Source organism: Aythya fuligula, chromosome 27 (genome assembly GCF_009819795.1).
Source record: "Aythya fuligula isolate bAytFul2 chromosome 27, bAytFul2.pri, whole genome shotgun sequence".
Classification (NCBI taxonomy): domain Eukaryota; kingdom Metazoa; phylum Chordata; class Aves; order Anseriformes; family Anatidae; genus Aythya; species Aythya fuligula.
The window spans coordinates 4,967,122-5,104,796 of record NC_045585.1 but is presented as its reverse complement, the minus strand read 5'-3'; the positions used below and the strand labels follow the sequence as shown (position 1 = coordinate 5,104,796).

General features: G+C 55.2%; 8 protein-coding genes and 1 pseudogene across 10 annotated transcripts; 1 reads left to right on the top strand and 8 right to left on the bottom strand.

Annotated features, from left to right (window-relative positions):
- Positions 1-4,045: 4,045 nt before the first annotated feature.
- TCIM (transcriptional and immune response regulator) lies at positions 4,046-5,157 on the bottom strand. The gene has a single exon (XM_032204110.1). The coding sequence runs from the start codon at positions 5,116-5,118 to the stop codon at positions 4,798-4,800; it is 321 nt and encodes a 106-aa protein (XP_032060001.1). The 5' UTR covers positions 5,119-5,157; the 3' UTR covers positions 4,046-4,797.
- Positions 5,158-23,432: 18,275 nt separating this feature from the next.
- On the bottom strand, positions 23,433-30,090 carry IDO2 (indoleamine 2,3-dioxygenase 2). The gene is made up of 10 exons (XM_032204238.1): positions 29,992-30,090; positions 29,172-29,267; positions 28,473-28,592; positions 28,210-28,328; positions 27,888-27,902; positions 27,233-27,332; positions 26,985-27,102; positions 26,762-26,813; positions 25,236-25,384; positions 23,433-23,785 (listed from the first exon to the last, which is right to left on the bottom strand). Exons 1-10 carry the CDS (start codon positions 30,088-30,090, stop codon positions 23,433-23,435), a joined length of 1,221 nt encoding a protein of 406 aa, XP_032060129.1.
- Positions 30,091-32,097: 2,007 nt separating this feature from the next.
- LOC116499343 (disintegrin and metalloproteinase domain-containing protein 2-like) lies at positions 32,098-38,539 on the bottom strand. The gene is given in 18 exon segments (XM_032204027.1): positions 32,098-32,173; positions 32,341-32,485; positions 32,771-32,879; positions 33,017-33,097; positions 33,344-33,527; positions 33,839-33,944; positions 34,353-34,551; positions 35,009-35,098; positions 35,303-35,483; positions 35,590-35,726; positions 35,978-36,059; positions 36,181-36,347; positions 36,461-36,532; positions 36,778-36,843; positions 37,360-37,531; positions 37,655-37,731; positions 38,180-38,258; positions 38,337-38,539. Coding segments are annotated over 18 exon segments (2,226 nt in total).
- A 726-nt stretch (positions 38,540-39,265) lies between these two features.
- LOC116499342 lies at positions 39,266-47,352 on the bottom strand (annotated as a pseudogene).
- Positions 47,353-47,429: 77 nt separating this feature from the next.
- Positions 47,430-54,253, bottom strand: LOC116499341 (disintegrin and metalloproteinase domain-containing protein 32-like). The gene is given in 19 exon segments (XM_032204026.1): positions 47,430-47,572; positions 47,657-47,774; positions 48,177-48,257; positions 48,559-48,742; positions 49,061-49,169; positions 49,566-49,764; positions 50,194-50,283; positions 50,561-50,747; positions 50,854-50,990; positions 51,101-51,182; positions 51,308-51,474; positions 52,048-52,119; positions 52,375-52,440; positions 52,840-53,002; positions 53,105-53,181; positions 53,311-53,389; positions 53,708-53,772; positions 53,774-53,862; positions 54,208-54,253. Coding segments are annotated over 19 exon segments (2,154 nt in total).
- Positions 54,254-54,352: 99 nt separating this feature from the next.
- ADAM9 (ADAM metallopeptidase domain 9) lies at positions 54,353-80,397 on the bottom strand. The gene is made up of 22 exons (XM_032204041.1): positions 80,281-80,397; positions 72,814-72,911; positions 71,601-71,665; positions 70,449-70,527; positions 68,828-68,904; positions 67,887-68,076; positions 67,203-67,268; positions 66,675-66,746; positions 65,880-66,049; positions 64,593-64,674; positions 63,963-64,096; positions 63,633-63,804; positions 63,420-63,512; positions 62,972-63,167; positions 62,374-62,479; positions 61,427-61,610; positions 60,664-60,744; positions 59,757-59,862; positions 58,716-58,854; positions 58,129-58,219; positions 57,380-57,507; positions 54,353-56,571 (listed from the first exon to the last, which is right to left on the bottom strand). The coding sequence occupies exons 1-22, from the start codon at positions 80,387-80,389 to the stop codon at positions 56,457-56,459; spliced, it is 2,553 nt and encodes an 850-aa protein (XP_032059932.1). The 5' UTR covers positions 80,390-80,397; the 3' UTR covers positions 54,353-56,456.
- A 2,478-nt stretch (positions 80,398-82,875) lies between these two features.
- On the top strand, positions 82,876-84,405 carry TM2D2 (TM2 domain containing 2). Its single transcript, XM_032204042.1, has 4 exons — positions 82,876-83,081; positions 83,420-83,507; positions 83,612-83,727; positions 83,868-84,405. The coding sequence occupies exons 1-4, from the start codon at positions 82,876-82,878 to the stop codon at positions 84,079-84,081; spliced, it is 624 nt and encodes a 207-aa protein (XP_032059933.1). The 3' UTR covers positions 84,082-84,405.
- A 5,755-nt stretch (positions 84,406-90,160) lies between these two features.
- Positions 90,161-107,954, bottom strand: PLEKHA2 (pleckstrin homology domain containing A2). Its single transcript, XM_032204147.1, has 12 exons — positions 107,882-107,954; positions 103,329-103,492; positions 101,830-101,886; positions 100,542-100,590; positions 99,699-99,796; positions 98,187-98,330; positions 95,469-95,615; positions 95,260-95,328; positions 95,050-95,120; positions 93,888-93,951; positions 93,225-93,302; positions 90,161-92,840 (listed from the first exon to the last, which is right to left on the bottom strand). The coding sequence occupies exons 2-12, from the start codon at positions 103,467-103,469 to the stop codon at positions 92,508-92,510; spliced, it is 1,251 nt and encodes a 416-aa protein (XP_032060038.1). The 5' UTR covers positions 103,470-103,492; positions 107,882-107,954; the 3' UTR covers positions 90,161-92,507.
- An 8,637-nt stretch (positions 107,955-116,591) lies between these two features.
- TACC1 (transforming acidic coiled-coil containing protein 1) lies at positions 116,592-137,161 on the bottom strand. 3 transcript variants are annotated; one of them, XM_032204043.1, is made up of 14 exons: positions 136,915-137,161; positions 136,220-136,335; positions 129,383-130,448; positions 127,873-127,908; positions 125,717-125,777; positions 125,080-125,278; positions 123,239-123,294; positions 121,743-121,877; positions 121,550-121,626; positions 121,115-121,158; positions 120,854-121,014; positions 120,270-120,376; positions 119,847-119,967; positions 116,592-119,655 (listed from the first exon to the last, which is right to left on the bottom strand). In XM_032204043.1, exons 1-14 carry the CDS (start codon positions 137,070-137,072, stop codon positions 119,587-119,589), a joined length of 2,406 nt encoding a protein of 801 aa, XP_032059934.1. In that variant the 5' UTR covers positions 137,073-137,161; the 3' UTR covers positions 116,592-119,586. The 3 variants fall into 3 exon arrangements, with proteins under 3 accessions (XP_032059934.1, XP_032059935.1, XP_032059937.1); XM_032204044.1 differs by lacking the exon at positions 127,873-127,908 and having other exon boundaries at positions 136,915-137,160; XM_032204046.1 differs by lacking the exons at positions 127,873-127,908; positions 129,383-130,448; positions 136,220-136,335 and having other exon boundaries at positions 136,915-137,132.
- Between the last annotated feature and the right edge of the window lie 514 nt (positions 137,162-137,675).

The window sequence follows — 137,675 nt, the reverse complement described above, 5'->3', positions numbered from 1 at the left end:
ATGACTGTGTCAGGAAAATTCCCCTATATTAAGACTCTGGTCCTAGTTTAACTTTTACATTTTAGCAAAGATATATGGCAACCATGTAATTTCCTGTTGGCTACAGTTATTTGGAGGCTTTTCTTATAAACAGCCTTGTACATCACTCCAAAAGGGCCCTGTTGCATCACTTTGCTGCTTGTGAGGCGTTTGTGCTTTGAAATCCCCAGCCAGCCCTTTTCTGTGAAAGGCATACTAACCTACCCATAAACTTCACCACATTACGGCTCTTCACTCACACTTAGAATGCTTTATAGCAGAGGTTTTTCTTGTGCAGCCATAGATGAAATGTGCTTCGTCTGTGCCTTTTTTCTGAGCACGTGTCCACCCCGGTGCTGTCAGCCCTGGCACTGAGCTGGCTTTGCTGGGTTGGGCTGCAGAGGAGGCAAGGGCGTTGGCATCGCCCGTCCGGAGATGCTTTGTGCTTGCTTTGTGCTTAGCTTCTCTCCCATGGGTGCCGATTCCCCTGGGTGCACCCAGGCTGCTGAATCACCTGCTTGCAAAGGAGAGTGTGTACTTGTGAGTGACACAGACATGAAGTTTAGCTGAACAGTCAATTTTTAACTTGCCCTGTTGCTCAATGGTCCGGAAGGGAAACTTGCCCGGGAGGTGTTGCTGTTGTCTGGAGCACCCTGTCCCTCCGCACAGACCATGTGAGGTCTGGCCCAGCTCGATTTGGACTCTGCTCATGCAGTGTGTTTGGTTTCACCGGGTACCAGCAATTTCACAGAACCCGGTGTTTGGACACTGGGCAACGTCTCCTCTTCCTTCTGAACACAGTGAACAGGTTGAGGTGGATTTTGACTCGTTCCAACCCTGTCTCCCCATCACCAGGACAGTTGCAAGAGCAGTCCTGGAGGGCACTGGGGAGGTGGGGACTGGTGTCTAATGGGGTCACGGATTAGGCACTGCCTGCTGCAGCTGAGCTCCCCTTCGCTCTGGGCTGGTTTCCAGCACCCTACAAGCTGCTCGCTGCCTGTCCCCAGCCTGACCACCCAGAGATGTTGCTAGAAGGCTTCTGCTCGTTTTCCTCCCTGCTTTTTGTGGCTTCTCCCCTAGTGCTGATGTCTGGAGCTGGACTGGGTGGCTCGAGCTGAGGGTGGGTGCCCAGCTGCCCCTTGCCCCTGCTCCTGCCTGTGGTGCAGCACTAGAAAAGCCCGATAAAATTAGATATTCGGACGCATGTTCCTCAGGATGCTGGGGCAGAGGGACACCCAGTACAGCCAGTTTGACTCAGAGAGAAGAATTAATGGAAACGCCCGGCTCCTGGAGGGAGGAAATACCTTGAACAGGCCTTTTCCTCTTTTTGTTACGTGGGGCAGGCTGACAATGGGCTCTGTGTCTGGCAGGAGCATTTCTGAGCTGTCTCAATAATGCAGCGCACACGCTCGGACAGACACAGAGTCTGCGGCACCGAGCGCTCAGGAAGGGCCCGGCACAATGAGGCCGACCCACCCTCATGCACCTACCCTGCGGGGATCGTGCCGGGCTCGCAGAGCAAAGCAAGCCTCTGCTTGGGCACAGGCTTCCACCACCATCAGCACGGCCTCGAGAGCACCCGGGCTGCTGAGAGCACAGGGCTGGGGCGCTTTGTGCAGCCCTGGCCAAGAGCGGTGGGGAAAGCAGCAGTGAACGTGGGTGGCCAGCATGCAGCACTGGGCTGTTTGTACTCACTGACAAATGTTTCATAACAATGAATTGCAATTTATACCCAGCTCACTGCACGATGCACTGCTGTTCACAAAGTACAAGCCTGCCAAAGCAGAATGCAGGCTGAGGCCAAGGAAAACTGCCTTTTTCAACTGTAAAATCAAATAAACATGTAGCTATTTGGTAAGTGACCTTCGCTTATCAGAAAAGCTTTATAAGGTGAACTTTATTTATTACTTGTGTTGATAATTTAAATGTAAGGAGGCAAGAGGAACTATAAACCCCATAAGTCACAGGGCCTTATCAATCGCATTATGCAAATGTTTGGAGCAGGAATGTCTGGGCAATAGTAGCATGTGCCAGCAGCAAATGCTTTAATTTACATTGTTTTGTCTGCTGCAGTCATGACTTCCTTCAGATTCTCCTTCACAAGAAAAGAGAATTTCAGCTGATGATGCATCACGGTGCCCCTGGCACAGTGCTGCTGGGCCAGGTGTGGGTGTCAGGCATGGGGGAGGCTGGTGCAGGAGCCCCTTGGGTGCCAGGCGCAGGGGCTGCCTCTGCCCAGGGGATGTGAGCGGGGCTGTCACCAGCTCTGCAAACTTCTCTGGACAGGTTCTAGATGTGTGGTTGAGTTGTTCAGCATGTGGTGATAAATGTGGGGGCCATGGGTCCTGGTGGTGGACAGTAACATCAGGAAGTCCAGACAAAGCTTCAGCGCACCCCGCTGCCCCGCAGAGGTTGCTTTGCATTTCCCGCAGTGCCAGCACCCTGCTGTGTGAGGGGTTTGTCCTGCTGCTGGTCCCCTCTACCCAAATGCCTGGGATGTTGAAGCAGTTCAGTCCTGCCCTCTGCACTCGCAGCTCTTTCAGTGTGGGGGTGCATGGTTTGGGTACTGGGGCTGAGTGATGGGTGAGACCCTGATAGCCCTGCCGCTGCGCCTGGCCCAGCAGCTGCGTTACGGAAAGTTTGTGTCCAGGATTGGGACAGGAGGCAAGCATGGGCTGAGCAGAGAAATAGAAAGCAGTGGCATGGTAGAAAGATGATTTGGTACCCACTGCGGGTTTTTTAGTCTCCTCTTGCAGCAGGGTTGTTTGTCCCCTCCATCGCAGTGCACGCCATAACCCAAAGGCAGCCGGACGCTGGTGGCTGTGTCACCCCACAGGGTTGCTGTTTGGAGTGCTCACTGGACGAGGAATGGCTTTGATGGGAAAACCTCCTGGGGTGGGAGGAAAGAAAGTGCATCACAAAGCCTGGGGGTGGCTGGAGTGAGGTCAGCGGGCCCGGTTTGGCCTTTTTTGGAAACAGCCGATGTGAAATGCCCGTCAGAAAGGTCTGGATCCACCACGAAGCAGGACGGGTCCCAGCGCTCTCCGCTCTTCCTGGGGACAGGCATGGTTGCATGTTTCCTCCACTGCTCCACGGTTCTTGGTGGACACGGTTGCTTGGGACAGTGCTGCTGGGGCCCTGCTGCAGCCCTCCCAGCCCCAGACCTCCAGCGCACACCCCAGGCTGCAGCTGTTCCTGTGCGGGGCCAGGGCCATGGGGGGCTGGGGGTGCTTCACTTCCAGACGTGGAGCTCCTGGGGACCTGCTGGATCTGCTGCATCACACTGTGAATGATTACAGTTATCCACTCGCTTAAGTAATTTAAAGGATTATTTCTAGTCTCCCTGATTTATAGGTAATTCAGAGTTTTAAGTGTAGGCAAAAAACAAAACTGAAGCTGGCCTATCAGTCTTCCAAACTCTTAACTTTGTTGTTTTGAACAGAGTCATGGGAACATTTTTTTCCAAAGTAGGAGGTTATTACAGGACACTTATTAATAACTAGTCTTGGCTATTTTTAAGTATTTTCAACATACTCTATCATGATAGTACAGCAGAAAGGCTAAGTTTAATTCTGCTGCCCCGGTGCTCATAACTCACTTCTGTTTGTTTTGGCTCATTGGGACCCAAGTCCTAACACTGCTTTGCAGGAATAGCGAGAGCCTGAGGACTGTACCACTTGCTGTTGTTTGGAGCTGCTCATTTTCTAAGAAAAATGAGCATAAGGCATTCTCCTCATAGAGGACAAACTAACAGCTGAGTTTGATTTACAATTAAATTTCATCAGGTTTTTCTGGGAATGCCAGAGTCAGCATAGCACAGCTGTGGGTAAAACTCTGGTACTGCTGAACTGGATGGCAGAACTTCAGGGAAAACAAGCGTTGCAGGCTAAGAACAGAGCCTGCACATTGGCATTCTTGGTAATTAAGAAGTATAAGCAGTCTGCTCTTAAAACGGGATCTGTGTGAAATGACCAAAAGAGGATAAACCCACTCCTCCAGGAGAATTGAGCATTTCAGACAAGAGAAATTATATTTACGGTATAATTTATTAAATTTCAGATTGCCATATGCAATAAATTATAGTCAATATAATGATAGCATTGTTATAAAATATTACCATGAAATACTTGTCTAATATCTAATGTAATTTATACAAATAAGAACGGTAATTATGATATTTAGAAATTCAGTGTTAATGGGAAGTGAGCAAAATATTAAGGAACTTCACAGTAAATTCAGGGAAATATGTCATTATTATTGCTTTTGTGCAACAATTTATAATGCACGCATACTGCATGAGAAAGACAAGGTACAGTCGCGTAGTGTCTCTAGAGCAAATGCATTCCCTGAAGGCTGAACTTATTGCACCCATACGGTGCACCTCAAAGCATTTTAACAAATGCAGAATGATAAATGATCAGTAGCTGATCAACCTCTAGACTCTCCATTCTAGCAGACAACAGCGAGGCTTAGAAAGGTTTCAAACTTTAGGTAACAAGTTCAGGAAGGCAAAGCAAACACACGAAGTCAGTAAATGCTCAGTCCGTGAGCAGCACCCGCCGTGCGGTGCTGCGGGCTGGCTGGGGCGCGCTGGCCCCCTCTGGGCACCAGCCCCAGGCTGCGGCGCTGCCGCGGGCAGTCCCGGTCCCATCGGCCGTCTCCCAGCACCGTGCATCCTGCCGGGAGCTCGCAGGGCAGCACAGCGTGCCGCCTGCGGCAGGAGGTGGTGAGCAGTCTCATCCCGAAACGTTCTCCTCCATTGCCGTTCCCTTCGCCAGCTCAGTGGACTTTGATGGAGTATTTCCGAAATTTCAGGAACTGGAGGAGCTTGTCTTTTCGCCTCTGCTTTAGAGCCATTAGTGCTCTCGTTTTCTCCTCCACGTCCTGGTCAGTGGCAAGGATGATCTTGGCTCTCTCCTCTGCCTTCTTGTCTCCGGAGTGTTTGAAGAGTTTCTGGAGCGACTCTTCATCGATGCTCTCAAAGATATTGGCCACGGCTTTCTTGCGCAGGGCTGTGTCGAAGCGGTAGCCGTGGACCGAGGGGCTCACTCTCAGGGAAGTGGACATGGCTGAGGTTGTGTTGCTTCTCCTTGCTTTCATCTACGTCGGATGCTCGGGGGTTTGCCTTCTGGGGCTGATCAGAGGGATCTGTGTGGTAGCTGTGCTGAAGGCTGCTATTTAAAGGCAGGCTGAGAAAAAGCCGGAGAGCTCAAGTTACAGTGATGAGGTCACGCTGATGTCAACACTGAATAGTCATAGGCAAGTTAACATTTAAGTTGCCAACTTTCCTCTATTGTGCAGCCGAGTGTAAAAAAATTGCTGTGATTCTGCTGTGAGTTTTTCTTTGACCTGGTGCAGAAGGGGATTCGCACAACTTCCAGCACTGCTGTGTGTCTTTGAGCTTGTACAGTTCAAGCTGCACTCGTGGCCTTTCATTGTGCTCAGAAAAGCTCTGCACTTAGAAAACCTTGCCTGCTGCAACAGGCTCTTGCACCTAATAAAAAGTTAATATTGGGAACTATTGCAATACTAACAAGTGGTTAGCTGTGAGACTGTGCCTGCAGATGTCTACTTGTCTGTATCCCAGCCAGACAGAAGGACAAGGCAGCAAAACCTGCTCAGGTCTACGTATAGGATGCTTTCTGCTGCTTTCTAGATGGAACAGGTCACATTTAGTGCTCACAAAGCTGTATTTTCAAAGCAGTAAGCCATTCAGCAAAGGCAGCTAATCCATAAATTCTTCTGCAGTGACTTTCCTGGGATGTTACAACCTGGAGCTGCCCAGTTTGCATGTAGCGGGGCAGCAGGTGGCATCTCTCTGCCCCACGGCGCACATTGTGCTGCAGCACCAGCAGCAAGAGGATTGTTGTTGTGCTCCTGCCTCCAGCTAATCACTGAAAATTAAAGAATTCAATTCCTCTGCTCCAAAGGAGTTTGTGTTCTCCACCTCTGCATTCCCAAGTCCCAGAGATGCCAAGCCCCCTCTCAATAGGATGAGACTGGGCATGGTGGGCTGCAAAGGGCCAGCTCCGATGGCTGGAGTGTACTGCCTGGGTTAGAAATCTAACCTTGTGGAGAGCTGCACCCCACTAAATCTGGCCAGGAATGACAGTGGGTTCAAAGGTTGCTCAAGGCCAAGGATCCAGAGATAAGTGTATTTTTGTCAATGGCTTAAAAGTGGCCGGATGCTGCAGAGGCACTGTTTAGAAAACCAGTTGTTTGTATACCAGCTGTGCTGATGATTCTCCATTACTCATTCCCACTCAAGGAGGCCACAAACAAGCTTTGTCCCCATGACTGTCCACTACTTAGGGGGGTTCCCTTGTTTATGGGAGAGCCGTGGAGGTGATAGGTGATTGCAGCAAGGAGCAGAGCCGCAGTGACGTCGCCTGGTTGCTTGTCACTCCATCCTCCCTCCTCTAACACTTCTGTTCCTTCGGACAGAAGGCAGGGATGTGTCCCTGCACAGCCCTGCAGGAACCCTCCCCTGGCTCTACTGAGGAAAAGCCCACAAAGTCCATGTGCTAGGCATTTGTACAGGCATAGAATAATAACACTAATAAAGTAATTGTGAACTGTATTGCTTACTAGACAATACATCAGGCCAGGCTGCTGCTCAGGCAGCAAAACAATCGGTAGTCACCAGCTCCGTGCACTTAGATAACAACTGAACCTCTGCACTTCCTGCTGGCGGGGCTCACCATGCTTTTTATCTGTAGGAGAGGGAGTGGATTGCATTTAACTGCTTGACCACTTTCCTATCTGTGACTTAGGGAATCGTAAATAGAGCCGGGCACACCCTGGCGTAGCCCTGCACGCTCCATTCAGCTGCATCCTGCTGGGGGACGGGGTTTTCCTGCGTCGGCTCCGCCAGGCGCTGCTCGGTGCCATTGTTACCTGCGTGAGCTCTCGCTGCACGTGCCTGGGATTTTTTTCCAGCAGTTCTGCATCACCGCCATTGTATGGCTTGCTTTTTACAATTTTCTTAGGTTTCTTTTGTATCTGCTAGCTATTACATGATTCCGTGTATAAACTGAAACCTTTACAAAACCTCTTAATTCTCCTCCTGCCAGAAAAACTTAAAAGCCTCTTACTTTACTGTAACTTCGCTGAATTTGAGAGCATTACACATCAGCTGATGCTTGCTCAACATTTGCAGGGTAAATCTGCCCTTAAAATAGGATCTTTTTGATGTGGCTGGCTTCTGGGCCTCTGCCTATGGAAGAGCTCCATCTTTTATCGATGGCTTGCTAAAAAGAAATAGGGGGGAGCAGTAGAAAGAAGGAAGGTGCATGTTGATTTCCTCTCCTGCTCAGACGCAAAGTGCTGCCTGAAGTACTGTGTGAAGGGAAAACCTGCCTGTAAAAGTGTCCATCTGAATTGCTAAACATTATTTGCTTCACTGAACAGAGACGCACACTTGCAACGTACTTAGGGCCAAAAAACAGCACCAGGAGATCAGCGGTGATCTTGTAGATGTAGGAAACAAACCTTCCCTCTGCAAAGCACAATTTCCCGTAGTTGAAAAGAGGAGCTGAGGCATGTTAACATATGCCTACTTTTTACTGTTTTTACCGCACATGGAATCGTTCTGCAGGTATTTGCAGAAATATGGCTGATAGCATAAATTAGCAATATTTGTGGCAGATACAAGCTCAGAAAAGTATCTGCCATGGAAACCGAGAATAAAACTGATGCTTTAAGAGTAAGACATCAAAAAGCTGCCAAGATGAAGAATGTGGTGTTTTTTGTGAGCTCATCTTGCATTGAGCAGTAACAAATGCCTTTGCCCCTTCAAGCTTCTCTTCCCACTTTGCATAAATTTAGTTGTGTTCAACTCTGACTGAGAGATGAAGCATACCTCGTCTGTTTTTTCCACTATTTTTTATATCATTCTTTTAATACTGCCTTCCCAGCACTGCCTAGGAGGAATTATTCATGTGTTGGGCTGGAGAGAAACTTCAGACAAGATGCGATTTCTATCACAGCTCTCCTGCTATTATTGTATAATTGCTTCGTGAATGTAAACGCTCTGTTTCACACGTTAATGGGAGGATTAATCCCAACCCGCTATTCTGTCTCTGCAGAACAGCTTAGCCACATCCCTGCTTTTTGGGAGATGACGTATGTGGAGGGTTCCTGCCATGGGGCTCTTCTGTGGGAGGAGGAGCAACCTTGTCTGAGCTTGGGGGTCCTCCCGCGGCAGTTTTGAAGCTGAGGCACCTATTTTCTGTAGGTTAAACCAACCTTCTGGCTCTAGCAATCAGAGCAAGCAATCACTGGGGGAAAAGACTTGGAGTGGGTGACTTGGTGGCCACATCTCCCGGCCAGGATGGGAAACATCTGCCTGGGGGGCATCCACAGCAAGGGGCTGCTGCAGGAGTCCTGTGGGTGACCCCATGCTGGGCAGCCCCGACCTCTGCTCCCTGCTCTGCCAACCAACAGCCCCGTGCTGGGCCCTGGGTCCCTCAGGCCCTGGTGTGGCCGGGGAGGTGGCAGCTGGGAGCCACGGGTGCCTTCACCCCTGCAAGCTCTTGCAGAGAGCTTGGTCTGCATTGGTGTAGCAGTCCAAAATCAGTCCAAACAAGGCAATCTGGGATGCATTTTGTGAAGGCATGTTTTGCATAGCTTTCCTTTCGCTCGCCTGCCTAAGCCCGCACTGCTTGTACTATCGCCTCGGTATTGAAAGATGCGGCAGCCCCAACGAGCACTGGAGCTGCAGAGGCTTCACCAAGCAAAATATTGATGTTGTTCCCTAGAAGAGATTTTTCAAAGTAGGCTTCCAAGATCCCTGTTTGGCTGCCTGTTCTTTAGGATGCTGTTGTCCAGACTCCTGCAAGAGAGGCAGGAACTTCTGAAGATGGGCCGGGTGCTTTTCATTGCGCTGGGGCTCGGGGGAAAGCAGCAAATAGCAGAGAGGGCAGGATAACACCTCTGGCAGAAATTGTGCTCTGTGCTGCCAGCGGGAACACAAACAGCTGTTAATTCTGGCAATCAGGGTGAAATAAGGAACCAGACCTGTGTGACAGCTCAAACACGGAAGCAGGAGCGTGCAATCAGTGCTCAACTGCACCAATTGTTATCAGATTCTTTAGCCATAAAACTTTAGCTGTAAGAGATTGTGGGGAAAAAAAAAGGTGGGGGGGGGGGTGTCAGCTAATCTATCCTTGAAAATGGAGTTTTTAGTTTTTCAGACCATCTGCCTTTTAAAATACCAGTGAACTGTTAAACAGTATTGCTTTCCTCATAAAGAAATGAGGATTAACTGCTCTAATCTTTGTTTGGCAAAGTCATATCTTAAATATTCAGAAACTGAGCATGTAGAAGGGCTTTTAGAAGGCTTTGGGACAGGAGAGGGATGTGAAATTATTGCCTTGAAAACACGTGTGTCTTTAGCTCATGGCCAGAGCATGCTTGGCTCACAAGGAGCTCCCTTCTCCTGGCACTTTTCTGCCCACGCCAAATTGCTTTTCCCAGAACCCTGGGAGCTGGGCAGAGGAAACATGAAATATTTCCCGGTGGTGAGAAGGGGACTTACGGCTCTCCATCAGCTCACGGTTGGTAGCAACCAAGACCTGGGCTGTGTCTGACCAGGGGCTGGCACAGCCGAATGGGGGCAGTGGCCGTGCCACATGCGGTGCTGGGGGGCAGCTGCCCCAGGGCTGTGCCCAGCCCCTGTGTGCCCACATCCCCTTTCTGCTGGTGCGAAGCAAGCGCCACGGCTTGCTGAACAGAGGGGCAATGCTGCACGTGCCTCTTGGCCACACTTGCCCTGCCTGAACGGGGACTAGTTAGAGCTGAATGGTTCACAACAAACGTCCCATTCGTGGGAACTGCGTTTCTGGTGTGTTGAGCCAGGGAAGGGCAGCCTTGCAGCTTAACAAAAGGGTATTGAGTTTCTCTTTGAAAACACAAGAGTTGCCTTTCAGTTCATTCAATGGAAAAATCTGAGAATTTGAAAATGTCCAAGAACTTCAGGCCATTTTCCCCATCATTTCCCAAACATGTTTCCCATCCTTTCCCTCACTGTATTTGTTTGACCTCTGAGTCACTTTCAGCCCTGTTCATGCAGGTTGGAGAATCCTTGCCCTTCTTAGGAGTGGTAAATACAGCTCTTGACATGTTTGCTCTTGGCTGGGAAATGCATTTGGAGATGGAGTTCTCCACAGCACAGAAACAGCTGTGGGATGGCTGGAGGTCAGAGAGGAACCAGTTCATCGTGTTCCTCCTGGAATCCAGATTCCTGGGAATCTGTCAGACATCCAGGTCGCATGAATGCCAGTGCCTGGCCCAGCTTCCCAACCTCCTCTACCTACTGCCGCATGCAAGTTTGACTAATGCGGCCTTTTGCTCTACACCACAGGCTCCGCTTGTTGATTTTGTTGGTGGTGCTTTGGTTTGGTTTGGTTTTGTTTTCCTGTAGTTGTTGTTTCTTTAATAGAGCTTCTGGGAACATTTGTCCCCAGATCTCAGAGCAGTACTCTGTGCTCCTAGTTCATAAGAACTGAGAGATGCACTTAGCCCTGCGTGTTTCCAGTGCCCTGACCTGTGGTGTCAGATTCAGATGTGCAGTACAACACGATGCTCTTAAACAGCAGACATGCTACAGCTCAATTGCTGGAAAGTAAAGAAATGTCTCAGCTTGGTTCTAGATATTTGTGCTCACACAACTGCCTAAAATATATGCCACTCTGGCAGAGCTGCTTGTCCAGCGTGCAGGGCCAGGCCCTCACCAGAGCACAGGGGCTTGTCCCAGTGACAGCAGAGCTGGTCCTATGGCTGCCGTGAAGGGCAGCTCTTTAGCTCTCCAGCCATTTTAAGAACAGCTGAAAAATTAAAGAAAACAGGACATTTGCATGAAGAAAGAAGTGCTGGGGCTGTGGAGTGAGAGCCTAGCCCTGCTCTCGCTGAGGCTGCTGCAGTGGCTGCAGCACACGTACCCCTGAGGGCTAGTCCGCTGCTGGTCCTGGCACCCAGGGGTGCTGGCCAGGCTTGCTGGAGCCAGGAGGGTGCTGCCTGGAGGGGGGAGCAGCTCTGCCAGCTGCCTCCGAGCACCGCTGCCCAGCCACGGGAGCCCATCGCCGCACAGAGAGACCATATAAGAGTAAAGTTTGTGGTATTACTGATAATGAATGTCTCCTCATTTCTCATAAATTCTCTGCTAAATGTACGATCACTGAGTTAATAATGCAGTGCAGGACATAATGAATAGCCAGTTACAGTAAGTAAATCATGGCTGCTAAGGAACAGAAACAGAAACTTCTGGCAGATCTAAAAGCCTGCATGCTTTTAAAGAAGTTGTGCGTTCAACAAAGTGACTTCTGGAGAAAAAGGCTTGCTCCTTTGGGGATTTGGAGGTGGTGGGGATGGGAAGGCTGAGTAAGGAGGCCGTGAGTGGGTTCTTCCTTGCTTGAGGTTTCCCAAAACCATCTTTCAAGGTGAAACTCCAGCCCGGGTACCCCCGCAGCCAGGCTGCTCCCTGCGATGGTGCTGGGCACGGGCAGTGCCTACCCCTGGCTTGGCAGAGCGGCTCACAAAGTCCTGCTGCTGTTTTATGGGAGTCAGGGAAAGTATTTTAACGTGCTGACTTCAACATCTTCCTCCTGGGTCAACGAGGCTGAGCACAGTAATAAAAGTTTAGACTTTCAATCACGAACAAACTTTTCTTCTTTCTCTGCAGAGTTTCCTGTTTGATCTTCCTGAAGGTCCTGACTACCCCTCACTGGAGAAGGGCGACGGCAGCGCCGTCTCCAGCTGCCAGACAGCTCATTGTCTGCTGCCCAGGGACGGGCTCGCGGGAAATCCTGCCGGGGGGCTCGGGCGCGGGGCTGCCTGGGTCACTGCCGCAGCCCAGCCCAGGTCTGACAGTACCAGACACACGTCCCGGGTCTCAAGTGCCCCCTTTGTCAGGGCTGTAACTGCTGCCGAGCCGCTTCCGCAGTGCGAGGTGGCAGGCAGGACGCGTGCCTTTGTGCTGCGCCGGCTTCTGGGCACCGCGGTGCCGCCCCGCCGTGCCTGGAGCCACGCAGGCAGCAACCCAGGGCTGCACGCAGGGATTCGGTATCTTTGGTACCTGGTAAGGGCTGAGATGGCCCAGACGAGCTCCCAGCTGTAGCCTGCTTGCCCCAAAGGTTTGGGACTGGTTGGAGGCCGGGCACCATGGAGGAAACCGAGGTGATGTCCGTGCAGTTGTGTGGCACAGTGCGCAGCTGAGGGCATGGGGCACACACAGAGGCACTGCCAGGAGCTGACTGCAGTCATGGCACGATGGAGACGATTAATTAAAATAGCAAGGCCCCCTCCCTCCAAAATGTGGTTTTGATCTGCGTGTGCAGTTTATTTAACAGGTTTGAGTGAAGTGCCATGCAGCAGTAAGGTGATGCCCCAGCTCGGGAGTGTGGGCAGTGACCAACTGCAGCTGGTTTGGGGGCAGCTCTCAGTTCAACCTGCAAAATTCAACACTGGTTTGTGACCACCTGGAAACAGCCCAAACACAATTCCTGTGGTGAGGAATGGGGCACCTCGCTGCCTGCCACTGTGTGCCCAGGAGCACAGGAGGGCAGTTTGTGAGCAGCAAACCAGCAAATTCGGGTTTTGGCTCCTTAATCTTGCAGCAATGCAGAAGCGTGGCAGAGGGAGGTCCCATTGGGGCTGTGGTTCGGGGAACAGCAGCGGGTGTTTGGTTGCAGCATACTGCAGAGGCTTGGGGAACACTCGGCTGAGTAATGCTGAGTGAAGAAAACTCATCAGAGCTGAGGAAAACACCCAGCCCGAGCACTATGGGGATTTATCAGGAAATCAACGGGTATGTAAAGTGTGTGGGAGATTAGCTTGAAATTATGGTGTTATCAGCTTTGTATTTCATTCCTCCAGTAATAAAAGAGTTCCTTAGAGAAAACAGATGGTGTTTGCCTCCCCGTCACCCTCTCTTGTGGCCTGACAGCTTTCACTCCATAGCTGCTAGAAAAGCAGTATCTGCATCCCTCCTCCCATCACTGCTGTTATCTCAGGGCGCGTTGCAGCCCAAGTCCCCCAGCCCCTGCCTTCCCTGGGGCTACCGGCAGCTAGAGAAGGGGTGTCCACATGGCGTGGGCTGACGGGGGGGTGCATGCCTGCTTTGGGGGCAGTTTCTGGCCCTGCCGCAGGACCCTGGGCCTGGCCGTGCCCTGGGCTGGAACCCCCGCAGGGGCCGGGACCGGGCAGTTCCCAGGAGCGCGGCCACACGGTTTACTGAACTCGTGCCAGCCGTTGTTTTCCCCAGCACACTGCAGTCCATAACACGTCAGCTCCCACTCAGAAAAGCAATAGCAGGGCTATAAAGCGTATCTCCGGCACGGGGGTGAGGCAGGCAGTTTTGGGCGCCAGGCCGGCCGGCGGCACCAGCCTGCGGCTGAAGTCCGAGGGGCAGAGCGTGGGCAGGGAGGGTGCCCTGTGCCCCGGGAGGACGCCCATGCCTGCAGCGGGGCTGGGCTCAGCTGGCTGCAGCCTGCTCCGTCCTGCCTGCCCCAGTGGGAAGGTGCCCAGGCTTCCCGGGCAGCAGCACGGGGCGCGCCTGCGCTCAGGCACGGTGAGCTCCTGCCACGATGCTTTCGAGAAGTTTCCCAACGGTCGCTTTGCCTAATTATTGTAATCTAAGTGACTGATGTCTTGTTTACAAGGAAGCCTTGTCTTTGTTCTAGAGATCTGCCCTTGAATCCTTGTCAAGTGTCAGTTCTGGTTTATGGATATTTTTGTCTGTCTACATTGGTTTATTTATGCACACAATTCAAGCACAAAAGAATAGTTTTAGAGTTGGGAGTTTATTTCAGCCGTGTCAGAGGGGAGAAAAGGGGACAAGGATGATGCTGTGTGGGTATATATAGGCACGGTAAAAAGAGCTTTGCAGCCCCCTGACAGAAGCGTGACTGAGCAGCAACTGCTCACCGTGCGCATGAGCTGAGACGCCTCCCACTCAGGTTGCGATCTGCTGGGGGTTCAGCATCAGCGTGTTTTGCAATTTGTGCCCTGAAGTCATCAGCATCTGCCTGGGAGAAGCAAATCGGGTTAGCATATGTCTTTATACCTACCTTCAGAAGAGAAATCTGCCTGTTGCCAGAGTCTGGCTGAGGCTGTTTTAGCCAAAAGGGAGTGGGCACCGTTGTCAGTGCCCCTCCAGCCTGGGAAGAGAGAGCCCTCCAAGCTGTGTCTTAGGGCTTGTAAGCCTGGCTGCTAAACTACAGCTCTTCGTGTAGGTCATGCTTCATATTTAACAGGTCAAACTGTAGTACATACACTGCAGGGACCTTACTGCAGGTCATGTTGCTGAAGAGCCTGGTCTGAATCACCCAGACCAGCACGGTGAGCACTTTATTGCAGCTCATGCACTGCCTGGGGCTGCTCACACAGGAGCCAGCCTCTGCCGGGGCGATGCTCTGACTCTTCTGCTATCACAGGTGCTGTGCTTCATGGCGTGACATGGGGCAGAGCAAGAGAGAGCACTGAATGGTGTGGTCAGTATGTAAAGGCTTTTCAAGGTGAATGCAAAAGCCTTCATGCAGCTTGCAACCCTAACCCTTTCCCTCTTTTGTCTCTTACATAAGAAACCCTGAAAGAAAAACAGGTCAAAACAAGTGTTTTTGATCTTGCTGGCTTCCTTCATGGCCTGGCACTGCAGCAGGCTGCAGCGTGTAACTGATGTGCCAAATTGCCATTGTGGCACTGCATGCGTTTTTCCATAACGCATGTGCCCCCCATTGCCCCAGCTCCTCGGCGGGCTCCTGGCAGTGCCTGGGAGTGGAGAGAGGGGCATGGGGGTCCAGGGATTGTGGGGGCGGCTGGGATGTGTCAGGGAGCTCTGTGCATGCCGCTCTGACGCGAAACACAAATGAAAGTTTAAAAAAGTCCTCAATCAGTAAACAGCAGCGAGCGTGATGTGCCGTTAACGAGGCCGGTGAGCCCATCCACAAAAATCCCTCCATGCAGAAAGCTGAGTCAGTTCCGGCCACAATGAGGTTCGTGGAAGGAGCATTGACTGAAGCTGTTTAGGGAAAGCTGATGGAGAAAGTAAACAAAATCTGGTAGCTGTTTAACCCCAGAAATCCCTGCTCCTCCACAAGCCTGACATCTGCCCCAGCGGGGGCAGCAGGAAGCTGTGGGGCAGACGGGAGGGCAGCTGCCCTTGCGGACAGGGTGGCACCCAGCAGCCTTGGGGCAAGGCAGGATGGGGGCACCGAGCTGCCCGAAGGGAGGCTGCTCCTGCCGAGGGGCCGTGCCCTCATCCTCCCATGCCCTTGTCCTCCCGTGCCCTCGTCCTCCTGTGCCCTCATCCTCCCTTGCACGCCTCCCCGGGCACCAACCCCCAGAGGCGCAGGGTCCCGTCCCCCCCCCAGCAGAACAGCTCCTGCTGCTGCCAGCCCCGTCCGGGCACTGCGAGGCAGGCAGCAGAAGCAGCCGTCCGCTACTCCCGGGCACTGTGTTTTGCCAGCATGCAGGTAAACACCAGGCCTCTCGTTCAGCAAATTAATTGGGAATGAAAAGAATTAATAGCCTGGCTAACCACTCCTGGCCTTACAGGAATCGTGTCCTGGCTCGCCTCGTCTGCTCACAGCGAATCCTGCTGCCAGCGAGTTCCCCCCGCACCTCGTTAGTAAAATAGTTTCCTCTGTGGCTTTCTCCCCGCAGGGCCATGGGGCTCCTCTCTGTTGAGGAAACTTCTTTGATCAGTAGAAATGACACCATGAAAATATTTTCCGTTTCTGTCAGGATAAAAATGGCTCAAGTGAAGCATGATTGCTGAAAAAAAACAGAGCAACCCCGGTGCCTTTTCGGAAAGCTTCCTACTGTTGCATACAGTAAACACAGAATATATTTAGAAGCGGAGCCCAGCATGACACCGCCTCTTACTGCAATAATAGCAGAGTCTTTTCTTCTTTTCCTTTTTTTTTTATTTTTATTTTATTGAAGAAATCTGTTTGACAGAGCTCATGGGAAACGTGGTACAGTTTGCCTCGTAAGCTCACCGCGGCTGTTGGAGACGCAGTCGTCTTTGTTTGCTCGTGTTTACCCTGGTCTAGCAACGGCGAGCTGCAGTGACTAATTCCACAAGCAGGCGATGGGGCGTACGTGGCGCTTCCTCTGAGCGGCACCGGCGCAACGCCACCAGCACAGCCAGTGATTAAACCCTGGCTCCTGGCATGAAAGGGCCGCGCCGAGTGTTTGGAGAAACCCTTCCCAGCCTCCGCCCGCTTTCCCCTTGCTGGACCGAGTGTGCACACTGGGGCTGGGCTCCCAGCGCCTGCTGCCTGCGCTGCTCAGCTGCGGAGATGCTGCACCATGCCCAGCAATGCCTCATGGCATTGGGGCAGAGCTTTCTAGGTGAGGAAACATTTGTAGAAAAAGGGCTCTGCCCAAGCAGCGTCATCTCCGCTAATCCTAAAATGAAAAACCCAGTGGAACTGGAGCAACAGGAGAGCTGAAGGAAAGGGACGTCAATTTATTGCAAGTCTTCATGTCAGACAGGTACTGCAGCTAGCACCAGATGTCCCAAGCACAGCCTTTTGGTATTATACATGCAAATGACGGCCATGATTTATTTATCGGAAAAATCCGTATTTCATAATAATGTACTTTCTCCATAGTATTTATTATTTAAATTACCCGAGCTCCTTATAAACCAGGAACCTGCTGTGCTCAGCTCTGAGTAAATACAGAAGACAGCCCCAGTCTCTGAGCCTGCAGTCACAGCGTGCACACTACTGCTGCCCCAACACGGGCCGAGGACGGCTGCCTGCCCTGCTCAGCACCGCGCTCCTGGTGGGGCCGGGCGCATGCCGAGGGCTCAGCACCTCCACCCCAGTCTCCAGCCTGGGAACTGCGGTCACAGCGAGTGTGGGACCATGCATGGCCCTGCCCCTGTACGCCCCAGGATGTTTCTCGGCCTCTGTCCTGATGAATTTTTCATATTCCCTCAGTCTTTGGGGGAGGGGAGGTACAAAGCACACCCCTCTCTTCCATCTGTGTGTTATTTCCTACAACAAGGCTGCAAACACAATCCCAAAACATTCCCATTGCTAGCAGAGGGCTCTGGCAGGGCTGCAGCAGCAGCGTGCAGTTACTGTGATATTTGTAAGGAGGTCAAAGACCTTTGCCAAGACACTGCTTTAGCTCTGGCTAGTTTCCAAGCTGTTTGCCCCATGCCAAGCTATTTTTATTCTCGTGCTGATGTTTTGGTTGATGGTTCCTACTATTTCCAAACAGCTTTAATGGTGCAATGTTTTATAAACGCTGCCCATACCTTGGAGACTTCAGGGTTTGAAATAAAGCTCTTTCCCAAAGGTCCCTCTGGGGAGCCCTCCATCTGGTGACTCGCTTTAGGACTGGTGCTGGGAAACAGCACCAAATCCCTGGGAATACACGAACAGCATTTGTCTGACACTGAGCTCAGAAACAAGGTGCCAAGAGCCGCAGACGCAGGAGCACAGCCCTATGGCAGCCTTGGGCACACAAGTCCCTCGTCACCTTGTCCCTGTGCTGCTGCAGCGCTGAGCCCGCACCTGAGCAGACCGCACGCTGCAGCAGCAAGCCAAAAATGGGAAAATCAGGATTCAGCAAACAGGCTGCAGCTACCACGAGGCAATGGAGAGCAGTAAATGTAGCTGGGGCAGGGATGCTTGTCTGCCTGTTAGGGCTGGGTAGGTAAAACACTCCAAAAAGCCAGAGATTTAGTTGTGGTTGCCCAGGGAGCACAGGGAGCCCTTCCTGCCCTGATGGAGTGTTCCTCCTGGGTGGGTGAGGCTGCTGCCAGCTGCAGGAGGCAGGTCCAGGAACACATTGGCAGGGACCCCTGGGCAAGGAGCATACAAAATGGAGTGTGGCAGAGCAGGCAGAAGGGGAGAGACAAACGGCAGGAAAAAATCTGCCAGAGAGAGCTGTGGCTGCCTCGGGGCGCTGCTCCCAGGGCATCCCCAGCACAGCAGTGCCGGTAGCCCCTGTTCATCACGGTGATGGCTCTTCAATCTGTTCCTCACTCCCCTCCCATATTAGGCATAATTTAGCAGCTCCTCTCTCCTCCTCCTTCTGTGCTGTAATTAGCACTTTTTGGCTTGAGTCATGTCCTTTAATCATATCTGGACTGCAGTCACTCCTGCCGAGGTGAGTAATTCCCCAGGCAGAGATAAAGCCCTCTGCACTTCTTGAGCTTTTGCCAGGTCAAGCATTCAGAGGGATGCAGTGGCAAGAGCATGTACCAGATACAGCATCGGGTCTCGGGCAAGTGGCAGTGCCAAGAAGGTTAAGGCAATTATTTCCTGTGCCCTCCTGTTCCTCCCAAGTGGGAATTGCAAAGCAAACTTGGTTGTTATTACTAAATTGCTGTGAGACCAGTGGCTGAGCTGTGCAGGAGAGGAGAGTGCAACTCAGAGACAAGTACTTTGCACAAATTTGTCCCCACTGGTACATGTCCATCATGGCAAGTCGCTCGGGGACAGCGATGGAACAGAATGGGATGGTGCGGAGAGGGATGTCAGGCACACCTTGGGCAGGAGCAGGCTGCAGTTTCAGGGGGCCTTTAGGATAATGATGGTAGCTGAGGGATCCCGAGATGGTGCTGCAGACCTCCCAGGCACTTAAGGAAAGTTGGTCATGAAACGTTTTATAGCTTATGAGGAGCTCGTAAGGCAGCCAGAACCTGGATAATGGGGGATTTTAATTACTTGGATATTGATGGACATCATAACTGTGCAGCAAACCACAGAGGGAAGCCTGTGGCTAGAAGGGAGAGCAAGATTGATCTATGTGCAGCATGTTAAATAACCTAAACCGTTTGGAGCTTCTTCTGGCCCTGGCTCCAGGAGCACAGCCAAGTATGATAAATAAGGTTGGGGTTGAGAAGTGTCGAGAATCCAAATGTTTATATTCTTGTTCGATTTCAAATATTCACCGGAGTGGTAGCAGGAGTCGTGGCAAAGCACTTGCTCAGCGTGCCAGGCGGCTGCGAGTGCTGCGGGAGCGGTACCGGCCTCCCAGCCGCCACGGGGAGCGGCTGCAAGCGGGGAGAGGCAGCTCGGGAGCTTGTACACGGAGTTTCTGAGAGCTGGGAAGCACCTGGAGCACCCCTGGCCCCCAAGTCACCCCCCCAGGGCCCACCAGAGATTCCAGCTGCCAGGGGAGGGCAGGAGCTGAGCCCAGGGTTTGGGGCAGCCCAGTTCCTGCTCCAGCGGCAGCAGAGGTTGCTGTTCGTTTTGGCTTTTGCCTGGGAAAACAGCAGGGCTGGGGGATGCAGCCAGGACTGTTTCCCATGCGTTACCTGAGGTGGGGAGGGTAACAAGGTGCCTTTCCGCCTTTCACCCTGTTCATGCACTACACAAGGGACTTTCGAAGAGCAGAGCATCCTCCTCTAGGGTTTCCAGGCAGGGTACAAGAACGATCCCTCCCCGGGCTGCCTTTGCCTGGGTTGTAAAGAAAAAGGGCTGCAGCACCTGGAAAAAGTCATTGTGCCTCTGCGTCAGCAGCTGGGCGAGACACTAGACTGGAAAATGGGTGGCAGAGCACCTGAGTGTGCTGCGCTCGTGTCTGCAGAAGGCGGACTCACAGAGCGGGACGGGGAGTGCCGTGCTGTGCCGTGCTGTGCCGTGCTGTGCCATGCTGTGCTGTGCTGTGCCGTGCCTGCTGGGCGGGCCCCATGCTGCAGAGTCTCGCAATGGAAATGTGTGCATCAGTCCAGCTGGGGCAGCACCTCTGTTTGTATTGATAAGGCAGTTTTCTGTGTGGGCAGTGCTAAGCTGGGCCTGCAGCCACTGCTCTGCTTGCAGCTGAAGGCTGTGGCATTCCTGTTGGTTTTTGCATCAGCTCTCTGGCAGGGATCTTTCCCAGCTGATCCGGCAGGTGCTGCCTGACTCAGGGGGGCGGAACAAAGCCCGGGCACAGCCCCAGCCTGGCAGCGCTGCTGGGCAGCTAAACGAGGAGAAATCCACCTGGGAGCTGGGCCTGGGGCAGCAACAGCTCCGAGAGGGCCCCGAGCTCCCTGCAGGGAGCAGCGATCACAGGAACTTGCAGGAATTCCCAGCCTGGCCCTTGGGCACATCCAGCCGGGACTGCTCTTTTGCTGTACGACTTTAATAAAGAGCTGAATAAATGGGCCTAATTCTGCCCGGTGCTTCGGGTGCCCTGCAGGCTCTGGGCAGCGACCAGCACCATGCACCTCTCTTCAGAATTTCCTTTGCTCTTGCACAACAGTTGCCAAGCGCCGTGTTATTTTCAAATGTGTTGTGGCATCTTTAGGCACGGGGCCCACTAAATAATTTAAATGCAATGTGCCTCCAGTCGTAATGCACCTGAGACCTTAGATGTCTGCGTCTTGTGATCAATATTAGACAGCAGTGGTTTGGAAACAGAGAGAAATCAAAGCCCTCGCAGAGAAGCTGTCCCAGCCTGCCGGGAGCAGAGACAGGAAGGGGCCGTGCATCACTGTCTGGGCGCTGAGCGCGCAGGGCCCGCCCGCACCGACTTTAAAGGAGATGAAGCTGATTAATGCCTGTGCTGTCACTGCATGCTTCTCTCTCACAGCGTTTCGTAAACTCTAGTCAGATCTGATGAGCCCTCGCTGTGTCGTTTGTCGGCCTGGGAAAGCTGTGGGCTCAGAAGCAGTTTCTGAGGAAGCACACAGCAATTCAGGCGCCTTCCTCATCCCCGCAGCAGTGCTGGCAGAGCCCAGGATCCCCGCAGGAGGGTCCCGGAGCCCTCCCACCTCTCCTCTGGCTGCCCTGCTCCATTTCCCTGCAGAGGTGGCACAGATCTGCACCCTCCCTCCCCTGGTTGAGCTTTGCCGGGGCTCTGCCCGTGCAGGGGCAGGGAGTGAGGGCTCCAGGAGGGTTTGCAACAAGGACAGCGCCTTCTGGGGACCCTTTGCCCTGGCTTGGCGCTGGCATCGCTGCCGACCAGCCTTTGCTTAGGTGCTCTGCAGCACGGGGACAGCCCCTGCGTCTCCCCCCCAGTGGCCATCTGCATGAGCTCCCTGGGAGCCCTCATTATATTTTTCATTTAGCCAGAGTGACTTTTTTTTCCCTCCAGTTTGCTGTTTGCCTGAAATGGTCTGAAATGTAATAGACCAAGACAATCATCAGTATGAAATATTTCCTACATAAAATATGCAGTAGCTATTCAGAAATGAAGATCGAGTGGAATGAGGGCTGCCAGACAAAGATTTAAAGGTGCTGACATGTTCCTATAGGCTGTTTACTGAAGATATCTTCGCCTAAGCCCCAGTTTTAAGACTGCCTTTCAAAAGAGGGCACAAAATAGAATTTAGCAAGGAGCTTTAATAATTCAAGGCGCTGTGTGCTGAGCTTTTTGTTACCCTTATGGGAATGAAACCTCATTTCAAAGGACCTTGACTTTCTTCTGATAGTGCAGGAGAAGTGGCACTGCCAGAGCTATTTTTGCATTGAGACACTGATTGGGTGTGAAACCTGTCTCTGGTGGCCGTGCCAGCACACCCGGGCAGACAAAACACGGCTGCATATGGCCTGATTTCCCTCAGGATGCCAACGCCGAGGGATTTGGGGGTGCTCTCTGTAAAATCAGGCCACTTGGGCATCTGGTGTTATGAAAAGCTGCGCAGCCGCCGCAGAAGTGTGGAGCTGAGGGCTTGTTGGCTGCTCTTGCTTCACGTGCTGTGGTGCTTCTGTCTCAGGCTGACCCCTGCCTTGGGCTGGGTGCTGCATGTATCCCCTGCTCCAGAGCCCAGGGGAGGACCTTGGCTTCATCTGGGGAGGTTTTCCTTTGCTGGGCCCTTTTGGAAACCATATGTCCCCTGCCACAGCACAATATTGATCACTGAGAAGTAAGTGAACTCTGTGTCTGCCCAGAAGTTGCTGCGTTACCCTGGTGGCATCCTGAACACTCAAGCTGGTAATGGAGAATAAAAGCACACTCTCATCACTCGGCGCCTCACTGTCAAGCGACCACCCGCTCCTTGGGGCCCCTCGCTGCCCCTGTCTGCTCATGTCTCTCCTCCGCATCCCCCCTTCATCTGGCCCTGAGTGACTCCAGCAGACTCCAGTAACTGTGGCCCAGCCCCAGCCCCAGCATCCATTTCAGATCTCTGCCTGTTACTCAGACTGGAAGCAGGCATTTCAGTAAGCAGACCTGTTAAATAATAGGGAGATGTGGGGCAATCAAGAGCCCTATTTTTTAGACCAGGCAGCTTGTTTTTGTCAGCCCAATGCCAGGTTCAGGCTGAAAGAATCACAGAATACCCCAAGCTGGAAAGGACCCACGAGGATCGCCGCATCCCACTCCGTAAAGGTGTGATGGGAGCTGGTGACCTGAGGCTGCCTTCATGGTTTGGGACCTGCACGTGCCCGGCAGCCCTGGGCTCTGAAGGAACGTGCCCTGCCGTGGTGTTGCAGTGCTGTACTTCATTTCTCCGGGGGGCGAGAGGAGCCGAGGCTAACAGACGCGGGTGCCAAAGGCAGCGGAAAGCTCCTGTCCTGCAAACCGATTGCGCCCCACGGCCCCCCCAGCACTCACTGCAGCACTCGTGAAATACAAACCCAAATTGTGCTTCCTCTGCCTCCCCGCACCAGCTGCGCTCCCGTGCCGCCAGGCGCGCTCCCCGCCCGGCGCAGCGCAGGATGCTGCTGCCACCTCGCGATGGGAGCGGGCTCAAGGCTGGGGGCCCGGCGCTTCCACCCGCGTCCTGTGCCCTTGCAGGGGAAGGGCGAGCCGTGCAGCGCAGACAGCTTTTAGGAATCCCAGCTTTATTAGCCTGTGCAATTCCCATGCTCTCCAAGTTGCTCCTGCAGCCTCCGCCGAGGGGCTCCGAGGTGCCACGCTCCTGCTGGCGCCGTGGGGCCGCGCTGGGTGCTCCGTGGGGGGCTATGGACAGTGGCACAGCGTTTGCCCTGGCAACCTCCAGCAGAGAATCATGAAATCATGGAAAAATAATCACAGCAGATATGCAGACTGGGCCTGGAAGGGACCTGCTCTTAATTAACTTAGCCCAGAACTAGAACCTCCAGCAGCAGAGGTGCTTTGGGTGTGTATCTGCTAGCGCCAGCCTCCAGCAGCTGAGGAGAGCAGGCCCATGGCAGCACCGCAGCCCTGGCTGCATTCGGGGATGAGACCCCAGTAGGGGCAGTGCCTGGCCTGCCAGCTGTGGGGTCTGAGCCATGGTGGGGTCCTGGTGGGGGTGGCTGCCGTGCACGACCCCCACAGGTGGTGTGGGGCAGGCAGGGATGCTGCAGAGCAAGGGACTTGGAATTAGGGAGGAGGGAGGCAGCTTGCTCTGAGCCTGGGACCTGCGCGAGTGGGAAGGGGCTGCAGGGAAGGAGGGAGGGTGGGAGGGGGTGTCAGTGACGGTCACCGTTTGGCTCATGCACTGCAGACACCAGCCTGAGTCCTGCGGCCTCCTGGGCCTGCCCTCAGCCGCCGGGGCGTCAGGCGCTTATCAGCCCGTCCCTGGTGGTGTCCCTGACGCTCTTCAGGAAGCTGAAGATGTGCGACCCCCCGGTCCCTTTGGCCTCCAGCGCGGCCGGGGGCCTCCCAGCCCAGCCGCCCACCGCCGCCCGCCCTGCCTTGGCTTTGGCCACGGCGATGTACTTGGTGACGATGGCGATGTGGCAGGACCTGAAGTCTGCCAGCGCGGTGACACAGTGGTTGAAAGCCGCCCGCAGCCGCGCGTCCCCGGAGCAGAGCACGTGCTGCTTCAGGGAGGGGGCCCGGCCGATCTCCTCGATGAAGGCTCGGTGGGGAGGAGGCATGTAGTCCCTCATCCTGTGCAGGAACGCGGCTGCAAAACACCAGCAGAGGAAGAAAGAAGTTGAGGGGAGATGGGAGGAAGCTCTCGGAGAGCGGCCGGGCTGCAGCCAGGGTGCCGGTGCAGTCGGTGGGCACGAGTCGCACATTGCAAAGCCTGGGTGTCCTTAACCCGGCGGGTGCAGCCACGTAGGTGGCAGGAAACCTGCTCAAGATACTGCAGCGTGATTCTGTGCCTGAAATGCAAGATGACAAATATTCCCATCTCTGATCCTGTCTCATATCTTGGTGAAATATATCCCTGCTAAGCTAGGGGCATGTGGGAAAACTATATAGATGCCAGGCATTTCTTTAGACTGAAATATTGGATTTTCCTCTTCTTGCTTACTCCATGAAGGTCTGTCTGTGTACCTGGAAAAACTAATAAAGTTAATAAACCAACAGAGGACCTCAGGAGCAGGTGTAATGTAAATCAAAGAGAAGAGGAGCTGCAGATAGCTGGGTCCCTTCCATAACGCAATGTAAATGCTCTCAAAACTCTTCTCAGCTGGCATTTACTGGGGCTGCCCCTGCCCTTTCCTACCTGTGCTGATCCTCACCTGGATGCCCTTGGGAAGGCTGTGCAGGGGCGGCTGCATCCCAGCCAGCCAGGAGCTTACCCAGGGCTTTTGCCTCCCAGACCCCTGGGCTGGAGCCCAGCACAGGAGCAAGCAGGGGCCTGAGCCCCTCAAGTGCTGTGTTGGGTCCCCCGTCAGTGCCTGGGGAAGCCCTCTGCTTGCAGGTGCTGTGGCGTACTGCCTGCAAGCACCAAAATCCCAAAACAAACCTCCTGGTGGCTGCTCCCTTCTGCCCAACCCCACCTCTGTCCTGGCACTGAGCTATGCCATTTAGTGCCAGATAAGATCCTCCTCACAGTCTCCTGTCCTCTCATCTGTCTTGGTGCAATAAATGAATTGAGAAAGAAAACCCATATTAGGTCAGTGCTTCATTAGAGTTGCTTTTAACCCTAAAAGGCAGGTTTTAGCCCTTGCTCTCAGCCTTTATTTATTGTTTGCTATTAGCATGGTTTCACTAATTTCTGATAAATATATTCTGTTGTGGGCCAGACTATTGCAAAGCTATGTGAATGGATGAGCTCAGTTACTGGCAGGATGCTGGCATGCTCTTCTCCCTCATCTCTGTACCCATATATAACCTCAGTAAAAAGTTGACATGCAAAAAACAAAGTCTGTCCCTCCGGGAATTTATAGCAGCGTGGAGGTGCTTGCCAGAGCCTCATTTATGGACTTCCTCTGTAATGTACTGGGGAGAGCCTCTTCCCAGCCAGATGCTGTGACAGGGCTTTGGGGAGGGCGAGCTGGAGACACGGCCCTATCAGCTGGTAAATCTGCTGTAGGCAAAGCCACAGGAAATGTGCTGGCTTGGTTCTGTGCCCCCCAAATTATTATAGATTTTTTTTTAAAAGGAAGAAGTGTTTGACTTACTGCTTTCCTGGCTGTGGCGAATCCCCAAGAGCTCATCAAAAGCATGCAGGATGGTGCTCTGTGCCGCGCTCCCTCCCGAGAAGGCCATGGGCTCCTCGGAGACCCCTTCGTACACCAGCCCGTCCGGCATCGCGGGGTTGTCCTTCCAGCTGAGCCAGGCACAAGGTGCTCAGGAAGGGGGTGGCCACGCAGCGAAGCCCCCACGCTTTGTCAGCAGGTCAGACTGCAGAGAAGTGACCCTGGGCTGACAAGCTGGGGTAAAACCTTCCTGACCCCGTCCTTGGATCGCTTCCCCCTCACTGAGCCTTGCCAGCTGTCCTCAAGCACAGGATAAATTTGGGAACTGAACACCACACCAAGGTGCCCAGCAAGGTTGCAGCTGTGGGGAGAAATCCATCGCTACCTTTCTTCCCACAAGCGAGGGATCACTGTGTGGGGCTCCAGGCTCCGGCATTCACCCCAGGGCATGCTCCTGGGACCAGCCCCTGCCGTGGCCACGTCCCCAGCCCCTGGCCAGGTCCTGGGGGTTGGCACTGAGCAGGCAAGAGGGGATCGGCTGCCCTGCTGCGCAGGATAGAACAGCAGCACCTCAGGCATTAGTTCCCTGAGTCCCCAGTAGGAGCTACCCAGTTGCCTCTGCACCAGTAAGAGCCACACAAGAGCTCCTCTGAGCCCTTGAAGTTTTGACTTTGGATTTTTCTCCATTCTTGCTGATGATGTCTTTAAAGACAGTGCAGGAGAGTCTTTATTTATTTAGCAGAGCACAAGCCCGTAATGTGATTTCCTCCCTCTCATAAAAGACGCTCGCCCTCAGTAGGGCTGGGAACTGGGCAGCGCTGCTGCCCCCCCCGCCCCAAACACCATTAGCTCTCAGCCCGTGTCACACTGGTTTATGCTCCTGTTGTGCAAAAATGGATAAATGCTCTCTTGCAAATGGAAAGAGAAGTTATAATTTCAGAGAGATAATGTGCCTGGCACAAAAATATCTCTTGACCTTCCAAAGAATGCACCATTTCATGAAGCTTTCAGTACTGGCTGTTAGGGCTGTTTGACTGCAGATTTTGCTCAAATTGCAGAGAAAATAGATTCATTATCAAATACCTTAATATTTTTAGCTCTCCCATGGATGTATTTATAGTAACCTCTAGTAGTGGGAAGTTCTTCTAAGCAGAAGGGAATTTAAAAGGCATGTTTTTCCAAGCTGATGACCATCAAGACAAGGTCAGTTGGGATAAAAAATGAAAGAAACATAATCAGGATGCATGGAGCCTTTTGACTGAGGAATGCTGAGATATGCCGAATAGAAATAAAAATAGAAACCCCCTGAGAAGCCCAAGAGTGGAGCAGTTTGGGATGCTTGCAGCCCAGCAGGGAAGATGGATAACAAAACCACGGCGCTGAGCTCTTTTTGCCATACTGCTGCCTTGCCCAACTGAGCAGCCCCAACAGGGCTCCCCCTTCCCAGCGGAGCCCCTGCTCCCCCTGCCCGTGGTGTCTGTGGAGGAATGGAAATGCTCCATACTCACCCAGAGAGAAAGATCCGGATCACGGCATAAAACACTGCAGGATCCACGTAATCTAGGAGAAAATTGGATTGGAGGTGTCACTGCGGGCAGTCTGCATCGGCGTTTCCCATGGGCAGGACCTTTATGAGCTGCTCTCTGGGCCAAGCACCAGCACATTCATGCAGTGCAGCTGGTGAGCAGCCCCGTGCACGGCACCCCGAGGGCTGCCCCAGGCTGCTGTTACCGTGCATCCTCTGCAGAGCCTTGCCCATGGCCCCGATGGCCGTCGCCAGCCCCTGCAGGGCCTGGTGCAGGGTCTCCTCGTCAAGCTGCCGGATGGCACGAATGGCCTGAGGGATCGCCTGCGAGGAGCAGAGGGGGAGCACAAAGCGATGGAGGGGCTGGGATGTGCTCGGGGTACTCGCTGGCAGCCCTGAGGGCTGGGCTCTGGGGCCAGGCAGCTGCAGGGCACAGCAGGGACTCGTGCCCTACCTTAATGCCAGGCACCGCCGCCTTCTCCACCAGGAAGGTGACGAGGATGAACCCCCTCAGGCTCTCTCCCCCGGGCAGCGATATGATGGTGTCAAGGTTCCTGCAAGGCAGTCAGCAGCAGCCTTCCCCCTGCCCTCACATGCCCCCCAGCCCTGACGCTGCATCCTGGCAGGGAGCTGAGCTCTGCTGCTGCCTCCCAGGGGTGGGTGAGATTTTTGGAGGAGCTGCTGCGTGCAGCCACCCCTCCACCCAGCATCAGGACGGACCTCAGCTCCCCCACCCATGCAAAATCCTTCCTGTTGCAGAGCCTTCTGCACCCTGAGCAAAGGGAAGTGGGCACGGGGCAAAAGGGACCAACAGGCTCTGCTCTGGCTCTGAGGGATCCTGAATCCTCCTTGTGCCCTCGCTGGGCTACAAGTCTGGTCCCTGGCAGCCAGGCTCTGCACAGCCTGGATCAGCCACGGTTCAGCCGTGACCATGGTGGCTTTGCTGTTGTTTCAGTGGTGGTTGTGTGCCAAGGACCGAGCTGTTTTTCTTCTGCTCGTGTACCGAGAGAGAGGTTTAACCTAAGCAGAGCCCTGCAGTGTAGGAGCACTAATACAATTCAAACAAAACTAATACTGTTAGAAAATAAATAAGCATCTTAAATACTTACTCAATTTCCAGAGGCCTGCAGGCATTTTGGGCATTGCCAGCAAATACACAGGGAAAGGGGAGAGGGAGAGAGAGAGGTGTTATAAATCGTTCTAGCAATGGCCTGTGCTGCCTAACACAAACGAGTTTGCTCACCAGAGGCAGCACCATCCCTCGGGCAGATGCTCCCGCTTGCCCCCATGCCCATGGGGCAAATCCCCTCCCCGGCCCTTAGCTGCGAGCTGCCCCCCAGCTATGCCGGGTTTAAGAGGTTTTGGTCAGGACTGGAGCTGTGCGGGCTCGTTGCCGCTGACCCAGCCGCAGGAGCCGCGTTCGCTGTTTACCCGCTGGGGTCCTTCCTCCTCCAGTTGGCCAAGACAAAGTCTGCGTGGCTGAGGATGGGGGGGAGCCCGAGGGCCTGCGACACCTCCCAGAAGGGGACAGCGAGGTGGCGGGGCAGGACCTGGGGGGCACAAAGCACGGGAGAGGTTGTGCCCCAGCTCTGGCCTTGGGAAGGAGGCTCGGCCCCAGCGGGACGGCTCTGGCTGCGGTCCCAGGGGAGCAGAGCGTGCGCCAGCTCCCCGCGAGCAGGGGAACCTGCGGTTACCTTCACGGTGCCCTCCTCGCCCTCCTGCCACAGGTAGCCCATGGTGATGAAGCTGAGCACCAGATGGGCCAAGTACAGCTCCTCGCGCCCTCGGAGGTGCCGTGTGCTCAGCTGGGGCATCTACAAAGAGACCCTGGTGAGCACGGAGCACCGCAGCTGTACAAAGAGTGTATTCCCTGTGTGCCCCCCCAGCCAGGAGTGCCCCTCCAGTCACCTCTCCCTGCCCTTTTCCTTTCCCCCCAGCCCTGCACCGCTCGCTATGGACTGACTGGTTTGCTGCGTGTGATGGTTTGCAGGAACCCCGGGGGTGTCACTGCCCGGTGCCGGGAGGAACGCGGGAGCTGCAGCTCTCGTGACATCTAGAGGGTTTCCCCTGCCACCGCACTCCGGCCTGCCTTGGCCGGCTGGGACAGCCCAGCAGCTGTGTCAGGAGCTATTTCTGTGCCGAAGGCTTTGCCTCTGCATCATGTTAGTTATAACCAACTCCGTGTGCTTTCCATACACAGCGCCCTTCCCTACAGCAGCACCAGCTAAGGCAGGAGCAGCACACACACACACACACGGAGCTGCCCGTACACGGGGATCCTGCCAGCACAGGCAGTCAGGAGATTTGCTTTGCTTTTCCGTGGCATTTGCAGACTCAGCTATGCCAGACCGAGGTTGAGGGCGCACCAGCACCAGCAGCGGCCGCACGTTTACCTGGTGAACGCGAGAGCGGAGCCGATGGCTCGCAATCAGCTGGGGCAGCTCGCGGGCAATCTCCATCCACGGGCCGTAGGGGGCCGGCAGCTCCGTCTTGGGAGGAGATGAGAAGCAAGGGGGGGGCTGTCAGCACACAGCCCCCCGCACAGCGCCTGCAGCGCTCCTCTCCCTGTGCTCCAGCACAGCAATACGGTGCCGAGGGCTGCTGCTGGTGCTGCTGGGGAGCCTGCACGGAGCTGGGGCAGGAGCCCACCCCACACCCCCCCACCCCGTGCCCCCCACCCTTGTGGCATGGGCAGAGGTTTCTGCAGGGGGGGGAAGCGGCTGTCAGCCAGCCCGGGCTCCAGCATCCATCCAGCCCTGGGAGTCGCAGCTAATGGTTTATGTCTGGTTCCCCCTCTTGTAATATCAGCCTGCATGATGGGGAATTAATGGACAATAAACAAGTATCTGCCTGTCCCTGAGAGCTCCCTCTGTAAATTGCGCCCCAGTGACAAATGGCTCTGCTTTCAGCATGGGAGAGTTGCCTTCTAAATTCTCTCCTCGTACTCCTGTGAAATCCTGTAAATCCAAGGCCAATATCTGAATTGCAGAGCTCCTTCCCCTCTCTCCTGTGCCACGTGCTGCAGCCAGTGTAATTTTTAAAGCGAGGAATTTGTCCTATGAAGCTGCCTGACCCGAAGTATCACAGGCATTCCTCACTGATTTTCCAAACCCTTGTAAAATAGCGTTAAATGGACACCCAAACATCACCAGCCCCTCTATTTCCCTGCTGTTTCCTGCAGCCCACGGGCACGGTGGCACGGCCATCTCCTACCAGAGGGTTGGGAAGCAGGAAGCCGTAATCCTCCGAGAGCTGAAACCGGCTCAGTGCCAAGGAGAGCGGGGTCTCCTCCTTCCCATCGCCGGCCTCCATCCCCGGTGCTGGCCGTGGGGCCGGGACGCGCTGCGGCTCTGTGGAGGCACCGACTGCCCCGCGCCCGGTATGTGCTGAGCCAGCACAGCGCGCCCCGGCCACGAACCTTGTCCTGGGGGGGCAGGTGAGGCTCCGGCCGCCTGCGGCCAGAGGGGTCGAGCAAACACGATTAAAGGTTGCTGATAAGCCAATGTCGTGGAGCAAGCGCCGAGCCCCGTCCTCGTCAGCATCCACCTCTGGAGCGGGCTCGGGGAAGGCTCCTTGCTGCAGGTGGGGGCTGTGGGCTGCCCCCCCAGCCTGGGATCTCCTCAGCAGCATTGGTGGCTGCTGCCCATGGCTCACGGCAGGGTCTGCACCCAGCTGGTGACCCCCCCGAGCAGGGGCTCCAAGCGCCTTGTCCCCGCAGGAGCGATGTATGCTCCATCAGGCATCAACTGCATCCCGAGCCCCGTGCTTGCATAAGGTGCTGCTGATTTACGTGCTAATAATATGCCCAGTGCAGCCAAAATAAATTAATGGGAGCCACAACTGAAGCTGCTGCCACAAAGTAAGTGCTGCATGGCAGGGAGTAAAACTCCCTAATCCACATTTCATGTCAGCTGAGGATTTATCTGCATTTCCAGCTAACTCCCTAATGACTGAGCGTGAGCTGAGGTTGTCATTAAATTCCCATTGCCAAACAAAGCACAAGATTCTAATGATGGCTTTAATTGTGCCTGCACCGTGGGCTCCCCGTGCTCTCCCCAGGGCTGCACACACCCAGCCCCAGGGGAGTCAGAGCTGACAGAGGGGGATTAGACGTCCTTGTGATGAGGGTCTGAGGGTTTCTGACCTAACTGTCCTGCACAGCACCAAAACTCCCTGCCCATCGGGTGGCTTGTGCCACTGTCTGGCCGGAGATGGATGAAAGTAGGCCAAACGAGACCCTGCAGAGGAGGCTGCTGAAAATCACATTTCAGTGTGGTGCTGCCTTTGTCCCCCTGCAGATCAGTCCCCCCCTCCCCTACCTCCATCCCGCAGGTGCCGGTGCAATTGCAGCACAGCAAAAAGGGCTGCAGCAACAGCAGTGTCTGCTCTCCAGGCCTGCTCCTCGTTGTTCCTCCCTGGGCGAAGCACAGCTGCACACACACAGCACTCAAAGCCCCCCTCTGGGCAGCCTCTGAAAGGCGCAGTCCCCTTGCCCTCCCTGGCCCTCCTGGCAAGGCATTGCTCCGCAGGGATCACAGGACTCAGGCATCAGAAACACCTTTTATTGAACAACACACAAAAAAACACAAACTACAGACTTAGCATCCCTCAGACAGGCTTCAACACCCCCCGCACACAGCCCCTGGGGGGCCACGTGGCTGTTGTGGGTTACATCCCAAACCTGGGACCACAAATGTCTCTGTGTGCTGCGCTGCTGCATCTTCCTTCCAGTGCTCCCCAAAGTCCAGAGCCCTGCAGGCAGCTGCCAAGCACACAACAGGGATGCCCGTTAGTCCCCGCCAGCCCCTCACGCAGTGACCACAGCCCCCCAGACCTTGCCTGCCCCCCGTGTGTGGCACGGCACCACCCTGAGACTCGCCGTGAGCTGCAGCAGCTGCCCCACCGTGCACCCGCTCCCATCCCAGGGAGCGCCTCCAAGCCTCTCCGCTCCGTCACACGGGAGTTCGTCACCTCCTGGCTGTCACCCGCAGCCACGTCCCAAGGACATTTGACCGGCTGCCGCCTCGTGACTGCCCTCTCCAGCTCCTGCGACCTCCCTGGCCACGTCTGTTGGTGCCTGGGTGCCGATGTGCTGCAGGAACTGCCAGCAGCCAGGAACCTGCCGCCTGCCCTCCACAGTGATGCCTGGGCCACCTGCAGTGCCCTTGCCCTGACGCTCCCCCTAACACCCCGTACCTGCTGGTGCAGAGGCACACAGACTGCTCCTGTTCCCCAGTTTCCACTGCCAGCTGTGCCACCACGTGCAGACTGTTTACAACATCGGCACAAAACTTGGGTGACTTTGGCAACGACTTACCTTTAAAGTCCTCTCCAGCTATTTTGCTACGCATCCAACACGCTCCCCTCCTCCTCAGTGCTTTCTTTATCTTCAAACCTAGGGTGGGAGCAGGGAGTTGCCCCCAGTCACCAAGCCCAACAGCACTGCCTCCCCTCTCCTCTCTCCCCCTCGTGCACACCGCATGGCAAGGGTGCAGGTCCAGGCTCTCCCTTTACTGTCACCTACAACTGCATCTGAGCCCGAGGCGAGGGGAGCAGACTTACTCATCTATTTCCAGCTGCTCTGTGTAGAGACACTGCCTCAGCTCCTTTCTCTTCACCACCAAGAGGATGACCCCAATGAGGACGGGCACAAAGAGGCAGAAGGTGAGAAGCAGCCACATCTTCAGCGGGTCCTTGTTCTGCAGGCCTACTTCATCTAGGCACAGGGAACAACCTCCTTCAGCCCACAGCAGCGCACTTCTCGGGACAGCAAGGCTCCCCCCGTGCGAGCCACGGCCAGAAAGGGAACGGCAGCAACCTGGGCCTGGGTGAGTGGGCCTAGGTGGCCCTGCTTGAGCAAGGATGCTGGAGAAGACCTGCAGAGGTCCCTTCCCACCTCAACAGCCCGTAATTCTGTTATTCCGCTCCAACTCCTGCCCTTTTTCTTTTCTCCTTTCCCACAGCCCAGAGGGTCGCTGCCCTCGCTGCTCACCGGCGCTGAGCGGGCTGTCTTTGCTCCCTCCCTGCTTCCCTGCTTTCTCCCGGCAGTTCGGTGGCTTCCAGCCAGCGTGGCAATGGCAAGTCCCTTTGTTATTGCACACCTGTGCGACAGAGAGGGAGAGAAATGATTTCTGTTGGCTACAAAAGATCACGAACACATTTCCTTGCTTTTGCAAGGTGCATCTTGGGAGAGCGGGATGGTCCAAAAAAAACAAGGACATGCGGCACTGTAACTTACCCCATGATTGTTGCATTTTTTCTTTATGTCACAATCATACTTCAAGACAGCAGCAGACACACACTTCTGATTCATGCAGATCTAAAACACAAACGTAGGGGTCAGCAGACAGCACGCAGCAGGCAGTAACACCCATCTCCTGCTCGGGACAGACATGGGTTTCCAGCCTGACCCCGTGCGATGGGGTTCGCACAATCCATGCACCAACCCCAACCCCTTCAGGATGCAACCACAGGAAAAGCCACTGACTGCCCGTGGGTCTCCGACACCACTACTGCAGAAACACTTCCTGCAAGTCCTCCTTTCCTAAGAGCCACGGCACGTCACCTTGTGGTCGCCACAGACAGTGCCATCCTTCACCAGCATCGGGTCCCTCGCTGCGGGAGGCCTCATGTAGTCCAGCGTGATGCACAGCGTGTTCTGCACCCGCGTGTAGATCACCGCAGCCTTCTCCTTGGTGAAAGGCACGTTACCTGGATACTCGCAGATGAGCTTCCCGCACTGGAGATCCCTGCAAAGGCACGGAGAGCAGAGGACTTCACACAAGACACCTTCACCCTTCTGTTCCTCTCCATCGGTTGCACCGAGGGCTTGGAGAACAGATCCCAAACAGCCGATTTGCAGCACACGGACACGGCATGCTTACATCTGCCACGTGCCCTTCTCTCATCTGCCTGGCAGCCCACGCACCCCAGGGCAGTGCGCTCCTCCCCGGTGCTGAGGGCGACGCATCCGTGTGCTCCCGTCCTGCCCTGCAGTGCAGTCGGGCTCCCTGCTGCCACGGACCTAGACAGAGGCCCCTGGGGTTCCTACAGCACTTACTTCCATGCACAGCTCTGGTACCCGCTGTGGTTGGAGCCGCAGTGTCCCATTCTGTCCCTTTGGCCATTAATTTCCTCGTAGCAGGCCGAGGGTCCATTTTTGGCGCCTGCAAACACATAGTATCACTCACAGACTGGCAAAAGGCCTCTCTCTCCACCTCAGGGCTGGACATCACTGCCGGGGCCACCCGATGATGCTGAGGGCTGCTGGCTCTCACAGGCACTGGGTGCCATGGCCGTGCAGGAGCCTGGACACAGTGCTCACCTTGCCGTGCTCCCAACAGCCTGCTGCTGCTGTGCGGTGCTGCAGCTGCCACCCAGCCCCACCACAGCCTGCCCGTCAGCTCTGTGCTACAAGGCTGAAGTCAAGAGACCTCCCAACACACATTTTCTTCCACTCTTGCTGCCTGTTTTTGCCTGCACACAGGCTGGGCTGCCAGGGTTTCCTGTTTTGATGATTCTTGTCCACAGCCTTACATTTCACGCACAACAAACAGCCCCCCTGCAGCCCTTACCTTTGCCGAAGATGTCCTGACACTGCTTGTCAGCTGTCTGGCAAGCTCCTCTGTAGCAGAAGGCGGTGTTCCTGCTGCAGGGATGCCCGTCCATCACCCACTGGTTGGCCGTGCACTCCCCAGAGGTGCCGTTGCAATATTCCTTCAGCTCACACTCATCCTCGGAGCTGGTTCTACACAACGTGCCGCTTTTTGCAAACTGGTGGGAAGAGGCAGAACAAGAGGAGCTTTGCATAGCACATGCACTCACAGACAACAGAACAGATCTCCTCTTAGGGCAAAGCAAATATTGGCTTTACAGTTTAGATCAGGATTGGGAAAAATCTACCCACACAATTTCAAAGCTCTCCACTAACCATGTTTACCCCCGCAACATTAACATATGTCCGTACAGTTGGCATATCCTTCATCTCGGTACTTCAGGAGAAGGCATGGTACCTGCTCCTTAAAGCACCTTCTTGACACAAAGGCACTTCACCGGCACCACCACGTCACACAGCTCACTTCACTCACCTGTGCTCTCCGACCCCTCACAGCAGAGCAGCCAGTACTCACAGCTGGAAACGCAGCCACTTGTCCCCACCAAGTCCCATTGCACATGCCCTGCACATGCAAAGGCTATTCCTGAGTGTTCCCACTGCTGCTGCACAGCTTACCTTGCACTTCCAGCAGCACGGGCCCGACAGGCACTGCACCCCTTTCCTCCTTTTGCACCCCACAGTACAACAGAGATCGCGCCGGCACTCCTGGAGGCACCAGCACAGGCAGTCAGGAGAGCTCACACCCCTCCTGTGGGTACAGGAGCTCAGCAGAGAGCTCGGGCTTCCCCTCAGCAGTGGCTGTCTGCAGCCTCCTGATGAGGCATGAGATTCACACCCCTCTTTGGAGAGCTCTCCCCCCGGGGGCACGGGACATGGCTCTTTCCTACTGTACCGAGGCTCACAACTAACCTCTACCGACCCGCAGTCACAAGCCTCTCCTGGCTCCACCACTTTGTTGCCGCACACAGGAGCTTTATACGACACGTCCATCGTTGGCCTGTTCAACAGGCACTGCCCTTCTCCAGTGGCAAGAAAACGCTGGAAGTCTCTTATGCTGCAGCTGCTGAAGGCTTTGGTGCCAGCCGAGTGCCTGTAAGCCAGAGGACAAGGCTGGCGCCCACATGGGCGGCACGGACAGAGCACTTGGGGCTTCACCCTGCAAACCCTGGGCATGCTGCAAGGACAGGGAGCCTTACACCGCACTGGGCTGCATTATGCAGGCAGCTCCCGCGCAGTGACAGCTCCCGGGGTCGTCGTACACCATCCCTAGGCTGAGCCCCAGCAGCTGGGCCACGACGACTGAGAATGCCTCCAGCGTCATAGTGCTTCGGTACTGCGAGGGCAACACGGGCAGACCTCAGAGCGTTGTCCTTGCAGCAAACTCACTCTGCTCTGGGGCTCCGGTGGGCTGCGAGGCACTGACAGCCCTGGGGTCCCTGCTCCATCACCCCCAGGGGCTCCGTGCCCTACGGAGTGCTGCCGGCGTTCCTCGCCCTTTGGGTAGGCATGGGCTCACCTGGAGGCACAGCTCAGCACCGTGCCAACACACGGGAGGCTAGGGGTACAAACAGACAGGCTGCGTACCAAGGCAACCCCTCCAGCGTGGTTCTTGAGACACAGCTTCTTCGCAGAAGATGCCCCCGTGGAAGGGGACTGCTCCCTGTAGCTGAGGAACAGCGCAGACTGAGCCCTACACATGCTGCTCATGTGTATGCTCATGCCTCTGTATTGACACCGTCCTACTCCTCTCATCCCCGTGCCAGCTATCACAGCCAGCCCCTTCTTACACGAATAAGAATGTTATGTCCTGGAGCCGCAGAACACGATGTATGTTTTTCCACTGCAAAAATCTCTGCAGCAACTCCTCAGCATCTCCCATGGTAGGAATTTTGTTCTTTTCTGTCCAAAGCTCCAGTGAAGAGAGCGCTATCGTCAGATTGAGGCGTGAAAACATCTGGAAGCAGACAGACACCACGGCTGGTCCAGAGCCCAGCTGCTCAACAGTTCCCCGCTTGCTTTTCCTTACCACTGCAACACATTTGCCACAAACAACCAAAAGCAACTCACACTGTTCACGTAGCTGAAAAGCTGGACTATCTTGGCTGTCACTGCATCCTTGTCTGCTCCCATGTAGTCATACTGAAAGACAACAGACACAGGAGCATCTGAGTGCACTGTGTGAGGCAGCAGGACCAGCTCCCCAGGGCTCACTGCAGCTCCTGCCATAACATATTATTATCCATGCCCAAGGGAGTTAGTTTCCATTTCATGGGGACTGTCAAGCCCCATGCATGCTTCCCTTGATGTTCTGTGAAGTTCTGAAATTGTTGCAGAGTTTTTTCATAGAGAAAACAATTTATGATGGAGAGGATGCAAAGACTCACCAGAGCTTTGTCCAAAACTACATGCATTTCCAGATATCGTGGGGATCTGTGGACAGCTTCGTTGCCCTTAAGGAAATATAAACCCAAACCAAACCACAGCAAACTAAACAGCAACAAAAATACCCCCAAAAAATTACCCAGAGAGACTAGCCTCTGCAATTTGTATCAACTTGCAGAAGAGACATTTAGTTCCACAGTCAGTTAATGGGATCCACAACGATTTGGAGCTGTAGGACAAACAGTACCAAACTTCTAGGAAAGCATTCCTTCCATAATCCACAACACAATAACATCAGCCACAGATTCGGGCTGTATTCACAGCAACAGAAGTTTGCAGAACTCCTTGCAGCTGCAAGGAAACCCCATCCCACTCACCCAGGCTGAGCCTGCGCTGCCATCAGACCCCCCTGCTGACCTTGTCCTTAGCTCCGGTGAGTCACGAAGCCCTTTAGCATTGGATGTACCAAATGCACACAGGAACAAATGCTACTACACAAACTGAGGCACCCTTCAGCTAAAGATTTCCAGGGCCTACTGCTACAACTGCACCAAAACCCCACGGCCTCGAGGCATACTCACTGCTGCTCCTTCCCACGGCTCTGGTGACACCTCTGCAGCCCAGGCAAGGGAGCTGTTTTCTACAAATGGTGTCTCTACGTTTTCATTACGCATTTGATAAACGAGGTGCTGATACCCAGCTGCAGCCTCCAAAGGCCTGATCCCATAGCTGGTATTTGCGAGCTGCAGGACCCCACTGCAAGGCAAAGGCACGAGCGGCAGGAATGGCTCCTCCAGCAGCCCAGCACCACTGGTACCAACAGAGCCTGGTGCTCTTGCTAGTGGCTGTGCCGCAGGGCAAAGGCAGCCCGAGGCTTACCTCAGTCCAGAGCAGGTGCTAAGTGCCACGAGCGACACCGGGAAACCCTCCACATAGCCTTCGTAGAAGCAGTCACGCTGGAAGGAGTAAAGTCGTGTCTTTGGTGTGGTGCCTCCTCCCTCAAGACCTGGAGCGTGTGGCAGCGTGCAAGGCGCCAGACCTTGCTGCTACCTGTGCCATGGTCCCCGTCCCTGCAGAGGACGGGCTCCCGGTGGGAGCACGCAGAGCACGTGGGAGCAGCACGGCACTGCGGGCTCCCCTGGGAGCAGACACCTGCACTGACCACCGCTCGGTCTTCGTCCCTTCATCAGCTCCTCACCGTCCCTGGGAACTCGTGATGGCTGCAGCAGGGTGTGAGCTGATGCACACCCTCACCAGGGCTGCCTGGAGCAGATCAGTGCCCGAGGCGAGCAAAAGGTCTACAGAGCATCCCTGCAGAAGGAAACCTCACCGCACACTTCTTCAGGTGTACCTCAGCAGCAAGCACTGCTCCCAAAATCGCGCGGCACACAGGGCATATCGTACCTCCACACGCGCCAGCTCGGATTTCGCCAGCCCCCCTCGGCCGTCCGTATAAATCCGGAGATCCTCTGGCAAGAACACTCTGCGCACAGAGCACAGACGGAGCCCTGGGGTCCCCGCTCGGTGCCCCGCAGCGCCCCGCGGCCGTGCCCCCACTCACTGCTGCCGCAGGCGCACGGTGCGGGGGGTGCCCGCGATGGGGATGCTGTAGGCACGGGCGCGCTGCGGGGCTTGGCGGCGGCGCTGCGCCGGGGACCGGGGCTGCCCGGGCACCGCTCCCCCGGGGCCGAGGCCCCGCGCCGGCAGCCCCAGCGCCACCACCAGCACCACCAGTACCACCACCAGTACCACCAGCGCCCGCATCGCCGCCGCCAACGGCCGCCACCAACGGCCCCGAGAGAGGCGCGGACTCGCGGCTGCACCCAGCGCCTTTATTGCCCGCCCCGTCACGGCCCCCGCTCCGACGGACGCTCCGGCCCCGGCCCCGGCCCCGGCCCCGGCCCCGGCTCCGCTTCGCAGACGCTGTCCTCGGTGGTGGTGCTGCGGGGAGCGCAGGGGGGCGGCTCAGACCCGGCCCCGCTGGGCTCCGCACCGCCCGCAGGGCGCGGGGCTCGCTCTCACCTCTCCCAGCTGCGCTGGCTGCTGGCCTCCGACCTGGGGGCGCGGGGCGGGCGTGAGGGCGCCGGGCACCCGCTGCTGGCTGCGCCCCGCGGGCCCCCCGGGGCACGTTTCCCCGAAAGGCGCGCCCACCCGCTCCCCACATGCACGTGTGAGCCCTGCCAGAGGGCCCGGTGTTTTGGGAGAGCGAGGTCAGTCGGGAACGTGTCACTGCTTGCACAAGTAACCCCTGAGGAGCATGCCTGCACCCCTCTGGGAGGCGTGCAAGTGCTTCGAGGGATGGGTGGAGGACAATTGCTCTGTGTCCTGACCCAGCGCTGCTTCCCCCTGCTCCCCACATGCCCAGGCTCTCTCCCACCCACTCTCCTTCACACCTGGACAGAATGCGTCCCCAAACCCCTCGCTGCCACAACCCCCTGCCTATCTCCCCCACCCAGAACGGGGGACTCGCAGTAACCAACCACCATTAACTTACCCATCACTTTGCGATGCGTTCCTCGCACAGCGCCTCATCAGCTGGGTCCACTTTTTAATCAGGATGATGCAGCCAACAAGGATGGGGATGATGATGCAGAGGAGCAGCAGCAGCCAACTTTTCAGTGTGCCCTTAGGAAAGCTTTTTGTGACAGCATCTAGGGAGAGAACCACAGGCACACCTCCGGGTAAGGGCCAGGCGATGCCAAGGGCGTCTGCTCTGTCATAAGACCGACGAGGCTGTTTCTGGGACCATGGGGGCAGCCACTGCCCCCGGTAAAACCACTGGGCACCCGGAGCTGCCACGCAGGACTCACCGTCACGGCCCCACAGCTGCTGCCCACTGTTGATGCTGCCGCCTATCGAAGGTCCCCGAATCCTGCACTGGGGCGGGTACCAGCCCGGGCTGCAGTGGCAGTTCCTTCTGTTATTGCAGACCTGCAAACATCAGGGTGGGAAGAAAACATTCCCCACCTGTAAGAACTTGTACTAAGGAGCACTGCGAAGCTTTCAATAGCACCGTTTTCATACCCACTCCTTCCCACACGCAGACCAGTGCAAGCCCCGTGCTGGGGTCACAGCCAGACACCAGTGCCACTTGACACTGCTGCTGGACACCCCTGACTGGGCTTCCTCCATGTCCTGCTCCACTGCTCCCCAGGCTGCCTCTTACCTCGCACAAATACACTGGACATTTCCAACACTATTTCAATTACGTGCAGTTAAATCCTCTTTAGTTACCCCTTTTCCAGTTTTCTGCTAATCTAGACAAGCAAGTACTCCACATCCCCTCATCTCATTTATATTTGGTCTTGGAAGGGAAAGTACATAAGGTATTCTCACTTAATTTCTCCCACAGTTGCTGCACAACAATTTTGGAGAATGAGTGTTAGCCCAAATCACAGGTTTAGCCAAGTCCCAAGCAAGCCACTGTAGGCACATGAGAAGATCGTCTCTCTTCTTCAGTAATATCAGCCAACATGACAAGACCACCCTAACAGCACCGTTACTTACTCCATGCCCAGAGCATTTAGTCTTCACATTGCAGTCATACTTCAGGACTGAATGTGGCTGGCACGTGCCATTCACACACACCTGGAAGTGCAGAAAGAAAAAAATTCTGCTGGATACTTTCCCATCACTCTTCATCATGCTAGCCATTACTCTAAAAAAGATTCTTAGGTTCAAACAATGATCAGTAAATCAATTACCAAAAATGTAAGTACAAACCACCTCTAAATTATACTGCAAAGTTGCAACCAGTTGCAGTTCTAAAACTGTTGCAGTTGTGATAATTGTATGTCATTTCCATGCTCTCAAAATATTTCTTACCTTTCTAGGACCACATTTTGTACCATCTTTAACCATGAGAGGATCTTGCACTGTTGGTCCACGCATAAAATCAAAAGACACACACAGATGTTCTTGCACTTGAGCATAAATGATGGCACCCTTAACTTTTGTGAAGGGAATACGACTCGGGTATGTGCATACTAGCTTTCCACATCCCAGATTCCTAAAAAAATCATTAGCACAGTAAATTAGAAGAGTGGGCACAGCATCTGGTTGACCACAATGCTGGAGGCACTGAGGTGCACAATTCAGGGAGGGAGATTTAAATGAAATAAGCACCCAAGCTCACCGACTGCTTGTACTGCTGGATAGTCGATGAAGTTGCTTCTCAACCCCCTGCAGTCTCCAGTACCCCCCCACACCTCGGGTTATGCCACGGGTAAGCATTTGTCATGCCCACCACAGAGTGCTCTGCTCACCCCTACGTGCCCCTTATCCATCAGGACAAGACCTGCCCGGCATCACCATCTCTTTTAAGAACAGCTAGAGCCAATAGTGGAAGAAAAGGCAGCCATGCAGGAGAAAACCCTACTGAAGAAGCTTCTGACAGATTTTTACGCTTTGCATCAACAGTAAAGGGGGGCACAAATTAAACACGTGTTCTTAGTTAAACACTTCCCTCTCCCTTGAAACCTACAGCCAAGAGCAGGGCTGGTACCCATCCTTCGGGTGATTACCACAGTGTCCAAACCTATCCTGCTGGCTGTTGACTTCTTCATAACAAGCCAAAGGAGCATTTTTGGCACCTGGAAGTTTGGAAATAATACTGATTATAACTGAGGGTAATACAGATTAGAATACCTGTGTTGGCTTTAACATTTATCAGTTCTTGTATCTGATGGAGTAAAAAGTGGCTATATCACTATCTGCCCACGTTCGAGTTGCAGGACAGACCTCGCAGACAATGGAATTGCTGGTAAAGTCTCAGAGACCGTCCACAAAATCTGGGTATTTCTGTGGCTTGTTCTCTGCCTAGATGTATGGCTGTGCCAACATTCAGCCTGAAATCCTCATGTAAACCATCACCTTCCCATGGCCCATTCCTTTCCCCTCGCCACAAGTGCAGGAAGCCCAGCACTACGCATTTGAGTCTGCACAGGCATTCCCAGCCCGTGCCAGCGAGAGCAGAGCCGCCCCGCTACCTGTCCCGTAGAGCCTCCGGCACTGCAGGTCAGCAGACTGGCAGCGTCCCTTGTAGCAGTACCCGGTGCCGTGCTCGCAGTCGTGCCCATCCTGCACGTAGAAATCGTGGGGGCAGGACGCGGAGGACCCGTTGCAGTACTCGGCCAGATCGCACTGCACATCAGCAGGAGGGCGGCACAGCGAGTTCTTTGCTTTAAACTGGAGAGAGAGGCAGAAATTGTTCCTCTCTCCATCCTCAGGCACCCATCGGTGCAAGAACCCTTTACAACAGGTCCCCAGTGCCAGGATCGCTGCTGGGCACTCAGGTCCCCCATGCCCCATCCCCATCCCCTGGATGCTATCTTGTCCATACATTGCATGCTAGGGAAAATGCTCATCTTGCTAAAGACAAAAGGCGGCACCAATATTGTTAAGTTTTTTGGAGGTGACCATCAGCAAAACCAGTAAGCTGGCTTATAGTCCTACTACAGTAAATACTACGTCTCCAGACCTCAAAAATAGCCTTAACTGCTGATAATTATGAACGTGCCTTACCTGGCAATTTTCACAGCACCGTCCTGAGGAACACTTCACGCCCGGTTTGAGCTTGCACTGGGAAGTGCAGCATTTGTCCACCGCACATGCCTGCAAGCACACCGTGAACCCTTCCCTGCTTCACATCTCCTCACCTGCCTGCCCTGGCCCCCATCCCCCTAACAAACAGCACGCCTCAGGGGCCCCAAGGGAAGGGGACAGCTGCATCTCTGTGCATGGCCACAGAGCTGCATTATGAACCCCTGGACCACCTCCAGCCCATGTCTGGGGCCGTTCCTGAGGGCAGGGGACACCCTGGCCCCCCGCTGCCCCGCGCTCACCGCCACGGAGCCGCAGTCGCACTGCTCGCCGTGCTCCATCACGCCGTTGCCGCAGACGGCCGCTCTGGAGAGCGGGTTCCTCCGGGCAACCCTGATGAAAGGGCACTCTGGATTGTGCTTGAGGAAGTTCTCAAAGTCTTCAAAGCTGCAGCTGCTAAAGGACTTTGCCCCACTGACACGTCTAAAACAAAGGATTATCCCTACTTGTGTGCATGCCAACACATCCACCGCCGTTCCATTTCTTAACATCTCTGTTCAGTTTGAGAACTTGCTCGTGGGTGAACACGAGGCAGGATAAGCAGCCCCCAGGGGTCTTTCATCTCATCGGCAAACCTGACTTTAACATGTGCTATCAGTAAGGATGAGAAGCATTCAGAAACATCTTGCTTTTGGAAAGAAAAGATTTGCTTTCCGATGTAACCATCGAATCGCTATTTATGCTTTTTTTCCTTTCCCAGAGCAAGAACAGCAGAGATTTCTGTGTTACCCTGTGACAGGAGGGCACCCACGCCCGAGGCACGCCGTGCCATCCTCCTCACAACGCCCTGCGCCTCTGGCAGGTGAAGGCCACGAAGGCCGCGAGGAACTCACAGCGCCTCCGAGTTCATCACGCAGATGTGCCCGGGGCAGTGGCAGCTCCTGTTGTTGTCGTAGCTCATGCCCAAGCTGCGGGCCAGCATCTGGGCCAGGAGGACGGAGAACGACTCCAGGGTCACGCTGCGCTGGTACTGGGGGGGCAGAGCCAGGAGCTGGGTGCGGCGCTGCCCTGCAGGCACCCAGCCCCGGCGCCACCCCAGGGCCACGGTGCCAGCTTGGTCCCGGCCGCAGGCCTCGTACCACGGCCACTGCACCCGCAGCATCCCTCTGGCACGCCTTGTCTGGAATGGTCGCACCCACGTAGGAAGCTCGGTCCCGGTACCTGAAACACAGGAGCTCTCTCCGGCCTCCAAGCCTCAGCGGTTCCGGGTCAAAGCCCCCAGGCCACGCAGGGCAGGGGGGAGCTTTTGTTTGTTCCTCACTGCATCCCCACCTCAATTCCACAAGAGGCATCTCAGCCCTAGTAAAGTCTAGAGTTCCAGAGTACATGAATTTTACAGGTCATTACTGTCTACTCTGAAATAATAACGACCGTCTATCCTTACAGCAGTAGATAGGGCACTTCGTAGGGCCGCAGAGCAGCGCTGGTCATCTTCCACTCCAGCAGCTGCATCAACACTTCTTCTCCATTCAACCCTGTCTGAATTTTATTCTTGTCCATCCAGACCTCCATGGAGGACAGGGTAATGGTTATGTTAAGAGAACTGAACATCTGGAAAGTAAACGGGAAATGGCTACTCACGTGTGTTTCATTTCATGCCCTGTGTAAATTTTTATTCTTATTAGTAGCCACATTGCCTAAGGAAAATAGACAGGAGCAGTTGGCAACTGATCTACTGTTGTGTATGTGTATAATGAAATGTACAGAGAATTAAAAATATATATATATATATATAGAAATAGCAATGTGTCCAAAAGAGAAGAGAAAAGTGTTTATTAAGCAGGATCTAACAAAAAACAGTCCCCTATGACAGACACAGGGAAAAAAGCAGTGGTGGCTTCTGACACATGCACACATGCATGATCACCCCTCAGTGGAACTACTAGAGGACAGTATGGTATCGAGGTGATGTTAGGCATAGCTACTGATTTATTTGAGAGAAGCACTGAGTTAGAGCATGTGTTTGTGGAGGACAGCAAAGGATAAAACCTTACTTGCCACAGCTCCTAACCCCGTCTAGACAAGACCTAGGGAAACTTGGAGCTTCTGACAGGCTAAACTAAAAAATCAATAGCTAAAAAGATGAGATTCAGTATTCAGAAAGCACATTTAATTAATTATTATCTTCTCAAAAATTAGACAAATCCTACCAATACCTACCTAGCTGTTAGTAGGCTGAAATTAAAGCCCAAAATTTCTATTGCAGTATTTAAAGAATAGTTCAAACTTACACTGCTGAGAGAGCTGATGATCTGAACTATCTTCTGCGTCACAACGTATTTGTCTGCACCCAGGTAGTTGTACTGAAATATGACATGAGGTTGTACCTAGATTACTGACGTGCTGAAGCACGTGGAGTTATCACGGCCTTTCACCACAGCCAGAAGCTACAGCCCACACAAAGCCATGCAGGACCACGTGAAAGACCATGGCAAAGCTCTGCAGCAGCTCTATCCAGAGCCAAGGAAATAAATACGGAACAGGAACTGACTGGTGCAAACCTACCAAATTCCTTTCCAAAATTAAATGGAGTGCCAACTCTCTGTGGTGCTTTGACAGTAACTGGAAAAGAGAAAAAAAAAAGTTCACCGTTGTTAATTAATTTCTCCATTTGAGTCATGATATGTAAGAAAAGCTAATTTCTTTGATGGACCAAGAGACACCAGAACTGATGCTGCCATCAGTGCCACCATCAGAGCACTCACTTCCAGCGTTGTGTGCGCTTTGTAGGAGACCTCCCGCACTGCTGGCCGGGCCCCGCTCTCAGCGCGGCTCTTTGCCAAGAGGAAATCTGCCAGGCTCTCGTTGCTCATGTGATAAATGAAGTGCTCGAAGGCAGGTGAATTAACCAGAGGCTCGATCCCGTAGCTGGCGTTCTCAAACTGCAGCAAGCCCCTGCGAGGGGCACGGCACCGCTGGGAACCCCGGCTGCCAGCAGGGGACGGGGAGGGTGGGGAGCCGCGGGCACCGGCACGGCAGCGCAGGTGGCCCCGGTACCTGAGCCCGGAGCAGGTGCTGAGAGTCACCGCCGAGCCGGGGACGCCCTCGATGTACCCGCGGTAGAAGCAGTCGCCCTAAACCACAGCAAAGCAAAGGGAAGCAAAGGGAACCACAGGGGCAGCTCTGTCAGGCAACAGCACTATGAAGATTTTGTTCAATCTCACTTTGGTTCAAGTATCTGCAAACAATCTCCAGTCTCTACACACTATCCCAGTGTGAGGACAGGGCATTCGTATGACAAAGCACTGCCCTGTCCCACCCAGCTCTGCTGAAGGACAGGGGAAAGGAGGGAAGCATCACTCCCCTGCATAAGGGGTGACATCTCCCCATATACTAAAGAGCAAGGCTGCCCCGCAATTCATCCAACGCAAGAACAAAGCACTACCTTGATCTGGGGTGAATCATAGTACAAAGATCCCTTCTCATTGTATGTGTAAATCCTGAAATCATCAGGTAAAAAGAACCTAGAACATAAATACAGCAAAATCCTCTGAAAACACTCTGAGGAGTATTCACTTGGAGCTTCTCAAGGTCGTGCTGGGTCCTGCAGCAGGCACTGCCACACCGATGGTGCCGGGGCTCCTTGCACATCCAAAACCCGCTGCCACCAGCGGTTACGGGCACAAGCATCCCTCCAGCCCTGCTCCAGCCCCTCACAGCACTTGCGTGCGTGCCACACAAACACGCGTCCTCTGCAGGTGAGCGGTACCATCCCATGCCAGAGGAGCCTCCGGTGGGAGCGCACAAGCCAGCAGTGCTCAGACGGGGCAGCACCAGGGCACTTACTGCTGCTGCAGGTGAATGGTGTACGGCCTCCCCTCTATCGCGAGGACGTAGGACAGCGTGCCCTTGTGTGTGCAGAAGAGCAGAGAAAGGAAGAATTAGGAACAGCGACCGCAGAAAAGCAAGCTCAGAGGGCAGGCTGCAAGAGCTGAGGACAACCGCAGGAGCTCAGCAGATCTGGTCACCCCCTCACACCCCCCACACACACACCCTTCAGGGCAGGCAGAGCATCATTTCCCAAAACTGTCCCAGCAGCAGCCACGCCAGGACTGTTACACCCCGTATTCCTGCACCAGTATATCCACTCGCACACACATGCACAAACATTAAATAGTTTAACTGTGTCAGTACCGTCTCTCCAGCTGTTTTTGAGGGTAACCTCTGAGGAACTGTGACGTGCAAAGGTATTTGTGAGCCTAGAGAAACAATTTGTTTTTCAGTTATAATCACAGCTGAATGCCGCCACATTTGTGCCTGGCAGCCACAGCTGGAGTTGTGAGCACGTGTGAGAGGCACTTTTACAAACCGTAGGCTGGCATGGAGAGGGATACCAGCCCTGCTTTTTCTGGACACTTCCATAGAAAAAAACAAATGGATGTGCACACACCAGTGCTGGACCCCAGCCCTGCTGCAGCCCAGGAATGTAAGTACGGTACGATGGGAGCATGAGAGCGAGCCCCAGTTCAACCAACCCAACCCAACTTGCATCAGGAACAGAAATGGGGCTCGGGGAGCCCAGTCGAACACCGCTGGCTGCCGTACAGTGAGCGTCCACTTCAGCAGGCTCCACAGCGCTCCTGCTCCTCCGTGTGCTGCGCTCCACGCACAGCCGCCCGTGTTGTGCCCCTTCACGTGCTTGGCACATCGGCAAATCCCAGGACCCCCGTGCCAGCGAGGAGGGGGTTACCCGGAGCAGGTGAAGTCCCCAAACCCCCAGAAGCCGCATTCAGCGTTTGGTGAGAAGAGCCCAGCAGACGAGCCCCCGGCCCTCCCCGGGGACCACCACCACCACTGAGCATCCCCACCACGACGCCGGGAGGGACCATTCCCGGCCGGCCCGAGACGGCTGCAGCCCCGGGCAGCACTGGGGCGGCCCCGGCCCCACCGGACGGCCCCAGCCCCACCGGACAGCCCCGGCCCCACTCACGGCTCGCCGCCAGCATCACAGCCAGCAGCGCCAGGCGCAGCCCCATGGCGCCCCCCGCCCGGTAACGGCCCCGCAGAGAGACGCGGCCGCTGCCGAGGCCGTTTCTGGTTTGTAAAGGTTCGTTTATTGCCCCCCCCGCACCCCGCGCCGCCCCCGCGCCTCCCGGCGGAGCAGCAGCAGCAGCGCGGCCGCGGCCAGCGCGGGCGGCAGGAGGCAGGCGGGGAGCAGCGGCCAGGTCCGAGCCGCGTCCCGCAGCGCCGGGGGTCCTGCCGGGGGGAGAAGGGAGCGCGGATGCGGTGGCGGAGGGGCCGCGGAGCCGCCGTGGCGCCGGGCCCGGCCGCGGGACTCACCGCGCTCCGCCGGCCCCGGGCCGCCGTCGGCGCTGACGCCCAGCGCGGAGCCCCTCCGGCGGCAGTCGGGCGGCTTCCAGCCGGGGTGGCAGTGGCAGCGCCGCTGGTTGGTGCACACCTGGGGAGAGGGGAGAGCCCCCGGCCCGCCGTCAGGCCGGGCAGCCCCCCCCGCAGCTCGGGCGAGGAGCAACCCAGCGGGGAAGCCCCGTCGGGGCGGGCAGCACGGCACAAGGCAGAGCCCCGAGCGCGGCCGCCCGCCCGTGCTGCATCCTTCAGCATCGCTGCCCCCCCTCCAAACCACCCAGTTTTCCCTCTCGGTGAATAAAACCTGTCCTCCTCATTTCGGAGTTGTTTTTAGGAGCAGTACGTTGAAGTGGTTTTACTCGCGGTACGGGCTGACAGGGCCGGGATTTCAATTGGATCAGCCTAAAATGTGTCTGCAGGCAGGTCCCACGCGAGTCCCAGCAAACCTTTAGGACCAAACACCCGCAGCACTCAGAGCAGTGCTGCTGCTACTTACTCCGTGGCCGTGGCATTCCACCTCGCTGTTGCAGTCAGATCCAAGGACGGAATGGGGGTGGCAAGTGTTGTTTATGCACACCTAGAAAAACACACGGCCATTCCAGTTCAGCGCTTTACCATCAGTCCTCAGCTCATTGGCCTCGTGTCCCACATGGGATTCAAAATACGCTTCCTTAGAAAAAACAACCCCATGCTTTTGAAAAGCTACGTTTACTACTTTAGGGTTATGTTCAATGCTTATACCACACCAGAAACTTAATGTGATGCCAGTGTATATTTGCAGTGTTTACACTATGCTGCACAGGAGCGAGTATTCCTAAAACTGTTAATGTTTAAAATTCCTATCTGACGTCTTAGTTGACTATAAAGTGTTTTCTTACCTTTCCAGAGCCACACTTTGTACCTGGCGGAATCATAAGAGGATCCAGCCTCACTGGTATATTCAAATAATCCAAAGATATACATAAATGCTCTCGCACTTGGACGTAAAGGACAGCAGCAGCATCAGTTGCAAAGGGAGTGCTATACGGATACGTGCAGATTAACTTTCCACATCTGAGATTCCTGTAAAATTGATTTGCACGGAATGTGTGTGTGTATCACATACGCATGCTAAACAGTGAAACAACAGCACCATTAAACCACACAACAGAAGTACGGAGTGCTGCATGGTAAGAAAAAATAAGTAGGGCTGGCAAAGCCCAAGAGATGATCTGTGATACGAGGAAAGATGCTCCGTTACCAATGAAGAGAAAACACACATAACTATTTATTGCTTCACAAATCTCACTGTCAGCTGGAATCTTGATACTGTCCTCTTCTGTACAGTCCAAATTAAATACTCATTTTTAGGGGAACAGCTGCCCCTCCCTTGCAACCTACCTCCACGCGCAGGCCCTATAGCCATGTCGGGAGTGGAACCCACAGTGTCCAAATCTGTCTCGCTGACTATTGACTTCCTCATAACACGCCACAGGAGCACTTTTTGAACCTACAAGTTTAATTTATAATCAATATTAGTGCTAAAGAAACATGAAATGACATGTTATGGTACCTACAAATTTTCATCTTGCACACAGCAGAACGTGGATGCTGTACATTATTTAGAGAAAATGTTTTGGTTTTTTTCTCTAATTAGTCCTGAGAAGCATGTCATGGGCCAATAGAAAATTGGCTCGCTGATGAAGTTCTCACCAAATATCAGACCTGAGTCTAACAACTAACCACGAAACCTCACCTCCACAGAAACCAGGCTACAAAAAGCCATAATGAAACCCACCTGAGTTTGGTGTTTTAGAGGGCAAGGACACAAACCAACTTTGCTAGCACCATAGCTGCCTTCTCAAGCAGGGCAGCAGTGCCAGTGAGAGCAGAGCCGCCCTGCTACCTGTCCCGTAGAGCCTCCGGCACTGCAGGTCAGCAGACTGGCAGCGTCCCTTGTAGCAGTACCCGGTGCCGTGCTCGCAGTTGTGCCCATCCTGCACGTAGAGATCGGGGGGGCAGGACGCGGAGGACCCATCGCAGTACTCGGCCAGATCGCACTGCACGTCGGCAGGAGGGCGGCACAGCGAATTCTTTGCTTTAAACTGGAGAGAGAGGCAGAAATTGTTCCTTTCTCACAATTCCTCTCTCACAAATGCTCAGGCACCCACTGGCAGGGGTCCCTCTCGGGCCCCCGGGACCCTCTACAACAGCTCCCCAGTGCTAGGACCACTGCTGGGCACTCAGGTTAACCATGTGTCTCCCCCATCCCATCCCATCCCATCCCATCCCATCCCATCCCATCCCATCCCATCCCATCCCATCCCATCCCATCCCATCCCATCCCATCCCATGACAGCCTTCCCCCAGTAATTTCCTTCCTTGGGATTTTAGGGAGCTGAGCTGGAAAGCTCCACCCCAGGAACTGCTGCAATTGCACAGCAGAGGAGCTTGTCCTCATCCGTAAGCATGGGAACATGATATTTCTCCAAAAATTACGATGGCCTTGTGATGACCGCAAGAACATGACTTACCTGACATCCATCACAGCACAGTCCAGAGGAACATTTCACTCCTGGCTTAAACCGACACGTGTTAGTACAGCATTTATCCTTCAAGCATGCCTGAGAACACATCACAAAGCCACATTATTCTGCACTTTTGTTCCCTCTCAGCTTTTCACTGTCCAAGGTCCTCCCCTTCCTGCTTATCCATAAAATGGATAACACGAGAGAGTGGGCAAAGCTGCTGTCGGACCGATGCCAGCACAGGAGCTCATGGCAGACCCAAGTCCTTGGGCTGGTTCCTACTTCAGCTGCGCCCTGTGTCTCCACATCTCACTGCTCCGAATGGACAAACAGCACAAAATCCCACATTTACCACAGCTGCTGCAGCGCTCACCGCCTTGGAGCCGCAGTCGCACTGCTCGCCGCGCTCCACCACGCCGTTGCCGCAGGAGGCTGCTTGCTGGTAGGAGAGCCCGGCCAGGCGCGGCCTGTCGAACAGGCAGTCCCCTGTGTCCAGCTTGAGGAAGCTCTCAAAGTCTTCAACGCTGCAGCTGCTAAAGGCTTTTGCCCCACCGACATGTCTAAAATGAAGGATTATCCCCGTTTGTGTAGGTGTCAACGCATCCACCACCACTCGGTTTGAGAACGCCCTGTGCCTCTGTCGGGTGAAGGCCGCGAGGAACTCACAGCGCCTCCGAGTTCATCACGCAGATGTGCCCGGGGCAGTGGCAGCTCCTGTTGTTGTCATAGCTCATGCCCAAGCTGCGGGCCAGCATCTGGGCCAGGAGGACGGAGAACGACTCCAGGGTCACGCTGCGCTGGTACTGGGGGGGCAGAGCCAGGAGCTGGGTGCGGTGCTGCCCTGCAGGCACCCGGCCCCGGCGCCACCCCAGGGCTGCAGCACCCGGCCTGGTCCCAGCCGCAGGCCTCGTACCACGGCCACCGCACCCGCGGCATCCCTCTGGCACGCCTTGCCCGGAATGGTCGCACCCGCGAAGGAAGCTTGGTCCCGGTACCTGAAACACAGGAGCTCTCTCCGGCCGCAGGTCGCAGCCCTGTGGTCCCCCCAGTGCCCCCCGCATGGCAGGGCTGGCTGAGCTCTGCCCCGCACCGCCAGTCCCTGGGGGAATTCTAGCCTTACACAAAGAGGCAGGCGATGTCATACGACCGCAGAGCGAGGTATGGCTGCTGCCGCTCCAAAAATCTCTGCAGAAGTTCATCGGCTTCCCCTGCTGTCGAGATTTTATTCTCCTCTATCCAGAACTCCAGGGAGGACAGAACAACGGTCACGTTCAGAGGGTTAAAAATCTGAAAATGTGACAGGTGAGATGGCTGCTCACACGCCTTTTTTCAGAGCACAATTATGTCTGTACATGCAACAAATGAGACAGGAAAAGATGGACAGTAGCTGTTGGTTGGCAGCCATGGAATGACATCTGTATGGCAAAATAGAATGAACTAAACTCAAAAATAAAACAATGTCCCAAGAGGCACATGAACAAAGCCTAATAACTTGGTAAAAATGTTTCAGTTTTTCTGTTAAGTAGCTTATCATCATACGCACAAATCAGCCCAAGGACAGTTCTTAAAAGTGTGTTTGTTGGACAGTGTGGAGGGGAAGAAAAAGCAAAGCCTTTGTATTCACCCACTGGGGTTAAACTCTTCACCAACCTTTTATCACGTCTGGCCCAGGAGGCAGAGAAGCTGGCGGCTCCTGCCAGGCTGTGCCTGGCATCACAATGCCAAGCATCACGAGCCAAGGCTGGAACTGCAGTTACAAAGCCTCCTCCCCAAACCAAAAGCAACTAGGAAATAGGTGGCTGTTTCTAAAATCAGCCCCTCATCATTCTATTACGATACAAACCAGGTTTCAAAACTTACATTGTTGACTAAATTGAAAATCTGGATTATCTTCCATGTTGCAACTTTCTTGTCTGAGCCCATATAATTGTACTGGAAAACAACACAAGGGCGTAAGAATGGACAAGTCATTTATCACAGCGAAGCAGGATAAGGTGGAAAGGATTCCCAGCATCCAGTCACATAAATGTGAGCTACCAATTTTCAATCTTTCTTTCCTGTAAAATCCACAGTACAAACACCTTTTTAACGGGAAAACCAAAAACGCATAAAAGTTGGAAATGGCACCATTCTTACGTTCGTAGTAGTCAAGCAAATACAAGGAGAAGATGGCTGGCACTGACTTACCAAAGCCTTGTCCAAAACTGCATACACCTCAAAGTACTTAGGAGACCGTACTGCAGATAATGCTGGCTAAAAAAGAAAATATTGTGAAGCTGTTTATTTTTACATTCCATCGATCTTATTCCTGAAATTTGCTATACTACAAAGTGTCTGCTCAACAGCATTACGTGGATGCTGTCTTCGTATTTAGCACAAGGTAAGCAGCCGCTCTAACTTTAACCACTCCTCACTTTTCAAAGAAGCCGTTCTAACTTGGCCATGCCTCTCGTTAGGCACCAGGACAGTGACGATCCACGCGACAGCTCCATGAAGCCCTTGCCCTCCTAAAATCCCCCACCCATCGCTGCCCATCCAGACCGCACGTGGGACAAAGCTGCCCGCAGGAACAGCTCCCACCCAAACCGAGCAGACATGAGCTCGGCCAGGAGACCGGCGGCAGCTCACTTCACCGTACACGATCTTCAGCACCATCTCCTGCACTGCCGGCTGGGCCCCGCTCTCGGCGCGGCTCTTTGCGAAGAGGAAGCCTGCAGTGTTCTCGTTGCTCATTTGATGAACGAAGTGCTCGAAGATGGGTGAATTAACCAGTGGCTCGATCCCGTAGCTGGTATTCTCAAACTGCAGCAAGCCCCTGCGAGGGATACGGCACCGCTGGGAACCCCGGCTGCCGGCAGGGGACGGGGAGGGTGGGGAGCCGCGGGCACCGGCACGGCAGCGCAGGCGGCCCCGGTACCTGAGCCCGGAGCAGGTGCTGAGAGTCACCGCCGAGCCAGGGACACCCTCGATGTACCCGCGGTAGAAGCAGTCGCCCTAAACCACAGCAAAGCAAAGGAAGCCCTAAAGTCCCAAGAACTGGTCACCCAGACAGCTTAACTGCACGCACTGAACAGCAGCTCTGCAATACTTCAGGTTAAAAGAAAAAAAACAGCCCAAACTTGCCTTGATATGAGTCAAATCAGTTTTAAAGGACGCCATCTCATTAGACATATAAATCCTAAAATCATCAGGTATAAATAGACTGCAAAAGAAAAGCATGAAGTCAAATACTAAAACTAGCATCTCTTACACAGAGCTTCTCAAGCTCGCGCTGGGTCCTGCAGCAGGCACTGCCACACCGATGGTGCCGGGGCTCCTTGCACATCCAAAACCCGCTGCCACCAGCGGTTACGGGCACAAGCATCCCTCCAGCCCTGCTCCAACCCCTCACAGCATTTGGATGCGTGGCACACAAACACGCGTCCTCTGCAGGTGACCGGTACCGTCCCGTGCCAGAGGAGCCTCCGGTGGGAGCGCACAAGCCAGCAGTGCTCAGACGGGGCAGCACCAGGGCACTTACTGCTGCTGCAGGTGAATGGTGTACGGCCTCCCCTCTATCGCGAGGACGTAGGACAGCGTGCCCTTGTGTGTGCAGAAGAGCAGAGAAAGGAAGAATTAGGAATAGCGACCGCAGAAAAGCAAGCTCAGAGGGCAGGCTGCAAGCGCTGAGGACAACTGCAGGAGCTCAAGAAGCAAACACTCCTCATGGGGCAGGCTGAGCCCCTGTGGCTGCAGTTACAGCTGCCAGCACTCACCACCCCCATCACCCCTCTGCAGCCAGCAGAGCACAGCCTCCTGCACGTACACCCACTCACACCTACACACATATGTAGGAAATAAGAGGGGTGCTCAAGTACCGACTCTCCCGTTGTGTTTGGGGGCAGTTGCAGCGGGACTGTGATTTGCGACAGTGCTCGTGAACCTGGAGAGAGAGAGAAAGAGGGAAAGGGCCGTGTGAGGCATTACCAGCTGCAGCCCCGGGCACGCTGGGGGCCCATGGGTGCCTGTGGGCAGACTCACACAGCACCGCCAGCAGCGCCGCCTGCAGCACCACGCACGGCCCCATGCTGCGACCTGGCTGCCAACGGCCCCACCAGGAACTGCCCCACGCCGTGGCCGTTGGGGACCGTTCCTGCACCGGGAAAGCAGGGGCAGACAAGAGCGCTTTTGTACAAAACTGGCATCTTTATTGCTCGTTTCTTACAAAGGGTTTCGGTAACAGCCCTTTCGTTGCACCCAAACGCTACAAAACTGGCACGCGGCACGGTCCCGGAGGCGCACAGAAACAGGCGACGTTGCTCCCAGTGCAACGTTTTAAATGAGTATGGGACATGAACAACATTTCCCGCTCCTTCAAACCTGATCAGGTGACAGGGATGAGTGTACACTTTAAAAAAGTCAGTAGTCATACTCAGTATTTAATACATTTAAAATATGAGCGATTTCCTTTCCGTAGAACTGTTTCTAAAAACTGCACGTTCGTTGCCCTAGACCTCCGCCCTGCAAGTATTGCTAACGTGCACACCGAAGTATAAAAACTTAGCTATTAGAAGGCACCATTTTCAGCATAGTTTTAGTTCACACGTACGGCTTTAAACTCAGTTAAGTACGTCTTCCTCCAGGATTACTCTGTGACTTGGGTTCCCTCCTCCCAAACACACCCAGCGAACCTGGCCACTGTTGTGAGCTGCCTCGAGGGGCTCGGCCAGACATCGCCTTACAAACAGCAAAGCTAGGTACTTACAGACAGCCCAAACTGAGTAGAATACAACAAAAAGTAGGAAGTGATTATCTTGGAACAAAAAGAAGACCCCCACAGATAAGTCTGGTGATACCTTAGCTGACATTTTACGTATTTTAATAGTGTTATAAATCTTAGTCTAAGTTTATGGGAAACCACAAGAGTTCAAGTATTTTATTACTGCAAATGCAAACACTATATATATATTTATATATGTATATACAAAGGAAAAGATTTTTTTGGCAATATTATGGGGGATCTTTACAGAGCGCGTTTGTACTCAGTGGCTAGCACAAAGTGAGAAAGCCAAGCACGCTTTTCAGTGTTTCCTTCAGATTTAGCAAGGTTGTGCAATGGACTTCTCTTCATCACCACCATCATTCAGTTTCTACTTACAGCACAACTGTATCACAACTAACAGACCTCCTCTGCTCACACACCAAGTGCTAAACACTCCTTTTCAGAAGCAGTATTAAAACCTGGTTTAGTCAATGCTGCAGAAACTGACGGCAGTACAAGGTACTGCAAGTTAGCCTATATAAGCATCCTGACTGACGTTAAAAGGGTTTGAAGATTAGGTGACAAACTCGCATTAGTCAACAGGCTCCTGTCTAAAGTGCACGGAGAAGCTCAGGTGGTCTAAGCAGATACACATTTTTTGCTTCTCAGTGTTCTGCAGAGATTCCTTTGTAGTCTCTAGACCCGGTTTAAAACCTGAGAGCACTCTGGTTTTTTAAAAACAAAATATGGCCGTGTCTTTTCGTACCTTTATTTTCCTTGCCCATTAATGGTATTAGTGGAAGTTAGTGCAGGATTCTCATTTAGCAACTCACAATTACTAATTTTAAAACATTAAATTAAACTTAATGTTCATATAGTACAGCTTAGTGTCAGTCAGCATGAAATTAAGAATTTAAGTGCATTATTACACATCAATAAACATATATACATGCATAAACATGTTTACAATATATTTATCTTCCTCTGATAAAGTACACTGATACCTTATTCCGCTTGTGCCATTTATGTGTAAATGGGTAGCAGTTTCCAGTCCGTGCAAAGTAAGTTTTAAATTAATCGGCCAGATTTCCTTGATTTGATACTAGTATGGGTTACTTTAATTCTTCACTGTACATTTGGAAAGACGACAACAAATAATTTCATTATTAGGGCTCACCACAGAAATTGGGAAACAAAAAGCAACTCCTAAGTGCTGTACTTTAAAGATTAATTAACTGCAGACTGCTCCACTTCCAGCTGGGCAGCCCTGCTGCAGTTTACAAAGCCACAATACTCAGACAGAGCTAAAAACAGGTTTGATGTTTTCAGTTCTTGTAGCTTTGGTAGAGGTATTTAGTTTAAAGTTTTACATTCCTTGTTTCAATATCTCATTTGCCTTATCCAAGGCTGCAGAAGGAAGGCTTTCTGGGATTACCATGGGCCACTCGATGCAAGACGGATAAATGCAATTTCAGCTTTGCTTCAGCGAACAGGTCAGCTCACGTGAAGGCCTCAAAGAAGCCAAAAGCTATTTGGGAGGCAAAGGTGCCGGTCGAGAAGGAAAATAATGTCCCTGAGGTAAACATTTCTGCTGTGATGGAAGAGGTCCCTGAGGTACACATTTCTGTTGCGGAGGAGGTGGCCTACAAGGGGGACAGAGAAGCCGTTGTGAGTTCAGATGACTACGTCTAAAAACACACACAGTAAAGCTGCCCCTTCTTCCTCTTGCTTTGCACAAGCATGCCCCAAGGCCGATGGCAGAGACTCCCCCCTCTCCAGCTACACTGCTTCTAGCACACCCATCTCCCAGAGCTAAGGCTCATTTCAAACTCCTCATGGTCAAACTCTTCTGTCCACTGCCTGTATTTCTTCCCACAGTTTCAATTTACAATTTTTCCCAAAACAGTTCAAAGACCCCCCACAAGTTTCTCACCAATGCAAGCTATTTTAAAATACTCCCTCTCCTCTCTTGATGCACTGTACTTTCTGGATAAGCATATTTTACAGCACGGGCATTAAGATCTTAGAAATACAATTCAAAAGTAAAATGAAAAATAAAGCAAACCTATTCAAAGTTAATTAAGAAATGATCCTGTACTTGGCAATAATATTTATGAATCAGAGAGATGCCAGATTTTTGAGTAATTTCCTTTTAAACTATGTCCTTTGAGAGGCACTTTCTTCACCTGCATGCAGGGCTAATCTAGCCCCAGAAAAGCATTCTGAAACCTGTTAATCAAAATCTAGCTCTGACAACGTGTAAAATGAATGTTACGGGTAATAGCGCTTCAGTTCTGAAGTGTGAAATGAAGGAGAAACTTTCTTCAATAATAGGTCTGTTCTGCATGCATATAACACATGATGAAATACCCTAACACACAGATGAAGGCAGTGACAAGCTATATAACTACTACCAATTGTGCTGATGTATTTGCAATAACTCAGACCAACCTTGTTGGCAGCTTCTGTGGCTGTGCTGCCTGGTATTGTGGAGACGGGTAGTAGGACTGGTGGTAAGCCTGCTGAGGATGCTGGTTAACTGGGTAAGATGGCACAGGGAAGGTATTTGGTTCCATATCCTATGAAGGAAACATTACAAGAACAGTCACAGATTTATAGTTAGGAAATTGAAATATTTGTTTCATTATTTAGTTGACATTTAAGACCTCTTGCAAACAGATCTGGAAATGTCAGAGTTACTCTTTCCTTCCAAGAAGCTCAGTAGAAGGAAGCAACAGCAGTCTGAAGAGTACTGCTTTCTGGAAAAAATAGAAGGGCTGATCTTGACAAGTGTTTGGTTTGTTTAGCAGCAGTGCTTTGACTGGTTATCGCACTCAGAGACAGAACAGGTCTGCAAAGGAGGGAGGTCAAGGAGGTGGGAAGGAGTGCTCCACTCCCCAGGTGGAATGAGTGCTTCCAGTGTAAGGATGAGGGGGTAGCAGAGCAGGTAAACTGCCCACCAAGCCAAAAAAATCTGTAAGAGAAACCCATAGTGCTTGAACAGGGGAGAACGGAGGAGCTTTTCCACTGCCTTTAGGAAATAATATTTCCATTCTCTTCTTAGCAAAGAAAGAAAATGATTACAGAAACGAAAAAATAAAATAGCTTTGAAGCCTCTGTTAGTGCAAGAATAATAAAAAGAAAAACTGTCCTCATGTGTTACTTTAGAGACAAAATAATGGAAAGTGGATCATCCCTACCATGGGTACACTTCTTGACGAATAAGGCATGCCATGTGAAAAGCCTCTGTGTTGGTAGTCTCTTGGTTCTGTTTCTGTTCTAGGAGGTGGCCTGAAATCCAAGTGATATAAACTGTGTGAGCATATAAACGCATTAGAATGACCAAGTAGGCTATGAATCCGAGTGCTTCTTACTTGCTACATGGATTTACAGTATCTTAGCAAATATCAAACATCAGGAAGACAGTATTTGCCACACAGCTAAGAAACAACCTTTTTTTCTGTTTAGGATTATGACAGCTTTGCTTTGCCTCTGTACTAAACATAGGAACCAAAAAAAACCCAAACAAACAAACATAAAACCTATCACCAAAGACACGGCTTCAAACATAATGGTAAAAAGAAAAAAAATACGTTGTGGGAACAGAAAAACATTTATCTTTTGTGTCATTGCCAATGGACAAGCTACACATGACATTTGGTGCAGCAGTCTTTGCTTGACCATCTTGGGACTGGAATATGCCTACATATGTTGGTATTGGCTTGTGTAAGAAAATGTCTATGGACTACCTCAAAAGGGCAGAAGGTAAGGAGGAGAATATACTTACGAATGACAGCGTGACATTAACCTTCTAAACCATCTCTTCAGCCTGTCTCTCCTTGCAAATGCCAGAACAGCAGCTATAAGGAGTGGTAGGACCAGGAAAAAAAATACCAGTAGTCCATCCCGCAAGGAGGTGTCTTTGTCTGATAGGGACAAAAGGATGGAGAGGAAAAAAGTATTATATAGCATTACCACCCCTCAACTCATTGCAGCATTTAGCAGGATTGTTTTTTTCCAACTACCCTCCATTCTTCATGGAAGAAAAACCTAAAGAAACTATTAAGACCGCAAGAATGATCTTGAAGACCATTTTTAATAAGATGGTAGAGGTTTTTGAGGGAAGCTAGATACTGTGTTAGCATAATAACAGACTAGGGAATCGCACCACAGCCTGTCGTGGAGAAATTTGGTATATATAAAAATGCAGAGATTGCTAAGAACCTGAGCTCTTTGCGTAAAGTAAACAGAGGTATGATTGGATCAAAGGGAGGAAACTCTGTTTTCCTGTCTTTCAGCTGAGCTCAAAATCTTCACAGTGATGGAGTGAAAGAAATTAGGAATTAATTTTGTAAAGCAATATGCTGTTATAGCCCAGCATATCATAAAGCATACGTTTTTTCCACCTGTGACCAGAGAATTTCTGAAAAAAGATGATCAGAAAATAAAATATTTGGGCATATGTCTTGCATCCTCAGACAACCGTCATGTTTTCTTTGGATCTAAGATTAAAAAGGGCCATTTTCCCAGCTCAGATACAGAGAAGTCCAAGTTGATTTTGGTCCAAGTTGGCAGAAATCAGCTGAAGACAGTTAAAACAGACCAGTTTCTTTGAAGATCTACTGCACCCCAAAAGAAAGAAGGGCAACACCTTGAGCTCAAAACCCTAACTGGTATTGCTTGCAAATGAAACCTGGTCAACAGCCAACCACCAGCACTTCAGACACCAGAATTGAGCTGCTTCCAAGCAATCAGGCACTGCACTCAGCCCAGCATCACCCCTAGCAAGACAGGCCCACAGCTCCAGAGCTGCCTTCGCACTACTTGCCGTTATAAGGAGGTCCACTGTCAAGACTTCCTCCGTAGCCTTTAGTCTCACAGTAAGGAGGGGCCCAGCCTGCTTCACAGTGACAGTTCCTGTTGTTATTGCACACCTATATTGAAATAAAACACACACACACACAAATAAAAAACAAAACAGAGGAAGAAGCCATCTATTACTGCATGTTCCCAGAGAAAGTATCTTCTGGCTAAGAATAGTGAGAACACAAAGACAGCAAGGTGTCTTCAACTGCTACAGCCCATTTGGAAATTTAAAAAAAAAGTTATACGAACAACTACTAACACTGCACTCAGGAATTTCTCCTCCTAGGATACAGAGTAATAGTTAGCATTATACATACACCGTGACAGAGTTGCTGGAATAAGACGAATTGTTTTGAAAACTCACTGCAATAGGCACTTTAATATTCAGTTGAATACTCATTTTGCAAAGGTCTGTATAAACAGATTGGTAACTTATGTTTCTGTATTTTTAAAAGCAGCATGCTGTAGCCATGACTGTCTATTCTGTCCCTTCCACATCACTCATCCTGGAGAACTTTAACCAGTAATTCCCATGTCAATTCTAGATAGTCTTTGGCCAGGCCAGGCCAGGCCACGTGTTTTCAAGATTTCACATGATTGAGCAAGCACAGCATTGTTCAGGACAAGCTTCCAAAGATTGGCTGTCCCAACTGCCCTTTTTTTGTGAGATGCAGTTTCAAGTTACATTAGCAATCCTGGAACTGGGAATTACTCCTGCCCAGCAAACAAATTATTATCTTAAGAGCTTTCAAGTATATATATGTCAGAGAGCCTCGTATAGAAACACTGCCAGTTGTATCAAAACTTACAGCCTTAGCAGCCATTCTGAGTGGACTATTTGTAGGAGCAGAGGCTCCTGCACTACTTACCCCATGCCCGTGACACTGCCTTTCTACATCACAGTCATAGTTCAGGACAGAGGCACTCACACACTGGAAATGCCTACAGATCTAGGGGAGTTAAAGAGATGCACACAAGTGAAGCATGCTGGCTTTTCACTGACCCACCCCTTCTTCCCACTCCTTGCTCCCCAGGCTGCCTGCTTCACCTCGGATAGCTCTGCTGCACATGGCTTTCAAGGCACTCTGTTCTCATGGACCGCAAAGCAAGTCTCGGACTTTTGTGTGTTAAACCTTAACTCCACAGGAACACCTCTTCTACAAAAGGTTTCTCAGTATGGGGTCTGAATTCTCACTTGAAGGCTTTGGTCTGAATGTAAAGGATTAGCAGTGTGCAGTATGGGGATGCGGAATGCACATTCCTCTACTGGTGCTAAGCTTCTCAAGTACATTTAGTTTAGGTTGATTTTAATTGAAAATTTTCTCGGAGGCATTTGTGCAAGCCTAGTTCTTCCTGCTCACTGATGGAGGAAGGATTCTGACTCTTAAAATATTTGTTTTCTTTTGCTTCATCTACATATGAGAGGGGTTTTAGATTTATTTTTTTCTGGACATGCACTGCAATACTAAGCAGTGTGTGGACATAATGGACTTACTCAGTTCTGCATTAGTTATGTGAACCCCTCCCCCCCCAAAAAATAGTGGCCATATGTACCCATAAAACAAGGCAGCTCAAAGTTTTATTCACATTAAAACCCAAATTACTAGTAGTCACTTTTGACTTGTTAATTACCTTTCCAGCACCGCATTTAGTGCCTTCATTCACCATTCCTGGATCAGGGACATCGGAGCCTAGCTGGAAATCTACACCCCAGCACGTGGTGCCTCTAATGGGAGTTTGGATAATGGCAGGCTTAATTCCAAAAACAGGCATAGTTTTCACATTTTCACATTGCAGCTTCCCACACATGGCATTCCTACAACATCAACATACAAATACTGTAATGATGACACTAATTTATTCTGAGAAGACAACTAAGAGCAGATATGACCTTTTCTTTCTACTGGAAGACGCTACTTGAAAATAAAATTGAGGCAACCTGCCAAACAGAATTCAGCTGGGCCTGGTTTCAGTGCTGGAAGGGTATGGATTTACCCATTCTTTCTGCAAGCTGCCAGGATCTTTACATTAAAGAAAACATGACCATTTCCTATTCTTTTTCCTGTATGTAAAGACTTCAGGATAAGAACAATCAATGATGGCAGATGTAGAACAAACTCTCCCTGCCATAGCCCCAAGTCTGAGTGCACGACACAAAGACACCCTGAGGCAACAGAACACCGCATGCATAGGAATTGCAGCACAAGCACAAAAGCTTCAAAACCCAGCTACAGAAGAATTGCTTGAATATTCAAACCCATTTCAACTATTAAGGGCAAGAGTTAAAAGCCAGACAATCTAAAACAAAAGCCATCAAAGCTTAGGAATGCAGGTGTGGGGACTGTGAGTTAGTTAAGTGCTACTAACAGCTTCAGAAATTTCAGATCTTTTTCAGACCTTTCCTAAACCACCTCACTGTGGTTACTGAGTGACACGTGCATTGCTGATAAAGTTAGATTATGGCATAACATCTCTCTCCCTCAGCGAGCCTGCTGTAAAACCCCAAGTTAACACTGCGGCACCCAAATAAATCTCAGTGATACATTTAGGAATTTGTTGATGTGTCAGGCTCAACTCACCAGCTGGAACATTTCTTGTAGTCATGGCCATGGAAACCACAATTACCAAATCTATCACCCTTGGAGTTCACTTCAGCAAAACAAATGTTCGGGGCAGCTTTGGCTTCTGAAAAAAACAGCCCATTCCCCCAGACAGAGGAACCAGGTTAAACAGACAGAAACATCTCACATCATCATGCTTCCATTCCCCAAACCAATTACCCTGCTATGCCTAATGTTTTCCATGCAACACAGATAGCTCAAGAGCTTGATCAAAATGATAGAGTGAAACTGTCAGCACTACAAGGTCCCAAGTTAAAAAAAAAAAAAAAAGTTAAAAAAGTTACTTATCAAATGGCATAATTGACTGGATGTTATTTCTTCAAGTCCTATAAAGCAGAAGCCTCACTGTAATAGGAATGCTCAGAAAACTACTACTTGAATCACCAGCACAGCATTAATTGCAACAAAGGAAAAATGTGTGAAGGTAAAGCCACAAATCCTTTGCCAGAGCCATCTGGTCATTGTTACAGGAAAACAATGAAACATTTTAAATAAGCTCAGTGTTTTCTTTTAACTACGTCTCCTAGAAAAACTGTAATACTGAGCTCTTCCTCACTTGAGCCGAAGATATCCTGACACTGTGCATCGTAGTACTGGCAAACACCATTGTAACAGTAGGCTTCCTCGTTGTGGCACGGGTGACCGTTCTGAACAGTGAAGTCTGGCTGGCAGAACTGGGATGTGCCGTTGCAGTACTCTGGTAGGTCACACTCATTGTTACTCGCCCGACACTCAGTTCCTCCAGGAAGGAGCTAAAGAGAGAGTTTGGGGAGGAGAAACTATCAGAAAATATAAACCTCACAGCAGTGAATGATGCACCCAACCCACAGTGTGCTCCCCACAGAAAGGGCATTGATCTGCAGCCCTCTGGGGGTGCTGTAAAAGTGCAGGGCAATTCCCAGCACAGCGTGTGCTGCTCATCTCACAGATGCCCTGGCTAGGCCCACGCTCCTTTTCTAAACCCACTGAAGAACGCTTCCAAATAATACACCTCAGTCTCTTACCTGGCAGTTTTTACAGCAGTCACCGTAAGCGCATGCAGCACCAGATCGGAGCCTACAAGTACCTGGCTCACAGCAAGGATCACTTTCACATTCCTGAAAACAGAAGTTCTGTGAATGTCAGGAAATCACACCCTCAGCCAGCCACAGGCTGCTCTCCAGTGAGGGGCATGCAAGGCTACCCAGGCAGCATTTGTAAACGTGCAAGCTACCAACCTTTGGCGAACCACAGTCACACTCCTCCCCTACATCTACCAGCCTGTTCCCACAGTATGGGACACTATAGGTTTCATCAGGCTTGGGAACGTTGAGCAGGCAGCTTCCACCTTTGTTGAGAGTTAGCTTCTCAAAGTCTTCCGCACTGCAGCTGCTGAAGTTCCTTGATCCCCTGTACAGAGAACATGAGCATATCTTTACACCATGTCAATCCACATGCTTGTTGTAGAACAAGCATCGTATTTGCTTTCCTGTGATTTGTAAAAACTAAGCATATACACAGGGAGATTTGACAGCCTGGAATTGGCTCTCCTTTCCTCAGTTACTTACGATGCCCCAGAGCTCATAATGCAACTGCTTGCTCCGCAGTGACAGACTCTTTCGTCATCATGGTTCATCCCCAGGTTATGTCCCAGTTCATGAGCCATAATCGATGCAAACATCTGTATGCTGATTTTGCCAAACTGCACAAGAGCAAAACAGAGGAAGTTAGTGGACACTTTATATTGAGAAAGTCAGTGCTTCATTATGTGCCAAAAAGTCAATGCAGCTCACTAATGCTCTGGAATTTCACATAAGAGGGCAAGCAACCAGCACTGTTCCACAGAATGGCACAGCTGCAGATGTCAAGCAGACACCGGCAGGGGACAGATCTGAGATAAATGCTCACAGCTCCCACATACTTCTACAACATGGGTGCTTAAAACATCAGCAGAGAAATCCTGTCCCTTCCTCATGAGCACTGCACACTAAGGGGAAGGATGGCTAATCAGAGGATGCAAAAGACAGCAGAAGAGTTGTGACCCAGGTATCATGGCATTGCCAGAAACTGTGACACCACGAAAGCCCCCATTAAGCCACTGCAGCTGTGTTGGTAAAGATTCTGTACTTCCAGGAAGACGTGTGGAGTGCAATTTATTTATCTCATTCATACCCACAGCATTACTAAAGACATCTCACCACATTAATGCCTCCTGCGTGGCTCTTGGAGCACACTGTTCCAACATAGGCCATTCCAGCAGTGCCACCAAATCCCTTCTTCCTGCAGTCAGTGAGAGAAAAGGAGAAATATAATCATACAGACAACATAATACTGTCTGTTAATAATACAGCCCATCCATACAGCCACTCAGTAGCCTCTGGGCACAAAACACTGGCTTTTCAGCTTTCACATGCTAGCAAATGGGAGGAACACTGCTACAAGTGCTACTGTTTATTTTGGGTATGAAGGTACTACTTCAGCTTTATCTTTCTGTTCATTTTTTTCTTTTAAATTGAATTAAGAGATTGCAGAGAGTCAGCCTCTCCCACATATTCCTTTTAAACATGAAAAGCTAAGTTCTCCACCCTTACAATCATGTGTTTAAATTGGCCATTAACTGCCTTTCTACTATTGCCAAACATAGGTTCCTTTCCTTGCTGACTTCCTTTTCATTACTATCTTATTTTTTTTCTACATAGATCTTAAAGCTTAAGTGTAACGAACCACATTTTACTTCATACAAAACAATTTTTAAAAGTACTTTTCTCAGCCATCTTGCCCTCATAACCTGACCAGTGGTGCTTTGCCTCAGTGGAGAAGAGGCTCTGAGCTCCTGCTGCCCTGCAGGAAGGGGAGCTACTGCTTTGTGCCAGGGCAGATCAGGCAGCTGCCCCCGTGCAAAGCAGTGCTCTCGCCTCTGCCCTCCTTTGTACTTTGGGTAGTGGCTTCCTAAGTCCTGTGCTATCTGCAGGGGCAGGAAGTGCACAGGGGCACGCGTCCTGCAAATTCTGTGCTTGCTTCAGGCAACAGGAACAGACAGATTAATGTCACGCGGCAAAGCTCAGACTGCGCAGCCGGTTTCTGGATACCAACTGCAGAAACAGCTTTTACTCCGTGCAGATGCAATGCTCAGCACCAGGCTAATGCTCACTTCCAAGCAAAAAAGCCCTACATTACAAGTCTGAACAGTGTACAATCCTGACAAAGGATTATCTGATTACAAGCTTTACACAATACAAAAATATAACATTGCAGGAGATGTGGAACGAGAAAATAAATTTAGGAATGTATCTGTCACAGAGGACATTCAAGGACCACAGAAACCTTAAAATCCGTAAGTTGACTTGGAGTGTTTTCCCATAAAACACAGCAGATTGCATTCGATACTCTGCCAGAAAGCAGCTACTTTTGATGCTAGAGCACAGCTAAGCCGACAGGAATAGAATAAGCTTCTTAAAAGCCAAAGGGAAGGAACCTCGACTCACAGAACAAACTGGGCACTGTCATGTCTCCGTCGCAAAACAAGATTCTTCTCTCGCCACTGTACAAAGTTTGCCAGCACATCACCAGCACCTCCGTCTGTACTGATGATGTTTTCGTACTTCCAGATCTCCAGGCCAACCAGTACAATGCGGATGTTCAACATTACGTACATCTGGGGAAGAAAAAATAAAATAAGGAGAAATATTTCTGAAGACCTTCAGATAAGAACAAGTGGTGTTGTGTTACATATCTAACTGTGAGAACCTACTTTTCCCCACACACACTTTTTCCACTTCCTTTTTTAAATTAAGCACACCGTTCAAATGAACGGGATGCATTTTCCCGGTAAGTTACATTTTAATTAGCTAAGGAATCAACGCTTAAATGCCACAGTGGCCATACTACAAGGAAATCCAAGACACAAATAAAAAGTATTCTAAATCATGACAAATATCATCTGAAACAGTCAAGTTGAAAGATATGCTTTTTCTCTAACCTAAAGGTTACATACACAAGGACAGCAATAACCTGTCCTGTCACTGTGTCACAGGTTATAACAGTTCCCTAAGTTCATTCTCAAGTATAACTGCAGATGAATTTAGGGCAGGAAAAAAGCTTTCATAGTGATGACACGTTGGAACAGGTTTAGTTCCTAGCTTGACAAAAATCTTTATTTCATTCTCTCTAAAGTGGTAAGAGAACAAACTCCAAGGTGGAAGTTTATAAACATAAACAGAGCTGAAAGGCTGTTGCACATGCTGTCATTCCTCCTTAAGGTCAGCGTGTCTGTAACTTACACTATCAAGGAAGTTTGCCAGCTGCACCATGTGTTCTCTTACTTCTGTTTCACTTTTCCCAAAATCTTCAAACTGCAAGATAAATAAACTTGGTCATGAAAAGAAGAAAAAAAAATAAGAAAAACGAATAAAACATTTTAAGACTAATAACAAAAATTACTCCTGCCAGGCTCCCAATCTCCTGCTTAAAAGATACAAAGTTGAACCTCTGCTTATCAAGAAAACAGCATCTTCATTGCTGTTACTGAGCGTTTCAATATCCAAGAGAGAACAGGAAAGGCAATTTTTGCCATATGTTTTCCTACCATTAATTCCTTTGCAGATAGAAACTCTCCGTGTCTGAGAGTTTACTGTTTTCTTGAGAAGTATCACAGAGGACATATTTATTCAGTTATAGGTTAACATTTTTGCATAACCTTGTCTAAAGTGTCATTGTCTTTCAACAGCCCATTTGGGAATAACGGAGACTGGGGGCTTTTCAAATCATCTCCTTGGGAGAAGGAATAGAAAGCAATACACAATCCCTACCTTTTCTTTATCCACAACTATGAATAGCTCCACGTATCTTGTTTGATGTAGGACGGCTCTTTTTCTCTGGGGAAAAAGGTTTTGGATAATTTCAAGTTTATTAACTCAGAAGTAAGTAACAACAAGAAATATTATATTGTCATATCTCACTTGGCACAACTAGTGGTTTAAGAGTGACTCCGCCAAGTTGAAAACTAGCCAAAAGCAAGAAGTGCAATCCAAAGCAATGACAATTTCTCTACAGCGTTTTACACTAAAATTGAGCATCTGTGTTCCCATATAGCCAGTCTTTAAACAGCAAAGGGGACATTCACACCTAACTGCTAGACTGATGGTTAGGAGAATGGACTAAACACAATATTCTGCCGGCTTATGATGTAATACTTTGATAATGAGCCTCTCCAATAATGGTACTGTTCCTGCCTTTAAAAGCCCCTGAAAGCTCTGTCAATGAATAATCTAGCCAGCCACTGAACTCTCACTGCTCTGTGCAGACGCAGAAGAAAATTGCAACTGCTTTGTTGCGACAACTGCATTTTCCAGCAGAGTAGAAAACCCTCTGGATCAGAAACCTTTAGGTATGTGCTAAACCCCAGGAAATCCAGTAAGCTGCTTCCATATTCTTAGCTGAACATTCACAAAATCCATTATAGGGGACTATGGAGAAAACAGTGGTGCACTTACTCGCAGCAGCTGAGTCATACTGGGATGGTGATTTTCCCCTGCATGTTCCCTTTCATGGCCTTCGGTGGTTACTCCACATGTTGTGGGCTCTTTCTTCACATTATCCAATGGGTATAAAATGTGTTTGGAGCCAGAGGACGAATCCATGGGCTCAATCCCATAGGTGATGTTCTCTATGGTCACCAACCCCCTAAAATATGGTGATGTTCAAGAAGTTTTTTCATTAAACACATAATAACTATGCAGATTTTTACAGTAAAAGAAAAAGAAACAGTTGTTCTTTGATAACTGAAGGAATAACTGTATCTCTGTCCTCTTTGTCCTCGCAAAACAGTACGCTTCACTTAAAGGCTGAACACAGCCCTCACAAATACAGCAAATTAAACGTTTCCATCAGTCTGCAATGCCTGAGAAATTAAATCACATGCAGAAAAAATGTAGCTCCATTATTATCACTGCTTTTGTGTCTGGCACGCTGCTGCATCAAAATGAAGTCCCAAAAGATATGGAAATTAGCACAAAAGGTATGGAAATTAACACAAAAAGAATTTTCAATCACATTCAAAGTGCATAAGCTAAAGTGCAATTCTAAAAAATTTGCAGAATGGTATAACACTTTACACTTTTGCACTGAGTATAGTTCTTCATAATGACCATCAAATCAAATAAGGCAAAAATTGTGTCAACAAATGGCTTTCTGTACTGATACCGAATTGCATTAGCTTATATTTAAAGCTAGTGGAAATATCTGTTACCTCCACCTGAACAAACGATACTGCAGAAAGACTACATAAAGATACACGCTATTGCAGCTCAGCCCCAGTCCATGAACACCCATCTGGCTGAACAGTAGTTAAAAACAGAGAAAGAATTTTTGTTTCAGGTTAAATGAACCGTGAGCCTCACGTGACAACTGCAGCACAAAAGATGAGTTCTGCTACCTGAGCCCCGAGCAAGTGCTGACAGCAACAACAGAATCCAGGATCCCCTCCACGTATCCCTGGTAATGGCAGTGATCCTGCGTGGGAAAACAACAGCATATTACAGGCGTATTCCATGCATTTCTGCACACCCAGTGCGACCCCATAGCACGTAAATCGCCATGCCTGCCACTGACCCGCAGTGGCTGCAAGTTGACAACATAACGTTTAAAGTACCTATAGTCTACAGCCTCTAACTTGCCTCTAGCACTACCACAGCATAACAGCATTTCCTTCTCCAGCACGCACCTAAACTTCCTCCCATGCCTTGGTGCCACAAGGACTTCTAAACAGAAGCTAATCAAGCTGTCAGATGTATAGGGAGGTAGGAACCCAGTCTGAGTCCTATTCTGTGAAGAATGCGCTCTTCACAACTCGATACAGCCAGTAGTTCATTAGATCTGAGTTTAAAATCCCACTCGCCCACTCAGTCCTTCTACCTGAAGCCAGATTCCGAGCTGACACTGTTAACGTGCAGCAATACTGACAGGCAGGGCTCAGAGGCGTTATCTAGCGACTGGATTTCTTAGCTTTGACACTAAGCCATCCTTCTCTGCAGTTCTGTCCTCCGCCCTGCCTCAAATATTTTGAGGCTAGCCCCTCCCTACTGATTTGGGCCAAATCATCATTCAGACTTTGAAAAAAACAGTTTTGGAGAAGGTTTGGCCTGCATGTAGCCTCCCTCTAGCAAGAAAAGGGCCAACACCTGCTATCCTCGCCAAGGCACTGTGCTGCCTAAACTTCTCAAAAGCACAGAACATCCCCCATCAGCCCTGAGCAGACACAATAGCTCCTTTTTATCCTCTGTATTAGACATTCTGGAAATTTGAAAATAGAGTAATACATGGCAAATGCATTCAGTTTTCTCTGGCAATTGCATTTTTGAATGTTACTATAGGGGTCAGGCAGGTTACATCGCCTGTTCTTTCAGCGCTGAATGCTGAGGCGTGCAATAATCCTTCAGGGTCACCGTAACTTCTGTAACCTTGTGCAGAAAAAACATTTTTCCTCTCAATCATTTTTTTATAGGAAGTAAATAGTCAGTTCAGGTGCTCTATTTTCAAAAACAAGATCCCATGAATCATATATGACTAACACTTCCCTTTCAAAGGAACAATGCCGGTATGTAAGAAGAGTGAAGCCATTAGAAACGCTTTCATGCTTTTTGTATTGCAAAAGCTGCTACTTTCTATTTATTCTTGTTCTACAGAAGTAATTAAATTTTCAAAGGCAACCTAGCAGGCAGTCTGCTCTTACTGAAGAGGGCTGCAAACATTTTCAGTGAACTAACTCCAACACTACGCATATAATGTCCCTCTCAGAGGTCCTCCACCCCTTCCAGTAGCTCCCAAACGTCTGGACTGATGGCTAGGCTGTCAGCCCTTGGAGCTTCTTAAGAGTCACTAACACAGAGCCTCATAAAACCAAAAAGATGGGTCAGCAGCTGACCAATCTGGAAGACCACTGTGTGCAAAAGGAAAAGCTTTCCCTTGGCCTCAGGTAACCCCCAGTTCTGCTGCAGGTCTTGATGCTCAATGTTCAAGACACCTTCAGGAAAGGTATAAAAAGGAAGAAGTCCTACCTGGACATCTGGATTTTCAGATTGCAACTTCCCCTCCTTACTATATGTATAAACTGTGAAATCTTTGGGCAGCAGTTCTCTGAAAGGAAAGAGAGTAGAAGAGAGGAAAGAGGAAAATCATGACATAACCATAATGCTATAGCAGGTAGCAAGATGATCCTAATTAAGTGTCACATGTATGTAAATTATAATTAAATGTATCATTCAAAAGGGAAAAAAATAACTAAAAAATTGTGAACTTCTGCAGCAAAATCCAAGATATCACAATGGTAGAACCGTTAATGAAAACAAATCAAACACCTCACCCTGGGTAAGCAGAACAAGCATCAAAAGTCTTTAGATGGTGCTAGCAGCTCACCAGCTTTCACACAGAAAAAAAAAAAAAGCACAGCACTCGGGTGGCTGATTATGACATCCCCAGTTTTGGAAGAAAGTGTATTGGGAAAGTCTCCTATGATTAAGACAGCTGACCCGTACTCGTAAATCCAGAGGTGCAAGTGTAGGTGAATTCCCACGTTCCTGAGGGTCAGGAGATTGGCAAATGGCAGACAGATCTCTGTGGCCTTCTGTTTAGACAGTTATGTCTCTTCCATTACAAAGGCAGTTTTACAAGGGAAACAGCCTGATGTATGGTAACCTGCTGTTGCTCAAGTAGCCCTTTAAAAATTAAAAGCAAGACAGACAACATCTATGTTCTCTGTAAGTTACAGATACTAAGAGCTGGGAGATGAAGTTCGCTTCCTCACTTGTTAGTAGTCTTGTGCTACTGAGACAGGGAAAAAAACCTGAAACAATAAACAAAACCCAAAGGAAAGCAGAAATATTTACTTGAAATGTAACTCAGTTTGTTTATTTTTAGATGTGAATGGAGAGTTATTTCAATGATTCCCCAGATCCCCTTTGAGCAAACTACTACTTCCTTCACTGCAAGAGGATCACCAGTGTCGCAGGAGCTCAACAACATTGCTGGCTGATAGCCAGGACAATGTGGCTCAACCCACTTTCGCTGCCTTTCTCTGCAGATTTCTCAGAGTTAGTTTGTAACTGCCCTTCTCATCAGGAACCTCAGCAATCAAAACTAGCATGCTACCTGCCAACCTGTTATTTGGACAGAACAGTTGGAATTTAGTAATCGAGAAATTCACCACTTACTTGTTCTTTTCTAGATGAATTGTGTATTCTTTTCCCTCTATCTCAATAGCGTACGACACCTTGTCCTGAACGTAAAAAAGAAAAAGTTGCATTTTAATTATGTTAATGAACAAAATGTTCTTAAACAGCACCAAAAGTTTGGCAGAAACAGCCTCTGCAAGCTACTACGATGGGTACAAGCATTCAGATCACTACTGACACCTTCCACAGCTCAGGAGCGGTCTGTCCCGTTAGCCTTCACAGACACAGCCTTAGCAGCAAAGTCCCTGTGGGAGATGCAACAAAATTTAAACTGCTTCCTTGAAGGATGTGGAGCTCTGCTGACCTCGGCTGCTCCTCTTGTGGTGCTGCTGGCTGGTACCACGATGCTGGGCAGGAGGCCGGGTGTTTGTTGTGCTCCTGACCGACCTCGCTGTGCTGACAAGACTGCAATGAGAACCTGGCCTCAGCCATCTGAGTTTGCTCTGGTTCCCAGAGATCCCAAAGAATTGATGGCTGCTGTGTCCATACACGTTCTCACCCAAGGCAGGGGGTTGAACTAGATGATCTTTAAAGGTTCCTTCCAACACAAACCACGCTGATTCTACATGGCATATCCACACAAGCAAACTGCCAGACACACAGACACCGCACTTTGTTAAATCTTGCTGGTTGAACCAGAGCAGAAGTAAGCAGGGTGTGTGAGCCTGAAGCCTATTTTCTAATCATCCCTACCTCCAGAACGTGGCATCTTTTCCTGCGTAGCTGGGGAAAAGTCACATGAAGAAAGCTATTTCGAAATAGCTTTGTGGTTTTCACATTCCTTGTTTATAACAAGACTTTCACAGAAAAAAACTCTTAGTTACAGCTGGAAGAGGACAGCACTGTTTTACCACTGAGCATTCAGCGTGCCAGTACCTCCACAGCCCTGCGTCAGCCAAGTGCTATGCACAGCAACGAGGGTCCTTACACATTACGTGGGTAAGCTGAATCGCCTGATCACTACATTAAATATCACAGCAAGAGTACTAGCCATCAACAGCAATAAACTGCAAGGCATTTTTCTGAATATTAAACTCTGCCAAGGCTTATAAAATCCATGACTAAAAACATTTGGTCTAATCCCAATACCTTGAGGCGTGCAGTCTTTAGTTATGTGATTACAGCAGAATAATACAGGCTGGAAAGCGCCCCTGGAGGTGTCTACCCCAGCCGGGTCAATACTGCCCCGTACCTGCACCGAGGAGACATTGGAGGCCTCTCGCCGTTCTCTTCCTAACCTCTGCGGGATTATAACTTCATAGGAGGACAGCTCAGAAATTTCCTGGAAACCTAAAGAGCAAGAGAGAAACGCCAGCAGATTAGTCCACGTAAGGAAACAAAGCAGTCGGAAGGATGAGGCAGCAGGAAGAAAAGCTCTTTCCCTTGGGCAGGGAGGAGGCAGGCAGACCCCCGGAGCTCTGTGCAGGTGCACGGCACCGGGCAGACCCCACCACAGCCTTTGTGCAGCACAGCCCTGGAGCTCCACACCCAAACACACAAAGTCCCAGGCCCAACGCACGCAGGACTCAGTGTGGCTCAGAGCACAGCACTCGTGGGCTGCCCTGGGAAAGGCCACACAACCGAGCTGAGCAGAACACGTTGAATTGAAAGCTTCACGGTTCAGTTACTCCCTTACAGGTGTCTATCTCACATTCCATTAGCAGAAATCAGAGCACATCAAGGAGGTCAGCACAGAGATAACTCGCTCAAGGACAGAAAGAAAGGCAGTGTCAAATCCAGGTCTCCCGAGCTGCAGAAACACACCAGCTGGGCTCCAGAGCCTCTCCAGCTCAGCTCCCAGGGGCTCCAGCAGATCCTGGGCTTCCAACGCCGTGCTGGAGGCCAGCAGAGCTCAGCGTCACGCCCTCAGCCCTGCACGCCACTGCCGAGCTGCTGACAGAACGCCAGGGCTGCTCATTATGTTCTTAGAGAGCACTTAAGCACCTTATAAAAAAAGCGGGGTGAAACAAATACATGCAAAAAAAAAAGCCTTTTGCAGATTACTGTATGAACAATTTGCATATGCAACAGACAGATCACCTGATGGAGCAGAGAGCAACCAAAACTCTACCGTCCTGCATGAGCCACCAGGTTTTCCAGCACCTGCTCCACATGGACGTGCAGACAGGAGTTTAGTGCACACCTAAGTTACCTTCCCAACCCACAGGCACTGCCCCTGTGCCCGGCCCACGGACATGGAGCAGCCTCCTGCGAGCTCACAGCCACGGGTGGGTGAGCTCAGCTCGCAGCACCGCGTGAGCCTTCCGAGCCAAAGGCAGGGGAAGGGAGCAGCTGCACTCCTCACTGCGACCACAAGCTTACAGCACCAGCAGGAGGCTAAAGAGAAGACAGGGAAGTGTTCCTGCTTCTGGGGTGAGCCCCTCATCCTCCTACAGCCTCCTTTCTGGTACCTTTTCCCTTCTCAAGCTCAGCATCTCAGCCTGAGGCACAGATTGGGCTGATTTCATTTTTGCGAAGGATGCACCCCTCTTCGGTGGAGCTTTGCACAAAAGCAGCTTGCAAAGCAGCAGCTGAAAAGCAGAATTTACAGCAGGACAGACCGATTTTGATTTATCACAGTTACCAAATTATCTGGAGATCCCTTAGGAGCCCACAAATGCTTTTATGTCTGACACCAAGAGTGCACTTTGCAATAGCCAGGCCTTGCACCGACACCACCAGCGCAGCGGGGAACGCTACGCCCATCATCTCCGTGCTCTTCCCACCAGGATCCCAGTGAGGAAGCAAAAGCAGTTAGATGGCTTCCAGTTTCTCATAGGCTGCAGCACAAGCACACACCTGCTTGGGGAACACAGCCGTATGCATTACTGCGTGCTGTTTGTAACACTGCAGTTCTGTCACATCAGCACGGGCAGAGCCACGCTGCCTCCCACCAAGCAGCAGGCACAGCGCGCACACGGCAGCGGAACTTTGGTTCATTTCTGCGATCATTGGAGAAGTGTGGGAAAACATAATCAGGGACACTTCCTGAAAATAGCTCTTGAACTGTAGTTCAGAGGCTACAGCAAGTACAGTGGCAACGCTTCCTTGGCCCAAGAACAGCAGAGGGAAGGGCTGCTTCCTTCCCCAAGATGAGCCACCGCAGTGCGCTCTGGCGAGTCACCTCTCTCCCTCTGTCACTTCCAGCCACCCGGTTCTGCTCACATCCTGTCCCAGGCTCTCACACGTCGCTGCTTCACCTCGGTGGTTACTGAAGGGGGCACGAGACGCTGCGAGACTTTTGGGGGATCTCTCGGGACGCAGCCTACAGAAACACCAGGGCCCCGCTGGTCCCCGCAGCGCTCAGAAAGCTGCACGCCTCCCCAAAAGCAGCTTGGATGCTGCACACAGAGGCGTGAATCAGCACACACAGCTCGGGGAGGAACCTCGGGGAGGAACTTCTGGGAGGAGGGCAAGCCCGGGAGGCTGCGTCGCAGAGAAGCAGCGGCGAAGGAGCATCGCCCTCAGGTCTCAGGGATTTCTGACACCTCTGCTTTCCTTTCCTCACTTCCCCACTGCCAGCCTGGGGGTTGATTTCAGGTGCAATGCCTTCCCCTTCCCTTCGTTGTCTGTATCAGAGGGAGGTGTGTTTGTCTCCTCCTGCTAGAACAAGCTCAAGCACAGGAGGAGGAAGGCAGCTCCTTGCTTCTCATCTCAGCGGATGGAAGGAGTACAGCAAGGCTCACGTTAGAAGCTGGAACTCAGTGCAAATCCTTTTCCCTTTAACTCAGTTCTCCTTCCTCTGCTGGCAAAAACACCCTTTTTCTTCCCATGCTGTAGTACAGATTAGGTTGACGAGCCCACTTCGTTACAGGACAGACAAAAGTTGGCTTTGTGGGATTCTCATTAGGACAAAACCTCCCTGCTCTGTCTGGAAGCACAGACTCCACCAGCGGGGCCTCCCAGAACAAAAGCCCCCATTCCAGCAGTTACCTCCATCGCCTTTACCCCAACTTCGTACAGAATCACTTCCATGCTGGCTGCCCCACGTAACATTTCACTCATTAGCAAGCCTCAAGAGGAGCATCTGACTGGTTATTCAGTAATCAGATACAAGGGGCAAACGCAACGGCTCAGCAATTAAAGCATGCGAAGAGAGCCCTGCCCCTAAATCCTCCTCCTGCCCTCAAGGCTCGCTGCTGTGGGACCCGACTGGCTTCTTCTTAGAGAGGAGCCCAAATCTTGACAGCTACTGCTCACCACCGCCGTACTTCTTATCGCTCAGGCCTGGGCGCAGCACCAGCTGAAGTTATTTCCAAGCAGGGAAAAGCAACTGCATCCTCTGTGTTTATCTTGTCTCATTAAGGACTGCTGTAATTATCAGGAAGACGTGAATCACCTTCCCCGCCCTGAACCTGCAGTAAGAATGCCGTGCATGCTCCTCACATGTGGGAGCTTGAAAACCAGTGAAATGAATCCGAGCTGTTGTGGCTTTTCAGACACCGAGGGAAGCTGGCGGGGCGTTTATTCCCCGACAGGTGAGATCGATGCCCGGAGGCCAAGCTGCATGCCCTGCCTCCCCGCACCTCGCCGTGCCTACAGAGGCACGGCCCAGCCGTTACAGTACCTCCTGCCCAGCCCTTCAGGTGAGCCCAAAGGCGTCCTCTTCCATGGAAGGAAAAAAAAAGAAAACTCAGGGAAGTTCAGACTGCAGCTTATTGCACCGCAGAACTCATTCCCCAACGCCAAGCTCACTCAGCAGGCGACCAGCTCAGACTATGGGCAGCCAGGACGAGGAACCCACAAGCCTTCTCCTGCACCGAGGAGGAGGAAGAAGAGGAGTAGGAAGAGAAAAAGGAGGTCAGGCCTTGGGGAAGCAACCTCCAAAGCCATCCCACCTGCAGCACCTCCGGGCACTGCAGCGCTCCAAATGCCAGCGATGGCTGCATGGCCAGGTTTCTGCTCAGCACCCCTTTCCGATCCCCTGCTGCTTTCAGCATTGTGACTGCTGACAGACAGCATCTGTCTTCACAAGGAGCAAAACGCTGCAATTCCTCTGATCCTCCCCAGATTTTTGTACAGCTTTCCATCAGCGAACGCCACAGAGGACTGCCAGTGTAACCACACGCTTCTATCTGCCACTTACTGAGCCCCTGCGTGGGAGTGGAAGGTTTCCCACTGAGACAGGAAAGAACTCACTTTCACACAGAAGCACAGCAAAAGCTGACACTTGCTTTGGATTCATCCAGCGCCTGCACCCATCCTGGCAATTCTCAGCCATTTTCCTGTAAAGGTGTGGTCACAGCCATACCAAAGCAAGAGTATCAGTTAACAGCGCTGAGTTTAAGCATGCACACAACTGAGACTGAATCAAAAGACACACATTGCTAACGCATTAGATATGCCGACTGCGCTAACCACTGTGCTCTAATTGATTGCAATTAACAGATGAGGTCAACCGCACCATCACCTGACGGTTACACAGAGCTCCAGCACAGAGCTCCAGCCCCCTTCCTGCCTCCCACCCTGCCCGGCAGCTCCCCCTCGCTGGGGTTTCGGCCGCACACCCACCCCCAGCGGAGGGGTCGGGTCCCTGCCCTTCCATCTGTCTGCACGGCTGTTGTATTTGCACCATTTGTTGTCATTTTCCCCTCTCCTTTCCCCTAGGGAAGTAAACCCCGCTCTTTCAGCAGTCCCTCATGAAGCACACCTCCTTGGGCTCCAGGCTCTCCAGTCACACCACACCTACCCCAAAAAGGGAACCAGAACAGGACACGGGGTGCCACCGAGGCCTCATGAGTACCAAGCTTCAGACGCTTTGTGAAGGACAGCTCCGTGTGGTTATCTGCCTGCACAGGTTTATTCTTTTCCACACCAAGCAGCCCGGGTGATTCACTGGTAGTTTGACTTACTCCAAGGCTCATTCCCCTCCCTGCCAACATGCTCCTGCGCCCCACTCATGTGCAGACAACTTCCACCTTGGAAGAACACTTTGCACCTGTCCTCCCAGAGCTGCACCCTCCTGCCAGGTATTCCTCTCACGTGCCCGCGTTACCTGCGCTGCTGATCCCTGTCTGAGGAGCTCGAATCCCTTCTGACTGGAGGGGCATCACTGCAGATTCCACATGCGTCCTCTGTACCCCATTATCAACGCCATAAAGGACTTTGCCAAGCAGCAACTGTTTGAGGAGAAAATTCTGTGAAGGGGATTAAAACGTCCATCCGGAACGGTAGCCAGCCATCAGTTACTTCTTCTGTGTAATTCTTCAGCCCATCACATCCCGGGGAAGGCACGTTTATGTGCAGCTGACCTTCGCTCTAAGATGACAGCTGCAGTTAAGATTTATTCTTGAAATTACTGGAAGCAAGAAACTCCTTCACTTGCACTATGTAAATATTATCCAAGTCCACTTAAAAATATTTAGAGCTTCACACAAAGCAGCAAGCCAACAAATCTACTGCAAAAATATAGGAACATTTCGTAGGAAGCCAGCAGTTCTGGTTCCTCTGACGCCTCAAAGACTACAGCGTGCCCTGCACGTCCACGGTCGTGCTCCATCTCCAAAGCACCTGGAGACGTGGGGCATGCCGTCCTGCTGCAGGGCATTCCTGCCCGGAGCTTCTCTTCACATCTCCCTCCCTTGCTCTACGTTTTTCAGACCATGCAGGTCTCCTGGTGTCACTGCCTTCTTAGAAGGAAAACACGACCTGCTATCATGGCAAGAGAAACAGTCATGCACTTGATTTGCTGCTCACCTGAAACACTTCACGCTAAACTAGACAAGAATGGTTAATGGGATTTCTCCTGGTATTTTACTAGCGGTGTGGGAAGTTAACGATGACACTGAGCTCTCCTACAGCAGCGTTTCCAGCAATGTTCTCACCTCCCTCCCACCAAAACCCCGACCTCTGCTGTAAGGGTTTCCTGTCTAGACTCTTGGTATTCCCTCTGCCCTTTCTGAAGCCACGCTCTCATCTGTCTGCAGGACAGCAGCCACCCTCCTTCCGCAAAGGGACCATCGGTCTTCTTCTCTGGTATTGCCACTAACATCCTCTCCAGCCTGGCCCCTCATTTTACAGTGACAAACTGAGCAAAGCCGCGCTGCCCGAGGGTGGGAGACAATTCCCCCGGTGCTGGCTCCGAGGGCAGCGCCCGCTCACCTCCTCCAGCTGCAGGGGCCGACTCTTCTCACACGGCGGAGGCTCGTGGGAACGCTTCTTTTCAGGGATGTCACTATCTTTACATTTGGTCACCAAAGGAAACCACGCAGGACGAATTCAATCACAGAGCTCAGTGGAGTTGAGCAAATAAACTTTTTTTTTTTTTTTAATCTTAAGAAATGAGAATGCTCGAGACGTGCAAACACTACAAAGTTGTGTTTTAAACTTCCTCTCTCCACACGCAAAGCACTACAAGCTCCAACATTAGCTACACTGAGGTTTTTCCTCTTTTTATTCTTCACTCAGAGGAAATAACCACAAAAACCTCTTTACTCTGCTGAATGATTGTCCCAGATCTGTTGAAATACGGGTGAGGCCGCGCTGTGTTTCTTGTGAGCTGAACAAAAGCATTATCTTAAGCAAACATTGCATCTCCTCAGAAAACTCAAACCAAAGTATTCAGACACTTTAAAAATTCCTTTAAAAACTGATAAAGTGCGGCTAGACCATTCCGATAAGTATGTTACACCAAGAATTGGGGAAGAAATGGGAGGCAGAAGGCAAAACCCCTGCCTATTGCTGTGTCAGATTGCTTTTTTATGAACTTATCCAGGCAAATGCTGACACCTCCCACAGACACAAACAGGAAGGGAAAAACTACAACACACACAGATCCCCTAGGGCTACGCATCCCCGTGCCATTACGTCCATTCAGGAATTTTCAATTAGCAGGTTCCGGTAACAGCCCCTTTCTGCCTCACACCCCTCTTCCTTGGGGAGCCCCCAAAGCCCTCACATCCCAGCCCAAACGCTGGAGAAACGGGCACAGGTGCCAGGTTCTGGCCTCGTGGTCGTGCCCCGAGCTGAGACAGCCGGGCTCTGGGATCTTTCGGGACAGAGCTGGCGTTATGAGCTGGGACGCGCTGCCCACACACCACCCGTGGCTCCAGTGCCCTGCGTTTCCTTCCTCACCCTGGGCAGGGACGAAGCCTTGACCCTCCGGACAGCGCGGGCCCATTGCGTACACACACATCCAGCCCACGGGGATGTGCCGGGAGCTTTGCCCCTCGCGGTGCCCACGCAGGGCCCTGCCTCCACAGCCAGCCCCCGGCCACCTGCCCGAGCCGGGATTTGCCTGGCTGGCAGCTCGCAGCCCCTGCCGACAACACGCCGGGTGCCAGGCGAGAAACGGGGGGCTCAGCGCCACGCCGAGAGCCCCCCGGGAGCGATACCGCTCAGCACGGCGTGTGGCTGCCGGCTCCAGGACAGCCGCCTGCAGTGGGATGCCCTGAGCACGGAACCACCCCTTAGCAGCACCCCCAGCACCCCAACACCTCCCGCAGCCGGACCCCAGCCGGGAGGGCCTCGGGAGGGCCCCGGGCTGCTGGGGCCGGCAGCGGCCGCTCCTCGGCGACCCCCGGGGCCTCCCCGCGACCCCCGGCGCCCTCCTCACCCCCCCCTAGGGCCCGGCCCGGCGGTGCTGAGGGTGCGGGGGGGCCGCCCGCAGGAGCAGGCCCGGCCCGGCCGCCCCGGGGGTCGCGGCTCGCCCCGCACTCACCCGCTCGCTGCGGCCCCGCGGGCGCTGCCGGCAGCAGGAGGAGGAAGAGGAGGAGGAGGAGGCAGAGGCAGCTCCGCGCCGCCCCGGCCATGGCGCCCCCCGGCCGCATCTCGCCCCTCCCGGGCCGCCCGCTCAGCTCCGGCCGCGGGCTGCGATGGGGCCGGGCCCGGGCCTGCGCCGCGCCGCCCCCCGGGCGGGGCCGCTCCGCCCGCAGCCGGCAGCACCACGGACAAGGGGCGGACACGGGGGGGCGGACACGGGGGGGGCGGACACCGGCCCTCGGGGGGCTGAGGTGGGCTCCGGGGCGGGTGAGGGCGAGGGCGAGGGGAGGCCGCCTGAGGGCAGCGCCGTGCCCGGGAGGTGCCCCCCCAGAGTAACACCGCGGGGGGAGCTGTGGGAGCTCAGCCCCGCTGGGAGCTCACGGGAGCCTCAGGTTAAAATTTAGAAGCGTGGGGTTGGAAACGAGGCTCCCCGTGCCACCCACGGGTGCTGAAAGCCGCCTGGCAGCAGCCAGCCCGCTCTGAGCAAACGCCCAGGGGCTGAGCCTCAAGCACACGCAGCGACCCCGCAGCTCGGAGAGCCCCGTTGTTTCGGGAGAAACACCCGGACACCTCATTCAAAACAATTATTCTGCTGGCTTTTCCTTCCAAAAAAAATCCTAGGTTGTGCACGTGAAGCACATGGAGGTAAAACTTCACGTTAGCGTTCCACTATGTGATATCAACAGGATACAGGTGAGTAGGAGGAACCAGCTGCCTCTGAACGCAACACGTCACAGACCTCACTGCCGCCCTGAGCATCGCGCACGTTGCTTCAACCTGCCGCTGACAGCACGCAGCAACGTTAAACACCCGTCCCAAACACCCCGCGGAGCACGGCGCCTTCCTCTGAGCGCAGACAGCATAAACAACACGTGAGGTGTTAGTCACCTCGACAGCATACCGAGAGGCTACCCCATAGTACTTACAGTAGGCTCTTGTAGTTTGTACTATAGTACATGTGAAGAAAACCCAGTCCCACTGACAACTTTTTACATACTGACCTTTTCTGGTCTTCCGAGTCTGGTAAATTATGTGTTTTTTGTTTGTTTTTGAGCATCCATGTTGCTGCTGTTGAACAAAACCGATGCCCAGTAGATCCAGGGCCAGACTTGTGCCAAAGGCCTCACAGGTCTCAGCAGCACAGACACAAACAACAGGCAACTGCACGAGTGCCGTGGGAGGGCTGTCAGCGTAACTTCTGGGTCAGGTGATACCCAGTGCTTCACATAAGCTAGGCGTTACTCGAGATATATGAAGCTTCCCATGGATTATGATCTTATCATGGATCAAATACGGATATCACTGCGCACTGTACAAATAACACAAACATCAGTCATCCCATACACAAGTGGCTCCTGCCTGAGGGGCACGAGATTCCCAGGTCTGCACTTAGCAAGAGCCACATCCATCTCCCTTGACTTCTATTGCTTCCCACCACCATTCTGGCTTTGCAGTAAAAGGAACGAATGTAAGACAACACACCTCAAAGCCCCAGACTCCAGAAACAAATCAGAAAGGAGGCGAGAAGGCTGGGACAGCTTCTGAACAGATGTTTTGGGTCAAATGTGAGCCCGTCAGCTCTGGAAGGAAAAGCTCATCAGATCCGCCAGCGGAAATATCCCTGAAATTCATGAACAAGCAGAGCTATCGCTGCTCAGCAGTGGTAGAAGATGTTCTTGGAAAAGGACCAGGTGAAATGAACCAGTAAATCCTGGAACTGCTACAATGCCTGAAGTCACAAACGAAACCTCAAAAGCAAGCAGTCCTGCACAAACTGTATGACCAGAATAAGACAAGAAGAACCACAGCATGCAAGAACCTGAGACATTACTCGATGTTAAAATCAAGATGTTTAACCATTTTGAAGGCCTGGTTATGAGAGATACTCTCTTAAATAGGAATGAAAGGCAGAATCGGGAAACATTTAAAAGTGAACTTACTAAGAATAAACGTACATAAATAGAAACAAGTTGTGTGTGCTGGATGTCTCACTTCCACAGGAAATTGGTAATGCAAGAGCAAGGCGTGCAATTTGACAGCCGAAACCATTAGCTGATTCAGCTGATGAGCCAAAAGGCCATCGAACTAACTATTTACACCACAGGTAACGTCGTATCTAGTGTGAAAACAAAGTTCATGTGGTAGATGTTGAAAATAATCTCAGCGTTGCCTGGCTAAAGGAGGGGAATTTGGTGTTTTTCAAGAAGCAGCATCCCAGCACCCTGTGGCAGAGCAGAACCATGGAACCCAACCCCGACCAGCCCCCGGAGCCCACACCCTGCGGCACCGCCCGCGGCGCCCCCTTTTAAAGGACCCGGCCGCCTTATCCCGCCCCCTCTCGTTGCCGATTGGCTGTCCCTCCCCGCTAGCAGCCAATCGCCTCCTCATCCGGCGCTCACTTCCTCCTCTCCTCCCTTCTCCCCCTTCCCTCTGCTGTCCCATTGGCCACCGGCGCTTATCCCCGCCTCCCTGCGCGCTCTCCCATTGGCTGCCCGCAGCGCGGCTGCGCAGCGCGGCCCGGCGGCGGCGGCGTTTCCTAGCAGCGGGCGCCGCCATGTCGCGGCGGCGCGGCGGGCCGCTGGGCTACGCGCTGCTGTGCGGCCAGGCCGCGCTGCTCCTCGCCAACCTCCTGCTGCTGCGCGGGGCCTCCCGCGCCGCCCCGCACAACGCCTCCGAGCCCGACCCCACCGGGCAGGACCCGCCCGCCAACGCCTGGGCCTACAGCGACCCGCAGGCGCCGCTCGTGCTCTGCACCTACCTGTGAGCGGGGCGGGCGGGCGGGGAGGGGCCCCTCAGGGCAGGCCCCGTCAGGCCGCGTCCCCTCGGGCAGGGACGGGTCCCTCAGGCCAGGTCTCGTCAGGCGGGGACGGGCCCTTCAGGGCAGGTCCCCTCGGGCCAGGCCTCTCAGGGCAGGTCCCGTCAGGCCGGGCCCCTCAGGCCGGGTCCCCTCGGGCCAGGCCCCGTCAGGCCGGGACGGGTCCCCTCAGGCAGGGACAGTCCCCTCGGGCCGGGTCCCTCAGATCAGGTCCCCTCAGGCCGGGTCGGGTCCCCTCAGGCCGTTCCCCGCCGCCCCTGACGTCCCCGTCCCGTCCCCGCAGCCCCGAGGAGTTCGTGGAGTGCGAGGAGCCCGTGGACCACGGCGGCAACGCCACGGCGCAGCAGGAGCTGGGGCACGGCTGCGTCAAGGTGAGCCGCGGCCTCCGGGCCCGTGACGGGGGCACAAGGTGGGGGGGGGAGGGCGGCCTCCGGGCCGGCTGAGGCTGAGGCTGAGCCCTCCCCTTTCCTCCCAGTTCGGCGGGCAGGCGCACGGCGACGTGGACCACACGCGGGTGCAGTGCCGGGCGCTGGATGGCATCGAGTGCGCCGAGCCGCGGAGCTTCCTGCGCGGCAGCAAGCCCTGCATCAGGTAGGAGCCGGCACCGGCTGCAGGGAGCCCGGCACCCGCCGGGGGGAGCCGCGCCGCCGGCAGCGGGCAGCAGCCGGGCTCTGCCAGCCCCCTGCCCCGTGTCCTTCCCCCTCTGACCCACCTCTTGCCGGCGGTTGCAGGTACACCGGACACTATTTTATAACCACTTTGCTCTACTCGTTTTTCCTGGGTTGCTTCGGAGTGGATCGCTTCTGCCTGGGCCACACGGGGACCGCCGTGGGGAAGCTGCTGACGCTCGGAGGCCTCGGGATCTGGTGGTTCGTAGATCTGATTCTCCTCATCACCGGAGGGCTGATGCCCAGCGATGGCAGCAACTGGTGCACGGTGTACTGAGAGGAGCAAAGCTGGTCCCAAAGAAAACCACAGCGTCTCCGCAGGGCTGGAGATGGACGCTGCCACGTGCTGCGTGGCACCAGAACAGACTTCTTGTGCGGCTTTCTGCCTTGCACAAACGTGGATTTACAAAGCTGTAGCTTGATCTGCAGAACAATTACTCTTGTTAATTCCTCTGTACATACCTTGGACACAAAATTGTTCAGTATATATTTTGCTTGTTTACAATGATCTGGGCTTTTTTCCCCCTCAGCCGGTAAAAGTTAAAGAACTCAGACCTTGCAAACACTGGCAGTCAAATTAATAAAGTCTGGAAAGAGCTGACTCCACTTATTTTTGGTGCTGGTAGGGTACATCCACATGGAGATGCAGGCCCCCGTCCTGTGGTTGCATGTGATGATTTGACAAACCTTTACAGCTGAAACCAAGCAGTGATATAGAGACTGCGGCAAAGTCATGAGCTCCAATTCTAACTGACTTGCTCAAGACCATGTGCACTTGCTTCATGTGAAGCTGGGTTAGATCTGGGAGAGGCCAAACCCTTGTGGAGAACGGCACTTTCCCTTTCAGGCTGGAAAACCCACACTGCAGCAAAAATAAATCCAGTATCACAAAATGAAGCACTTGCTTCCACTGATGAGGCTTCCCCTACCATGTCCACGTTCTAGAAGCCTACCCCAAAGCAGTACATGTATTACTTTACAGTTACCTGGTTCTCCTGTCCCCTGCCCTTCACAGCCAAGGGCATCCTGCTGGTGCTGCAGCCAAGCGCTGGCTCCAGGGACAGGCTGCAGAGCGTGAACAAGAGAGGGGAGCTGAGGTGAGACCTGTAGGAGCAGCTGGTTGAGAGGTGGACATTAAAAGTCTGCGCAGTAGCAAAATAAAAGCGTTTGATTGCACAGAAGGGACTTGCAGTCAATCTAAATCTCAAATTCTGCCATGGAGCAGCCTCAGGGTGAGCTGCTGCCTGCCTTCCCACTGCTGTTGGATACTCATGTTTGCTAAAACCCACGGTGGGTCAGCAGCAACCGTTTGCACTTCATGGTCACTCCACCAAGCTCCATTGCAGGCTCTGGTAACGTCCCCATAAAGCCAATCAGCTCGGCTCCCGTGGCGTTGGAGGCGCTGCACACATTTCTGCCTGTGACGACATTAGTCCCGATCAGTAAACTTGTGCCCCAGTTAACTGACAGCAAACGGACAGAACTGCCAAACACAAGCTTGGCCTCATTAGTGAGGAAAGGCTTACTTCCACCCTGCAGCTGCAGGGGATGGCCAGGAGCCATGGGAGAGCTGGGACGGGGTTGGGATGGCAGGAGGGTAAATCCTGCATCACGCACGTCCTCGTGCGAGGCAGCCCACTGCCTGCAGCACTGGCAGCCACGGCACGGGGCGCGTGTGCTACCGAAATGAGCAGAAGCTTCAAGCAACCACACACAAAAGAGGAAGCCCCAGCAGATGCAGTCTGAAAACTTCACAAGTTGAATAAAAACGGGAAAAGGAAGCTGTTACAGTAAGTCACACACAGACAGAACCAGCCACCAGAACCAGAACCATATATGCAAAAGTCAATTAACGTTCGACATAAAGCACAGCAGACGTACACTCACCATTCCCACCCATTTCTGCAAATTAAGCACCCTCCAGTCGTTTGCACTCAGCGAGTTTCTGCCGGTGTTACTTCTACTTCTGCCTTCCGTGGAACTGCGAAGGGGTTCGATTTGGCAGGGAATTCTGCCTGTTCCAGTTCTGGTTTGTGGTTTGTTGCAGCAACTCCTTCTGTCTGGGGAACTGGATTTATATCCCATTTAGGTCACAAGTAATCTGAATTTGGCAGCTCTGAATAGGTCTCAGGGCTGTGGGGTGGGTGGGGGGAGCGCTCATTATAAAACTACCACATTCTTCAGACGAGTGGAACAACAGGGCAGAAAGGCCCACGGTGGGAAAAAAAATTAAGCTGCAAGCCAGAAAGAAAAAAATAATAATCCTGTGTGCAAAAAGCCCATCATCATTAACAGCTCCCCGTGCTCTCAGCCCCGCAGCTGCCAACTAACAGCGGGGGCTCAGATTCCTCCCGCAGCCGAGGCCGTCACTGACTGCACCAAGTGCTGGGGGTGTTGGCCATCAGGGCACCCCTTCCTCACGCCCTCGTACCCAGAAGGACAGAAGTTGCTGTGGCTGCCCATGGATTTGGCCCTTCCAGGCCCGAATCTCAACTTCCTTGCCATTTTTTTTCTTCAATACTAAGCTGAAGCTTCTCACGCGTTCTCTGCTCTGCCTGAAGTTATGCTACAACTTGCTGTGAGCAAGGCATAGGGCAACTTGTTATACTGCACTCGTGCAATAAAAATGGATTATTGTGCTGTACAGTTTTAAAGTTTTTTGGTTGTTTTTTTTTTGTTTGTTTGTTTGTTTGTTTGTTTTTTTAAAAGCAGGTTGCAGAGGAGGTGCTGGCTCTTACCGTCAGCGTGCTCAGCCCCGGGACTTCACCGTCCCAGTGGAGGAGAGCCCAATAAACACGGCAGCAGCAGCGTTCCCACATTCCCACCGCCCCCTGTCCCCATTTCGGATGATGGCCCTTGCAGCAGCAGCTGCACGAAGGCAGAATCGTGAAGTGATTCTGAATTGTGCTTTCCCAAGACCAGCGTATTCCAGGCACAACTAGGGCTGGACCAGGAGCTGCTCAGATGACCTTAAGGCCACGAAGGCACCCGCAGCACTGCATTTGTGAACATTAATTCAGAAACAAACCCATGGCGCAAGAGCAAGAAGGAGTTACTGGGAGAAACGTGAATTGAACTCCCAGTGACAGTAAGTTTGAAATCCCAGCCTCAAGGTTGTGCTTCCCCATGGTTTATTTAAAGCAGGGAGCAAAGCTTTAGAAAAGTGGGAATTCCTCTGGTAAACGACGAGATTCTCTGGCCCGAGGTGCGTCACAGAAACCCTGCGGTCTTCAGACAGCACAAAGGGCATCTCCAACACTGAGCAGGACCCGCACCACCTCGCAGACGAGGACGAGCTTGTGGCTGGCAGCAGAGCCCCTGCTGAGCCGCGAGCCCTCTCCCTCCTGCTGGTCGGGCCAGCAGGGCTGGTTCTCCCCGCCAGGAGCATAATTACAGCAAGAAGGGCTCAGGCCAGACACTTCCTGGGTGCTACTTCCCGCTGCAATATTGCTGCGACCGCCGCGCGGACGTGCATGCAAAGAGGAGAGGCGCCCGCGAGACAGTTGCTGCTAATTACAGAGCGGATCACAGAGCCCAAACCTGGGAATTTCTGGGGCATCGCTCCCTAAGCATCCGGGAATCCCACTTAAAGCTGACCAAAGTGCTCTCTGCTGCCTGTGGTTCCCACAGCCCCGGGGGCAGCGTCTGGAGTTTGATCTTACATCGGCGATAGCATCTGTCTGAGCGCAGCCCGTGTCTGAGACCTCCGGGCCGAGCTCCTCGTCCCCTCCCTGCCCGTCACTGCTGAGCTCGGTGGCATCTTCCAGAGGCAGCGCTCAGAGCACGACGCTGCTCAGTCTGACCCCAGCGACCTCCGGCAGGCTTGGGGCAGCAGAGAAGTGAGGCAGCCAAGGCTGGAACGAGCTCCCAAACCCCCTGAAGTTGGGGGTTTGGTGTTTCGGTGCTGCGCTCTGCAAGGAGCTGTGCTGAGGCTGCAGGGCTCCCTCAGGTCACAGCACGCTGAGTCCTTGGGGACAGGCCCTCAGAAAGCCAGCGCTGGTACAGGAGGCACCAACAGCTCACACAGGGATGCAAAATGCTGGAGCTTCAAGAGAAGGCGCTGGGGCACAGTGTGCCGAGGAGCCGACTCCCAGTGCTCCGGGGAGCACGCACGTTTGCAGGGCAGACTGGCACAAAGCATTTCCAAAATGTGACCTAGCAAGTCCAGTCTCCTCACCGTACCTCCATGCCAGCCGTGTCACCTGCTTGGGGGAAATCTTTTGAAAAAAAATCCCTTCATACTCTCAAGGCAAGAGGGCAGCACACTCCTGTCAGAAATATTATCAATTCTTTCTCTACTTTGGGAAAAATCTTTACCGTGCTGCCTTCCTCAGTGCAATTACGTGCTGCTCTGCTGCATGAATCACCTCTGGTGTTTTCAGTGCAACACACACGCTTCTAATGGGCACCCACTCGTTTCTTAAGTAGATTTCTGATTCACTTTAATGGGGAACAAAGCTGGAAAAGCAGTCTTACATCAAAAGTATCCTTTTGATGGAGGGGTGGGAAAAAAGATAGTTGCTAGGGTTCTAAACCTGGGCTTTAAAAATAGGCACGTTGATGTTTTTGTTTCTAATGGCACTCATTCCCATCCTACACATGAAACTCACCTGTGCACAACAGCAGCATTTATGTCCTGCATTTTTCCTGATGCCACCACAACTGCCCAGCCCACGGCATGTGCATTTGTCCTGCACAGTGGGGAAAGGAGAGGAGCGGGTGGGAGATGAGTCTGGGAAGGCAGCATTCGAGCCCTTTGCAGGCGTTTCTGCAGCAGCCTCCCCACACACTCAGCCTCCCTCAGCCCAGGCTCGACTCCCATCCCCATCCGCGCCGTCTGCAGATCTCAGCAGCCACCACTGCAGCATTTGCCCGAGAAACTTTGCAGCAAGTTTGTTTGCTTGTCTCATTCCTTGAAGGTATTAGGATTACTACTAGTCCTCGATTGTGCTAGTTTGTTAGTAAAAAAAAAATAAAATAAAAAAATGCACCACTTCTCACAGGAGTGCATCTACCCATCAACAAAACCCTGTGTTGGAAAATGGCACAGCTCTCATGTGAAGCTCTCCAAACCTTTCTGTTTCTGTAGGATTGCTTCCCAGCTCCCAGCAACTGGGAAAAGTTTGCTCCCGTTGCACTTCTGCTGTTGTTTATGCCCCCAGCTGCAACCGGTCGCAGCAGGGGTTTCCTAGGCTGGTCTGGGAGGAAGTTATTTCACAGCCTCCTCCTCTGTTGTCTATTTATTCAAGGAGTCCTGAAAAAAGGAGATCCTGCTCCGCTCCTCGTCAACACAGCACAGGCTGCAAATGGCCACGAGAAACGTGCTCAGCTAGACTGCACTGGAAAATGTAATATTAAAAGGAAAAAACAGGCTTAAAGCAAGAGTCTTACTGGGACGCTTACCTGTGGAAGTGCTCAAGTTGAGTACGATCTGGGGGATCTTACATCAGCAGGGATGGCATTTGACCCCCCTCACAACTCACAACCCAAAATACACAACGCCAATGGACAGCTTGGAAAAGCAACTGGGATTTCCTTCTTTATTTAAAAACACAGGGCAAAAAAAGGGAGATCCATCTCCTGCAGCCAGCATTTACACGCGCGAGGCGGACGATCGGCACCACGGGCTGTGGAGCATCGCCCGGCGAGGGACCCCAGTCCCTAAGAGCACTTGGAGCATGCAGCCAGCACTGACCGATGGCTGAAACCATTTGGGAGTTTTCATATAAAAAAGCAAACCCATTCCTCACTCCGCTTGTTCTGTACAAGACACCTTGAACCCGCACTCGCTACTAAAGCAGGGAAAACTCGGCACAAGCTTCATTTCCCAAAGGGCCCATGCAGGACATGGGGCAGCCACCAGGGCGATGCATTCACCCCGACACCAGTGCCAAGAGCCAAACCTACAGGACGTGGGGCACCGATTTTAGGAATCGCTGCAGAGCCCCATTGAGGTCTGGCTGTGCTCCCGTCCGTGTTTCTGTCCGTCCTCGGGATAGGAGCAATTCCTGCAGGAGGGGGTCACCATCACGGATCAGGCCGGCTCTGAGCACGCTGCCTTTAGTCCCACATCCACGTGCCACCGCCGAGGCCGTCGCGCTGTCCTGAAGACGGAGGGAGGGTGGGAATGAGACGGGGATGTCGCAACCATGCTGGAGCCACTGGTAGCTTCTCCTCCTGGATAATTAACCGTAATTGCGCAACGAGCTTCTGCTTTACCATCCCAGGCCCGAGGAAACTTTGCAATTATCAAGCAACAAAAATACTTGGTACTCTGTGTTTTTGAAGCCTTGCACAAAGTAACCATCGTCCCTGCGCATTCAATGTTCTCCAGAAATGAGGTCAGAGCGCTGATATCACTAAGTGCCATAACTTTATGGTTGATAGTCTTACCAAATTATTAAAACATTTTCGGAAACAGAACATCTAACTAGCCAAAGAGCAAGTCAGCCTAGAGAAAAAAATTCAAACACTAGTGCAAATAAAGCAAAAAGGAACAGCGTAACCTAGGTTTCTACAATTAAATAACAAATATTAACATTCTCCCAGTACCATTTGCATCGATTCCCACTCATTTTCATACTCTCAATTTTCTCCAGGATTTCCACACAAGCCCCCTGTGAGCCACTCTCGCCCACCGGGTTCGGGAGGCCCCGCTCGCCGCCTCACAGGCTGTATAAAGTGTACCTTCAGCTGCCCCTCGCGGCCTAGAGCAGACCACGGGAAAGCAAAATAATGCCATCTGACAACGTACTGCTAGCAAGCCACGTGTTGGCCAACTGATTCTGTGAAAAACGAGAACGCCTCCACGTGCAGACCGCGCCTGCCCCAGGCAGTGCCGCTGCCTCCCCTTCCTGCCGCGGGCACGGAGGTGTGGGTGTGAGCACAAACCTCCCCAAAGAGACCACGCTCTGTGCAGAGCACGGCTGTGCAGGGCTGGTGTGAAGGGACAGGGGAGAAAACCTGCAGGGCACGGCCAAGCTACGAAATTCCCCTCTGGCCTCGTCTCCAACACCAGGGCTCGGCAGATGCCCGAACCTCATTTGGATGTGCAGCGAGGCAGGTGACAAAACCCCGCTCGATCCCAGGCTGCCTGAGCTGGGTTAGAGCACACAGACCTGGAAAAGGCAGGGACAAATCAGAGATTTTGCTTCTGGGGGGCACGTTAAACAGATTTTGCAAAGCAGAGAACACGTAATGACAAAGAAATGGCAACGAGCACATAGTGAAGGGAAGCCTTGCTAACTCCAGAGCCCTCCGTGCTCTGCCAGGCTTGCTGTGCAGTTCCCACACTTGCCACCCTGGTTTATCAGACGGCAATGAGCGTGCCTGTGTCGGGGGCAGCTCGGTTCCAGCAAGCACAGGGCAGGTGCACTCAGCTCGGAGATACCCAGAGGAACAGAGAGGGCACAGCCCTCATTCTGGGTGTAATTCCAGCCTAAACAGGCCCACAGAATGAGCGTAAAGCAACGTCTGTGCTTGAAGGGGCTGGGTGCAGCTTTCCGAAGTCACAGCCACACAAGCTATTGCCCTGAGCGAGCAGCCAGGAGGGATGTGCTGCTTCTCGGTGTCCGAGGCATCGCACAGGCGTTGTTGGGGTGCAGATATCGGGCAATCTCACTTCAATTTTCTATGTGCTATTTGTCACACCTCCTACATGAGCACATTTGGTTATGGAAATGGCTCGCGTTGCTTAAAAAGGTGCTGCTCATTTTCATTTCAAGGCGGGTAAGAGGCCAGTTGGACGAGTCTTCCGAGTTTCATTAAACACTCGGCTTTTGTTGCTTTTTCTTAAAAGCCCTTCACCACTCAGGCACGTCTCTTTGGTGCCTAACTGCATGCAGTGCAGAACTGGAGACATACCTGAGGATACTCCTGCCCCCGGTCTCTGCGGCACCGGCAGCCTGCCCAGGAGCAGCTCGCAGCTAAAAATCACTAAAACCTTGCAGAGGGCATTGAGCAGGGAGTCTGCTGGAGCTTAGCAGTGGCGACAGATATAAAAAGAAGGAATTAAAAGCAAACAGATTTGCCAATACACCATTAGTCGAGCAGGGTAAAGAGCTGGTCTCCTGGAAAAAATGTCATCAGCACTGGAAGCTGCAGCGCTTCCCCTGCTCCAGGCGCAACTGCGCTGTGGTGCAGCTCCCTGGCTGTGCCGGGGGAAGACTGAGCAGCACAAAAGGGGAGAAAAACATTTATCCAAAAACGAGAAAGGCCACCTCACTCCCCCCTTTCCTGCTTCTGAGTCCTCCTTCCAGGGGTGTTTTTGGGGAGAAGTGATGCATTTGCTGCAGAGGACACCCCCCCACCAGCAGTGCGGAGCTGGCGCTTCCCACCCCGTGCAGGAGGCAGGCAGTGCCCGGGGTGGAGGCAGCTTGCCAAAACCCCAAACTACCTCAGCCAGCCGCTGCCAGACCACAGCCCCCGGGCTCACCAAGACACAACCGAGGGGCGAGCAGGACGGGAGCCCCGCTTCTCCCCACGGAGCACAGGCACCAGGGAGTGCATCTGGCCCAGCCCAGCGCCGCACGGAGCAGCGACGGTGGAGGAAAGGAGCCAAATCTCGTCCCAGCCAAGGTGACGGGGCAGGCGAGGTCCCAAGGGCTGGGCAGAAGTACCGAGGAGACCAGCTCGTCCAGCCCCACCAGCGGCCACGCGTCCCCAAGTCCCCGCGCCCTGCAGCCGCGGCGTGGCTCGGCGCCGTCAGACGTCGGAGGTCCGGATGCTTTCATCGTCCAGGTCGAAGGCGAAGGACTTCTCCTTCAGGTGCTGCGGCTCCGACCTGTGCCGCAGGCGCTGGCCCTGCGTGGCACCGACGTCGCGCTCGGTGAATGCCGGCACGAACACCGCGTCCCTCATCGGCACCGGCACCTCCGCCAGCGCCGGCTGCTTCCCCTCCGCCTGCGGCACCGGCGTCCACGGCTGCCAGGAGGAGGTCGAGGGGGCTTTGCAAAGCGCCTTCCTCTCCTCCGCCGGCTGCCTCTGCTGGGAAGGGGCTGGCTTGGTCATGGAGCAGGACCTCATGAAGGAGATTTCCTGCAGGGACAGATGCAGAGCGAGTGCCGGTTGGTTTTGTGTGTGAGCAGCTGCTGTGAGCAATTTGCAGAGCTCTGGGGACCAGAATTAGGCCCTCTGCATGCTCTGCAGAAAGGAAAGAAACGCTAAGCAAACCGCCAGCCTGAATTCAATGGCCCCTTGCCATCAGAAAGCTCTGAGAGCAGAGCAGGGCTCAGCCAGGGCCAGCCTGGAAGCCGGATCTCCCTTTTCAATCCTTTCCAAGGGACTGGCAAGCAAAGGCAGGGACGGGAGGGTAGGCACCTCACCTGGAAACGGGCTCACCGAGCGTTTACACAGGCCCGAAGTAAGCATCTTGTGAGTTAACATGATCATTATTTGACACAAAATACGAATATGACCTACCCTGGGGCGGGTTTTCAGGGCCTGAACTGCCCCTGCGATGGCGCGGATCCAGCTGTGCATGTCCTCGGGGCTGTCCGCCTGCAAACCACAGCAGCCAGGAGTCAGCCCCCCGTGCCTCTGCAAGCCTCCCAGCCCCACAGCACCGGGCTGACCCATGCACGGGGCACCACGGCCCCCAGCCCAGCTGCTGCTGGCTCCTGCTTGCTCAGAAGCGACCGCACTGCCCTGCCCTCGCCTGCAAAAAGTGTTCAAGGCAGGCGGCGGGGGCTGGTGGTGGCCACATCTGCAGCACACAGTGCGTGCAGACACAGCCCCGCACGCCCGCGATGCTCATCGGATCGCCGCGTGCTCTCGTCTCTGCTTTTTCCTGCTCACACAAGGAGCTGCTGTTATAAATAAGCCCCGGCGGAGAAGTGAAACCGCCCGGAGTCCTCCCCGCTGCCCGTGCCCTGAAGCCAGGCAGCCGTGTGCGAGCTCATCCGCCGATGTTTGCTGGCTGAGGCTGCTGGGGAACATCCTGGTTAGAGGAGGGTGGCTTGCCTTGGCTGTCAGCAGTGGAATTTATTGCCTAGCAAAGTAAACTCCAGGCCTGGCAATGCCCTGCCTTGCTGACCGCCTCCACCCATCCTCGGCTCAGGAACCAGCTCCCTTCGGCTGCCGTACCTGGATGTAGAAGGTCCTGGAGCTCGTTATGATTTCAAAGAGGTTGTCCCGCATCAGGAGGTCACTGGGAACAGCAAGAAAGAGACAGTCACTACCCAGAAGTCACCGTGGATAGCGAAACGCCAGAATGACCCTCACACCTACAGTGTGCTGGGGAAAAAAAACACACTCGGGGCGAGCAATCTCATCAGGATTTTGGTAACAAGAGCCCAGCTCCCCAGGGACCACCACCTCCATCCACAAACATTTCAGCTCCTGCAGTTCAGCCTCTGTCCCCTCCCCAGTCCCAGAATCCCCAGCCTCATTTTAAACTTGAATTCTTAAGAATAACTGATACAAAGCTGTAATTAATGAATTACATTTTTGCTCAAGCTAAAGAAGTTTGTTTTCTTAGTTCATTTTCATTGCAAATCTTCAAGTTATTTGATTTTATCAGCGTTAGCTGCAATAAAATTGTTCCCAAGATGTTGTGTAGCCACCTGTGATAGTTTAAGGAATACGCCTGTACCCAGCTTTCAGCTGCTTTATGAACACCTTTGTTCTTCTGTCATATGATGCTATTTACTGTGCAGGGCCTCGTACTCCTTAATCTAGAGAGATAAGAGCTGTGCGAGCACGCCTCTGCCACAGAGATGACTATCAGCACAAGGAGGAGAACAGAATGACAATATCCTGCATCCAGATTTCCCCAACCTGCCTGGGGAAGCTGAAGGAAGAGAAGTTTCTTAAGAGCAAACCAAAACCGGGATGTTTGAAGAATGTCTGGAGAAAGCAAGCTCGAGACACTTGGGAATAACGCAGGAATGAACGGCAGGACGGGGGGAGCCAAAGGACCCGCTGTCCTGAGAAGGGGTCTCCTGCTGCCCCCATTCCAGCCAGGGGAGGGTTTCCAGGGGAGAATGGGGGAATTCAGGATTGGGAGGGGAAGGGATGGGAGAAGGGGACTCTGGATGTGACTCCGAGAAAAAAAAACAAGGAAAAGCAACACATCCAGAATGCTTTCTGCTGAGGCCCGTATACTTCTCACTGCCCACCCCCAGGACCCTCTGGAGGGCTGCACAGCACCGGGGGGGGGCAAGCAGGAGGCGTTAGAGGGTTGTGAAACAGCAGCGAGCTGCAACGCGGGGTTACGGCAGGAGCAGGGCACAGGAGGAAGCATTACCCAGACTTGACCAGGCACTCGTGGGTCTTGCACACATCCTTCAGCAGGATCGAACGCAAGGGCTCCTTGTCCTGCAGAGATGAGACGAGACCACGGTGGGCTGGGGCACCCCGCGGGGCTGCCGGTGCCGGGGTGTGCCCGCGAGCACCCCGTAACCCAGGGCTCTGCTCCAGGAGCAGCCGGATGCAGGCAGGGCTGGGGGCCGCTCACCTGCTCACACTTGTAGTAACTGATGGAAAATTCATCGAGGACGAAGTACCGGCGCTTCCAGCTCTTCCTCTGGAAAACAGACGAGGAAACCCCTGGGTGCTGGGCCCTGCGCTCTCCCCGTGCCAGGGACATGCTGATGGCCACCAGAGCACCCCTGAGCCGGGGGAAGCAGCAGCCCAGCACTCACCCCGCGGGCCCCCAGCACTCACCACGTTGCCCTGCTTCACGCAGTAGCCGCTCTTGATGGCGGGGGGCCCGGCGGGCGGCTTGGTGGCCGAGACGGGGATGTAGCTCTGCGAGCGCCGCAGCAGCGGGTGGGCGGCCAGGTCACTGCCCTCTGCCCCGTCCCCTCCGTTCTGCAAAGGAGAGCGTGATTACCCGGGGGGGGGAACGAAGAAAGCAGGGAGGGGAACTCCCCGATGGAAAGCTGGAGGGGAGGGCGGCCCAGAGCGTGCCCTGAGCACAGCACGGCATGCACAGGGAGAATTGCAGTGCCTGGACACGAGCATGGTAATGAACGAGAGGAGAGAGGGGTTCCTCTCATTGCATTTGGCTTGCAGACTGCTGCTGGAGTACAACTCACCACGACGGTGCCCACGTGTTAAAAACAGTGTTAAGAGATTGGAGAGGCTACAAAAAAACCCTAGGGGGGACTTAAGGGCTGAGGAAATCCCTTGCAGCAGGGGAGCTGAACTTCATCAGCCCGGCTTATCTAACACTGAGAAGCAACTCAACTGCAACAGAGAGGTCCTGGGGGGAAAGGCAAGGTACGGGAGCTCTTTCATCTGGCAGAGGCAGAACAAAAACCACCGGCTGGAAACTGGAGCCAGACAAACCCAAGTTAGAAGGCAGGGAGGCTTTCCAGCCAGAGAAAGCAATCCATCACGGGCATAAACTGCTCAGGAGAGCCATAAAGTCTCCGCTCCACATTCTCACAGCCAAGCCAGCATTTCCCCGAAGGAAACCTCGATGTTTGGAGTTCGGGTAGAAAAACCCCACTGCCCCCAGCCAGCATCGCCCCGCTCCCCGCGGCGCCGTCCCTCCCCCCCCGCGGCAGCGCGGAGGATGGCTCGAGATGAAACCTCTGTGCTCATCTCCTTCCCTCCTGCCCCTCCAACCCCTTCCTCCTGCTCTGAGGCTGAGGTTTGCGAATTGCCATAGCAGCCAGCCTTATATGGCACCCGCGCCTGAGCGAGTACCGCTGCGGTTAACCAGCGACCTGCCCCGCTCAGCTCCTTCCAGCACCTTCGGGGCAGCGTTTGGTTCCTCCAGGACAGAGGCGAGCAGCAGCTGGGTCGGCCCCAAGCTGCAGCCGGGCACCTCCAGACCTTTCCCTGGGTCGGCACCAGCCCCACCGAGCCAGGCAGCTCCGTGCCCAAAACACCGCCCCGGGCAGACCCAGGGGCTGGGGCGATGCTGCTGCGGGTCTGGGGGTGCAGCAGGAGCAGGGGTCCCCCCAGCAGTCACCAAGCAGCCCGGGGACGGCACCATCCATCCCAGGGCAGGACCAGGAAACCGTGAGCGTGCCCAGGAAGCAGGGAGAGTTGCCATCTCACCCCAGGGCAAGCAGCGAGAGCGCAGAAAATAGCCCAGCGGCTGACGCATCACCTCCAAAAAAAGCTCCTCTGTGAAAGAAAAGTCAGGCGAGGGCTGAGGATGGAGCTCGCTGCTTCTGGGCAGGGGGAGGAGGGCAAGGCGAGCTCGCTGCTCAGGGGCACTGGGAAGGGGTGGCCGCGAGCCCCAGCCCCGTGCAGCCCCCACAGACAGGGAAGTGTGCGAAATGCCCACCAGCAAGAAGCACTGCGAGGGTTTAATTCCTGCTCTATTTCGGTGCTGCCACCGTCAGGAGCCAGAGCCAGCTGCTGAGCACCCAGAGACCGGGGTCACCCGTGGCCCTGCTCCCCCCTGCACAAGTGGAGGGCAGGGGGCTGCAGGACCGTGGGACGCGGTGCCAGCCCCCACCCCAGGTATGAGCCTGTCCCTACTTGAGAAACCCCCACCGGCCCCTTGGCTGCTCCCATGGGGGTGGCAGCACGTGGCCCCCCTGCCCCAGGCACCTCGGGGTGGGATCTGGAGCCAGGTGGTGCCATGGGGTGCCCAGGGGCAGCGGGTGCCCCCCTCCTCCTCACCCCTCCCCATCTCTTCATAATTCAGAGCAAGACAAAGCAGAGGTGCTCAAGGTGCTAAGTGCAGCTATTTATACAGCGAGTGGGAAGGTTTGGCAGGCACTCAGCTGGTTTCCAGAAATGAAAATGCAAACCAGCCTCCCGGCAGCCCACGGCCAGAACCTGCCTCCCCCTGGACCCCACATCGTGCACTGCTGCCCCTTCACCCCAAATCTGCCCAGCTGGAGCAGCCCCTGGAGCACAGCCTCCATCCTTCGGGACATCACCAAGCCTCCGAGGGCCACGTCCACAAGCTCTGCTGCTCCAGCACCCGGGTTAGGGAACAACAGAGCCCATTACTGCTGGGTATTAAACAGTATTCTCCATTCCTTGCACAGGGCACAAAGCATGGCTGTGGCAGAGGTGCCCTTGCCTGCCATGAAAGCTGCCACCTTTCTGCTTATCCCATTTCCAGCCGCACTAAAACCACTGGGAGCACAGACACGAGTGCCACGCTGCTGTCACATCCAAACCAGCCCAGAGCCTGCGGCCAAGAGGCAGAGCAGGGACATGGCGTGGGCATGGGCACCAGCTGCCAGGGTTTGCAGCCCCCTGCTCTGAGACATCTCCACATCAATTCCTGGTTTCAGCCTTCTCGTCCCTGCAGCAGAGCTCCAAAACCCAACCCCAGCTGCAGCCCACAGGCTCACAGGGAGCAGCCTCGCACACCCGTGTGCTTTCTGCTGCTCTCGTGGCTCCCCAGGGCCGCCAGCAGCAGGACCGGGCACTTCTGTCGGAGAGCAGCACGGCCCGGAGGCTCACCTGGTTGATGGAGATGGGGGTGTGCACCACCACGCCCCCGATGATCTCGGTTTTGTAGGCAACCTGAGGCTTCCTATCCTGCGCCTGCGGCACCGCCGGGGGCTTCGTGATCTCTGCGGGCGGGACGCCACCACCCTTGGGTACCTGCAGGGCAAAGGCAGAGGCTGAAGGCCACGGGGCTGCTCCAGGCACCACCACATCATCCTCCCCGCCTGACCCCAGATATGGCCCTTTAAGAAGAATAAAGGGAGGCGACACCCCAATTAAGGAGGGACACCCCAATTAAGGCAGGCGCGGCCGCACCCGGGCGGTTCACAGGAGGATCCCAGACAGAGGCGGTGAGTAACGCGGCATCACCTCGCAGGAGTCTGCGACCGGCCTCTGCAGCCCAGAGCATCTCCGGGACACTTGCTCCTTTAATTTTCCCCACTCAGAGCTTTCAGCCGCCGAACGAGGCTGAGCTGCAGCACGTCCAGGCGCTGTTTTACACCGACACACCGGGCAGGCTGCGTCTGCATGGCACAGGACAGCGGGCAGGGACACGGCCCCCAGCTCCCAGCTCCTGCCCATTTTCCCTCCTGTGCTGCTTCCCCCAGCTCTGGGAAGAACGGCAGGCAGCCAAGCTTCCCCCCCAGCCAGCACTCTGCTTCTCTACCAGCATTAACCGGGGGCTCTGGGCCACCCTCCTGCTCTCTGCAGGCAGCAGCAGTGGCTCAGCCCCGCAGCGCTGCCGGGGAGCCGCAGGAAGCGGTTTCGCCACGGGGGACATTGCGTATGGGCAGCAGCCGCCCGAGCAGCAAGGAGAGGCAGGAACCGGGCAATGCGCCCAGAGCAAAGTCCCCGTGAGAAGCAGAAGCTGAACCTGGGTCTCGGCACTGGGAGGAGTGCCCCAACCACAGCCCCATCCTCTGGTCCCACAGGCATCACCCTGCACAGGGAACAAATGCCCCCAAGTCCGGGGTGCCCCCAGCCCTGCTCAGCGCACGGGGAGGGAGACGAGAGGCTGCCAAGGGTCTGAGCCCCAAAACTCTCCCCGCAGCCCCCAGTGCCTCTGGGGACTGACACCAAGCCTCAGAAGCCGTCGCAGCACAGCGCAGCCTGAGGAAAGCCGGGCACGAGGATAAATGTGGGCAGAGGGAGGGGGGCAGCCACGGTCTCCCACCCCGAGCTGCTGCTTGCAGGAGGGTGGGCACGGGCGCAGCGCATCGGCTCGAGGCAGGAGCTGCAGCCCCGGGCACCCCGCTGCCAGCCCAGCGGCTCGGTTCCCTGCCTCCCACCCTGCCGTGGAGGTTTTGTCTGTGGACACGGCCACCTGAGCCCATAAAGGGGGCAGGCGGCACAAGCCAGAGCCTGTGCAGTTGGTTTGAAAGAAAGAAGCCCTGACAGCCGCAGCAGGGAATCAGTTACGGGCAGCCCCCGCCCCACAGAGGGAGAAGAGCCCAGAGCTCACGGGGACGGGGACGTCTCCAGCAGAGACGGGCACAGCAGGAGCCAGGGCGCAGCACGACATACCGTGATCTTGCTGGCCCGGTTGAGGGCCTCCACCCAGTCCTGCAGGTCTTTCTGATCGCTGGCTTGCAGGAAGTAGCGCTGAGATAACGCATTGATAACTGCCAGAGAAGGGAAACAGAAGAGTCAGGGAACCCTGCTCAGTGCTCAGCGTTGTCAGAACAAGTGAGTGGTTCTGCAAGGCAGCAGCTCTCAGCTCCTGACCCCGGAGCACTCTGCAGACACTGATTTTGTAGCCTCTTGCATTGTCACCCCTTGTAGCCCTTGGGGACGGCGCTCGGGCACCCCTTTGGCAGCACCCCCACCCCAGAACTCAGTGCCAAAGCCACAGAAGCCACGTAGGGACCTGAGGCCAAGGCTGTGGCATGGCCCAAACCAGGAGCCAACCATCCGAGGGCCTCCCTCACTCTCCACCTTCAGCTCTCCTCTGCAATGTGCACACAGACCCCGACAGGGTCTGGAAACCTCCTTGGGGACGGGTCCCTCCGGCCCCGCAGCAACGCTGCCTGCTGCATGTGGGCCAGGGGAAGCTCTCGGGGAACCTCTGCACCGCAGCACCGGGGATGTTTCGGGTTGCACAAGCTCTGGAGGAAGCAGCCACGGGCCCTGCTGTGCCACCAGAGCTGCCCTGGTGCTCCCCAGCCCCATCCTGGTGGGCTCCACAGCACGGAGAAGGCAGAGCCCCTCGGGGAGCGCACCCAGGGGGGGACACGCTGCGTGCTCCGATCACTGTGTGGGGTCACAGCCCCCGTGGTAAGGCACTGCCCAGGCAACGCTGCTCCTCTGGGACAAGCGTGTGCCCGTGCTGCCGCTTCCCCCACGCCCCACTGCTGTCCCTGAGCTTACCGAAGCAGAACGGAGTTTTCGGTTTCTGTTTCGGGGTGGCGACGCTGACCTGCGACAGAGCAGACGAAAGAAAAAATGAAGGATAACCATGAACGCTAACAACGTGCTGAAGGGGTGGAAGTTTCCATGCATGTGCACCAGACCACGGCCAAGCTGGCGCTCCCCAGGCACCGGCCGTGCCCCCGGTGCCCGCCTTGCTCGGGCAGCAGCCCCAGCTCCCCGCCACCCAGGCAAGCTTTGCAGCAGCACTACTGCACTAGAAGCCTCCTGCCCCCGGCACCGCGCAGCCCACGGGCGGGCAGCCCCGAGGGAAGGTCAGCACCAGCCCGGGCTTTCATCCGCCGCCGGCCCCCCGAGGCACCGGCTGCACTGCGAAGAGCAGAAAGCTTTCAAGGGCCTTGGAAGTGCGCGTTCCTGCCGGACCAACATTGTCGCTCTTGTCAGCAATTAAGAAAATTGAAGGAAAATAGCAGTGGTTTCTCCCTAAAGAGCAGGAATCATTTATATAAGAATAATATTCCCCGGGGCTCCAAGCACAGCATTCATGGAGTATTTATTCTGACAGGCTTCCTCCTTCCGAGCCAGTCTATAATGCTTTAAATATGTTTTCTCAAGCAAAGCTCCATTTTTCTGGCGTATTTACAGCTGGTAGTTAGAGCCACGGGCATAACCCAGTCCCGCAGTTTGTGACCAAATGCCGTCCTGCAGCAATTTTCAAACAGACTAAAACCTATATAATTTATAAGTGCGGCTCTTTCTGAAATGGGGAAGGCTCAGCCTCCCAGCATTGCTTCATCTGAGCTTAATTTATAAATCATGATTCAGCAGGAACACGGAGATCTGTTCGATTCTCTCCTGGCTCCGATGATGAGCGGGACCCGGCGCAGGGGCAGGACGCAGCTGCACACAGCCGTGCCCGCAGCTCTGTGCCACCAGGCTGGGGGGCAGTTTTGGGGTTTTGCAGCGTTTTTGCCTGACAGCGAGAGGAACCATGGGGCCATCTCCGTTCCCATCTCCACAGCACCTCTCGCAGGGCTTGGGCACATCCCCGGCCGGTGCAGGCTGCAGCGGGGCTCGGTGCCCCAGCCCCAGCCACCGCCAGCTCCACTGATGCCGTGCTCCCATCCGGCCCCGGCCCCTGGCCGCTTCCTCACCGCAGAGCGGTTCCTCTTCCTCCCACGCCCCCGAGGCACCCAGCGGGGATGGGGACAGGGCAGGATTGCACCTCTTCTGGAAGCACTGCGGGGTAGGGGGACGGCACAGGGCACCCCAGCCCCCCTGCCCTCACCTTGGAGATGTAGGTCAGCTGCAGAGATCCAACAGCACCCGCACCGATGGCCAGGTTCTGCAAAAAACAAAACGAGCAACGGGAGTGAAACGAGAGGGAGAAGGCAAGAGGCGAGTCAAGTGCCCAACGTTCAGCAGCGGGGCCAAGTGGTGAAAACACCAGCCATGCCCCCGGCTCGGTCACTGCCCCTCTCCAAGCGCCCACCTTTCCTGTGCCCCCATCCCTCCCAGCAGCTCCTTGCCGAGCTCTGGCCCCGAGCACGAGGCTGTGCCACTGCCCACCAGGGCGGCCGGGTGCTTCTCCTTCCCCACTGCGTGGTGCTGAAGCAGCCCTGGGGATGCTCACCGGGGGCAGGTGCCTGCCCAGCTGCCAGCAGCACCAGGAGGCTCATCCCAGAGCTCAGCCTTGGCTCCTTCTCATTTGAGCTTGACAGCAGGCACCGGGGAGCCCCCAGAGACAGCAGGCATTGCACCAGGCAGGGACCTGGCTGCACCGAGCACAGAGGACATTTGCCCCGTGACACCGCTCCAAGATGAGGAGTGTTTCCTAGGAGCTTGCACCCTTCCTGCTTTTGCTGCCTTTACACCAAGACACGAACTGCAGGGGCTGTGCGGGCTCCTGCAAGGTGTCAAGTGCTGCTGGGGGGGCTGGAGACCACAGGGGTGCCGGGACGTGCTGCCAGACCCTGCACCATGCCACGACGTCGGCTCCTGCCCAGTGCAGCCCACGGCAGCCCCAGCCCATGGCTAGCGGGGCCGGGCAGAGGAAGGAGACGCTGCTGCAGCTTGGGGCTGCTCGTGCAGCCCAGCACGTGCAAATAGGAGCTCCGGGTTTATTTTCCTTGGATGCGACATCCAAAGAGATGCAGAGTTCAGGACTGCTGGTGACCCAGGCTGGTAACAGATGTAATCCCACTGCGCTGCTGCTTCCTCAGAAAGCCCAGCGCAGGAACCAGCCCGGGCTACTTGGGAATGACAGATTGCTTCCAGATGGGGCCAGGCTCAGCACCGCCGCTGCTCCGCAAGCCAGCAGCTTCACCCCGAGCAGGGAGAAACCCAAAGCTTCCCTGCAGACTGCACCAGGCTTTGGATGAGGCGGCAGGAGTGGAAAATTCAACCCCAGGCTTGGAAAACAAAATGAGCCCAAGCAATAGATGGGGGGAAAAGCCCTACCCCTGCGCTTCGTGCTGCTGTCAGGCAGAAAGCATTTCCCTCAATTAAACCGCAGCGGAACAGGCACAAACGTGACACGCTGCTGTCCCCGACACCAGGCGTGCCCTCACCGGCCTGCTCGCTTTTTATATTTTTATATCCCACTTTTTTGTGTGTGGAGAAGGCCTCCTTTCTACATCACTGACTACACCACGCAGAATCCGTGCCGGGGGGGTCACCCTGGGAGAGAGACCAGGCTCGTGGCTGGCAGCGCAGGGCAGCGAGGGGACCCCCGTGCCGGGCAGCTGCAGGGAGGGACCCAGCGAGAGCGCGGCCGCGGAGCCCTACCTGCGGGTTGTCCATGTACCACAGCAGGCAGTTGGCCTGGGTGTCCAGGATGAAATACCTCCGCAGAAACTTGCCGCAGGTCTCATTTTCCTCGATGTCCAGGAACCCGCAGATACGGTTCTGTCGGTCCAGGTACGGCATGCCGGGCTCCTTCTGGCATCACCCTGCAGAGGGACAGGGCAGGGGAGAGGTGGGTGCTCTGCTCGTGCCCCGCTCCCCACCTCCGTTAGCTTCAACCCCTCCTGGGTGAGGGCTCAGCCCCCAGCTCACAGCACAAAGATGCCAAAAGGGAGAGGGAAAAGAATCTGCTGGGACTGATTCAAACGGGTGTGCTGGCTGTCCCCCCACTGAGGAATGAGGCCTTGCAGAGATGTGTCCCACCACCCCAGTGAAGGGTGCTGGAAGGGCGCAGGAGCCTGCACAAGGCTCCCGAGAGCAGCCGGGGAATCCACTCCTCATCCCGTCCCCCTGTGGCGCATCCCACGGCCACCGGAGCTTCCTGCAGCTCCCATTTCTCAAGCTGTCCCCAGCTCCCAGCCAAACTTCTGCTGCCTCTCCCAGGCCTCCAAATCACACGGCTCAACACAGTCAAAGCAAAATGAAACTGTCCCTCCGTGCAGTCACGCTGTGGGGAAGCTGCCAGACGAACACAGAAGTCATCCAGCACGCTTCTGTGGCAAGGAGGGGGTGCCAGCGTGACGGCCCCGGGTGCAGGCAAGAGCCGGGCAAAACAGAGCAGCGAGCAAGGACCGAAATAGCTCAGCGGAGGAACTGCAGGAGTCTGGACACCAGGGTGCCTGCAGGAACCACAGATGGACTCGATCACCGCACGCAGCTGAACAAAAGCTCGCTGGCCCTGCTGCACGGCTCCGGGCGTGCTCGGCACGGCGTGGCTCTCCCCAGGCTCTGCAGCCAGAGCCAGCGGGGTCCGCAGGGCAGGGATGGACCATGCCGAGGGGCAGCCCCGTGCCCCAGCACAGCCCCTCCAGATGGGGCAGAGCAGCCACAAAGGTCCCCAGGCAACGCAAGGCCCCCGGGAACTGCCAACAAAAAATAACCCCACGGCAGGCTGTGCACTAGAGAGAGCCCGAGCACACTCCCAGGAAATGGAAAACAATCTGCAACTCCAGCAGAAAATGTGTGCAGCCAGGATGCGGAGTCAGCAGGGAAAACAATGACCAACGTCCACGGGGCGCAGCCGTGTCACCGGGGCTGCTCGGGGCACAAACCCTCTGCAGTGCTGCTCCTCAGCTCGAGGCACAGCCCAACGCCCGCCGTGCGGGCAGCACGGGGCCAGGGTGCTCGCGTCCCCCGCGGGAGTTAGACGTGGGCGAGACCCAGCATCGCTCTCGGTCACCCCACGGGAGCAGCAGCCACTTTGACTCAGCGGCAGCGGGTGCGCGTTGCCACCACTCACATCTGCAGCACCCGCCCGCTGTGCACGGCAGCCACGGGGAGGGGAGCCCGGTGGCACCTCGTGCCACTCTGCTGCCTGTCAGACCAGGTCGCTGTCACTTCCAGCCCCGCAGTAGGAGCAGGACCAGCACGGAGACCCGCGGGCTGGCCAGGCACGGGCTGCAGCTCGGGCAGAGCCCCCAGCCCCGGTGACAGGGGACGGAGGCAGCGGTTACCGAGAGGATGCGCGCTGAGCTTGGTGCGGTTTGTCCGGTAGAAAAGGAGGTGACTCGTGCAGGTGCCAGAAGAGGAGGCTGCACAAATAAAAGATGTCATGCAGAAAAAGGAGGAAATACTATTTTTGAGCTGAGTAGCTGCAGTGGAGTGGGGCCCGGAGTGGCAAGTGTTGTGCAAGAGCTGCGGTGCAGCTGCAGAGGTAGAGGTGGCAGCGCACGAGGCAACCTGGCGTCAGCACCTCGGCGTCACGTCAGCGCTCCAGAGATGGGTATCGAGGCTGCGCGCGGGGGGAAGCTGCCCCGCTGCAGTAGAAAGGATTGTTTCAAAACAACACGGCGGGCTGATGCAAAGGTTATGTGGGCACTTCACATTTCGCTGCTTTTTTGTGGGTTTATTTTTGTGGGGTGGGGGAGTGCACATAAAACAGATTCCCAGCCGACTTCAACCGTACTAATACGTTCAGACCAGCTTCTTTAATCGCCTCCTGCTGCTAACAAAAATCCAGAGGTTTCTGCTTATGAAATGGAAGAGAAGGGTGTGAGGTGGGGTGCAGCACCACCTGGCTCTGGCAGGCAGCTCAGGGGCGAGTCCCCAGCTCCTCGTGGCTGCGGTGCCAGACCCCCGGGATCCCTCCTGCAGTTCCTTATCTCCCCCCTCGCCATCCTGGATTAGCAGGGGCTCGACTAAAAGCACGTAAAGCAGCTCAATTCTTCCGTGCAAGCTGACCTCAGATTGCACTTGGATATGCAAAAATCATCGGGCAGAGGAGATAACGATCGCTCCAAACTCTGCCTTCCGGACTGCGCTGCTCTCAGCGAGCAGGAATCTTCCCCATCCCTCCTCCGGGGCCGTGCCGCTCCCCGGCTGCTCCCAGCCCCTCGCAGCACACGGGCTGCCCGGCTCCTTGCGGCCGCTGGGAATTCCATTTTCCCATAGGAAAATGACAAAAGTAGCAGCTCCAGCTCTGCCAGGATGTGGGTGTTTGGTCCTCCTGCTCGGGAACTCCACAAGGGCCAGAAAAAGCTCACTTTACACTAATGTTTACTATTTACACAGCGCTTTATAAACTCAGAGTCATAAATATTTGTATGCAGGACCCAAACTTGCCTTTGCCATAGGAAGGACACAAGACTAGATCTGGGGGGGAGAGTAGGAGGGATTGAGCAGAGAATCAGAAAGTGATCACTGTTCAGGAGTGCTACCGAGCCCTGCAGTCCCCACGGGAGGAGGTGCTCGAGCTTCAGATGAGCCCCGTGATGGAAACCTGAGCACTCGGAGCTACGATTTACCACGATGCCAGGGCCTCATTCGTGCAGGCTAACCTGCTGTCCAGCCACAGCCCAGAGACCCTCCCAAGCACTGCACTGACCCAGGCTCTCAGCTTCTCGTTCCTGGATCCAAATCAAGAACTGATGCCATCGCGCAGAGCGGCACAGCGAGGGCTTCCAGGGTTCTCCCCAGCCTCAGAGCTGACTGGCTCACCAGCATTGCCCAAGCCCTGGTGCCCCACCAAAAGGTACAGCCAACCCTTCTCAAGCTCAGCTGATGGGATGACAAGAGCAATCGAGCTACAGAGGAAGATTTGCAGCAAAACGAGGTGCCAAACCCCCTCCCCTTGTATTCCGAGGTGGAGGCACGCCGCTGCCTTTGTCCCCAAGCGGGCGGGGAGCCGTCCTGATATGCGAACCCTGTTATGTGGCTCCTGTTGGCTCCACGGCCTCACGTGTGGCTGCAGTGCCAGACTTTCCAGGAAGCACCCCCAGGACGCCAGCACCGCCCCACCGCAGCTGCCTGTGCCCTTTTGTACCCCGCTCCCTGCACTCAGGGTGCAGCTCCAGCCACGGCAGCGCTGCCCGCGGAAACCTGGCAGCAGGAAGGCGCCTGCAGACCTGCCGCCCTGAGCACCTCGGAGGTGCAGGCAAATCCTCAGCACCCCGCTCTGCAACACAGCCCGTTGTGCCTGCAGACGGTCACGGCATCCTCCTCCTCTCCCCGTCCGTCTGTCCAAGCTGCCCCGGTGCCACTCAGGGCGTGGGACCAGCGCCCGTGCGTGCAGGGCTGCGAGGCGCGGCGGTGGCTGCGCCACTTCCTTCTACCTGCCCTGCAGAGCAGTTTCCAGAGCTTGCCCTATCGACGTCTGTCTGGTGGCAGGCACACAAGGCAGAGACGGCGTAGGAACAGCCCAGCGACTCACTGCTGCTCGATCCAGACGTGCCTTAATGGAATAATTAACCTGTTGAAAGCAGGCTGGGAGCAGCGAGGGTACGCTTCGTCGTTTCACCACGCAGTCTGGGGAGCACGCTTTAAATAACCGCGGATCCAATCCTCTCTGCGCTTTTGCTGCCCAATCCTTGCAGCACAGCCCCACAGCAGGGAGCGGTGCGTTCAGCACCCCCAAATCTCCCCGCAGGGCCCCAAAACCGCGAGCCGCCGCGGCAGGAGCAGCCCCCGCCGCCCCCTGCCCACAGCCCCTGGGGTGCGGGACCGCGCCGCGACCCCCCCGGCAGTAGCGAGGCCGCCCCCAGCGCACGGGGCCGATGCCGCCAGCCCCGCGGGGGGAGCTTCTGCAGCGCCCCCCCCGCCGACGGCCCGGACCCGCGGGGGAGTCCCCGGGACAGTGCCGACCCCCGGGGAAGGCGCCCGCCCGCCCGCACCCGGGCACCGCCAGCCCCGACCCCGCTCCCGGGAAGCCCCCTCGGGGGGCAGGGGGGGCTCTGCGGGGCAGCCCCAGCCGGCAGCGACGGGATACGGGGGATGGGACCCCGGGATGCTGGGGGTCCCCGCGCTGCCCCCTCCCCATCCCCGCCCGGACCGGAGGGGCTGCGGGGGGGGCGCTGCCCCCGGGCACGACGGCGGCGGCCCCGCGACCCCCCCACGGCCCCGCGAGGCGCTGTCCCCCCCCCGCCCGGCCCCGCACTCACCCCGCGGCGTCCCTGGGCTGCGCCCCCCGCGCATGGCCGGGCCGGGGGCTGCGGGCTGCGCGCACGCCGAGGCGCGGAGGAGGGCCGGGCGGCGGAGGGGGTGTGCCCGCGGCTCCGCCGTCGCTTTTTTCCGGGTTAATTACGCCTCCCATTAGCAAACCCGGCCCCGGATGTGAGTGCGGGGCGGCGGGCGCCCCGGGGGCCGTGGGGGGGCCGCTCCGGGACCCATCCCGCACCTGCGGCGGCTGCGGAGGGCTCGGCCCCTGCCCCTGCCCCGACGGCCCCCTCCCGGCACAACCCCCCCGAGCCGGCGCCCCTCCGACCCCCCCCATCCCTGCGGCTCCGTGGGCGAGAGCCCGGTCCCGCCCCGACCCCCCACCTCCCCCGGCCAGAGCCGCGACCCCAGCCCCACGGGCAGCGTCTGCGCCGCCAGCTCGGGCGCTCGGGATAACGAGCGGGTCCTGGGCTGAGAGCGCTTTTAGGGGCAGGCACCCCCGGGGGGTCCCGTCCTCAGGTCAGGCCCCAACCCGACAAAGTCCCGGGGCTTCCAAACCCCGCGGGGCACCGCGACTGCTGTGCAAAACCCTTCCCACGGCCCCCGAGGGCAAAGGCTGCTGTCAGCCCCTGCAAGCACAGCGTCTCCAAAGGGGAGCTTCCCCCGATTCCCCGTCAGACCCAACTGCCCCCCCCGGTTTTGTTTAGGTCCAAGCATGCCTGCGAATGGAAGTTCCTCGCGTGCTTTCACAGCCATCCGAAAACGCAGCCAGATTTCTGTCTGCGCACACGCAGCCCACACAAAGCCACCGCGGCACCAGCAGCAGGGCTGCTGGGAGGGAGCGAGCACCCGGAGGGGTCGGCTCGTCACCCTCGTGGGTGTGGAGGGTGCCCAAACCGCAGAGCTCCGCTCCCAAAAACACTCTGGGCGCCCTTGCAGCAGGTGAGGTCTCCGGCAAGCCAGCAGTGAAATCTCCGAAGTTACCCATGTGTTACAGCATCTAACACAACCCTGCGGTTCTCCCTCACCCAGGAAAAGTTGCAAAAATGAAGCCTGGAGTTAATAACTGATGTTTTGAGACAACAGACCACTGAGAACAGCGTGAGTCACCGCTCCACTTTGGGATGAAGTCTCAGGGTCGCTGCCTGGAGGGAGGCTGCTCCTCATATTGAGCAGGGGGCAACCGATCATAAAGGGCCTGCAGGTGCTGCCTGGTCACCCAGAAAACCTCCCAGCTGCATCAGTCTGTCACTTGTTAGTCACTTGCCGAGCCTGTCACTCGCTCAGGAGGCTGGGGCTGAATTAGCACAAACTCAGCAGCGCTCCCACGCCCAGGGGCAGCTCTGCAGAGCCCCTGCCCGGATACAGGCAGCAGCAGGACTTGCTTCTGGGCAGTGCAAATAACCCTGGTCTGCAGCTCCATGCACCTCGCTGCTGATGCATCTGGGGCATTCTTGCCTTTGCATATTTTAAAGCAAGACTCGAGTCTGAAGATTCGGTGTCAGGCATTAGAAGATTTTTTTTTCCTCTCCAAGAGCAATTGCAGGGTTCAGAGCTTGTTGTGTGAAGTGTTGTTAAGTAAACACATTGCCTCAACCCCGAGCATTTCCTATGGCCTGGGTCATTTTTAGAACAAAGTTTTTTTTTGTTATTTTTTCCCCTTCCATGTTACAGAAGATTGCCCAAATGCTGTTACTGAAACCATGTGTGTTCATTTCTGTGTGACTGCGCTGTGCCCGTGTCACCGCCTCGAGCGGATGAAACCACAGTCTGTCACGGCCCGGGGCCGCCTCTCACCCCGCGCAGAGGCAGCGCTGCAGCACAGCAGGCGGGGGCCGGGGGCAGCTGGACTTGAAGCATATGCTTGAGCACGGCCTTGAACAAGGACGAGCTGCCCAGCTTGGGTTCCAGTTCCTGCAAAAGCCTGGCCTGGGAGAGAGGCTGCCGGAGCTCACCAGGGTGGATTTGGGGAGCCGGAAGCCCGTCCTGCATGGTCAGGACAGTGTGGGCTCCCACCACATGGGAGGCGCCCCGGAAAGCCCCTGCTTTCTCTGGCCGATGCTGTTGCTGCATCTGGCCCTGAAGCACTTTCTCCCCACGCGAGCGAAACTGACGCCGATGCTGGGCCGGTGCTGCACGCAGCGCGCCTCGCTCAGAGGGTGCAAGTGGTGCTTTCCCAGCACTTCGGGCAGGAGGCGATTTTCCCAAGAAACTTCATCCTGGGCTGCTCTGACCGGCTGCTTCCCCCTCCTGTCTCCGTCCAAAGCACAGCATCCAGCCCAACTCAATGCTCAGTGCAGCTCCCCTCGCCGTTGCAGGCTGACCGCAGCCACGTGCCCGAGGAGCAGCCAGCCCTCCCCGCGCTCATCCACCTCCCCCACTCTCGCCCCACGGGGGACAGTCCGGCCACACACCCTGCTGGGAGCCGCAGCCCCAAACACATCACTTATTACATCAGGAGGAAAGAACTGATGACCTCCCTGCACATCTGCAGCTGCCAGCACTCCCAGGGAGCTGCCGGCAGGGCCGTGCGTAACCACAAACTGATACGCACAGGGGGGCTCCAGCAGAGCAGGATTTGGGCATTGCCCCTCGTGGACCTCTCAAGGGAAGGATCTGCTGGCACGCTCTTCCTCGTGCTGCCCACCTGCACGCACAGATGCTGCAGCCCCTCACACCCAGCCGTGCCCAGCTGCAAACGCCGGCAGAGGCAGCCTGAACGCACCCAGCGCTCGCTGCAGGGCTTCTGAGGGTGTTATAAGAAAGGAACCAAAACCTGAAGCATGAAAACCACCAGTTATGGAAAGGAAGGCCACAACAACTGGGTTATACTTAGATTCAAAAAGAAGAAAAGTGGGGGGAAGAGCAACCCTGCTGCCTCAGAGCAGGGCTGGCCTCTGTGCCGGGCGAGGTTCGGGGCCAAGCCCAGGCACGCTCAGCTCTCAGCCCTGGATGCCCACCAGCCCGCTGCCCGCTCACCCACTTACACCCACGTTGTGCCTGTGTTACAACACGCACAGAGGGGCACAGGCACACGCTGAAATGCGAGCACAGCGTGGTGGAGGCACGCTCAGAGCTTCAGCGCCGGGATTTCAGCGCAGCCTCACCCATAACCCTCATCCGCCCCGTGCCTGTCCTCTCCTCCCCACTGCTCGCTGCCTCTCTGGAAAGACCAGTTCCTGGCCGCTGCCTCCAGTCTGCCGCTGGTTGTGCTGGTGGGGAGCTCCCCGAGCAGCCAGGCGGCCCTGCAGGCTCAGGGCATCCCTCCCAGGGGCTGCACTTTTAGGGGGGCTGCACTTTGTTGGCAGTGTGGGATGGGAGCGGCGATTCCCTCTGGAGCTGCCCCAGCCTCGTCCTGCCAGCTGCGGCGTCCCCCCATCCCTGCCCGCCCTGCAGAGACTAAACTGTTCCACGGGGTATTTTTATACCAGGGCATCTTCTGCAGACCTTGTGACTCGCATCAGCGCCTGGATCTGCAGCAGCTCTGTTTCCCTGGGCAGTCACATGGCAGCCAGTCACGCTGCTGCTCTTCCTTTATCTGGGGGAGCCTTCAGCGCTCCTGATGCTTTCAATGCATTTTGCTGCTGCAGCCTCTCCGGGGGTGCGAGCAGCCCCCAGACCTCACAGGAGACCCTTCCCGGTAGCAGCGAGGGCCAGCAGGGCTCTGCCCTACCAGAGGTCCCCACACCTCCCCAGCCCCCTGGGGAAAGCATCCCTTGTGCTTTTGGAGGCTGTGGGCAGGAGCAGGGCCCCGTGGTGCTGCTGGGACACCCCCCGGCCCACAGCAAGAGCGTGGCCCCTGAGCATCACCCGAACAGGGCTCGGCATCCCTGCTCTCTGGGATTTCTGACCCTCTTACCCTGCAAAATTCACCGGGTGGGTTCAGTGGCGTCCTGCAGCAGTGAGTTCCACAGCTGGATCCGAGCACGCCACATTATTTCTCCTCTTCTGTTTGAACTTGCCCTTTTTGGTTTCAGTACCTGTTCCCTTTTTTCTCACATTATGACTAAGGGAAACTCCCCGCAGACTGCTGTGCTGGAGCAGTGGCAGTGCTTTCAGTCAGCAGTTTGCCGTCTCGCCCTGCATCGCATTTCTTGCAGCCACGTTCTCACTGCCCGCTCTGCACTCCCAGACATCCCGGGCTCTCCTCCCTTCTCTTTCTTCCTCGTTCTCATTCCTCACTTCTAACACTCCCTTCCACAAGGCAAAGCAGCACCAAGTACTCCGGGGCTCCTTTCCAGCAGCACCAGGAGCTGGGCAGACACCAGCCATGGGACCAGCCCCACGTCCACGCTGCCCTCTGAGGACTACGGGGCCGGGAGGATTAACCTGGGAGCTCACAACCCCAACAAGCCCCAAGCACAAGACAGCCCCAAACCACTGCTTGCTGTCGAGGGCTGAGCAGCACAGAGGAGAGGAGGTTCTCCAAACCTGGCTGAGGCTCCGTGGACTTTCCCACAGATGCTATCAGCCACCACAGCACAGCACTGGTGCTTGCTTGGCTCAGCACAGGCACTTTCACATTCATAAGCATCAGACAACAAAAATAACAAGAAAAGTGGTTTGCTGCCTGGCACCGGATCCCACAGCATCCACCAGCGAGCCTCGGGAGCTTTCTCCTGACTAAGACCCAGCTGAGCTTCCCATGAAGCTGCTTGGGGCTGGAGCTCTGCAGCATCCCACAGCCCTCACCTCCCCCTTACCTCAGCCAGGCTCTGCTTTTCTTCTCTTTAGACTACAAAATCTGCTGAGCCAAGCTGTGTCTTCATCAGAGCAGCCCAAAGGGGGCCCTGGCTGCAGGACGACCTCTCCTTATAACCACAATCTGGCAGGTCGTAACAACAGGCACCTGCAGGACACACCTCCTTGTGAGGGTTCAAAGGGAAAGCCTGGTGGAAAGAGGAAAAGCGAGATCTCCCAGAGGTGGTGGTGACAGTCAGGGCCTGAATTAGTCACCAGAACATTTAATCTCACTGTGACTGCAGACACAGGCAGCATCCCGGGCTTGGGAAGGGGATGGGGACAGGGACAGGGACAGGTGCTACTGGGGGTGCCCAGGGATAGTTCCCTCTGGTCAGACAGTGCAAAGAGCTTCACAGAACAGCCTCAGATGATATTTCACACCAAATATATCCACAGTCTGTCCAGGCCCATAGTCTCTGTGGCCCCAGGAAGAAAGGAACTGCTCCCTGCAGCTGACACAGGAACCCCAAATCGTCCCACCGAGGTGCTGGGGGTGCACGGCGTGCAGGAGCGGGGCTGTGCCCAGGGCTGTGCCGTGCCCAGGGCTGTGCCCCGCGCTGCTCGGCAGGGCTGACAAAGCCTTCCCACGGCAGACACGCTTGGATGAGCTCGCATTCAAATAGGAGCCCCAGGAAGCCAAATCAGTTCGGCTAGGGCCATTATCTCTCTAGGTTAGGGGTTTCCTGTGAATGAGACGCAGTGGCCGTGAACGTGCTTGCCAGCTGCAGAGTTTATTTGACCGGCGGGCGGCCTGGCCTCTCCCGCACTCCTACCCCCGACTCTACGCACCGCGCCCCTGGCACACGGTGCCTACGCTACTGCAGTGAGCGGCCACACTTGCCCACCCGCCCGCGGCCCTGCTGCCGTCACAGCCAGGCCAGGAGCAGCTTCCCCGCCAGCGCCACGGCCAGCAGGCTGGGTGGGTGCAGTGGTGTGGCCCCGCCGCCGTTCCTCGAGCCCCGCGGCCCGTTGCAGTCGTCGCTGAAGCAGCATTGCAGCGTGGCCCCGCCGGAGCCACCGCGCCGCGCCTGGTCGCAGAAGGACTTGTAGGAGCAGGACTTAATGACGCTGTCTGCAAGGGAAGGCAGATCACAGAGGGTTAGGTGATCCCAGGGGCTTTATTCTGAGCCTGCTGAGCTGAGAGGGGGCAGAGGGAAAGCAGAGGAGCATCCCAGCACGTTATGCTGCAGATCTGGAATAAAAGGGGCTCGTCCTGCACTCGGGACTGCTGGAGAGCCGAGCAGTGGTCTGGTGGCTGAGGGATGTCCTCGTGGTCACATCGCTCTAGGCCACCGCAGAGCACATTGCTGTGGAAGGAGCGACCAACAGTTTATAGCCAAATGTGAAAACACACACAGCCCAGCAAGAGCAGGAGGGGGTGCTTTGGGGTCCTGCCTGTGTCTGTCCCGCAGGCCACGGTGCTGTCTGGCAGCTGTAAGGTTGCACTGAGGGTGTTAACACACTGCTGGGTCAGAAAAGTGCACTGTTATCTTAGACCAAGAGCCTGTTCCCAGAGACTAAAAACTGGTGGCTCATCCCTGCCTCAAGGGTCCAAGGGGCAGCCAGCCCCAGGCATCCCCCCCTTCTCCCCAGGCATCCCTCCCCTGTCTCCAGCCCTGGGCTCCTGTGGGGCGCTGGGATGCAGTCCTGCCCTGCTGACTCCGTCCTTCATTTCCTCCACCTCCCTGCCAAAACTTTCGGGCAGGTTGGCAGCTGAGGTGGCTCAGCAGCTCCCAATGCTGCGTGCAATGACCATGGAAGGGGAGCAGCCCCGTGTGAGGAGGAGGACACCCCTCCGGCACGGCTGGGGCCAAACCGCAGCGGGATATCAGTGGCAGGGACTTACTCGGCGCAGTGATCGTGGAGCAGGCGTCCGCGTACTGGGGGCAGCTGTGGGAGCCCTGCTTGTTGCAGTCGTTCTCGTTGGACGCGACGCATTTGTGGCATTTCAGCGCTGCACCTGTGCGAGGGGGGAGCAGCGGTGAGGCGGTGCCAGGGCTGGGGGAGCCAGGGCCAGGGCGGGTGGGCTTCAGGGGGCTCTGCTGTCCACAAAACGCCTGCAGTGCTCGCCCAAGTGTGACTCAAAACAATGAAGAAGCTCAATCTTTGTCTTTTTGCACTGAATTTCTTTTTAATAAGCGTTTGCAGGGGGCGGATTCCTCTAAACTACAGAGGCAGTTTTGTGCGTTTGTGCATCTATAAAGCAGCTCCCCCCGGGAACCTGTTGCACAGATCCTGCCCCCAAAATATTCAGAGGGACAAGCGCAGCAGCGAGGTGTCAAAGGCAGACACGTGTCAAAAGCAGAGCCATCTCCCAGCCAGAGGCACGCGAGGGGATAACCAGCCCCAGCCTCTGCAGGCTCCCCGTGTGTCAGAGCTGATGACAGGCATAAGAACTGTTTGACCCTGCAGGAGAGGAAAATGCACACTGGTCCCAGCTCAGTTTAGGAACCAGCTGAGTAAATGTGAAAGTGTCACTATCACGTTGTGACAGAAAGAGACTTTAAATATCATCACTGTTTTAAATATCTGCAGACAGAGAACCACCAAGGACACCTGAACAACCTGCTCCCACCCCAACCAGGAAGTCATGACGATCACTTGATTTTGATAGCAATGGTTAAATTACTGCTCGTGTTGGGATTCAATTTTTTTTTGCTTTCCTGGACGAACAGAGCCCTCTCGTGGCAAGCAGGTCCCAGCTGCGTGGTCAGCACGTTTCATTTTGCAGGAGCTCTGAGCTCCTGTGTTTGGTGAAAAAGGAGAAAAACGATGCCTCAGTGACCTGAGGCTGAACGGGGCCGAATGCCGGTAAGCGCCTGCCGTTAACGCACGCTGAGCACGGATTTCCACTGTGGCACTGCTTGGTTTTCTCAGCCCCGTGCAGCCTTTAATTTACCGTCAGCTAAAACCACAGCTGGGTTTCGTTCTCCCCTTGGTACAAAGATCCTGTACCATCCATCACCACGACCTGACCGCACACTGTGACCGTGCTCGGAGCAGCGCGACCACCTCCCTGCCTTTTGGGATGGCTCTGTGCCCTTCTGCCTTTGAGGAACCCAGCAGGTCAGAAGCTGCTGTTCCTTGGGAACCACCTCGGCTCCCACCAGGCTGGAGCCCAGCATCCCTGCTCACCCCCACCGCCCGCACAAGCACAGCAGAAGGCACAGGGCAGGGTACTCCGGCACTGTCCTGGCCAAGGGAAAGGACCGAACCCCCCAAAGCCGCTCTTCTGCAAGGACAGGAGGAGCAGCAAGAGCCTGGAGCTGGCAGCAGGCTGGAGGCAGCCAGCAAGCAGCAAGCAGCGACAGCCCGTCCTCCCGCCCGGGGAGGACACTTACTTTCTCCAGCCAGGGACGAGACGAGGGCCAGGGCCAGGAGGGTCTTCAGGGCGGGCATTTTCAGCAGTGCGCAGCGCAGGTAGCGTAGCTTCTGTTTTGTCCCAAGGTCTTACAGTTAATCTGCTTGGGTGATTGGATCAATGGGCTGAGGATAACACACTTACTGCAGCCCCTGGCTAATGCCACCTGAGCCGGAGGAGGGGACGCGATGCCCCAAGGGCAGAGGCCACCCGGGGCAAGGAGCGGGGCACAGCACCGGGGGGCTGGTGGCGGTGGCCAGACCTGGCACCAGGGGATTGGGCTTTGCTTTGGTCAGCCCAGGGATGAAAGCCGGTCCCCCCCTCCCTCCTGCCCCAGGCTCAGCCCCCTGCGTGCTGCCAGCACCGCACTGGTGTGCGAGTGAGCGGTGTGGAGCAGACCACGGGGTGCTTGGAGGTGTTGCAGGTCTCAGGTTCAGTCTGTGGACACCCAGCTCAGGAATAGGTGATAACCACGCTTATTTGAAACCAAACGAATTATCACACAAATGAGGCAGAATCAGGCTCTGCCTAGAAGATTGAGCCACCGTCTGTCTCCCCAGCCCCCCCACCGACCTTACGATCACCCAGAAAGCTTTCAAGAGTGATAAACACAATTTTTATTCAGGCAATGAAACATGGAAAAAATATATTAGTAATCATTATAATAATCTCATTTGTGTGAGTATAACTCTTACAAATATTTACCTGACATATAAAAGGGAAATTATTGTACATATAAAATTTATGTCGATGGCAGTTACATACATTGTACAAAGCAATCCTGGTAGTAGTCACGCAAAGAAAATCTTCCTGCCTCTGGGGGGACGCTGGAAGGACGCGGTGGAAGCAGGCTTGCAGTGGGGGTGGGCACTCGTTGGCACTTCATCGCAGACAAGATCTACTGAAAAACACACACTGGCACACGGCGACACTGGGGGCTCGCGGGCAGGCACCCTCCGCTGTCAGCAAGGGATACTGAAATTCTAAGAGAAGACAACCACAGCCACCTGGGGATCTCGCACACGGCTGGCTGCAAAGGTTCCCTGTGCCGGTGATGCTCCTGGGCTCCAGCACGGGGCACGGTGCCGTGGTGCACCCGAGGATGTGGCCGGGCACCTCGCAGGGAGCAGCGCACGAGGTCAGGTCTCGCCCCTTTCAAGTTACAAACGCACGCCTTCTATTATATAGAACTATACCCATTATATATATATATTTATATATACGTAACTATAACCATATTATAGTTAATAAATCATTCCTTAGGAATCTTTGCCCGGATCGTAAGTGCATGCTGACAGGCACAGAAACGCAACAGCACTCGGGTGACAGAGGCAGTGAAAGTGCGACCACGAGACACCGGGGAGCGGAGAGGGGTGGGAAGGTGCTGCCAGGTCAGATTATTGCCGTGGGAGCAGCTCTCCAGACAGCCTGGCCTCCCAGCTTGCTCCTTTTTGCAGCAGAGGGAAGACCGGAGCATTTACTGCATCATATGCAAGTCGTGGTTCTGGGGAAGTGCTGGGGGTGGTGAAATCAAACCTCCTGCTGCTACCTGCCATCTCCGAGGGCCAGAACAACAAACCAGAACAAACCTCATGCTGGGACCTCGAGCTCGTCTGAGCCCCACCTGTGTCCTACACCAGAACCCAGCCCCTGTGAACTTCTTACAGGCTCCAAAAGTCCGTGCACAGCTGCTCTCTGGCAGCCTGCACCCTCCTGCTTCTAACAGGCTGCCGAGAGGAAGCCGCCTCCCTAGGATCTCCGTGGGTCTCAAGGGTTTTAATCTGATCATACTGAGCCTTCTGCATGCAGCACATCCCGTGGCAGCGTCACTCCTCGCTGCACCACCACCACCTGCGAAACCACCAGCTAATGGAAGGGCACCCACAGCGGGGCCGGGAAGGCTGCTTTGGGGCCAGAAGTGGGAGAATAAGGGAAGGGAACGGTGCTAGGCTGCAACAACCCAGGTGCTGGTGAAACCGAGGGAAGGGGAGTCGTGCTCCAGTGGGCTGTGGTTGGCTTTTTGACTCCCCAAGCAAAGGAAAAAGGAGAAAAAAAGACTAGAAAAAGGGATTTTTCCTTTCTATCAGCTGTGCAAGGAGGTGAATGTTCAACACTGAGCTGCAGGTGCACACAGCATCAGCCATCAGCTTCCTCACCGCACTGCTCCAGCCCCTTTACTGGGTTAACTGGGAGCTCAGGGAGGAGGTGGGGACCCTGCGTGTGCCAGGGCAGGCTGCCGACTGCTTTGTCTGCTTAGGTGTGTAATAAATTCTCTCTATACATAATATAACTAATAAAATATATATCAGGTGTATGGCTCTGGTTTAAACAGATGTTTGCACTGCATGCTCAACACGGGGATTAGAAAATAGAGGGAGAACAGCTTAATTCTTTTACAAAAAGGTAGCAGCAAAAAGGTTTGCTAAGGTTTTAGATAGGCCAGGTAGGAAACAGTCCCAACAGCAAATGCTCCCCGTTTGACACTTCAAGGCTGTCTGAGCAAGGTGAGAGCGAAGGACCCTCCAATCTCAGCAGTTCTCCTGGGGCTTGGCATGCCCGGAGAAGTAAACACCTCTGAAATACAGCAGGCAGCCTGCCTGCACTGCCATTCTGATTTTGGGTTGAATCCAGACAGATTTCTAAGCGTGTTTTACTGCTGTCTGGATCTGTCTTTTCTTGTAAAGGCAGCTTTTGTTTGATTCTCTTAGTATTCAGTGCTGCAAGGGTGTTTCTCAGAGCAGCAAGACCCAGAGCACAACTGCACCTCTCCTCACCTTTCTGTACTGATTGGAAAGGGAGCTCTAAGTCAGAACTGTGGAGACGTTTAGGGCTTGCTTCCTTCCTGCTGCAACATCAGAAGTGGGGGACTAACCTCACTACGGCGCGAGGTCGGGCTCTCATGGAGATGAGGTTACTGCTGATGGAGCGGCCGTACCCGCGCCGAGGGAAGGGGATGCGTGGCAGGACCGTGCCCAGCTGGGAGAAGTCAGCAGAGAGCCGAGTGCAACGCTAATAAAGTGCACGGACACAGCGATGCAGGCATCCTTCCCCAGGGGCTGGCACGGCCAGGGACCAGGATGTGCTGTGCTGGGGTTCACCGATGTGCCAGCAGCCAGGATCAGCCCCTGGAATAGTGCTGCCTCCCCCAAAACACCCTACTGAGAGCCTGCTTCAGCCAGGGGCTGCGGTGGGTGCCTGGGGTCCCCAAGACCCCTTTGCTGCCCACCCACCCATGTGCCAGGTCCCCCTCCCCAGTGCAAGGGCTCGATGGCTCTGAACCCAGCACGGGGCAGGAGTTACCATGAGGCCGGATCCATGCCGTCAAGCATGTGAAGACAACAAATGACAGCACGTGGGGGGCACCACCAAACCTGCTCCGAGGTGAGGGGGGCTCTCACGGGGATCCCCGAGGAGCAGCACGCCCACAGGGGCTGAGCAAAGCTCCCAGCCCCTGGGCTCCCACCCTGGGGTGCGCGGGGAGCTGCGGGGCCCGGCAGCCACGCGTGTGCTTCTCTGCTGGGGGGGTGCTCCTGGGTAATAAGGCAAAGTGCTTGAAGGTACGAGGAAAGCGGCCAAGTGCAGAGTGCTGGACGAGGGGCGGTGAGCTCAGTCTGTCCTTCCCAGCTTCGCTATCAGCTCGTCGCAGATCTTGGTCAGCTCCTCGATCTCCTGGTTCTGGAAGAGAAGCAGCCCCTGAGGACCCCCGTGGTGGCACCGCTCCTGGTGCCCAACTCACCCTGGTACTTGTGGCACAAGGACCTGCAGCAGCACACAGCCCAGCACCAAAGGATGCCCAGGCACTCAAACAGCACCACGGAAGCCCAGAGTAACCCAGTGCAGCCCACAGAGGCCGGGGGCCGCGTTACCTTCTGCTGCAGGGCTCTCTCCAGGGACTCCACCTTCATCTGCTCCTTGCGCAGCCCGGCGTGCAGCGCCGCGCTCTCCGCTTTGGCTTTTGTGCGCACCTGGGCGATCTCCTCGTTGGCTCTGGGGGGGTTTGGAGAGAAGGGGGCTGTGGTTATGTGGTTGGGCACAGCCAGGAGCCCTGTGACACGACGTCAGACTGTGCTGCACCAGCACAGCCCGGCTCCTGAGTGCCTACATGCATCAGGGGTGCCCAGGCAGCTCCTTGGCAGCACCAGCGAGCCCCTGCAGGGCCTGCACCTTCACATCAACCCCGAGCTCTGGGTCTTGGTGCTGCACCCGGTCAAAGAACAGGTTAGAAGGCACCTATCTTCCTCCTCCTCCTTCAGCCTGCACCCTACACAGCCCTCAGCTGCGGCTCTTACTTGTCTAATTTTTCCTCTGCATGGACCTTCAGAGCCTGATACCGCTGCTCTTCTTGCTTGACCCGGTTTAAATAATCCTGGGCACACTTCTTCAAGGCTTCTTCATTCTGGAAAATAGAGAACATCCATCTGTGCTGGGACTGAGCAGAGAGACAGAATGCGTTCTGCAGGTGAAAGAAAAAGGCCTTAAAAAGACCCAGTTTCTCACTTACAAGGGGCTGTAGCCCCTTATCCAGCTCAGCAGCAAGGAAAAGCTGCTGCATACATGGAGCCAGGGGCCTTGCCCTGGCACCTGCCTTGGATGCAGTTTCTGCCCCAGGGCACGATGCCCTGCGCTCACCACCAGCAGGACAGCCCCGGGGAGCAGGCAGGCTCCTCGTGAGCCCAGCTCCACCACTGGCTTCCCACGGCATGGAAGAGGCCCTGCTCGTTCGCCAGCAAGCTGCTGGAGCACAGCAGCAAGCCGGGGTCTCAGCAAGGGCTGGGGCAGCAGCCGAAGCAGTGCCGCGTGGGACCTGAAAACCACTGCACAGGACTCTGGCCCCAAGGGGCTGCGAGGAGGGGGAGGACACCGAGACAAGGACCTTCTTAAAGCCTTCAAGGACGCCCTTCAGGTTCTCGTATCTCCTGAAGAGATCCGACAGGGACCTCTCCACCGAGTTCAGGTCTGCCAGGGCTTGGTCCTTTTCCATGGTGAGCTGCTGCAGGTTCTTCTGGGATGTCATGTTCGTCCTCTGCTCGTCCTCTGTGAAGGAAAACCAGCAACGGGGATGCGGGGACTGAGCAGGGGCGGCAGCGGCAGCAGCTCCCTGCCCCTAACACCCGGCCAGGCGGTGGGGCCTCACCTATCATCTGGGCAATGGTCTTCTCGTACTCGGCCACGATCTTCCTAGGATGGAGGGAGAACAGGAGCAGGTCAGAGGCAGCAGGCACCCCCCTACAGCCCTGCTCTAGCAGGGGGCCCCGCCACCCCTTGCCCTGCCACGAAGGCAGCCCGAGCAGCAGCCGGCCACAGAGCCTGGAGCACAGGAGCTGGGCTCCAGCTCCCACCATGGTGCTGAGACCCCCTCCAGCCGCAGCTAATGGGATTTCACCCCCATGACAAGGAAACCGCAGGCTCAACACGGCACAAGCACAAAGGGAACACGTCTCATAACGCGTCCCTCCCCGCTGACGCCAAACCGTGTCATCCCATTACGGCCCCACAGCCCAACCGGAGCTCCTAGGGGCGAGCAAAGAGCACAGCATCCCCCGAGCACGACGCAGCCGAAGGTTTTTACCTCATCTCCAAGACTTCCTGACGGCTCTCTTCGTATTTCTTCTTCCACTCGTTGGCTTCGATCTCCTTCGTGATTATCTGGGAGGCAGCAGACACGAGACCCTGGGGCTGTGCTCAGGGTGCGCCCCCAGCCCCAGAGCCTGCCCCGCTCCCCCCGTCCCATGGCAGCGTGTCGGGGCTGCCCCCGGCCTCACCTCCTCCCTGATGAGCGTGAGCACGGCCGCCTTCTCGGAGGCGCTCAGGCAGATGCCATCCAGGGGGCTGTCGCTCCTGCTCCCGCTGGTGATGCCCACGGGGGATTTGTCCGGCAGGCACAGCCCGGGGCTGCCCTGTGGGGGGAGATCACCCGGCTGGGACACTGCATTTTGGTGACTTTCTATTCACCCTCCTTCCCGGATTTGGGGTGTCCTCCCCCATTTCATCAGCTCAAGCACTGAGTGTCCCCTCCTGCACACACTGACAGCTCGGGGCCTGGCGTCTGTGCTGGGCTTTAAAGCAGCCTTGGGGGCTGCCTGCATCACCTCCCGGCCAGGTGGGGACACCTCTGACACTGCTGGCACTATGGGGATGTTTGTGGGGTCTGCAGCAGCATTGCTCGGGGTCTTCTCCTCCTGGGGCCCAGCCCCTGTCCCCCAGGGCCGCACGGCAGTGAGGGCAGGGTGCGGGGCCTGCAGGGCTCCAGCAGCCTGGAGCGCCTCCAGAGCAGCATTCCTGCAAGCCTCGTCCTCCTCTCATCATCCCCTCGCAGCCATCTCCTTGGAAACAGGCTGCGAGGCCATAAATAGCGAAGTGCTGCGGAGAAGCCAACCTGTTTTCGCAGTGTTTTGGAGACGAATACACTTCTCTCTCCCTCCCTCCCCTCTCCCCCCTCCCCGGCGCTTCGACCATTGCCAGATGCCAGCACGAGGGAGCCCCACACGCCTCCCAGGGGCTCCAGCCCGGGGTGGTTTTTGCAGCAGCCTCCATGGCATCTTGCAAACAGGTGTGCACCCAAAGGCCTGCAAGTATCTGTAGCTGCTGCCTACCCCATGGCAAATCCCCCCACCTTTTGGGATGACCAAGAGCGACTGCCAGCCCATGCCCTCAGCAGCACCGAACAAAAGGCTCACTTTGCCTCACGTCCTTGAGGGGCTTAGCGCAGTTAAATCTGTCTCAGGGACGCTAATTTTGCTGATGTTGCTAATCTCACTGTCATCTGATTCCCACCTCCAGCAGCTTTGGCCAGGGGCAGCTAAGCTGGCACAGGGTGCCCCCTGCTGCACCGGGGTCTCGGGGCCACCCCAACCACCCCTTGGGGGGCACTGGGGATGCCCCAAGCAGAGTTGGGGCACTGCTGGCTGCAGGGCCAGGCTGCCAAAGCAGGCTGCCCTCGTTAATCCCCCTCTCTGCTGTCAGCCGGCTTCCCGAAAGCTGCGTCTGAGCCTCTCTCGCAGGAGGCACCGGCACCAGCAGGGCCAGCCCCAGCCTCCTTCCTCCTCACAGACACAGCCTCTGTCCTTCTGCTTTGCACACTGTGAATTCAGAGAGGTTTTGGCAGCACTTCTGGGAGCAGCGGGACGTTTGCTGCAGCCTCTCCCGGTTAGCAGGGCAGGAGCACCAGCACCAGCACCAGCCTTCAGCACCCCACAGCCCCACACCAGCAGGCAGAGCCGCCCCAAGGCACAGGGAGGAGGATTCAAGTGGCACTTACAGGGAAGGCACCAGGCCCATCCTTGTCTATCTGCTTGGAGAGCTCCTTCTCAAAGCCTAAAAACAGAGAAATTCAACATTTTAGATGCCTGGAAGCAAGACCCCGGCAGCAAAGGGGGTTTGCTGGGCTGCAGAGCTGTGCAGCTGAGTCTCCGTGTCCCCTGAGCTCCCTCCCCAAAGGATTCTTTTCTTTGCCCCCAGCTCCTGCCCTCGTGAAGAGGACGCATCCTGCACCCCCGACAGCCTCTCGTGCCCTGGTGGAAGCCAACACTCCCCTCTGGTGGCCCCACACGTCCCGGCAGCTGCCACGGCAGCAGTTCCTGGGGACCGTGGTGCTGAGGATGCCCTGGACATCTCGGGTGGGGGAAACCCCCTGCTCGGCCACCCCAAATTGCACCAGCCCCAGCCCCACGCCAGCTGGGCCTGGGGCCGAAGGAGCTGCACATGGCCCCTTCTATTCCTGGCAGCAGTGGAGAGAAGCTAAAGGCTCTCCTCCAGTCGGAGTGCTCGGGACGCCCTCCCACCCCATGGAACTTGGGATGTGATTTATGAACCTTGTGGAAACAACTGCGGACATGACTGGTTATTCACCTGTTAACCAGACAGAAAATAAATAAATAATAATAATGCAAGAACGCAGCTAGGGAGAAAAAGATGCAACATGAAGCTTGTGGCTGCAGATTCCCCGGGATTTCCCCATTTATCCCTGCACCATGGCCAGCAGCCGTGTGTCCTCTGAGACCAGCAGCAATAACTAATGCCTCCCAGGCTCACCGTTAGCTGTACAAGTCTCCCTCCCCTGCGAGACGAAGGGCTGTTTTCCTCTCCTGAGAGGTTTGCAGCTCCGCATGACATTCAGGAGCAGGGATTAATGGGTGGCTGCACAGGAGACAGCTGCGAACCTTCCGTGCAGCCATTTCTGTTTGCACCTATAACTTTGCTATTGATTAAGTGCCGTGTTGCCTGGCTTTTAATTATATTTTAATGGATTGGTCAGAGCAGTTAATTACACAGGAGACAGGCAGCAAAGCACCAGCAGTAGCGCCAGTGCAGGCTTCTGTAGCAGCCTGGAGATCTCTATTAGCCAGAGCCCCATGTGCTGGGAGCTACCACGTCCCAGCAGCTTTGCTGTGGCACAGGTAGGGGCCCTGCAGCCTCGAAGGCAGGCACAGGGCATGCCAGGAATGTCCCCCTTGGGCTGGAAGAGTTGCCCAGCTCAGCCCTTGCCTTGGCTGTCCTTGGTCAAACAGACACTGGTAGTGCACAGCGGCACGACGCTTTGCGCACCTGAGGCGCTACTTAGGGAGCGTTTCTTGTAACCACAATAACCAAAATCAGCCTGCTCATCACCTGTGCTTTGCCTCTGCTCACACTGAGGATGAGAAAAACCCAAGCAGGATTGACACTTTGAATAACAGCCCTGACTTTGCATTTGTGTTTTACTACTGTGGGTCAACCTGCACCTGGGGAGGTGCCGGCCTCATCCTGTGCAACAACAAAGCTGGTCCCCTCCAGGAGGGCAGCGTGCCCAGGGAAAAGGGCTGCGGGCGAGCTGGGAGCTGCAGGGCTTCCCAGCACAGTGCCTCCAGGAGAGTGCTCCAGGCTGAAGGAGTCTGGATGAAGGCTGCCTGCACCACGATGTTTCCATAATGAAAGCAGCTCAGATAAGCAATCGGAGGTTTCATAATGGCTTGCGGTAACCTTTAGTCCTATCAGCACAAATGAGACGTGATGAAGCTGTGTTGCCTCGACAGCACAAATGCATTGCCAGAGGCTGCAGGGATTACCCGGGTGCGGGCATGGCTCACCTCCAGAGCCAGAGGCAGCGAGGACGCTCCCTACCTGCCTCCACACCGTGCTTTGCCGCCGGCACGGGGACGTTCGAGCACTCGAAGTACTCCAGGTCATCTTCGGGCTCTCCCTTCTTCTCCAGCCCGGCTGGTTTCTGCACAGAGGTGGTGGAGGCCAGCTTCTCTTCATCAGTGGCATGTCCATCCCGATTTGCAATATCTGGGATTTCTGAGATCAACGTTCCTTCATCCTGCGGGATCAAGGCATGCGGTTAAGCAGGACCGAGCTAATCCGCGGGGCTCAGGCAGCCAGGCTGTGCGGGTGGCCAGCGGGAAGCACGGGGAGGCTCAGCACCCGCAGCCAACTGCTCCCCTCCAGCCACTCGGCAGGCTTGGGCAGAAGGAAGCCCCCCAGGCCCCAAACAGAAGGAATTAATGAGCAGAATCCATTAACCCGACCGCAGAGCTCGGTGCTTTGCTCCGGCCCACAGCAGGGGACAGGTCTAAGTCCTAAGACACCGCACGCACGGCCCCAGCAAACCACCGAGCTGCCTGGCCGGGAAGCCACATGTGGAAAGGCTTCTCCACCGAGCCCAGCCAGCATCCAGCCGTGCCTGGGCACCCCGGTTACTTCATTTCGGGCAGCTCTCCTCGTGCCACCCCACGCCAGCAGCAGCCCTCCCACCTACCTGGGAGCAGACGTCCAGCACCAGTGCCTGTGTCTCGTATTTCTTCACCTTGCAGCCACTCCTGTGGGACAGAGAGAAAGAGCTGGGCTGAGCTGGGGCTCACAGGGGTTGGAGGAGGGGGAGAGGCGGGGGGCGCGTGCGAGACAGCCCAAGCAGAGGGGAGCAGCCCCAGCGCTAGCATTGCACCCGCTGCGCAACAGCGAAAACACTCACCGGTACCGAGGCAGGGCAAGTTCTGGAACAAACAGAAGGAACAAGCACAAAAAAAACACACAACTACAAAGGGTTTGTCTTCAAGGTGTTTATTCCTGTCGAAGGTAAGGGTCAGAGATAACACCCAAGGTACTGGCGGCGAGAGAGGCAATTGCCAAGGAGCCTGAGACGAACGGTGTCCCTTGCTGCATGCTCGCCTGTGCATCCCGAGCGGCGGTACGCCTGAGGGCACGCTGCTTTGCTGCAGGAACGAAGCACTTCCAGGCTGCCCGGACCCTGCTGGCGTGGCCGGGGCCCGTCTCTGCAGCATCCACGTTCCCACGTGGGCCAGGCCTGCCCGGCCAGAGCTCTGCCCAGAGGTTGCTCTCGCAGGTGATCCGCGACCGAAAGCTCCTCCGGAGGCTTCATTCTGGGACACGCCATCCTGCCAGCTGCTGGGCTGGTTGCACGGGACTGCAGACCTTGCTCCATCCCAACATAACGGGCTGCAGCATCTTGAACCAGTTGGAGGCAGCAGACGGACGGTCACGGAGCAGCCCCGGCACATGCGGTGCCACCAACGCCAGCAGTGAGATGACTGCACCACCACGGCCCTCACCCCTTGCACGGGAAGGAGAGCAGTGCCCACACCCCAGCATGAGCTCACAGCTCGCCACCCCTCGCTGCGGGGCTGGTTATCTCCCAGCTGAGCTGCCATGCCTGAATTTCCCAAGGACAGCCACCCGCTGACCCGCAGGCAGCTCGGCTGGCAGCCCACAGCACCCAGCACCGCAGCAGGGCCGAGGTCAGAGCACATTTGCAGGGGGACAGCCCTAGGTTTTAGGAATCATCTCCCCGTCCCATCCTACACATGCTCTGGCAGAGCATGAGCAACGTGCCATGGCACAAGGGCATTTCGTTTGCACGCTGCCACCCACAGCCGTGTCAGACAGAAATCGCTGTTGGCTCTGTTTTTCTCCATCACTCCCTAACGCAAGAATCAAACCGCAGCTCACCATGCCCGTGGCAACCTGTCTGCTCTGCCCAGCCTCTCCGGATGCTGCGGGCACACTGCCTGCTGGCTGCTTTATCTCCCCCCTGCACACCAAGACAGCAGCTCTGTGATTCAAGGGGGTGTGCAGCGGGGCAAGGCGGGCAGCCCGAACTCAGACCCCAACCTGAGGCCAGCACAGGCGGACACCAGCAGCCCTGTTCCCGATGTGCTCTGGGCACCAGCATTTTGGGCTGGATAACCCCAGATCTCGCAGCACTGCCCACGTGCCCGCTGGCTGCTTGGGTATGGGCAGAGCCGCCAGGCTGCAGGTCCCAAACCCAAAGAGCCACTGCACAAAGTCAGGCTGTAAGAAGGCAGGTCAGCTCTCAGCCGAGACACAGATGTCCGCGCTTGAGCCAAGCTCTAATTTTGCTCGTGCATATGGCAACGGGCACTAAGCAGACAAGAAGGGCGTTCAGATGGATAACATAAGACCAAGGATAAGCCCAGCCCTCCCACTGCCCTCACAAGAGGCAGCACCAGCAGCTCCCTCGCCCAGGGACCTGTTTCCAGCCGGTGCTTTCCACCCTACCCCCTGCCACAGCAGCTCCTTCCCCAGGGATTTTCCACGGCACCGGTAAAGACACCCTCCCCTCCAGGACTAAAATCTGGAGCTGGACCGCACTCACAAACCTGCCCCCCTCCCCGACACACTGATTTTGAGGATGTACATCGCCCGAACGCGTTGCAGGTGGGCATGCTGTGAGAGCAAGCACAGGCACCGGCCTCCAGTGCAGCTCTCGGCGCCCCGGGCGCGGGGGGCGCGGGTCAGGAGCAGAGCGCGAGGCGCAGGGCGAGGAGGAGCCTGCATGCCATGGAGACGTGTGGGGCCAACACACACCCAGTCGGAGAGAGGACAGAAAAAAGCAACCAAGGAAAGGATGACAGAAAGGCAGCAGAGAGTACTTACAACAGAAAACAGAGAAATTTCACTTGTTCAGTGGTCCTGATGCACCCGAGAATAGACAGGAAAGAGACAGACAGATGGAGAGAAGAAAAGCGTGTGAAAAGACCTGGGTATTAGCTCCCGTCTGGAGAAACACAACGAGTTGCACAGCTCTGGCTTGTCGGGAAGGACACAGATAACGGATGCTCAGACTCTGCACTCGCTGCTCCCAGAGGTGGGATGAGACTGAATCAGGAGCCCTGCTCCTCAGCAGCTCTGGGCGACGGAGAGGGGGCTGCAGCTCTCCCTGCTGCTTCCACCCACAGCCAGCTCCTGCTGGCCCCGGGGGCTCTGCAGACACCCGCCTCGATTCTTTGCACAGTCTAAGACACAAACTGCTACCGTGCCCTTGGCTTTGCCTCCCAGGCGTTACCTCCTGTCCCCGCACAACCCCCCCCCCCAGCTTTCCTGCTGGATATCCCATTAGCAGAGCAGTGGCTTGTTTTGCTTTTACAGTCAAATCAGCCACGATCTCTGTGCTCCCCAAATTTCCCCTTCTAAGCTTATTTCCTGCTTTTGCTTTCAGCCGGTTCCAGCCACCAGTGCTAAGTGCAATGGCAAATTATCCTGAAAAGACCCCAAATTGGCTGGGCAATTACTCCCTCATGCAATGTTCCCTCTGCGTCCCCTGTGTGCTCAGAGACCCGCAGAGGGCCAGCCCTGCCTCAGCAGCTGCTGTTCTGTGCCCTACAGCTTCAAGCTCTTAAAGGCAGGCTGAGACTCAGCGCTGCCACACGGTTTGGAGGACATTCATGATAGGACAGGTGAAAAACCAGGAAAATAGCAAGGTTTATGATTAAACCTGCTCCCAGAGGAGGGTACTGCTGCCTGCATTCCCCACAGGCATTAGGAAACGTCCCTGCTTACAGGGGGGTTTTAAATAGCACAGTGCAGGAACTAAACCTGCACTGAAAGCTTCCCACATGCCCTGGGATAGTTTGGCGAGGGACAACGAGGTCCCCACCGCCCGTGCAGGTGTGACAAAGCAACAAAGGGCCTGCCTGTTAACCTCCTCCTCTTCCCCTGTCGCAAAAAGGGAAATCCAGTGGCAGTGCCCAGGATGCCCCAGCAGCATCTGACCAGCCAGGAGCCACCCCCAGCTGCAGCCCCACGCACGCTGCTGTGTGCCCGGAGAGCCCGGCAGCCTCCCACTGTGCTGCAGAGGCTCACAGAGACCCCTGACCCCACAGCACGGGCACCTCTGCCCCCAGCCAGACCCCAAAATCCTCCCATTGTGCAGGTCCTGCTCCAGCCCCCAGCTCTGTGCCGGGGCTTTGCAGTGCACCACGTGCCGGCCCTGCTCCGTGACACCCGTCCCTCTCACCCCACCTTCTCCTGAGCAGCGGGGGGCTGGCAGGGAGAGGGGAGACGCACCCCACCGGGACAAGGGCAGAGAGAACCAGGGGGGCAGCAACACGAGAGCCCGAGGCGCATGTCGCTCTCCCAGAAGGTTTGGGTGTGCCATGGCACTCACGTTATCAGGCGCGATTTGGGCTTCTTCGGGGAGTCCCTGCCCTGCGCGAGCTCATCCGGCACCTCCAGCGTCTGGGACTCGAGGATCTCGTTCAGGCTGTTGTCGGTAGCGGGGCAGCAGTCAGCAGTGCTGGCAAGGGTCTTGGTGGGCTTAAAGGGATCCATGGAGTCGAAGTTATCGGGGTCGAACTGGTAGGAGCCCTTGGGGAGCGTGGGCGAGTGCTGCAGCGCTGGGCTGCCACTGAAAGGGCTGGGGTCTGGGCTGTCCCATGGCGCAGCAGCTGCCCTGGGGGGGCCCTGGGGAACCCCTGGCTCCGTCGGACCCCTTTCTGCGTCCTCAGCAGGCTTCCTCGCGGGATCCCGGTGCCTCTTCGGTGTCAGCTTGCTGGCCGGTATCCTGCTGCCCTTCCTCGGCGTGGCTCTCCGTGTCTCCGTGCCCTCTCCACCCTCCGTGACATCGACCTCAGCTTTCGGGACCTGCCCTTTGGTCTGGGGGGCCAGGTCCCCTCCCGGCTCGCTCACTGGCAGCGGGAGGCGGCGGGGGGTCGGAGGGGAGCTCTGCAGCTTGCAGCCCCCTGCCACAAAGGGGTTCACGCTCTCGTCGTACTGCTCGGGGTCGAAGTGGTAGGAAGCGGGGGGCACCGGGGGCTCCTCCGCAGCAGGCTCCACGCTTCCTTCTCCTTTCCTCCCCGGGGAAGGTGGTTTTCCCTTTCGGAGCTGGCCCCCACTGGGCGAGCTCTCCTGTGCCAAGCCATCCTCCTCCTGCTCCGCCAGCCCCGCGTCCCCACCGGCCGGGTCCCCTCCCGACATCACCGGCTCGCAGGCGGCTGTGCCCGCATGGGGCACCGGGGCCGGCCCCACAGCACAGCCAGCGCCAGCCCCAGTCCCGAGGGCGGCCGGGTGCTGGGCTGCAGCCGGCGGCTGTGTCAGCGATGGGTCTTCAGGGCTGCTTTCCCCTGCGCTCCCCACATCGGCTGCAGGGGCTCCGATCTCAGGCTGCGCCGCATCTTCGGGGTGCAGCCCCCGTGAGCTGTCCCAGCAGGCGGCCCCGAGCAGCTCTGTGTGCCCTGCAAAGAGAAAGCAGCCCGTCAGAGCCCTGCCTGCCCGCACCCCACAGCCGAGCCCCGTGCAGGAGCCAGGCGCCAGGCTTGGGTTTCCCTCCCCTCCTCGTGCCTGCTCCAGGACCAAATTTTACAGGAGCTGACGACCCAAAGCTCGGCCTCCCGAAACTCCACTCCAAGCACTTTCTCTAAAATTCAAAGCCCATGAACAGAGTGGAGGGAATGTACATAAGCCACCACGTGCAGGGCGAACCCCTGTGTGGAGGCATTGTTCTGCACCACGCCAGCAGAGCCACCAACATCTCCATTTATGTCTTTGCTCTCCCACCACTTGCTCCCACCCGGGGTGCCGGCAGCTCCAGAGGGGATTTGCAATGCCAGAGCCGCCCAGAGCCACCAGACAGGGGCTGGGACAGCCCAAAAGACTCGTGTCTGAGTGGGGGCAGCAGCAGGGCATCGCTGCTCACCTGGGTGGGGGGTTAAATGCTACCGGGACAAATTCAGGGAAGCATGACAGGAGAAAACACCAGGAAACGTGATTAAGCCCCGGGGTGACTGGGAGTGAGATGCTGTGCTGAATGAGTAAGCACATTACAGGCTGCAGAGGGGATTTCAGGGTCAGCCACCTGCAGGCAGCCAGCGCAGGGCTGAGGGGCATGGGGCAGGGGGATGCTCCCGGGGCTCTCCTGGGGAGCCTCATCAGTCCCACTGTGCCCCCTCCCCGAGGGCTCCTCCAAAGCGAGCCAGGCCGAGCTCGCCTCCCCCATGCCTGGTGCTTTCCTAAGGTCCCATTTCCCCTTGAGGGGATTCTCCATCCCCCTGGAAACTGCCTTCACGGCAACCAGCTGCCATCCCAAAACAGAGACACCCCCACTGGCATTGAACACTGCCGACAGCCCTTACCCCTGTCGGGGGCAGAACCCAACCCGCGTGCTCCAGGAGCTGCAGGCTGCTGATGCTCCTGCCCACAAAATGTCTCCGCAGCACTCCAACATGCAGCAGAGGGAAAGCACAACCCCCGTGTGTGCTTGGCGATGGGGCAGGAGAGGAGCGGTGTCCTGGGGCTGGCCGGCAGCGGGGGGAGTTGTTTGGGGAGGCTCTGCCACCCCGGACCCCTGCAGCACGGCCAAAACTCGGCCCCACACTGAGACCCCGCCGGCACGATACAGCCGGCTCACCACGCCGCTGTCAGAGCTTCTTAATCACAAATCCTGATCCATGACTTAATCGCTATTACTCCAAGCCCTTCCCCTAAATCCTTTTACTGTTTCATCTTTTCGTTGCTGTCAGGGGATGGGGAAGCTCCTCACGAACCGAGTCCCCTGAAAGCTGCACCCAGCAGCACCCAGCGCACCCGCGGCTCTGCTCCCCGCACCTCGGGGTCTTTCCTCCCCGCACCTCGGCCAGGTCTTTGCTCAGACTCCCAGGATGAAGCAGAAGGGGCCATCGGGCTACTCAGCACCCACCAGGGAGTGCTCAGGACCCTGCAGTGCTCGCTGGCACCTTTTTGGGGAGGTGCAGCCAGGACTTCCATGGGCAGAACAAAACCAGTGCTCACCCACAGCCTGGTCTGGTTTGAAACTTGGCCAGCAGCGGGGGCACCGGAGGCTGGGTGCTGAGCTTAGGCAGGGGGAAGCTGCTTGCCCCTCTGAGGCTGTAAACATGTCCAGCTCCCAGTAACGTGGCCGTGAGGGGGTGGGAGGGTGCAAAAATCGCCTGCGGTGCTGCAGGAGGAGGCTGGAGCCGGGCAGGCAGCGAGCACCGGCTGAGCCCCGCACCCACGCCACCCCCACCAAGGCCACTGCTGGCAGCCGTGCCAGTCCCAGGCTGGCAGAAATGGAAAGGGAATCTGGCAGGGACCTGGTTCCTGGGAGAAGCCAGGACACCGAGCCAGCAGCCCTGACTCAGCTGACAGCTCGTGGTTTGCACAATTGATCTCCAGGATGCTAAAAGCCGTGGAAATGAATCAGGAGGGGCTGTGTGCTCCTGAGACTGCAAAAAACTCCCTCCGGACAGACACTGCCTTGCTGCCCCACAGAACGCATCGGTAAACACAAATCCAGTGGAAATGTCCTTGGAGCGCAGCCAGAAAAGGCTCTGAGGCAGCCCCTGCCTTCCCATCCCTAGGAACCAAAAAACCTTCCTAACAGACCCAGAGAAAACTTGATTAATTTGCTGCCTTGCTCAAATGTTTTAAACTTCGGTGAGACATCCCTGAATGGAAGAACAGACTTCAAAGCCTGGGCAAAAGGCGCCTTTTAAATGCATTTTGCATTCCCACCAGAAGGTTTTGCAGCAGACGTTCTCACAGACAGAAGCCCATCCTGGTTTCCAGCCCAAGCAATGAGTAATTACTTCTTGAATAACAAGCAGGCGGCAGCGAAAACCACCTCTCCCCATCCCTGTGGATGTCCTCAGGGCGGGGAGAGAAGGGCTGAGCGCAGGCAGCAGTGCTCACAAGGGTGTTCCTTCAGGATCCGCCTGCCCCGGGCAGCTCCGCGCACCCAAGGGATCGTCCCCGCGTGCCGGGAGTGCATCCTGCTGGAACGGCCCCAGCCTGCCCAGCACAGCTCGTGTGCTTTCACACCTCGTGTGCTTTCACACCTCGCCGTGCAATGCACAAACGCCACCTCTGGAGCCTCTGCTTCTGCCTCTCACTCCCTTCCTGCACCCACAGCAGCTCGGCTGCTCCGCTGCCTGCAGAGGGGACAGGGCAGAGCCTGCGCGCTGCCCGGGGGTCCCTGGCGGTGCCAGCAGCTTTGCGGTCGGGCAAGGGTGCACGCCTGCTTCTGGTCCTGCCGGTGGACAGGGAGCAGGTACTATGGAGAAAATGGAGATTTTATGCTCTGAAGAAAAGCGTGGAGAGGGGACAGTCTGGCACCGCGGTAATAGCCGCATTGTGCGCGTGCACTGTAATCGGTGCGCTTGTCTTCCTTAGGCTGAAATTACGCACCAACGCCGACTAACCGAGCAGCTTTCCTGCACGCCAGCCCTCGAATGAATCAGTAAAACCTGGCAGCAGCAGCGCTGCGACGCAGAGACCCCGCGCCCTTTTCATCCCCCACAGCAGCCAAGCGAAGCAGCAATGATTCCCCACGCAGCCCTGAATGCTGGCGAGAACACCCCCTCCGCTCCCCGCCGCCCCCGACTGCCTCTCGCTTTGTGCACAGCATGAGTCAACGCAGTTCTGCCTCTGCTCGCACACACAGCCTGAGCACAGGATATCTGGACTGTGCATTCAGCTCAGGCTTACGTAGCTAACGACTTCTTTCCTCCTCTGGCTTCCCGCTTTCGTTTAGCAGACATCGGTCTATTTTTAAAACCTTTTCTGTTAAGAATTAGCATACCGACAAGCGATGCTGCCGGAAACACACCGGATAACACGTGCCCTGCATCAGGGCAACAGAAGCGAAGGCTGATGAGCGCTGCTCCGTCGCTAACGGCTCCATATTTGTTGCTTCTGCTCGCTCCCTTGCACAGATATCTCCTCCTGGCACGTGACTGAAGATAACTTCAGCAAGAACGGGACAGAATTACAGCCTCTGTCATCCGAGCCAGCAGGAGGAAAGCTGTTTGAGGGATCCTGAGCGGGCATAAAGCCTAACCACAGCCCCCCACCCAGAGGGATGGGACCAGCTGAATTTTTGTCCCTGAAAGCGGAGACACGCCTGGGGAAGGCTGCACCCGCAGGTCTGGGCTGGGCAGTTTTTGCCATGACACCAGCACAGGAGCCAAATCCTGCACACCACAGGGCACCGACTCTCGTGGCAGCTCCACCAGGGCCGCACGGACATTAGGCTGGATCTCCTCCTGCTCCTCTGCTCCCGACACACACAAGGGCACAGGCTGCTGCAGAACAGCCCCGTCAGAGCTGGGAAGCAGCAGGGAGACGAGGGCTCACATCAGCTGGGGTACAGGGAGAGCACACCCCAGGAAGCTTCTGCGCACCCCGAGCTCCTCACGGGGAGCCCCTGCCCTGCAGCCTCTCAGAGCGGTTCCTGAAGCCTAGGCAGAGCAGGGACTGAGCAGGGAGCACCACGAGACTGTGGGTTTGGCCCTGTTTTCCCCAGCCTCCAGCTCTCCGCAGGGCAGAGCAGAAACCCAGCTTTGCAGCGAGCACCATCCTTGGCCCCACAACACTGCCACCTTTGTGCACAGGCACCGGCTGCTCGGCGGCGGCGGGGAACTGGCACAAACACGCGGTCGGGACGGCAGCTCCCCGAAACAACGCGCTTCCTCAAGTGGAAAGACCCTGATGTCTGCGAGGGGAATTTCCCAGGAAAGCCTTCATCTTTCCTCTCCCCCTCAGACATTATCCTACAGACTAAAGATGCCTCTATCCCTTCTTAAAGGGAAGGATTATTCTGAGAGCTGAGATTATCAGAGGCACAAACCGAGCACTCTCTTCATCCAGGGGTGGAAAAAAAATAAATTAGAAAAAAAAAAATCTGTGTTTTCCATGGGGATGGATGGGCCCCAGACCAGGCACATCTCTTAAACCCAGCCGAGCAGCAAGGTGCCAGCCTGCTGCTGCAAGCGTTCAAGAAAAGCTTGAGATTGCAAGTCCCAGAGCGGGGGCTTGGCAGTGAGGGGCAGCTGGGTGAGAGCAGGGGATGCTCGAGAAGGCCCCACGCACGCTGCCCTTGCCCCGGAAACGTTTCCTCCTGCCGGGGCTTGCAAAACTCCTGACACCGCCCGGTCACCCTGCTCTGCAAAAGGAGCAGAGGAAGGAGAGGTCCCCTCCCTGCCCCGATAACCTCCCGTGCCTGTTGCAGAGATGCCAGAGCTTCAAAGCCTCCTCCTGCAGCACAAAACCCAAACACAGAGCTCAGCCCCAGAGACCAGCTGCGATTCCCCACGGAGAAAGGAGCACAACCAGGGCGAGGGAGATGGTGCCCAAGAGGCCAAGGGTTAACGGAGAGCCACACTCAGAGGAGCAGCGGTGAGACACGGGGACACACCAACAGCAGCACTGGCCTCTGCCAGCAACAGAACCCCCCGGGTTGCCGCTGATCCCCGGCGATTTCTCCAGTAACAGGGCTCAGCAGCACCGAGCTTCTGCGTTTTTAACAATGCAGCAGAAATGCCAGGCTGCTCTCCCTGGGAAAAAGGGACCCAGCACAACGAAACCTCCACCGCAGGGTACACGCGAGGCAGCTCCCACCACCCCGCGCCCCCGCGCCGGGAAGCAGCGGGAGGCATCGCCGGGCTCTGCACAGCCAGCGAGGGAAGCGGGAGCCGGGCGGTTTAACAGACAAAATGATTCAACAAAATCCTTTGTTCCTCTCCATCAATCCATCACAGCCGTCCTGGCTGCAGCCTCTGCATCCCCAGGCTCAGCCCCAGCCCGGCAGCTCACAAAACCCATTCACGGCCCCCACCTCCTGCAGCCGCGCTCTCTCCCTGTCGCTCTCTCCCTGTCTCGGTGTGGGGACAGTGGCAGGGTGTGACCGGTGGTTGCAAAACGGCCCGCTGATAATTTCACCCTGCACAGGCATGAGCCAAGAGGGGCTGAATTGACTCTTTCGAGCCTGCAGTGTCATCCCTGCCCTCCCGAAGGGATTCGATGAACTCAGCCTTTAACCCACGCCAGAGAACAGCCCTCCGCAGAGCGCACACAGCCCCGAGTGCTGGCATTTGAACCATCCAGGCCATTAACCACAAAAAATGTGGCAGGCATTATTCAAAACAAGCGACTTCTCCTCCTTGACCCCACCCTGCTTTTCTGCAGCCCGAGCAGAGAGCCGACACGCAGAAGGCTCTCGCTTGCTCCTTACCTTGGGTCCCGGCCTCGGGCTGCGGTGGTCCTGGCGGCGGCTCGCAGAGCTCCTTTAGCGGCGAGCGGACCGGCGTTTCTGCTTCAGGGGTCTCAAAATTACCTTCGGAGTCCGAGCTGCCGAGGGGGGGGAAAAGAGTGAGGAATTACCACTTTCAAGGCTAGCTCCGAAATCCTGCGCACCGCCTACACATCCAGCCAGACCGGCTCCCGGGCCAGGCCAGCCCGCTGCAGGCATCCTGCGGCCGCCCCTGTCCTTTCCAGCAGGCCACGCTAGCAAACGGAAAAGGGAGAGCAGGTGAAACAGGATCAGCAGCACCCCCCGCGCACCCCCGAGCCCCCGGGGGTCGCTTTTGCCGGGGCTCTCCCCGTCACCCCGAGCTTTCCGAGCATCCACCACTGACCTCCAGGGACGCCGCATCCTCCCCTAGGGCTCGGGGGGCCGCGGCGCAGCGAATTTGGGGAGCCGGCCTCGGTGCCCGGCGCTCGCCGGCACCTTCTCCCGGAGAGCAGAGCTCGCCATTGCCGAGCAGCTGCGGGCAGCCCCCGGGGGCAGCGCTGCCGAGGAGCCAAAGGCGATGCGAGGCGGGGAGCGGCGAGCGGGGCTGGAGGGAGCCGGGAGCGGCGGGCGCCCCATGCACGGCGCAGCCCCGCATGCAGCCGGGCCACGGCGAGCGCGCCCGTCCCCGTACTTGCCTGAAGCCCAGCGCCTTGCTCTCCGCCTGCGAGTCCTCCTCCGCCTCTCCGCCGACCCCGCCGTCCTCCCCCTCGGGGGCGCCCCCGCCGCGCACCGCCGACCACGTCCACCTGGCCCACTGCACCGGGGACAGGAGCTGCCAGGCGCTGAACGCCATCGCCGCTCCCGCAGCTCGGCTCGGCTCGGCTCGGCTCAGGCCCCCGCCGCCCGCATCTCCCCGCCGCCGCTCGGCGGCTGCCGGCGCTGGGCCCTCCCCGGACCGTGCCGCTGCCGCCGGGGAGAGCGCCCGCCCCCGCCCCGCACCGCCCCGCACCGCCCCGCGCCCCCCGGCGGCGCCGACCGGGGGAGCGGCCCCGGGCGGGGAGCCCCGACGGGGGGGGAGAGGGAGAAGGGGGAGGGAGCCGGGACCGGGGGGGGGTCGCCGGGGCCGGGGAGGGGTCGTCGGGGCCGGGGAGGGGTCGCCGGGGCTGGGGGGGGGTCGCCTGCCCCGCTCCGGGCGCCGAGGGCATCGCGCCCCCCGCACCGCACCGCTCCTCCGCTGGCGACCCCACAGCGCACACCGGGCTGGGCGCACCGGGACCGGGCACACCGGGCACAGCCCCCCCCGTGGCCGCAGGGAGCCCCCAGTCTCTCCCCGACCTCTCCCAGGCCGGCCAGGGGCTGCACCTGCGCCCCCACCCACCCGGGCCGTGCCAGCAAACGACCCCCAGCCGCCGGGAGCTGCCCCATGGGGCCGGGGGCTCGGGGCAGCCTCGCTCCC

Excerpts from the sequence above, each read along its gene's own strand:
- TCIM (XM_032204110.1), bottom strand. The coding sequence starts at position 5,118 with ATGAAAGCAAGGAGAAGCAACACAACCTCAGCCATGTCCACTTCCCTG.
- IDO2 (XM_032204238.1), bottom strand. The coding sequence starts at position 30,090 with ATGGAGGCCGGCGATGGGAAGGAGGAGACCCCGCTCTCCTTGGCACTG. Across the intron at positions 28,593-29,171 it reads TCCGCTCTCGCGTTCACCAG|ATGCCCCAGCTGAGCACACG; the intron begins GTAAACGTGCGG and ends GTCTCTTTGTAG. Across the intron at positions 28,329-28,472 it reads GCGAGGAGGGCACCGTGAAG|GTCCTGCCCCGCCACCTCGC; the intron begins GTAACCGCAGGT and ends TGTGCCCCCCAG.
- ADAM9 (XM_032204041.1), bottom strand. The coding sequence starts at position 80,389 with ATGCGGCCGGGGGGCGCCATGGCCGGGGCGGCGCGGAGCTGCCTCTGC. Across the intron at positions 68,077-68,827 it reads AGCACTTGCTCGGGGCTCAG|GGGGTTGGTGACCATAGAGA; the intron begins GTAGCAGAACTC and ends ACCATATTTTAG. Across the intron at positions 58,220-58,715 it reads TTAATGTCACGCTGTCATTC|GCCACCTCCTAGAACAGAAA; the intron begins GTAAGTATATTC and ends CTTGGATTTCAG.
- TM2D2 (XM_032204042.1), top strand. The coding sequence starts at position 82,876 with ATGTCGCGGCGGCGCGGCGGGCCGCTGGGCTACGCGCTGCTGTGCGGC. Across the intron at positions 83,508-83,611 it reads TGGGGCACGGCTGCGTCAAG|TTCGGCGGGCAGGCGCACGG; the intron begins GTGAGCCGCGGC and ends CTTTCCTCCCAG. Across the intron at positions 83,728-83,867 it reads GGCAGCAAGCCCTGCATCAG|GTACACCGGACACTATTTTA; the intron begins GTAGGAGCCGGC and ends CGGCGGTTGCAG.
- PLEKHA2 (XM_032204147.1), bottom strand. The coding sequence starts at position 103,469 with ATGCCGTACCTGGACCGACAGAACCGTATCTGCGGGTTCCTGGACATC. Across the intron at positions 93,952-95,049 it reads GAGTGCCTGGTCAAGTCTGG|TGACCTCCTGATGCGGGACA; the intron begins GTAATGCTTCCT and ends TGCTGTTCCCAG. Across the intron at positions 93,303-93,887 it reads CCAGGACCTTCTACATCCAG|GCGGACAGCCCCGAGGACAT; the intron begins GTACGGCAGCCG and ends TGTGGTTTGCAG.
- TACC1 (XM_032204043.1), bottom strand. The coding sequence starts at position 137,072 with ATGGCGTTCAGCGCCTGGCAGCTCCTGTCCCCGGTGCAGTGGGCCAGG. Across the intron at positions 136,336-136,914 it reads AGCAAGGCGCTGGGCTTCAG|CTCGGACTCCGAAGGTAATT; the intron begins GCAAGTACGGGG and ends CCCCCTCGGCAG. Across the intron at positions 121,627-121,742 it reads TCACGCTCATCAGGGAGGAG|ATAATCACGAAGGAGATCGA; the intron begins GTGAGGCCGGGG and ends GCTGCCTCCCAG.